The 119,826-nt window shown below is 42.2% G+C and overlaps 5 protein-coding genes and 1 long non-coding RNA gene across 18 annotated transcripts; 3 read left to right on the forward strand and 3 right to left on the reverse strand.

Moving 5' to 3' along the window:
• The first annotated feature begins 271 nt into the window (after positions 1-271).
• ANAPC5 (anaphase promoting complex subunit 5) lies at positions 272-12,408 on the forward strand. Its single transcript, XM_042829035.1, has 17 exons — positions 272-510; positions 590-669; positions 1,092-1,201; positions 1,565-1,760; positions 3,012-3,078; positions 3,889-3,990; positions 4,396-4,586; positions 5,470-5,551; positions 6,052-6,141; positions 7,026-7,207; positions 7,686-7,821; positions 8,055-8,129; positions 8,884-9,005; positions 10,170-10,277; positions 10,786-10,933; positions 11,533-11,695; positions 12,081-12,408. Exons 1-17 carry the CDS (start codon positions 307-309, stop codon positions 12,293-12,295), a joined length of 2,271 nt encoding a protein of 756 aa, XP_042684969.1. The 5' UTR covers positions 272-306; the 3' UTR covers positions 12,296-12,408.
• Positions 12,409-14,112: 1,704 nt separating this feature from the next.
• CAMKK2 (calcium/calmodulin dependent protein kinase kinase 2) lies at positions 14,113-27,535 on the forward strand. Of its 7 annotated transcripts, none has more exons than XM_042829036.1 (18): positions 14,113-14,201; positions 17,345-17,471; positions 17,821-18,263; positions 18,954-19,001; positions 19,339-19,392; positions 19,511-19,562; positions 19,663-19,796; positions 20,371-20,407; positions 20,609-20,630; positions 20,719-20,807; positions 20,916-21,115; positions 21,196-21,249; positions 21,467-21,540; positions 21,783-21,870; positions 22,113-22,208; positions 22,626-22,754; positions 23,944-24,044; positions 24,353-27,535. In XM_042829036.1, the coding sequence occupies exons 3-18, from the start codon at positions 17,877-17,879 to the stop codon at positions 24,426-24,428; spliced, it is 1,641 nt and encodes a 546-aa protein (XP_042684970.1). In that variant the 5' UTR covers positions 14,113-14,201; positions 17,345-17,471; positions 17,821-17,876; the 3' UTR covers positions 24,429-27,535. The 7 variants fall into 7 exon arrangements, 6 of the variants coding, with proteins under 6 accessions (XP_042684970.1, XP_042684971.1, XP_042684972.1 ...); XM_042829037.1 differs by having other exon boundaries at positions 24,356-27,535; XR_006170592.1 differs by lacking the exons at positions 23,944-24,044; positions 24,353-27,535 and adding an exon at positions 22,326-22,519 and having other exon boundaries at positions 22,607-22,677.
• Positions 27,334-33,750, reverse strand: P2RX4 (purinergic receptor P2X 4). 2 transcript variants are annotated; one of them, XM_042829044.1, is made up of 12 exons: positions 33,599-33,750; positions 32,391-32,538; positions 32,065-32,136; positions 31,898-31,970; positions 31,487-31,583; positions 31,216-31,296; positions 30,956-31,097; positions 30,514-30,650; positions 29,392-29,485; positions 29,239-29,304; positions 29,062-29,157; positions 27,334-28,410 (listed from the first exon to the last, which is right to left on the reverse strand). In XM_042829044.1, exons 1-12 carry the CDS (start codon positions 33,730-33,732, stop codon positions 28,378-28,380), a joined length of 1,173 nt encoding a protein of 390 aa, XP_042684978.1. In that variant the 5' UTR covers positions 33,733-33,750; the 3' UTR covers positions 27,334-28,377. The 2 variants fall into 2 exon arrangements, with proteins under 2 accessions (XP_042684978.1, XP_042684977.1); XM_042829043.1 differs by having other exon boundaries at positions 27,334-28,413; positions 33,599-33,749.
• Positions 33,751-34,276: 526 nt separating this feature from the next.
• Positions 34,277-46,519, reverse strand: P2RX7 (purinergic receptor P2X 7). The gene is made up of 13 exons (XM_042829153.1): positions 46,214-46,519; positions 44,662-44,791; positions 44,012-44,083; positions 43,236-43,308; positions 42,115-42,211; positions 40,591-40,671; positions 39,912-40,041; positions 38,848-38,978; positions 37,754-37,847; positions 37,254-37,319; positions 37,040-37,156; positions 36,211-36,306; positions 34,277-35,744 (listed from the first exon to the last, which is right to left on the reverse strand). Exons 1-13 carry the CDS (start codon positions 46,336-46,338, stop codon positions 35,274-35,276), a joined length of 1,683 nt encoding a protein of 560 aa, XP_042685087.1. The 5' UTR covers positions 46,339-46,519; the 3' UTR covers positions 34,277-35,273.
• Positions 46,520-51,697: 5,178 nt separating this feature from the next.
• Positions 51,698-108,126, forward strand: IFT81 (intraflagellar transport 81). Of its 6 annotated transcripts, none has more exons than XR_006170547.1 (22): positions 51,698-51,911; positions 52,683-52,786; positions 53,405-53,585; positions 56,512-56,601; positions 57,684-57,749; positions 58,068-58,178; positions 59,422-59,506; positions 67,222-67,385; positions 68,627-68,722; positions 70,653-70,799; positions 78,841-78,990; positions 80,048-80,176; positions 81,119-81,208; positions 82,589-82,675; positions 83,708-83,779; positions 83,866-83,951; positions 87,478-87,523; positions 88,488-93,635; positions 94,435-94,505; positions 95,576-95,732; positions 96,537-96,768; positions 101,660-108,126. XR_006170547.1 is itself a non-coding variant. In XM_042828744.1 (18 exons), exons 1-18 carry the CDS (start codon positions 51,768-51,770, stop codon positions 88,668-88,670), a joined length of 2,031 nt encoding a protein of 676 aa, XP_042684678.1. In that variant the 5' UTR covers positions 51,698-51,767; the 3' UTR covers positions 88,671-95,295. The 6 variants fall into 6 exon arrangements, 1 of the variants encoding a protein (XP_042684678.1); XR_006170550.1 differs by having other exon boundaries at positions 88,488-93,419; positions 93,515-94,505; XR_006170549.1 differs by having other exon boundaries at positions 88,488-92,305; positions 93,344-94,505.
• A 2,482-nt stretch (positions 108,127-110,608) lies between these two features.
• On the reverse strand, positions 110,609-114,187 carry LOC122165585. Its single transcript, XR_006170551.1, has 3 exons — positions 114,070-114,187; positions 111,697-111,898; positions 110,609-110,918 (listed from the first exon to the last, which is right to left on the reverse strand). It is a non-coding gene; the product is annotated as an uncharacterized LOC122165585 (long non-coding RNA).
• Positions 114,188-119,826: the final 5,639 nt, after the last annotated feature.

Consider the following 119,826-nt stretch of genomic DNA (forward strand, 5'->3'; position numbering starts at 1 on the left):
AAAAAGAAAAAAGAAAAAAGAAAAAAGAAAAAAAAATGGGAGAGAGAATTATTGCAGTAATCGGAGCGCTCTGTCTGGAGGCAGGGCACCATGATGAGACGTACGATGTGTTACAGATGGTGCGGTCCGGGCCCCACCGCCGCCCGGAACGTTTCCCCTCAGCTCAGTCCGCCAGCCGGTCCAGAGAGAGCAGAGCACAAATCCTCCTCTCATTGGTCACGGCTCCTCTCACGTGACGGAAGCCGTGGCGGTGATTGGCTGGCGGGCGTAGCCGGTTTCCCTGGCGCGAGGCGTCCGGGTGCCGCTATGGCGAGCGTGCACGAGAGCTTGTACTTCAACCCGATGATGACCAATGGCGTCGTGCACGCCAATGTGTTCGGCATCAAGGACTGGGTCACCCCTTACAAGATGGCCCTGCTGGTGCTCCTCAGCGAGCTGGGCCGCTCTGGCTCGCAGCTCGACCAGCTGGAGCGGCGGCGGCTCAACCGGCTGCTGCTGCCATTGCTGCAGGTGGGGAATGGGACCGAGGGGCCGGGGGGGGCCTGACTTGTGTTCTGTCGCGACGTGTTGCTCTCCTCATCATCTCCAGGGGCCTGACATGCCGCTGTCGCGACTGCGCAAGGCCATCGAGGAGTGCTGCCCCAACCTGGCCGGCTCCGTGCACATCAGGTGGGCGGCCTTCGTGGGGGGGGAGGACCTCGGTTGGGTCCTCAGCTCCGGTCTGCCCCCGTCAATGTGCTGTCTCTGTTCAGTGACAGGCGACACAGCCAGGACATGCAGGCTCTCTGGTGTCTGGCCCCTTATCTGTGGATAAACACCTTTTCTGTTTGTTCTCATCCAGGCAGGTTGGGACCCTGGGCAGCATTAGCTGAGGGGGCAGCCAGCTCACAGCAGAGGGAGGGGCTGGGAGGGCTTTAAGGTCCCCCTCCACCCTCAAGTTAAGTCACTCTTTGATTCTGTAAATCAAAAATTTTTTTTTTTTTTTTTTTGCTTTTATTTGAGTTCACTCATCTATACCTGAAGTAGAAGAATATTGTTTGATGCATAATATTTAAACACTAGAAGAAGTGTTTGTTTGTTTTCCTATTTAGGTTAAAACTCATAGCTGAAGGAGAACTGAAAGATATGGAACAATTTTTTGATGACCTTTCAGATTCATTCAGTGGAACAGAGCCAGAAGTTCATAAAACAAGTGTCATAGGTAACTAGCTGTCATCTCTAAGCTGCTTTTAGCAGCATTCACTCAAGATACAGCTTTGCTTTTCTTTTTATGGAGGAGTAAAGATTATAATATGATCTTTCTCTTTACTCAAATGTTTCATATTAACCAATAATATTCTGTAGTGTGTACCTCTTGCTGACATTGTTCTGTGATCTGACAATCTGTGAGTTTTGCCACAAAATTAATTTGAGATTTATACTTGGCAGAACTAAGATTTATCAGTTGGTAGACTGAGATGAGATGCTTAACATTTAAGCTTCTGGCTATTATAATGATTTCTACTCTCCTCTCTGCAATAAAACTCCTACAGACCAATGTCACAGCATATATTTTCCTTTCCAGGTCTATTTCTGCGCCATATGATCTTGGCATACAATAAACTTTCTTTTAGTCAGGTCTACAAACTTTACACTGCACTTCAGCAGTACTTTCTAAATGATGAGAAAAAATGTGGAATTGATGAGAATGATATGGAGCTGACTAATACAGAGGAACTGGATGGGAAAATGGAGAAAGAAGAACTTGATGTACCTCTAAGGTGATCTATGAATACTGAAGTCTTTTCTATTATGTCAGCAAATCGGTTATATTTCAAATTACAACTGTGTGCATCAAGGTAAACTTGGGCTTCGTCCATCTTCTACCCAAGATTTGACCCTGTTAAATGCCTTCCTGCTGTGGAGGAGGGGGAGAATGGGACAGTTATGTCACCTTTAGATTCAGAGGCTCTATTCAAAGGTTCTGTCTTTGTGTTGGTGAAATTGAAGGACTGTGAAGAGGTTGTGTCTGTTCGGATTGTTTTTCCCAGAGTCTGATGCACGCTGGCAGAGCTGGGTGGCCTCTCTGTCTCCTTGGTGCCACCGTGTGGTGGCATTTGTAAGAGGCAGCAGTTCTGCTGTTGCAGAAGATGGCGGTACTCCGTTCTCGAGCTCACCCAGGGAGCTGCAAACTGAAGGCCGATGCTGCCCACCGTTTCGTCCTGTGCAGCCCACTGCCGAATGATTTCTTCCCATGTCATGTTAGTGTGCAGTGTGCTAAAGCTGTTGGAGAAATCACTTCAGCTTCCAGTGCAGGGGAAGCAGAAAGACTCCTCTTAGGAAAAGCTAAGCTTAACATTTTTGGTTTCTGTTTTTGCCCCTCCCCAAACAGATAAATGCGTTCATTGACATCAAATGTGAGAAGCAAACACTGAGCCATTTCACTTGCTTGCAAAGTGTTTCACCGTAAGAATAGTCCTGAAAGTGTTTTGTGTACATGTGTACTTAAAGATGTGCCTTATAAACAGTATTTAAGTAAGCTTGTGTTTATCCAAGCTCTGCTATAGCTTGTGTCATTTAATGGTTTTTAGCATGTAGCTTTATGCTGTATGTCTGGTCTTTCCGTTGCAGAACATTTGTTTGCTGGAGTGATGGATGTGACCAAAATGCCAGTTCATTTCTTTCTGAACGTCTTCAGAAGGGGAAAACAGGGCAAACCATTGGAATTTGTCACCACCAATCTTATATCTGCTGCTTTTTAGTTTAGTTTTCTTGTGTATTTAGGGTAACATTCAGACTGACCACGGTCTCAGTGGGCCGAAGATTGCAACAGCACCATGTGAGATCTTTTGGATTGCTAACTTTGATGTGGCAGATTTTACTCTGAATTAAATTTTTTCTTTTTAATTTCCTTTTATGCCTCTGAGCTTACAGTGTCTCATAAAAAATCATAAGGCAGGAGTTCTGAAAAAATCTGTTTCCTTGCATTTTATTTCATTGCCCCTCCTTCTAACAGGAATGCTTTTTAACAGGGAAGAAGAGATATCTTGCAGTGGGCCTCTTTCCCAGAAACAAGCAGAGTATTTTCTTTCTCAGCAGGTATGTTAATTCTGAACAATTTGAGTAAATGATCTGTGACACGATTTTCACCTTCAGTTTTACCCAGTGTCAAGCAGGATGATTTTTTACATCTGTAAAGACTTGTTGATTATACTGCAATGTAGATGCTCAGTTGAGCTTAAATGTGTTTTCTATCTAAGCATGGGCACTGTATGATGATATTTATGTGAGAAGGTCACATCCATTCTGACTCTTGCTTCGTATTTGCTGTCTGCTGAATGTGTAGTTGTGTTGATTATTTCAGCAGATAAGAAAAGAAGCAGAAATACATGAATATATTTGTCAGTAAATGCTCTGCACACTTAGAGTAGTTTGCTAACAAAATCAAGTGTGTATCTTATGTAATGTTTCACATACATTTTACAAGTTTAAAGTGACTTCTCAGTCCCATTAGGATCTTTACTATTAAAGACTGTTGAATCTGGCATGGATTTACTTCTGTTTAGTTTTGTTCTCACAAAATAAATAAACAGATCAGGAAGCATTCATGCAATTCCAGCAAGCAATCTGTTGAACTAATTCTTGAACAAGAGAAATAGAGCTCTTTCCTTCAAACAGTCCCTCAAATATGCTTTTATTTTACCCAAACTCTCTGATCTCTGGAAAGTGAGTGCTATAATGCAGCAAAGAATAAAACTGCCACTTATGTTTCAGTGTCATAACAGAGCTGTTCTGAAATCTTCTTTAATGCTCTCTTCAGGCAGATAACAGAATAACAACCCTGTATCAAAGTATATTCATAATGCTCAAGTTGGAGTTACTTAGCATTGGTTTCAATGTTGATTCTAGGCTTCTCTGCTAAAGAATGATGAAACAAAGGCACTTACTCCTGGATCTTTACAAAAGGAATTGAACAACTTATTAAAATTTAATCCAGACTTTGCTGAAGCAGTAAGTATCTTTTTCTTCATCCAAAATGGTTGTAAAGGGATTTCTTTGTGTTTCAAGGATGGAATTGTTGGAGAGTGTTTTTTTGTTTTTTTTTTTTTAATTATTGAAACGTGCAAGAAGATGATAGAAACATGAGCAAGTTGCATGTAAATATTCAGGAATTCAGACCGAAACTCCTGGACGTACAGAAACCTTAATTAAGCAGAGTGCCTAACAACATGTCTAGCTTTATGCATAGCTATAATCCTCTTAGTTTTGGTGGCACTGTGTCAGTGGTGAACTAAATCTAGAAAATGTCAGGCCTCATAGTTCCATAGTCTGAAAACTGTTAGGCGACACACCTGCTGATTTGGATAACGTACGTTCATTTGATTCAGCTAAAGCTGATTTTTCTTCAAATTTCAGCATTATTTAAGCTACTTAAACAGCCTCAGAGTGCACGACGTCTTCAGTTCAACACACAGCCTCCTGCATTATTTTGACCGTTTGATTCTCACCGGAGCAGAAAGCAAAAGCAATGGGGATGAGGGTTATGGCCGGAGTCTGAGATACGCCGCCCTGAACCTGGCTGCCCTGCACTGTCGCTTTGGCCATTAGTAAGTCGCTGTGCTGTACTGCACTGCTCAGATTTGGCTTGTAGGCACTGACAGCTGGACTTTTTGTCCGGTGTGAAAATCTGTTTGAGTGGAGAAGGGAGTTCTGTAACGTGTATTTGCCATAGTTGGGTTGGAATTTTCTAGTAATCATAATTTGTTTGGGTTTGTTTTTATTTTGGCATTTATTTGGTTTCCATAATAACTGGGCCGCTTACAGCACTGTAAAAGCTGGCATTTGTCAGTGTCCCATTGCAGCCTTTTCCTAGGAATTTGAGTTCTCAATTGCTGTATTTCCATAATCTCAGAAAAGTCAGTGGACACAAGTGCTTGTTTCCAGCTATATTCTCGAGAAACTATTGTAGTTTTTCTGTTATACACAAATCAATATACAGTTGATATGAAAAGAATAATTAAAAAAAGCCACCTAGGGATGGGTGTAACTTTATTGATAAAGCTGGCCTACCCATCTCCATGTGTGGTTTGCTTTTTTCGACTGCTGCCTGGATGAATCCTATGGAAGGCCTGGAGATGGCAGGAGATGAGGAAAAGCTAACAGCTCTTTCTGCATAGGCTGATACTTAATGTTGCTCCTTTTCAAGCACTAACCCGGCACTTTGGCATGTACACAGCTTTGAAAGCCTGTGTGGGGATTACAGTTGCATTTTTGTAGTAGCCTGCAGATGTCATCTTGCTCATTAGCCTCGAGAATAGCACATGTTGCTTGATGCTAGATGGAAACCGGAGGCTTTCTCCTTCAGTCATTTAAATCAGTTTTGTTTTTGAGTGCCATATGCATAATTTAGATCAGTACTCTGTACTGTTGTAACACTGTATTTTGAGCACTATGGGAATGCTAATATGTTCTTTTTTTGTTTGCTGGTAGTCAACAAGCTGAACTTGCTCTTCAGGAAGCCATCCGGATTGCACAGGAGTCTAATGATCATGTTTGTTTGCAGCACTGCCTGGTAAGATAGCCGTGCTGAAATGGAGGTTAGGTCACCTTTGTCTGTGTTATCTGAGCCTTTGCTCAGTGAACTGTTGCAGAACGACTCTTTCAGTAGCATCTCATCAGACAGATCAGTAATCTAAATATGACAGTCCCACAGTGGGGTGATGGATCAAACAGAGCAACAAATGCTGGAGAATACGGAGATCATGGGATGGTTTTGTTGTGATTCAGGGTTACTTGTTTTGGTCAGAGAGTTGCTCAATGCTGAGGTCAAAGTTTAGTCTTGGGTGTTTGAAAGAGACAAAGTATTTTATAAACTTTCTCCTTTCTGTCTGCTGGATTTTCAGAGTCATTGGCCTTTTCGGCAAACAAAAAGGAGGAAGGAAAGAATTTGTTTACTCTGTATTTTCTTCTATAATTAACATTAGTATTATCAGACTCTGGAGATGCTGCTTCCTACAGCTGACTTTATAATGGTGTTTCTGGGCATTACTCTGAAACCTCTTTCCTTCCTAGAGCTGGTTACACATCTCAGAGCAGAAGATATTTGATAGCTGTGTTCTGCTGGAACACTCAGTAAACAAATCCTTACACTTTGGTTTGCCAGTAAGTCCGTTTTGTTTCTCTTTAACTGTTCTAGGACAAACGTGTGTGTGGGAGGGCTTGTGGGTTGGTTTTTTTATTTTGGCTGGTCAAAATCATTATTACAAAATAGGTATTGGATTCAAACCAACCTGTCTTACGCTCCAAAAATCTATCTGCTTCTATTTGTTTGGACTCTTTGTAGTAATAAATTGGGGTTCATGTGCTTATTGTGAGTGCATTATTGCAAGACTTGCTGTTCTGCCTTCTCACCTGTCCTTTTTCAGGCAGGAGAACCTTTGTGGCTGCTAGTTTGTTCCTGTGCACCATTTAGGACTTAGGAACATCATGCAATGTGCTCGAGGGAGGTTCTTAAGCCTCAGCCTTCCCTGAAACTCAGCACTGATGCCTCTGGCAGGGCTTTGAACGCATTTACTTATATGGCTTCATTCCAGCTGAGAAGTCTCTTATGGCAGCTTCCCCTTTAGATGGTATTGTGCCCTGTATCAGTTGGCTGCAACATCTTTGTTGTGAGAACTGTTCTAAAAGGACCTAAACCCCTGATGTTGGGAGATGAGGGCAGGTGTGGCCAACTGATGGGAAAGGAGAGGGAAGCTCTGTTTTCACAGCTGTTTAAATGCTGGAGAAATCCAGGTACAAGTCCAGTCATCCTCTCTAAGACTGTGTGGGGGTGTGGAAGTTACCTTTGGTATCTATCAAAATAGCATTCATCTGTGTGTGGGTGTGTGTATTTAAAGAAATGCCTGAGGCAGTGCTCCTTTGTCTGTGCTGAATAACATCACATCTCTTCCTTTGGTTGTTTTTTTTTTCTTCTTAATTTATGATTCTTGCTCTAGTGTTCTCTATTGTCTTTCAATGATTTTGGATTATTTTTTCCCTCTTCCCAGTACCTTGCTTCCCTGGGAATACAGTCCTTGGTTCAGCAAAGAGCTTTTGCAGGAAAGGCTGCCAACAAACTAATGGATGCCTTAAAAGATTCTGATTTGTTGCACTGGAAACACAGCTTGTCAGAGCTTATTGATATTAGTATAGCACAGAAGACTGCAATTTGGAGATTATATGGCCGCAGGTACTTTGTTTCTTTTAAACTCTTGGGTTAGAGCTCTGTACTTGTTAGCACATAATGCATTTTGAGTTATTTATATAGGTGTAACAAGTAACTGTGTGTCTACAGTGCACTAAAATAAAGCAATCAGATTGTGATTTGGTACAGGCTGGATGCAATTACTTCCATTCTCTTGTTCACTTAGAAGTCATTCTGGAGAAGAGATTGAGTCTCCGTTTAGTGGTGGCAAATAGTGCCTAAGTCATTCCTGTGTCCCTGTTTTCAGCATTACTGTACTTTGGCCGAGTGCAGCTTTCAGTATGCAGTACTTGATGTGCTTGCATAGTCTGGAGTTCCCAGGCAGCAGCTGTTTTAAAGGTTCTCATTCTCCCCCAAAACCCCGGAGTACAAAGAAAACTTTTCTGTAGACCACAGTCATAACATGAACTTTAAAAAACAGTGTTTGTTGCTTGAAAGCTAAAAGATGTCTCTCTTGCTCAAGCACCATGGCGCTCCAACAAGCCCAAACACTGCTGAGCATGAACAGCCTGGAGGCCGTGAATGTGGGCGTGCAGCAGAATAACACAGAGGCCTTTGCTGTAGTACTGTGTCACCTGGCTGAGCTTCATGCAGAGCAGGTGAGCTTTATGGCTAGATGCACAAAAAGTCATTTGGGTGAGAGGATGTGTGGGCGGTATCGACAAAGTGTGAGACTTGAATCCTTTTTTGTTCTGCCTTTAATGTCTGTACTGGAGGCAAAGCAAATACAGGGCTTGTGCCTGGCAAGTTCTTGCTGTAAAGGTTGTGTTAAAATCAAGGGGAGGGGTGCTTGCCCTCCTCTATGTTTATCAGTGCTGTTTCTGTATTGCAGGGCTACTTTGCAGCTGCTTCTGAAATACTGAAACATCTAAAGGACAGATTCCCTCCCAATAGTCAGCATGCACAGGTAGAATATATATAATTTAGCCAGTCTATTATGTAACTGTTATACAATAGGATCTAAATTCCACTGCATCTGAATTCATGTCTTTTCTCCATATGCCTGGGGCCATACGTTTGCTGATTTCATTTGGCTCGTGACCCCACCAGAAGCCACGTGGTATAAACTCTCTGCAAAAACATGAAGACGATGTGCTGGTTGTTTTAATAGCCTCCTAAGAACAAGCTGCTTACGTAGAGCTGTAATTGACAGAGGAATACATGTCTGCTTTATGAGCACATGTAGAAATTAAATAGTCTGTGCTGATTTTGAGCTTCAAAGTTCTGCTTAATTAGTGGTAGTTATTTTAATATATTACACTTCAGAAATAATGTAGAGGTCATCTGTTGTGGAACTGGAGAACACACAAGCATATCAGTCTAAAACATACTGTTTACTTTAAACAGTTCAGGATTCTATGAAATTAGTCTGATTCTCCTTCCTTTGCTGGGGAACAAGTTACTATTTTAAAGCATTAGTCATGATTTCAGTGCTTTTTTACTTAAGGTGTGATCAAATAGGTGAACTGAAGTATTGAAACGTTACTCCAGACCTAACCATTTCTGTTGAGGACTGCAATTTAGTAACGACAGTAATTGGACAGTGGAGTTAGTTGTGTCTAGACATAAATGTCTCCAGGGGAAAATAAAAGTTCCAACTTGTGGTTAGAAAATGAGCATGTACAACTTCTAAAACTTGTTCCTGGATGTTCTCTGTTTAGCTTTGGATGCTGTTTGATCAAAAAATACAGTTTGAAAGAGCCATGAATGATGGCAGATACCATATAGCAGATTCTCTTGTAGCAGGAATTACAGCACTTAATAGCATTGAAGGAATGTACAGGTAAGTAATCGTGAATCTGCACGTGCTTGCAGGTGTATGCCATGAAGATAATGAAAAATAAAGCAAAATGATTGCTGGCAGTCAGTTGTGTTAATGTTCTCCCCTCCCCAGAGTTAATTATTATCCTGTTGTCCAATCTGCAGTGCTTATTCCTTTAGTGTATGTCCCACAATCATCATTTTTAGTTGCTTATCTGGGCATTTTAAAATCAGAAGTAACATCAGTGAAATTCCTGTTGTTCTAGAGCTGTAGATTTAGCCTGAGAACACAAAACATTCCTTCAAAATCTGCCATGGTAACTGTGCTCAAGCCTTAGCACAATGCACAGTTTTATATAAGATTGATCTAAGGGATGTAAGGCCAAGTCTCAATTCTGCTACAGTATGAGCTTGAGTTATGTCTTCATCTGTGTCCTAGTTTACACATCTCCAAAGTGGGGCGATACGATTTTTTTTCCTTTCACCTTAATTTGTTCTTGTTTCTAAATGAAAATGTTAGAAATAGGTAGGGTTAAAGCTTGCTGATTGCCAAGTATAAAGAAAATTTGCTGTTGAAAGCAATTGTTTTTAACTAAAGCAAAACACCTAAAACACAGCCAATGGCAGCGAGCCGGCAGATCGGCATTCAAGCTGTGGGACCTGATGCTTGTCCTTCTGGAATTGGACTGTCTGTTATTCCCTGATCTTTAAATATACCACACAGTACATGGGTTTGGGCTGCTTTTACACATCTCCCACAGCTCTGTGTTTGTCTCTTATTTCCCTGTTCTCACTTGTTCCCTCTCACGCTTTGTCCTTGTTGGCTTATGCCAATTTTAGCTACCCTACCTCAGATCTGTTTTTCTTCCACAAATAATCACTTGTGCTTTCCAGTTTGCATGCCCTCCCACTTCTGCTCCCTGTTTGATCCTTGTTTTTGGCAGTCTCTGTTTTCCATCTAAAGCTGTTTCATCAGTTGGATCCTTTCTGCCTGTGAGTTGTCCAGCAAGCAGTTCTTGGGTCTTGCTTTGCTTGTGTGTATAGCATGCATTTGTTTTGTCAGAATGCCGTTCTGCAGTCACAAGAAACAGAGGTCACAAAGTAGAGACCTGCTTTACTGTATGCTAAGAGCAGATTATATCTCAAATACAAAGATATCAGTGATGTTTTCTTTCTACCACGGCAGAAAAGCCATTGTATTGAAAGCCCAGAATCAAATGTTAGAAGCACACAAGCTTTTGCAGAAATTGTTGATCCACTGCCAGGAAATCAAGAACACCGAGATAGTGATTAGGTAAGAATGCTTCACTTTCAGAGTATTGGAGCCACTTTGCAGTGATTGGAATCGGCCATTTCAATTTGTCTGTGTGCAGACTTCACTGGTGCTCAGGTTACTTAAAATGATTTGGGGATTACAAAATAATTTCATATGTTACAACATGGCGTAGAGGAATCCTCGAATCATTACGGGATTGGAACCTAGTAGCCCTGTATAAACTAAAAGGTAGTAAGTTTAAAGCTTCATGAAGATTTATGGAAAAGGAAAATAACGCATGCAACATAAATGGAAAGTAGAAACGTGTATGTAATTGTGCCTGTACTACAGAGCAGTTACTGTTATTCCCTTCTGGTCAGGAGATGGCATCTCCTCTTTAGAGTGCAACTTAAGTTTATTGTATATGTAGAAATGTAATTCCTAATAAAATCAATATTGCTGTGGGTACAGTAATTGTTTGGGAAACAAGTGGACATCTTTCATGAAAAGAAAACAGTTTATGGTTTTCTCCCTCTCTTTTGGATAGTGTGCTGCTGTCAGTAGCAGAGCTCTACTGGAGATCTTCATGTCATACCATTGCTTTGCCTGTCCTGCTGCAGGCTCTTGCCTTCTCTCGAGAATATAGTCTGCAATACTTGGCTTCTGAGACCGTGCTGAACTTGGCTTTCTCCCAGGTATGTTTGATTTGTATCTTCTCAGGGTCAAAGGGCATTTTTTGCTGGGGATTTGGATGCTGTTTTTACTCCTGGGAAATTTAAGAACATAACCTTGTTGGAATTAAAGTATTGATTCTGATGAAATATGTTCTATATGTAAAATCTCACGGGGAAGCTGAAAGTTGAGTTCCATGTTCATCAGTAAGATGGATATATATTTTATGTAATTAAGCAAGCATAAATTGGCCCTGCCTTCATTTCTCCAGTTGTTATTTTTATGCTGTTTGTTTGGCTTTCTAGTAGCGCAGTTTGGCATGTGCCTGAATTATAAATAATGCTTGTCATGGAGTAGGGTTACGTTGGTTTTTCTGAGCTGGCAGGGACCCAGTTGTGAGCACTGATTGGGGTGGAGAAGCCATGCCAGATCTTCTCAGATAGTAGTTCATGTCTGCTGATTGGTTCTGATTTACAAGATGATCGTGGGGTAAAAAATAACATCCTTGTCTGTAGCATTTCTGTGTTAGAAACAGATTTGGCTTACGGGTTATGGCTCTTCTGAGAAGCTGCTGCTCTCAACCATGGATTCTGGTATTAGAACAACAGCATTTCTCTTTCAGCTGATCCTTGGCATTCCTGAACAAGTCCTGAATATTTTGCACATGGCAATAGAACCTGGCTTGGCCCATGGAGCTGTGCTAGACAAAGGCTGCGCCATGTTCTTGGTGGCCAAGTGTCAGGTGGCTTCTACAGCTTCCTACACTCAACAAAAGAAGGCTGAAGGTAATGTCAGGGGTAACTCTCCCCTCTGAAACTGAGCTCCCTTGAAAAGTGCTCCCCAGTGTGTATGTTTAAGTCCAGCTGCACAGTCGCTGTTAACAAAGTTTAAACAATGTAACGGAGTGCGTTAGCTAGTAATCAATTAGGAGAATTAATTAGGAAGTAGTTGTTCAATAGATGCAGTGTTTATCATAGAACATTGTTTATCTGCATATTCAACACCTGTACTTTGCAGCAAAGATTGAATAACAGAAACTAGCTGATGTTGCTAAGACACAAATTGTTCTGAAAAGCTGAGGAATTTGTAATTGGGCTCCTTAGAATTGAGCTGTATTGCTTGGAGTTGCTGTGATATTGTTTTCTATATGGCTGTCCCCTTTTTTCCCAGCTTTGGAATCTGCTATTCTGAATCTGAACGAAGCTAAGGCTTACCTTGCCAAGGTGGACTGCAAAGAGCAGCTCAGAGATGTTCTTTACTTCCAAGCCCGGCTGTTCCACACCCTAGGCAAGACCCAGGAAAGGAACAAATGTGCCATGTTGTTCCGTCAGTTGCACCAGGAACTGCCCGCTCACGGTGTCCCCTTAATAAATGCCTTCAAGTGAAGCGTTCAGAGATGAGACGTGGTTGTTTTCCTCTTTTGTACAAATGTCTTTTGACTATATTTAACCATCCGTGTTTCAAAGTAATTGCCAATAAATCATGGTGTTCTGTGGAACAAGCCTGTATGTTGCTCGCAGTGATGTAGGGGAAAGTATAGGTTTCCATCCATTTCACTTCTAGTCTGTGCTTGAAATTAAGAATAAGAATTGAACATGAAAAAAGACTCTTGACTGCAACACAAACACGCTGAGGGGAGCAGCACAGTCACGATGAAATAATACCTGCTCTTAGTGGTGACGTATTTGGAAGCATTGCTGGCTTTGTGAGCTCAGGTACAAAAAATAGTGGAAAATGTAGGCGAGGCTTGTGTGCTTGGTTTCAGTGGTACAAAATGGAGAGTCTCAATGAAAATGGTTCCTTGCATTTAACCTGTCTACAGGCACTGTTTACTTTTCAGAAACAGATGGTGCTGGCAGAAGGGGAAAACAGGATTCGGTTGGAAAGGTGTAATGGTGCAAAGTCCCAGCGCTGCTGTGTTAGATGTGTTCTTGTGCAAAGAGTGGCTGAGAAACATTAAGTGTGCTGAACAGGAGCCCTAGCTCAGCTGAAATGGGTTTGTTTGGCTCATAGGTGCTGGGTATAATTGATCTGAGCTGGCTTTGTGTATGAACAAATGAGCACCACAGCTAACCTTGTGAGAAAGGACTGGCAGCCCTGTCCTCAGCGTGCCGAGTCCCTTCTCAGTGCTACTACATAAAAGCTGCACATCATTAGTGTAAACAATTGAAATATCCTGCCAGGAAGTTCTAGATGAGCCCGTGGTATTGTTAGCCACGAGGAAGCAAGTTCAGAACTAAACCTGACTGCTGGAGCTCAGCCACGTGTGGCTGGAAGCACTGAGGTTGAAGCACGGGTGGCCCAGCGAGTCTCGTTAATTACTGCTGTGAGAGGGCTGCTGGAAGGTAATTGGTGCTTCCCCTTATTGAAGTGAGAAGTCAGCAGAGTTGCCAGGTGGGAATGCTGATTTTAGTGGCTCATATCAGTCAGTGCTTAAGAGATGGATCCATGGAGTTGGTCCATTGTTGGGACGAGAGATAATGGCCTGAAGTTGTGGCAGGGGAGGTTCAGGATAGATGTTAGGAACGATTCCCAAAGAGTGGTCAGCACTGGCACGGGCTGCTCAGAGGGGGGGGGGGGGGGTGGCCAACCCTGGAAATGCTCAAGAACTGTGGGGATGTGGCACTGAGGGACGCAGTCAGTGGGCGTGGGGTGGTGGGTTGGGTTGGACTGGGTGCTCCTGGAGGTCTCCTCCAGCCTTACTGTGATTCCAAAGTGTTTGCAGCGCCTACAGCTCAACAGCGCGTGCCACAACCGCCGGGTTGTCGCTGCAGCAGGGACGCGGCCGCGGGTCCATCCAGCGCTGCACGAGGAGAGCGTTTGGCCCCGAAGACTACGCGGGTGAGCTCAGCAGAAGAACGGCGCTCGGTGAGAACGAGAAAACTCCCAAATATTTGCCGGAATAGAGCCAGGAGACGATTCACAGGGGCCGTGACGCCTTGCGGGTGGGAACGGCGCCGCGTCCCGCTAGGTGGGAAAGCTCGGAAATTAATAACCTGGTAACAACAAAAATCGGGATTTTCAATCCTTCAATCGAAGCTCGCGGAGGGGGCGGGAAGGATGCGGCTGCCGGAGGGGAAACCTCCCCTTCCCCGGGGCGGAGCGGGGCCTCCCTCCCTCCATCCCTCCCTCCTCCCCTCTCCCTGTCTCTCTCCCTCCCTCCTTCTCTCTCTCTCTCCGCCGCCACCGGAGCGGAACCGAAAGCGAAGGCTGCTCCGTGCGGCCCCGTGGCGGCCGAGGCCGCGCCCTTCCCCTCCGGCGGAGCGGAGCCGAGCGCTGCGCTGCCCGCAGGTCGGTGCGGCGGTGGGAGCGGGGCGGGCCCGGCCGCGCGGGGAGGCGGCTGCCGAGACAAAGCCGAGCCCGGGAGGGGCCCCGCTTCGCTCCGGGGGTGCCGCGCTGCGGAACGGCGCTGCTCCTCCTCGGGGCTGCCCCGCTGCCCACCTGCGGGATGCGGCGGAGCCCGGTGGGAGGCGGGATGTGCGGTGAGCGGCGGGAGCCGCTGCGCGACCCGTCTCGACTCCGATCGGGGTCTGGAGCCCTCCGCGGTGCTTTGGGCTTGCGTGGAGTTGGGGCATCTGCGCACCTTGGCGGAACGAACGGTCGGGTTTGGGGAAAAGCAACCGGCAGAAGAGTGGAGCCCGTCACGCTCGGATTGAGCGGCGCCGTGCCGGCCGTTATCAGATCGGGGAGGTAATTTGGAGGAGGCTTTGCTTTCAGCTCAGCCCTAATGGCCTTTAAGTGGTGTTGGCAGAGCGCGGTGCCCATCTCCTGGAGCAGCTGCGTGGGGAGGGCAGGGAGCCGGGTGAGGAGCTGCTGCTGCTCCCCGCTCGTCCCAGCCCCGGGCCGGGCCCGGTAAGCAGCGCTCACTGGTGGTATTGGGGTTAAAGATGAGTTTTGCTTCCCGTTGGAGCATGTCGCTGGGTTTCTTGCTACCACTGTGTTCCTGCCGGTGCTGGTGGCTTTTCCTGGCTCCACGCAGCGGGCCCAGAGCGACAGAAAGCGTTACTGCTTGGGCCCAGGGACCCGGTGTGGATGGACTTCTTTGCAGAGCCTCTTTATTTCGGGTGCCCTCTGACTTCTGGAGAAGCTGCTGGGAGATTTTTTCCATTAAAAGTCAGGCGGGGATACATATGGGCTTTGTATACCACAGTGACTAATATTTCTGGCAAGGGCCGATCTTGCCTGTAGGAAGGGAAACTGTGATCAGTGCCCCGTTGCTGCCATGACCCTGCACTTGGCACTGGCACTTCCACTGCTGGCAGTGACTGTGGAACGCAGGACGATGACTGGACTCTGCCCAGAGGGAGCTGGAACCACACTGGACACTGACTTTCTTTCTAAACAGCTTTTTGGGCAGCGTGTGAGCTGATCCCCACAATGGGATGCATGGAGGTGGTGATGCTGTTGGTGCCACTGAGGTTTCATTGCTTGACGTGTGAGGGAAAATGTGTCTGCGAGGGGCTGGGAACATCCCTTGTCCCTGTGGCTCAGGGTCTGTGGGGACCCTGTGGGGTCACAGGGCTGTGTTGATGGCTTTGCCATCGCCGAGGCCAATTCTGCTCTCCCATTTATTTGCACTGAGCCACGTGGCCACAGAGTGAGAGGGAAGGGATGCTGCCAGGGCTTCACGGACCTCTTCTGCTTTAATATCCCTCTCCTTGCTGAATTAGATGTGAGACTGATTGCTTCAATAATCCTGCCACAGCCGCGATGGGTTATACGTGGATCGCAGCCAAAAGCCGGGCCGATAAATCATTCCTATACACCAGGCTGCTACATTTCCTGAGGATTTGGTGGGCATATGCTTTTTGCCTTTACATAAGGATCTGTTGGATTTCACACCAGAACGTGGTACTTTTCCCCATGCAATGAGCTGGGTGGGTGAGCAGAGCCCCCAGATTGTATTTCTTCCCTTTGGATTTATTCTTCCCCACTGCGGCTATTTTTCCTCTGGCCAGTTAGATGGCTGCCTTCCTCTTCCTCTGCATCCCCATATACTTATTAAGGCAAAGTGAGTGCACTATTGTTAGAGGTTATCCCACATCCCTTCAGGAGGTGGATCTCACATTTGGGTTTTGTTTGGGAATGGCATCCCAGTACTCTCTAAAAAGCCAGGTTCTGCAGCCACCCCTTTTGCATGCACACAAAGAGAGGAAAAAACCCCTCTGATTCCACCTAGCAGTTGTGAGGATGGTGCTGGAGTGACTTATAACCTGTTTACAGAGCCTCAGCAAGCCTTCTTGAATTAATTAATCCTGATATGCTTATCCTTTCAAGCAATTAATGCCCATGGACGGGGACGCTCAGTCCCAAGCGTTATTTCATAACTCGATTTTGCCGTAGCACAGTGGGATGGGATGGGGTGGGGATGGCCATTGGGATGGATGGGTGGAGAGGCAGGGGACAGCCACCAATGGTGCTCCAGGGCAGGATGGGGCCCCCAGCACTGCCTTGTTTGGTGAATTTTCACTGGGTGACCACGGCATGTGGTGAGGGTCCAGGACACAGCGTTTGGGATCCATCATTGCTCCGACTATTTATACACACAGCCTGGCAGGCTTCCCAACATGAATGGATCTGGATCCAGCCGTGCTGGTTCGGGGCAAAGTGGGAGCAGGTACCTAATAATTGTAACGTGCTTTTGAGAGCGCATTAAAACACACTGGTGTGGTCATAGTGGTTTAATGCATCCCAGCGTTGGGATTTGCCCTAGCAACACTGGGGGAGTTTGCAGCCATGGTTTTGTTGGGTCCCAGCTTTCTTGAATAGCAAAGCCCTGGCCAGGAATGGATTTAGCAGCGTTTCTGAAATAGTTTGTCCTTGTTGCTGCTCGCTGCCTTATTTATAGCTGTCACATCACCCGTGCTTCCCTTAAGCAGTGAGCAGCACCGTGCCGGAATGGCTGCGCTCTCACTTTAGAGCTGGGTGAGAAAACTCAAGTTTATAGACTTGCATTGGAAATGGCAATTAGGCCATTGGGAAGCCTTTGGGGGGGCTGCTTGAGGTTTTTGTACTTGTCCTATAATTGCTCCCAAGCATGGGAACTTCAGTGCAGGCGAACAGAGCTAATTTTAACCCACTGCCTCGTGCGGTGCAGAACACCCAGTGATGCTGGGTCCTCAGTGCTGCCTTTGGGATGGTTTGGGTTCTTATTGGGCTGCCCCTGTGACAACTCCTCAACCTAGGAATCAAAAGTAATGCAGGAAGGAAGGGTGATGGCTTTGCTGTGGCACAGGCAGACCTGCTGGAGCCCTGCTTCTAGATCAGACTCGTGGTGTTGCTGCCATCCACCAGCATGTATGTTCAGTGTCACATATCCAGCATTGAACAGGGGTTCACTGCAATGGCTTACAACTGAACAATTTGCTTTCCTTTAAAAAAAGAGAAAATATATATATCTGCTGCTAATACTATTGTTTTCTTTTTTATTCCAGGGTGCTGAAATTCCATTTTCGCAAAGGAGGCTATAGGGAACTCGGGGCGAGCAGGAGAAACCCTTGTGGATGCTGTGCTGTGGGTGGAGGCAGTAAGCCCCAGGGCAGATCCCACAGCTCGTGCTTGGTAAGGGCTCTGTACACCTCTTCTGGGGGCTGTTTGGCAAGATCTGCCCCCCTGCATGCAGGAGAGCAGTGAACTGAACAATGTTTATACATTCATAGTGCAGACCTGAGTAAAATACATCTGCAGCCCCAGCTGTGGATTTCCTATAAGGGAGGTGGCAGGGCTCTACGTTCTGGGGTGAGCAGTATGATTGCAGTACTTGTGAGGGGGGAAGACTCTGCTCAGTGCCACCCAGTTTCCTCCGTTTTTACCTAATATTTTACTTACTATTAGCTGAAGCCATTTATTAGTTGCAAAAGCACTTTAGTGGCTTGCTTCACGTGGGATCCCCCTGACACTGTGCTTGCAGGTGTTTGTATCCCTCGGAGCACCACCAGCGGCCGGGATGAGGCCGGCAACCTCACCATGCCATCCTGCATCCCCAGCAGCTCGCCTGCTGCCCCTCAGCCCCCACACCACCACAGAGGGCCCGGGCTGCCTCTGAGTGCCAGCCGCCCCGCCATGGAGTCGCTCATCGTGGTGACCGAGTGTGAGGCGACGGCGAGCGAGGAGGAGATGAGCGTGGCTGCTGTGGAAGAAAGCCGAGAGCCCAGGGCGAAGCTGAACCTCTCTGGCCGAAAGCTGTCCCTGCAGGAGCGCTCGCATCCCGCACGCTCCCCTGGAAGTGGCGACAGCGAGCGCTTCATCTACCCGTCCCTCCCCTACTCACCAGTGACGTCCCCACACTCGTCCCCGCGCCTACCAAGGCGGCCGACAGTGGAATCCAACCGCGTCTCCATCACGGGGCTGCAGGTGAGGCCCTGCTCCTGTCTCCCTGTCTCCCTGTCTCACTGCACTGCTTCTTGCTTTGTGCTTTGGGATGGAGTCCCATGGGTAATGGGAGGGTGCCAGGTCCTGGTTCATCCCCAGCCATGGCGACAGCCCCACGTATGGGGACAGAGCGTCTCCCAGGGTTAATGCAGTGGTGGGAGTGCATTTTCTCTATTTCCCAAATGCTACCAGCTCTAGCAAATGTGTTTGGTGAGAGTGGAGCAGCCAGAATCCACAGCCCATCCATGCTTAATCTGTGTGTATGGATGCAGTCAGATTCACTTCTTAGCTCCATGCAGAAAATTGAGATTTTTTTGGTTTTCCCCTTAAAAAGGAAGAGACTTCGATAAAGCTTCAAGGGAAATAATTGCACTGCCCACCACAGCCTTCTCAGCACCAACAGAATGCAGGCACTGAACATCTGCAGGACAAAATAAAAACATTTGGTGCTGGGTGAGCATTAAGCCCCCGGGTGCCAGTTGCCATTGCTGCCCTTGGTGCTCTCATTTTGCATGAGCAGACAGTGCTGCCTGCCCGGTGCTCAACGCCAGTAATTAGTTGTCTATAAACAAGGCAGTGTGTAGCCACGTGTAGTTTATTGCTAACAACCCTGAGCTTTTCAGCTCTGGCCCAAGGCCTGGGCTGCTGGCTGACTCGCCCTCTCTCTTGCAGGACTGCGTCCAGCTCAACCAGTACAAGCTGAAGGATGAGATTGGGAAGGTGAATATTTTCCGGCTTTGGGGTTGGAGTGGGAATTTGGGGTGGGAATGTGCTGGATTTGCTCTTGCTTTTAATCTGACATCAGTTGTGAGGTCAGCCCTTCATCATAGCATCTCCATTGGCTCCTCAGTGTGATGCCCATTGATTTATTTTTTTTTAAATTGGCATTCCCCTTTGTTTTTCCCCTTTCCAACCAAATAGGGTATCTGCGCCTTTTCTTTGCCAGTCCAAGGCTCTGTGCTCCCCATTGACCCCCCTGCATTGCCTGCAGTATGCAGAGGAGCCTGGCCTGGTGCTGGAGTGTTTTTTGGTTGGTCACCCACATGTCCCTCTCTAGGGCTCCTATGGAGTGGTGAAGCTGGCCTACAACGAGGACGACAACACCTACTATGTGAGTAGTGCTGCTGCCCAGAGCATATGTTAGGAATGGGACGGGGACAGGCATGGATCTGCCTATGGCTCCCAGTATGTTTGTTTTTTCCAAACCCCACCAATTTTCCCCTCTGCAGGCAATGAAGGTTCTCTCCAAGAAGAAGCTGATGAGGCAGGCGGGCTTCCCCCGTAAGTGGCACCTGGTGGTGTGACAGCTCTGGGATAGGTGGCACCTTGGGGGCAGAAGGGACTCGGTGCCATGCCCACCCTTTTTTTGCCTTCCCTGCAGGCCGCCCTCCACCCCGTGGAGCCAAAGGTGCCTCAGAGGGCTGCCTGCAGCCCCGAGGCCCCATTGAGCAGGTTTACCAGGAGATTGCCATCCTGAAGAAGCTGGACCACCCCAACGTGGTGAAGCTCGTGGAGGTGAGCAGGGAGTGGCAGTCCTGTTGATGTTTTCCCTACTGTAGAAGGTCTTTTCTTCCCTCCTTTTACCTTCTCTTTTCTGCTTGGAAAGAGGAAAGCAGAAATATTTCACTTCCCTTGAGGATACAGATCAGTTCTGGGGAGGAAATGGTTTCCTGTGAGTTCTGCAGCCACGCTGCCCACCATCCACTCACAGCCTGAAAAGGTCCATAGGAAACAAAAATGAGGAATAAAGGATGTGCAGGCTGGAATTCATTTGCCTGATGAGTCAGATGATGCTTCCTGTGCATTTGAAATATTTATTTCCAACAATATCTTTCCTCTTATTTATCCCCCACCTTGTGGGTAGAAGCTCTGAGATTAGCAGAGCAAACCCACGCAATTTTAAATTAAAATGTCACGAGCAGGACCTGAGGGTGGCGGGTGCTCACAACCTGCCAGCACCTCCCTCCTTAACACCCTGAGCCCCCAGGGGCAAAACTGGGCAGCCTGATGAAAAATCAACAAATCACAGCATTTATTTTGTGAGGCAGCTTCTTGCATTGTTCCATTTCTTCTCCGCGTCTTTTGGCAGGTGCTGGATGACCCCAGTGAGGACCACCTGTACATGGGTAAGTGCCCACAGGTGCTGTTGGTGTGGGTTCCCAATGTATTTTGGGGCAGCTGCGTATGGGCCTGGGTCTCCACGGGTTTATTTTAATGTATTACCTTCATAAATTCATCATTAAAATAATTGCTTTTGTGCTGGGACTGTGCTTGCAGGAGCTCACGCCTGTACATAGTCAGTAATCACCATTCCTTTTCTGTTTCAGTGTTCGAACTGGTGAAACAAGGGTGAGTTTCCCCACCGTGGACGTGCTGCTGTGTTCGTGCCTGGCTCTGCTCAGCATTGTGCTGCAGCTCAGTCCTCTTACCTTTGCAGCCCCGTGATGGAAATCCCCACCCTGAAACCTCTCAGTGAGGACCAGGCTCGGTTCTACTTCCAGGATCTGATCAAGGGCATTGAATACTGTGAGTGCAAGCAGCACGGTGGGACTTGTGATTTTTCTCATTTCTAATCCCTGTGAAGTTGGCTCCTGCTTTCCTTTGCCGCATCCCTTGTTTCCCCTTGGATCACAGTGCACTACCAGAAGATAATCCACCGGGACATCAAGCCTTCCAACCTCCTTGTGGGGGAGGACGGACATGTTAAAATTGCCGACTTTGGTGTCAGCAATGAGTTCAAAGGAGCCGATGCCCTCCTGACCAACACGGTGGGCACCCCTGCCTTCATGGCCCCAGAGACGCTCTCAGAAACCAGGAAAATCTTCTCTGGAAAGGTATTTAATAGCAATTTGGTTTTGTTTTTGTAATGACCACCTTTGTACGTGCAGGACTAAGGATGCTCTTCTCTCTGCAGGCTTTAGATGTCTGGGCAATGGGAATCACGCTGTACTGCTTTGTGTTTGGGCAGGTAATGGTATTCTTCAGCATTATCTGTGCCTGTATCCTGTGCCTGGCTGCATATTGAGGGCAGGAGCTGCTCTAGTAATTTGATCGTTTTTAGTCAAATGTTTTATTAATTGCTTAAAAAAAAAGATGTTCTGATAATAAGAAACCTTCTGGTACATCCACATAAGCTTCTGCTCAGAGGTTGCTGCTTTTCTCACTGCGCTCTTTCTTTGTGACAGTGTCCTTTCATGGATGAAAGGATCCTGAGTTTACACAATAAAATCAAGACCCAAACATTGGAGTTTCCAGACCAGTAAGTACTCAAAACAAAAACAACAACCAACCCAAACCCAACCCCCAAACCTCCAGCCCTTTTTTTTTTAAAGCACATTCAAGCTGTCAGCCTGGGCAGATGCAGAGTCTCCTGACCTTGTGCACCAGGAATCATACTCCTCATTGCCCAACATAGGAATATTTTGGTTCCTGGGGTGGTTTGGAGAGGAAGACAGCAGAGTGCTGAGGTCGTGTCTCATCTCTCCACTCTCTCCTCCCAAGGCCAGAAGTTACAGATTTCTTGAAGGATCTGATCATGCGGATGCTGGATAAAAATCCTGAGTCAAGGATTTCAGTCCCTGAAATCAAGGTACTGACCCGAAGCCCTGGTGGTGGCCATGGCTTTACTTCCATGGGATTCTCTTTACTTGGCTTTTTCGGGCTCAGTTTGCTTGCACCAGGTTAGGTCCTTCTGCATGCCCAGGGCTCCCGGGCAGGTGAGTCCCAGCTCTTTCCCCTGCTCCGGGACCCACTCAGCTTTGGGACCATTGGTGCCTAGAGCAGTTGCAGGCAGCAGAAATCCCCTGAGCCCAGTATTTCCTCTGCTACCAGGCAAGTACCTTGCAGCAGCCTTTGGCAGGAGATTTCTGGCCCTTTGCCCCTGCGGGAACCTGGAAGGGGCGAGAAGCTGAGAAAATGGAGACGAAGGTAGGAGGAAAGGATGGTGGGGTTTTGCTGAAGCATTCCGTGCTCCTCCAGTGGCTGTCCAGGACGCCAGCTGTGCGGGCAAGGAGGAGAAGGGCTTTGTGCTCTGATTAATTCCAGAGACCAACGGTCTGGAGAAAATCCCCTCTGTAAAATGAGAGTGGAAATAGTTCTTCTGCTGTAAAACCCATGGGGACGTGGCGTTGCAGTCCTGTACATCACTGAGGTTATTGAATCGTGTGCTTTTTGCTCTGGACTGAGCCGTTCCCAGCTGTACCACAGTGTCTCTCCCCTGCTCCCTGTGTTTTGGAAGGGTACAGGCACCATAGCTTGGTTGAGGAGATGCATTTGCCAGGCCTGTGTGGTTGGAGTTACAAAAAAGAGGCAATCGTCCCTGACAGGCTGTGTTATTCATTGAAGTTGCATCCGTGGGTCACCAAGAACGGAGCGGAGTTGCTGCCCACTGAGGACGAGAACTGCACACTTGTCGAGGTGACAGAGGAGGAGGTGGAGAATTCAGTCAAGCACATCCCCAGCCTGGCCACCGTGGTGAGTGTGAGCAGAGGGAGCGTGTGGGCACACAGCCCTGGCTGCAGTGGATAAGCAGAAGCACAAGAGTAAAGCAGAAACCTCCCTGCTGTCAGGAATGGGGCCTGGCCTGTGGTGGCACAGGGTGATGGTCAGTCCCAGAAGCACCCATCAGTGGGTTGCTGGTCTCTGCTGCATTGCTATTGCTGTATTTGCTCAGGGTGAAATCCTGGTCCAGGGTGGGGGATCTGGTCAAGAGCGTGGACAGAATGAGGAATGGGTGCAGGGACTCCTGCTGCCCTGCTCTGCCCTGCTGGCTGCAGCGTTTCCTTGAGACAGGTTTTGTGGGCAGCCCCTGCCTGCAGCTATTTTGATGAATTCCTCTGGTCTCTTTTTGAGCTCACGGACTTTATTCCCTACAGCAGTGCGTTGTGATGAGTACCACAGTGTAACCACAGTGTGGAAAATTAAATCCTTTTGGGTTTTGAACCTAATGATTTCCTGCTCGCCCTTATGCTAAGAGAAACTGATGATTTGCAGCTCCCTGGTGTGGTGTTGTCTGGGGCTAAAGGCAGATATATGTTGGTATGCAACTGCAATTTTCTCTGCACAAGTGTGAAAAACAGCCTTTGCCCAAAGCAATTGCAGCAGATGAGGGTTGTTTTTTTTTTCCCCATTTCACCAGTTTGTGATGACTTGCTGCAGAGAAGGGCCGCTCAACTCTGCTGTTCCCCTTGGAAATCCAGGTGGATTCAGTCCATCTCAGGGCAAATCAGGGCAGTGCATTACTGGGAACCTTTTTAAATAAAGCACTGCCTCCGGCCCAATTTGAATTTTCCTATTTGCATTTGTTCCTCTAAATTCCCCTCCAGCACACGATCTCTGTGCACTCAACCACGGGCGTTCCGCTCGAGTGCCAGATGCACGTGGCTTTGGTTCTTGCATAAATGCCTTCCCCACGGGACCCTGCTGGCACACACATCTCATGAGCTCTCAGTGCTGAGCAGATAAATCAGCCGGAAAGGGAAGAGCAGCAATGAAAATGAAACTGGGGTTTCTCATGTGTCAAGAGAAAACAGCATTGCTTCCTTCCTTTCCCTGTCCCTTTCCAATGAATTTTCCTGCTGGGTAAATAGGGATTTGGATGCTGTTTTTGCTTTTGAATGAAAGCAAAGCAGTACCACCCTGATCAACCCCCCCGGTCTTGCAGATCTTGGTTAAAACGATGATCCGGAAGCGGTCCTTTGGGAACCCGTTTGAGGGCAGCCGGCGGGAGGAGCGTTCGCTGTCGGCCCCTGGAAACCTGCTGCCGTAAGTGAGGGGTACCTGCAGCCTGCCCTGTGTGCTGGAGAGCACATGGGTGGGATTTGGGGCTTCAGGCTTTGAGTTTTCTTTCACGCAGGGCTATGACCCAGATATAATGTGCTCTGTCCTTTGTGGGATCTGGGGGGAGCTGGCTTTTGTATGGCTGAGCGTCCTGTCCTTCCCACGGGCTGCAAGGTGTCTCCTTCTGGTACTTCCAGTCTAATGGGGGATCTCGGTGGGGAATGTGCTCAGGTCCTGAAGCCCGGTGGTGGGAAAGGCGCTGGGATCACCTCCTGCTTTTTCCCCTCTGAAAGCAGGAAGCAAGGCAGTGAGGATAACCTGAAATGCAACGACTTGCCCAACGTGGGAGAAGAGGAAGTCCTTTCATGACCGGCGGCTTTATGGTTCTGTTGAGCTGAACTCGGTCCGGGGCACTTCATCGAGTGTGCAGCTGAGGATGAGTGGCATAACAGAGCCCCACCACCCCCAGCATGACACGGCGCTATTTCAGTGTAACGCTGGATGTAGAGTTTGCATAGCAGCATGTTTAAGACAACCAACTACCATACCCGTCATTGACCATCTCTGATTGCTTGGACTTCTCATGGGGGGGAAAAAAAAAAGGTGCTGACTGATCCCAGAGTGGTGAGGGATGGTGTTGAGCAGGCAAACCAAACTGCGTTTGGAACTGCTTTTGCCTGGTTTTCATGCCAAAGGGATCTCCCACCATCCCAGGGGCAGTGTGTGCCTGCCTTGTGGGGGCATGCAGGACCGAGAAGCTTCTGCAGAGCGCAGCAGGGAAACCACACTCGTGCTTGGAGGGTTGTTGCATCTATTTCTTGTTGTTTGGTTTCGGTTTTAATTGACGCCTTTTTAACTGCATGGGAACAAAGCAAAAACCACCTTTCCAGCTTTTTTTTTTTTTTTATAAAAAGAATGCCTACCTTTGTGAGCCAAGATATATTAAACAGCATCTTTGGGACATTCAGAAAGTGAGGTGAAAGGCAGGGTTTGAGGATGCTGCCTCTCCTGAGGTCTCAGTGTTGGGTAAGTTCAGTATTCAGTTTATGAAGGGAAAAGGTTCTTAAGGGCTTCAGTTCAGTCTGAACTATTTTTGCTGCAGACACTAGAGTGAAAGGTGGTATTTAGCTGAATGTTTTGAACAGCAGAGGAAGAACTAACAAGAGTTTGTTTCTAAATCTTTTACTTGATCTAGATAGCTATATTATTAAATATAAAATTCAGGGTAAAATCCTTCACTTCCATGTACATTACATGGTTTACTATGATTAAAAACTAATAAAACGTATGCTATTTTTTAAGTATAGACTTAGGGCTTGCTTAGAACTTAAGATCTTAATGAAATACCTAGATTAGCTAGTGTTTTGGTTTTTTTTTTCCAAAGAAACCTCTGTTTTCCAAACTCTTCATTTGGACTCTGGGGCCAATGCTGTGTATTTTTTTAAGTTCATTACCAGTAATTGTGAATGCCTGTGGGTCGGAGGCTTGCTAGTAAATTAAGTGAATGACTAATTAACAGATTGTTTCTTATGAAGAGCTCTTTCACCTGCAGTCAGATTACTCTGATCATTTTGTGGTGCTTGTTTAAAAACAAAAAGTCTCTGTTGTGATGGGAGAGCCTCTGGCTTCTGGGCTCACATTCCCAAGGTCTCAAAGCTGGAGGACGGCGTGTAGATGAGCTGTGGCATCAGAGCTGGGCTGAGCAAGGGGCTCACTGAGTACATTCGGTTTGGTGGATCATGGAGCTGGGAGGGAGATGGGTGGGCTCCTTTTCTCAGTCTCCTCACTGATGGGGTTGTGCTGGATGAGGGAGGATTCAAGCATCCCAAGTGTGTGAGGTACAGCTGAGCTCTTTGCCCTGAGGAGGAAGGCACTATAGGAAAGGGAAGTTTTTGGTTGCTGGCCGTAGCTACTGTAGGCATTTAGGACGTGACTGTTCCCTTGTCTTCCGTGATCTTGGCACTGCCAACAGCACAGCACTGTGGCTCCTGGCCATGGTCATGGCCCAGTAATTCCTCCTTATCACGCGTCCTCGTTAAATTCAGGTGGTGTTAGCAAGTGCACAGGTGCCTACAGCACTGTCCCCATAAGTCTGATCACCTGAAACTATGCTTATCCTAGGCTGCAGTTAATTAATGAAAATGGTGCAGCTGGCCTCTCCAAAGCCAGTGCCAGCAAGTTCGTGGCATAAGAGCAGTACTGTGGAGTTTGGAGCCATAAGACACGCACTGTTTTCCTCCCTTTTTAGTCCAAGGCTGTGCCAAAGCCCCACAGCTTCAGCTATGGGAAAACCAAGCAGGTAACTGGGGTGCCAGCACTGCTAAGGCTGCCTTCTCCCATCTCTAAAGAGGACTTTCTCTTTGTGGGAATAGTGACTGGGAGTGGGTGTGGGTGGTTTGGTTCTATACTTTGTAAATGGGCTTGTTCTGCCAAAAAAAATAAAAGGGAGGGGGGTGGGGAAGGGAGGGATCTGGTTACTTGTAACTGGTGCATAGTGATGTGTGTGGTGTGTTTTTGTTAAAGGTGAGTGAGCTGTAATGATGCTCTGTGCTGAGTTGGTGATGTGGCAGGTACCTAGCAGTCAGTTTAGATTTACTAAACAGCCTTGCCAGGTGCAATGCAGCTTCTGAACAGAATTACCTGTCCCAGTTTCTCTGTGCCCAATCCCAGTTACTCAGATATTAGCATAGACTGGTGTCTTATGGCCAGTGCAGGCTTGGTTCATATGGATCTCAAAGGCTTGGCTCTTGGTGCTCTGGTAGGGCTGCAGCCGATTGCATGGTTTTAAAAGAAACTTGATGTACATTTTCTAGTTGATGCATTTTGTTGAAAGCATAAAGCTTGGATGTGTGAGGAAGCTATGTCTAAATGCATGACCTGTTAAAGAAGCTGTACTGTATATATAAATCTGCTTGGTTCCCTGTCTGCTGTTCTTTAATAGTAAAGCTAGCTTCTTTCTTACAGTGAAGTAAATATTTTGCTTGTGCCTTGGAACTGGGTTACAGCTTGATTTCCCCAATTCCCCTCCTTTCAAGCAAGCCCAGTGCCAACTGTAGAGTTAATGCTGGGTACTCAGCCTTTTTGGCTCAGAAAGCACACAGGGAAATGCTAAGGGGAAACCAGGCCTCTTGTCCTGAGTGGTTTGGTTTGGTTTTTGTTTGGTTGTTTTTTTTTTTTGGTGGTCCCCTCTTACCTGTCAGGCAACTGACCTGTTTCTTTTCTAGAGCCCTGAACTATTGCAGATTTTTATACTGTTTAATGACCAAGGCTTGTGTTTCATTCCTACCCCTTTATTATGCATTTAACTTAATCAGGTGTATCAAGTTTAAATACTGTGTATTTACCACTTTTAAATTATATTATCTAAGAAGAAAACAACTAAGTGTTTTTCCACACAGCTGTTCAAGCTTCTCTGTATGAGCTAAAATAAATGATGTGCAACCAAACCCCAGTTAGTTAATCAAGGGGAACCTTTATCATGTTTGATTGGTTTTTATCAAAGCTATGAGATTTTGCTTATTGGAAGAGGAGTCTGAAAGCATCCTATGCTACTACAGTGTGGTGTTTGCTGGGCGTGGATTTCACACTGAGCCAGTTCTGTGCACAGCCTGGAGAGATGACTTGGTCCTCGACTCAGTCCTCAAAGCAGCAGCAAACACATCAAGAGTGAAATAAAGCAACCCAAACCTAGCTTGCAGTACTCCAAGAGAGCTGGTAGAGAGTAGCATTTTATGAAGTATAAATTCTAGCATAGTGGCATTAGCCAGACAAAACAGAAAAGAAATCCAGTAGCCAGTAAGTTATTTACCATGGCACAATGGAACCAGACACTGCTTTGTCTCAGGCTGTAGCCACTAAAGCTTGGAGATGCAATTAAATAGCAGGTCGTCTCACCTAAGCATCATGATCCCTGACAGCAAGAGACTGCTCTTCCAGGGTCAGGCAATGCACGTCACGGGCCCTGTTCCCTGTAAGGAAGAGTCTGTGCCTCTCTAAGGGCTTCATCACTGCTACCTGAGCTCAGGGAAAGGACTGCTGAAATGACAAGGATGGAGCAGTGCCTGTCCCAGGCCTGCTGGTGAAGATGTCTGGCATGAAGCTATGAGGCTTGGTGCAGTTAACCTGGAAAGAATGGACAAGGAGCAGATCCAGGTCTCCTTTTTGGTTCTGGCCAACACAAGGTGATGAGTAATGAAGAAGGTTCCTTTCTTAGGTTCTGTTACCCCTTCGTTCTAAAGGAGGGGTAGGTCTCACAGCAGGATTACAGTAACATTCACAGCATCCCTTCACATCCAGTTGGTGCAGCAGCAGCAGGAGGTCAGGAGTCTGTTCCGTATGTCTCACTTGTGCCCTGCTAGGATCAGAAATGGCACTTCTCTGCCAGAGAACTTTGCTTTCTCCCCCCTTCTTTTACACAAAACCCTTGCATAGGAAGTCTCTACTATTGGGTTCAGTAAACTGCCAGTGGCACCAGAAGTGCTCCTTCTGCAACACTGCATCCCACCAAGCACAGGGCTGCAGAGCACAGCTCTGCCCACAGCACTAGCCAAGCAACCCCACCAGGGGCAAGAGCAGGGCTAAATCCTCCTACAGGCTCAATGGGTTGTTCAGATCCTGAATGCAGGTGTAGCTGTGGCTGTCAGCACACTGGATTTGGCTGCAACAGCAGGAACTTCTAAAGGCTTTGGGGGGATTTGATGGAGGCAGAGCTAACTGTACCTTGCAGGAGGCAACTGCCAAGAACAGCAACCCAAAGAGAGATGCAGTGAGAGCATAAGTTCTCAAACACACTCTTCCCTCTCCAAGAGTGGTTGCCCAGGAAACATAATATTGTTTCCAGTGCTTCTCCCAACAGCTTTGAGCTAAAAATGAGCAGCTCCAAGGAAGATAAACCTTCCTCACAGCTGCGGTACAAAGTCTACAGCTATGGACTCTGTACATCCTGTTTTAGAATCAGAGGAGGAAACAACCCTGCTTCCATTCTGCCTTCACTCGTACTTACCAGTTCGTAATCCTCCACATATTTGTACTTTTTCTCCCGATAGTAGTATCTCTTTTTCATGCAGTACAGAACAACAATGTCACACAGCACTGTTGCCTAGTGGAGATGGAAAGAGTTTAAGACAATGATTCTGAGAACTCAGCTGCTAACACAGTGCAAGTGCAGACTGTCACTTACCACTCCAAACAGCGCTAAGCCAGAGCCAATGTTAATCATGGTAGGAATGACATCAAATTTTCCTGCCTGGAAGAAAGATACAGGAATGATGACTGTTTTACAGCATCTCTGAAAGCTCTCAGCCCACAGCTTCCAGGAGTGAAGCTGCCCTACCTTTCCAAACACAATGATATCAAGGCGGATGCCATAAGCTTTGATAAGCGTTCGTGTTTCAATGCCGCTGCTATCCTTGTAGTATTTTGCAAACCTGGAACAATAGGGCAGGTTAGAGCTCAGCTGGAAATTCTGAGGTTTATTGTATGATTTTCATGCAACACCCAGGTGTGTTCCCCATCCCAACAGGATGGGCTAAATGTTTGCACATGCAAGCAAGCGCACGTAGGGGAAAAACCTAGAACAGGTGAGTTTAAGACAATTATTAGCAGTCAAGTAAGGAGACCTCTAAAGCATAGGGAGGGGAGCAAGTCAGGATAGTGGGAAGACAGGAAGAAATTCAGCTACGTGAGAATCATCCCCTCAGATGAGCAGGATGCTGCAGGAGTGCAGGCAGCCACGAGAGGGCAGGGAGTGAGAGAAGCAGCAGAGCTCAGCTTGGCACGCGGAGGCAGTTCCTGGTCTCACACCACATGATTTGCACACAAATGATACAGAAAAGGAGCAAGAACAAATAAGTGAGATCAGACTTACTGCATCACGCGGTTTGTTACACCAGGAGGAAGCAGAAAATAGGGGAGAAGAGAAGAGGAAGGGCCTGTAAAGGGAGGCCTGGAATTTGCAAGAGCACCTGGGAGCCTGTGATACCCAGCCTGCCTTGCCTGACACCCCAAAACCTACTGGCACAGTGGAGTACAGCAGAAAGATATTCTTGGTGCACATCAGATCTCTGACTGATAGAGCTGCTCTCTCAAGGTCAGCTTTTCCCTTGCTTTGCACAGCAAAGGAGGACCTTCAGGCTCCCACCCTGCTACCCCTCAAATTCTGCCACACCAACACACCCCAAAGCAATCATTCCTTGCACTGACACACCATGGGAGGCTGGCCCCAGTGGTCACCTACATGCTGAAGCAAACATGACTCAGATGCTCACAATCAGTGGAATTTCCTCTTTTGCTGTGGTTTACATAGCAGCAGAGAAAACCTCAAAGTGAGCTTTACAGCAGCAGAGAAACTCCAAGGACTGCCTGCAACAGTCAGAGGAGAGGGAGCAACCTGGAATGCTGTGCCAATGGCAGACTGAGCCATGGGGACATCAGGGTCCCTTCCTCACTACATTACCTGAAGTTGTACCCGGGTGAGACAGTGTTGGCAGAGTCCTTGTTGTCCAGGCGCCGGAAGGAATACCTGGGCACGCAGTGGGAAGCAGCTCTGTCGAGGTTGCAGTCCCAGTTGATCTGCAGCCCCATGACCCCACCCTGCAGAGCAGAGAGGAGGAGACACCGAGTGATCCAAGAGCCTGGCAGTGTAGCACGGGGCTCCCAGGCTGACCAAAACCCCGATTATTGGCCCACGTCCCAGTCCTTCTTTCCCATTGCTACAGGAGGACCTTCCACATATCCCCACCCAAGGACAATTACTTGTTCAGTAGAATTGATTCTGCTCCCTATGGCCAGAGCAGCTCTCCATTTTGCAGTTAATCCATGTCCTGTGGTTCATGCCACCAGGTGAAGAGAGGCCTATCCTACGCAGATGAACCCCAAGAAAGGATTCTGCCAAGTACCTCCACAGCCATTTCCTGGAAGTTCTGCCCTGCAGCTTCAACTATTTTTCCCAGACGAAAGATAGGGCAGAAGGGATCTGTCTGGGCATCATAGATGCAGTTCTTGAGATAAGTGGAACTGAAAGTGGGGAGGATGTTTCGCCTACAGGGGAACAGAGAGGAGATCTGCTGCATCCTCTTCCACTTCTCCAGCTTGAGCTTTACTGTCTGAGAGGCCAGGCAGTGCAAAGCGAAGTAAGTAAGCTTCACACACTGCTTACTTGCTGAAGTTGAACTTCGGATACCAAATGTTGTTCTTTACCAGAATGGTGAAGTTCTCAGCTCCTTGCAAGAATGCCGGCCTGAAAAGCAACAGAAAAAATAAATAAGTTCCATTTATATTTCAGAAACAAGGTCTTTGATGCTGATTGTAACCTCTTCAGCTTTTCCCAGTAGTACCCCAAAGGAAAAAACACTGGCTGTGGCAGGCTGGCTGTGTATTGTGGGCCTCCCCTCAGGAGAGCTAACACAGGGTAGGAAGACAGCTCTCACTTGGGTATGTGATAGTCATCCTCCACAGGGCACCATGCAAAGACTTCACAGGTCTTGATGCTGCTGTTGTATGGTATGCATGCCCCAGTCTGGATACCTGGAAAGACAAGTGGATGGAGGTACTCCCAAGCAAAATAAAGGGCAGTATTTGCCTTACAGAGAAGTGTCAGTGTCCAATTCCCCCACTGTCTTCCACTGTAGCTCAGTTTCAGAGAAATGACTATTTTCTGAGTCAAATTCTCACCCAACACAGTCTCTTCTAGAAGAAAAATCTGAGCTTCCTTTTCAGTTCTCTTAGGTATGAAAGAATGAAAACAAGGAGACTCAATGAAATACTGCTTCCTTCACAAGAGATTGGCACCACACAGTGATAGCACAGAATGCAAGGAGCTCCTGCAGCAAGCTTCCTACCATTGCTGTGGGTGCTGACGTATCCTGGAACGCAGTTGCTGTTATTGTTGCACTCTGTGTTATCATCTGGAAGCTGGACAGGAACAGTAATTAAACAAAACTCTACAAACTCTTCCTTCTACACTCCCAGCCAGGCTGGGCAAGGTTAAAGTGGATCCTTTACACACCTCTGGGCAGTGGCCTTGGCTCTGGTTCAGTGTGACTATCATGTTGGTCATGATGAACACAGCGTTCTTCTCCTGAGCATACAAAACCAAAAGGAAATTTAAGAGTGACAAACTGCAGGGCATATCCAAAGCACTGCCTCCAAATGTCTCTGCTAACAGAGCTCAGGTGGTATGAATAATAGTTAATAAAGCTCACCAATAATAAATAGTGAAGCTCACCTGCTTTATTTTCTACATTCTCTAGCATAAAGGCTATGCTGGAGCATAGACATTGGCAGAGCAGTGACTGTTTGTTAGAAAACCCATCCACTGCGTGTGATTCATACCTGGGGAGGGATGACGTAGTCAGCTACATCCCAGATCCTGGTTCCCAAGGTAGATGTGTTTGTCATTATCACTCCTTTCACCTTCGTGGTTACAGAACTGACCACAGAATCTGTTTCCTGGTAGCCCTTCTCCCACAGAAAAACCCAGCTGCAAGATAAGAGTTGTAAGAAAAGGAAAATAAAAGGCCACATACAAAACCCAGCTAAACACCACGAACAAACACAGGCAGGGGGAATCTCTTCTTTTTTTCATGTCTCTTGCAAAGGTGAGCCCAAACAATTTTGCAGTGAAAAGCCATAGGACCAGCAGCCTCCCTCCTGTTTTTTTCAAGTGGTCTGGCAGCGTTTCATTACTGTGTAATTACACACGCATCCTCCCAGTGCCACCAGGTGAAGATGGGTTCACAAAAGGGCTGTGATGCTCTCCTACAGACCCCAGGAAAACAGTCCAGCTCAGTGCAGCCCGGATGGTCCTCACTGCTGTTGAGGTGGGTCAGGCCCTTTGGTTCTGCTTTATATCTATTTCAGGTACTAAATAAGACAAGATGAAACTTCCTTTCACCAGGTGTAGGAGGAATGAGGAGTTATAAGCGAAGCCCTGCTGGTGAGAGGAGCGGGGATGTGGGAAGCAATCCAGAGCTCCCAGTCAATGACTTTCCTCAACGATGCAGCTTAAAGTTAAGTAATCATCCCAGTTTTAAGGCTATCTACTGCAAAAGCTGTGTGTGCACGTGCATGTCCACGATGGATCGATCTTTAAAAAAAAAAAAAATCAGGACAACTTGAAATCAGGTTAATTTTATGGCTTACATAGATATTTCATACATTATTTTTAGGATCAGAATTGTGAAGGCTGAAAAAGAACCTCTAAGACCACCAAGCTCAGCCCCAAATCATCCCTGCTGGCCACGTCCATCAGTGCCACAACCCCACGGCTCCCGACTGCCTCCGGGGACGCTGACCCCGTGCTCAGGGAGAAAAATCGTTCCTAATATCCAACCTTTGTGGGCTGGAGCAATCCAAACCAAGCCGGCAGCACACAGGGGCGACGTGTCAAGCACACACAGCACAACCTTTGTCCCCGTGAGCAGGAAGGGAAAGCCAATAACCCCGCTCCTAACTTCGTACACCCCTGCAGCCCTCCGTCAGTCAATAGCAGCGACTCTCCCGCTCGCACAGTCGCCCACCCGCGCTCCCCCCTCGCTCACCCGATCACGTAGGCGAGGATGGCGAGCTGCACGGCGCGGTTGATCAGCCCGACTTTGCGGCTGCGGATCAGCACGATGCGGGGGGTGTCGTACTCGAAGAGGAAGCCGCGCACAGCCCCGCAGCACGCAGCCATGGCGGCGGCCGGGGAGGGCGGGCAGAGGAGCAGCAGCACCGACCGCCGGCCCAAACACGGCGGGAGCCGGGATTCCCCAGCAGCGCTCCGCCAGTCCCGCTGCTCGTGGCGGGGCGCTCGGGCGCTGCCTCCGCTCAGTGCCCGCCCCGGCGCTGCCCTCTGCCCGACTGGGGCGGCGGAGCAGGTTCAGCTCGGGAATCGGGGAAAAACCTCTCCTAAAGAGCGGTCAGGCGCTGGAATGGGCTGTGCCGGGAGTTGGGGGGAGAGGGGGTCACCGTCCCCAGGGGTGCTAAGGAACCGTGGGAGTGTGGCGCTGAGGGATGCGGGTGGTGGGCATGGCGGGGGCTGGGCTTGGTGGGCTTATCTTGGTGATCTTTGTTGCCTTTTCCAACTTATCATTCTATAATTCTTCCCAGAGGAAGGCCAGCACGTGTGTCAGAACAGGGATGTGGTAACGCCAACTGTAATCTTTTTCCACCCCAGATATAAAAAATGATGCAACGTGAACACGGATGTAATGTTACAACTGAGGACACAGTGTGGCTTGCATCATCTACAGGCAATTTATTTTAAAATACATGTGGGAAATTGAAATGGCAAACTGCTGGTGTAGCTCGGAAAGAACAAAGCTCAGTTGAAAGGGGTGTGGAATATACAAATGACAATCCATCTCACCTTGTTTCTCCAAAAATAGAACATGTCCAAGGGCAGCAAAAAGAAAGGACTGGAAAGGTGTTGGAGCACAGATGAAACAACCCTGAATGTGGTGCTCCTGGGCTGCGGCATCACAGCACAAAGCAACCTGTGCTGTGCTGGGTTCTGTAGGAGGAGGTGTAGGAGGCAAGGCCTGCTTGAAGCTAAGAGCAAACAGGAGGCCAAAGACTTAGCATTAAAATTCAATGCATATGAATGAAATGCCTGCAAATATTACACAAAGATGGTATAAGTACTTTACATCGTAATTCCTGATTTAAGCGAGAGAACAGCTGGGCTTTTCAGAAAATGCTTTGTGTCACTGAAATCTAAAATAAGCCTGTTTAATCTGGATGGACTGTGAGGCCTTTAACAGTTACAAATATACAAGCACAGCAGCCTCTTATTAGTCCGGATCCAGGGCCACAGCATGGTGGTGAGGTGAGGGGATAGAAACACATAGGATGACATTTTCAAGTCGTATCTCTTGGGCTTCTCAGGGGTGATGCCTGGAGAAGATCCTTTACCTTATTTTCAGGCTGTTGGTCATCTCCTGATTCATCTGGAATTTTGATACGCGCCAAAGCAAAGGCAAAGGGCTGGAACTTCTCACTAAAATGTAGCACCAAGAATTCATCCCAGAGGCTACAATTCCAAACCAAAGGAACTTGGTTTGGAACCAAAGGAACTCTAAGCCAAGCAGTAGGCAATTGTCCCTCTCCAATGACAGTACACAAGAATTCAGCTGCATAGCAGATCTTGGAAAATCGTATGCTTTTTCTTCTTCTATAGGTACATAAAAGAAATAGGTTAAAAATCCACAGTATGAGCCAAGGTAAGCTGCATCCTCATTCCAAATTAAAACCAGTATAGTTGCCGTTTGCTTTGGGATAAGAATTTCTAATCAGCCTCCTGCAGCAGCTTGGGATGACAGCTCTGTCCTCCAGCTCAAAAGAGCCGAAGCGCCAGTGAATGTACTGCTTGTAAGCAATGCGACGCAGCTGGCCGTTGGAACTGTGACCTGTCAGGTCCAGAAAGGGGTCTTCATAGAGAAGGGCTTTATCCAGAGTGTCTCTGGACAACACCAGCTGTGTAAACCAATAGGTGGTTGTGATACACTGCCCCTCTTTTTTCCGGCAGCAGAGCTGCTCGTGGTACTTCTGTGTCACCTGGCATTGACCACAGCAGCACCACTCAGGGCAGTCTGCGGAGGAGATGCTTTGTTTGAGCAGCCTGAGCTCAGACTGTGCAGTGCTGTGGTTCTTGTTGGACTCATGGGTGCAGCAGGTGCGAGGATCGTAGAATTTCACCGGGTGGTTCTGGAAAACAATTTCCCAAATAAATGAGAATATAACATTTGCTGCTGCTTCGCCCATCTGCGGAGAGAATTTACAGCAGTGATCCTCAACATCGGGTGTTTCATTTGACACAGCACAATAGGCATAATGATGACAGATCAGCAGATCTGGAGGAGGATTGTCTTTCTGTGTTGCCAGCGCCCACCACAGCAAAATCAAATCGACACCTTAGAAGATGTTTCAACACCAACACACTCCCACTGGCACATGCCCACCACAGGAAAACAGCAGCTTTTAGCTGACTCTAAACATGCATCCTCTGATCACAGGACTTACTAACTTGAAGGGGAAATATGAATCTATTTTCAGTTCCTCAAGGTTTAATCTTGAAATATGAGGAGGGGGGAAATTCAAATCAGTTTGAAATTGCATTCCTCAGCTTTCTCCTTTGAGGAGGAAATCTCAAATGTTAAGTGTCTGCATTTACCTCGAAACTGCTGCCTTCAGCATTCTGCAAGCTTGTTTCCAGAGGCACCTTTATCAAAGTAATGTGTGGCTTATCGACATAGGACACAAACATCACCTGTGAAGCAGAAGAAATCAGTACTGTCAGCTCAAGTAGTTGCTTACAGAACTGGAGACAGAACGGAGATCTCACCATGGGTTTGGCTTCTGCGGTCTGTACTCCAGCAAAAATCCCTTGCAATTGCATGCAGCAAGGGTAGAGATTTCCAGTATCTGGGATAGCAAGGATGTGGACAGCACTGGGGACAGACAGAAATAACGACAAGAGACAGTGCAGAACCAACTGCAAGAGCGTGGCTGTGCAGAGTCTTTATGTGGAGAGTTTCTCTGTGCCCTTCTCTAAAATGCTAGGGAATTAGTACATACAGCCCAATGAAACAATCAGAGATGTCTTGAGAAATAGGAAGAGCCAATGCAGAATTGGCAGGGAAGAGGCTTTGAGCAATGCCCTCTGAATGGACAACCTTTTCACAGCACCTTTCTACCATTTTGAAGGCTCACGATTCCCTGCGGGTTTCCCTGGTAGGGCTGGTGGGGCTCTGCCATGCCAAGGCTCTGTGTGTAAGCACACTGCAGCCGTGCAGTGCACAGCTCTTTGGAAGTTTCCTGGAGATTATCTGGCATGAAAAAAGGAGGAAGCAGTTCTCTTTGCCCATTCCTTACTGCACTGGACCCTGCAGTCCCTCTCTCAAAACTCCCTGATCTCCTCAAACCACAGCTGCAAGCTGCTGCAGGGTGCAGAAGAACAAAGCCCAGCAGTGAAGCAAGAATGAACAATTTGCATTCCTTACCTGTTCTGGCATCAGCACAGTCTCATACTTCTTCCTGATTAAATTTTCACAGAATGGTATTTTGCAGCAGCTGGAGCAATTGTAAAAATGAAAACACATCTCTATAGCGGTCACAGCCTGCACATGAAAGAAAAGCAAGCAGTGATTCCTCTTTCTTAATGAGACCCTATCTCCAGAACTAGTTCAAGATACACAAAAAAAATAAGTCTCTCACCAAACCAAAATAGGCGATTGTGGACCCAATGAATGTAAAGAGTTCGATCAGTTTAAATTGTCCACCCTAAAGGAAGCAGAAAATAATAATTGGAAAGCAAGATCTTTGACGTTCACTCAGCGTCACGACATTTCTGGTTTTGTCTCTTTGCAGTGATTCATCCATTCAATCTCAAGATTTCATAGACCATCTCAGGCACTTTGCAGGGAAAAATAAATAATTTGAGAAGGAAATGGTGGTGACACGCAGGGTTCATGGCAGGCAAGAAACCTTGTCATGCTTTCAGTCTAAACAACAATCCTTCTTTCTTAATTCTGCTATTTCCTCTTAAACTTTGCTCATTACGCTGCTCAGCTGAGTTTAGATCTACTCATCTAACATGACTTCCATCCCAGAACGATGGACAGAAGAAAAGAAATGGGTATATGGCAGAAGCAGGACTAAAGAAATAGCAAATTTTCTTCTCTCTTCCCTTCAGAAGGAACAACAGTCGCATTTACCATGCCAAACACGAGGACATCAAACCGTATTCCATAGGCTTTGAAAAGAGTTCTCTGCTCTGTCCCATCTGCTAGCTTATAGTGCCTTGCAAACCTGCAAAAGAACAAGTGAAGATCTGTGCAGTTGATGAATGTAATGATACAAAGCTAGAGAACACAAAAGGGAATGTAGTTTCTTGTCTTCTTTCTCCTGCCTTTTCAGCCTTCCAGAATCAAGGGGCTGAAGCCAACTTGATGAGGAGTATTTCGCCCAGCATCTGACCTGACTGTCCCACAAACTTCTAGTCATCAGGAAGGCTTTGCCTCACAGTATCATCTCAATTTTTTCTTGTGCTCTTCCCCATCTCTTGTCTATAGTTGTCAGCTCAGAGCTGACACCTATTTGTTCCTTGTTTGCACAGCTCCAGCAGGACGCAGCTTTGGAATATGCTGGCAGCTCTCAGACAGTTATGGCACTGATGTTAGCATCACAAATGTATGAAAACCCACAACAATAATCATGCCATGAGTAAAAAAAGTGCTGTTACGCAAGAGTTTTGACCTAGATCTGAGGGACAACTTCAGTCTTAAACACTGATAAGCATTTGACAAATTGTGTAACTACTCAGAATTGGAGTTGCATCAAGATTTTTCATTAAAATTTTGCATGAATCTGTTGTATGTACAAAGAACCAAAAGCTTTCATTTGCTTTGGAATTAATTTTGCTTTGGGAACTGTGGGGTTACCCAGATGGAAGCAAAATACTTTTTTATTTTATTTAATCTCCTTGGGAAACACAAATTTAGGCAGTTTCAAGCCTCAATTGCCATATGGTAGAATCTGCCCAAACTATTTTCCATGTTAGCTCCTCAAATACTTGTGGGAATTTTCTAGGCCTTTCAGCACAGAAATAAAACCTCCTGCCACATGAGCATGCTATTTTTGAGAAGATCATGAGAATGTATCTATACAGCTGCAATAACTGCAGGTTAAGGACTTGACTACAAGGCCAAAGAACAGTCAAACATTTTGTTATTCCAAGCTGTCGTTCTCCACACTTTGCCTTCATTCAGAAACATCCTACTTCCTTTATGTAATGTTTTATTTTGTTTACCTGAAGCTGAATCCAGGGTATTGGGTTCTTGTTTTGTCATCCAGGCGGCGGAAGCTGTACTCTGGACTGCAGGAGTAAGACCACCTGTCTAAGTCACAGTCCCATTTAATCTCAATGGCAATGATTCCTCCCTGGAAACAAGCACAGGGATTATTCTGATTGCTGCTTTTGCTGGATATCTGTTAAAGACAGCAGAGATTTGAGGGATGCCATTGGCTGGGATACATCTCCTTATGCACACTAAGTCAGAAAAAACTTTTGCTCATCAAACAGTCTTTGATGGGAGTGTCTTAGTTGCATGATCTATAAGCAACCATTCATTCTGACTCTTCCTATTTTCTGCCTATCCTTCTTCATTTTAGTAGCACAAATGTGGATGTAGCTAAAACACTGTGATGGCAATTTTATCTTGGCTCAAACCAAAAGCCAAATTGCAGATATAAATGCAGTAGACACCCAGTCCAAATTTTTCATCCTTAGTGCCCTTGTGCCATGCTAAGACTCAATAATTCTGGCTTAAATGATGACTCTTTTTGGGACACTTTGTCTCTACTTTTCATCTACCCATCCGTTAATATAAACTTGCCAAAGGTGTGGCTGGATACTGTGCTATGCGCATTTAGCTTAACAGCCTAAAGAATAGAGCAAAAATATAATGTGAAAAATAAATGTCTATTTTTTTAATGCCAAATATAAACTACCATTTGTGCCAGTCTTACTTTTTGATGATTCTCTCCCCAAACAACATGATTTAGAATGTACTTTAGTAGAATTAAAAGATGACCACAAAGGACAGCTTTCTATAAGACCTATCTAAGTGCATGTTGTTTTGCTGAAGGACCTCTACATGCTACAGCAATATCAACCATATTCTATCGACGCTGTCAGTGTGGGTCCCATGCTGTGAAATGTTAAGCACATTAAATCCTTTCAATTTGAAGTTACACTGCTTCTCAAACAATCAGTTTCTAAACCTAGAACAACATGGCGTACAGCAAATTATGGAGGAAGGAAGACTAGAAAATGTTTTAACAGCGAGTATAAAAAAAAGTAATATTGCAGACCTTGACTGCCACCTCAGAAAAGTTCTCTTTTGCTTCCTGAAGGATGTCTCCCAAGCGGAATATTGGACAGAGTGGGTCAGTTACCTTGTTGAATTTGCACGAAGTATTCAATTTGGGTGAAATATTTTGCCTATGAAGAACACATACAGTTGTTAAAATCTAAAAGCAAAAGTTAGAACAGCTATAAATACAACTAAGAGATTTCACTGTGGCTGGAAGCTGTGTTAAATGTGCTCAGATTTTACTTGTATGAGCTTTTGTTTTCACAGCTACCGGGTCTGTTTGTTCCTATGAGATTTGCAAATCAAGATGAATTCTCTACTCTTTGGATGTGTTACAAGCAACAGTTTACCTGTGTAAACAAAAGATTTCGACTTAGACTCTGAGTCTCACATCAGTTATGGTATAATTTAATGACTTTACCCTAATGTGAATGGAATATCTGACTGAGCAATTCTACTGTCCTTTGCCTGAAGAGAAATAGAGCTATGCTGGGAGGCTGTGTTCCCAAGGTCTTCTTATTTCTCTTGTTTCTGAAGAACCAATCTTTTAAAGGCTTGTGGTTTGTTGCTCATGCAGATAAAGCCCTGAAGATATATAAGGTGCCAATTTATACAACCTTTTCTTCAGAGCACAACCACTCACTCTTCAGAAAGCATGGAGGAATACTGGCACTTACACGGTGTAATTAAATGTGGGGAAGTGAATGTTGTTCTTTATAAGCACTGTGAAATCTTCAGAACTCCTCAGAACTGCTGGCCTAAAAGAGAAACATCAAATCAACTAACTTTTAAATACATCAATTAATCTTATGCTAATTTTTTACCTGGAAAGCTGTCAGTGGGAGGAATATTTTCCTGAGAAAGAGACTGAGAAGCAGGGAGAGAATTGGCTCAGAGGATCAAGAAAGATAAAGGTCATTTTCTTAGTTTGAGGTATAAACAGTTCTTTCCCTTTTGCACTTTCTTATGTGGGCTGAGCCTAAATTGAGTCCCTACGTGCAGATGAAATATGAGCTCATGAGACTTCTCATATAAATCTTGCTACAGAATAATAATAGTGAGAGTCTGTAACATTTGGCAGCTGAGAATTTGTGCGCAGTGAACAGATAGTTTCCTTGCTGTCTTTACAGACAGGATGCTGTATGAACAGTAATGTCCTTTCTGTCGTTGGACAAAGCCTTTTTCAGAACACAGCTCTGTCTGCAGGAGAAGGGAATGGCAATTCCTTTAAAGAGGGGAAAAGAACTCAGCAGAAGTTACTGCAGGAGGCACTGTGAGATTTGGATGGGACCTGGCTGGGGAAAAATGCTCTGTCTGCAAAAATCTTTGACTTAGGGAAGAGATAGAATACAGGCACAGAATCATGCTTGTATCACTACTCAGAGTGATGATTGACCTGGTTTCTTACTCATATATTTCAAAAGCCGGTGCAGAGAAGCTAAAATTGATTAGTCATTTGCTTTCTTAGAGTGCAATTTCCATCATTTCTGTTGAAATAAAGCCTTTTCTAGAATTTCTTCATGCTTTGGCTGACTCAGAAAGGAAATTGAACATTTTCATCCTAGAATAGTACACCGTCATGTGGTTACAGAAAAAGATGCCTACAGGGCCCCTCCATTCCACTCTCTGAGTCACAGCATCTTTGTTACCTACAGTTTTCTTCAGTTTTCTATTACATATAGCCAGCACTGAAGTTTTCATCACCTGCCTAGAAAGGATGAAGAGATGTTCTTCAGTCTAGACTGGACCCCTAAAAGCTACTCTGCAGCACAGACAACAACTAGTCTAGCACTACTGGTTTGAGTGGTCACTGTGGTAAATGAACCCACACAGAGCTTCTACACCACAGCACTGAGAACCTCAAGTTAGAAAACCTGTGTTATGTTGATGCATTTTCCTTGACATTTGAATTCATCATCCAAATGCCTCGAGTGAATTCAAGATGAGCCTGTGACATCTAAAATTGTTTCTGTGGCAGCTGTGTGATGCTGAGACTGAAGGCTTCACTGCAGAATCACAGAGCAGGACAGTGTTAGAAGTAACGTATTTAGCTATAGTTATGGCTGTGATTAGATACCTGATAGATATGGCTGGTTTAGATACCTGAGATACACCTGCACCTAGGCAAAGTGATTATCCTAAAGTTGTAGGACTGTTAAACTCTCCTTTTGACAACAAATGAGAACAATTTTGTTACTTACACGGGGGGGCTTTCTTCCATTTGAACAGGGCACCACGCTTTGATCTCACAGGTGTTATAAGTTGCATTATAACGCACACATTTTCCAGTTTGAACTCCTGTAGAAGAACAAGCTCTTGCTCAGCAAACACAAACACTTTGTACCATTTAGACAGCTTCAGCATGACAGTAGATTCATCCTCAAATGACATGGAGAGATTTTTACATTTCAGATTCTCATAGCTTTCTATGGAGAAGACTTTAAGAATTACCCAAATTATGGTCATCCATGTCTTCACCAGTCCTTATTTAGCCACTAGCTTGGGTCAACAGAACTTGTTGTTGTTTGGATCATGGGTGAAGTAATTTCCTTCAGTTTTACATGTCCTGACATATCTAAGTCTTGATATAAATTGAGAAACCGTTTCAACTAGAAGTTTAATTCAACATGAGCAAATTAAACAAGGATATAAACAAGGATATAGAGGGTGGCATCTCTGCCAATGGCATTGGGGTTGGAACGAGGCAATCTTTAAGATCCCTTCCAATCCAAGCCATTTTATGATTCTGTGATTCTCTAAAGGTATGTAGAAAACCTTGATTCTTACTGCATTCCCAGAGAGTCAGAATTTTCTGTGAACACTCAGACTTTACTAGGGAAAGAAATAATTCAGCCAGCAGCCTGAATCTGGGGAATCTCAGCACTACAAGGAACTCACACAGCTGATGAAAACTGTATGATGTCCTTTGGACAACCAGTCCCCAGTGAAAGACACATTATTTCTCTTATTCTGAGAACTACTATCAGATGTTACAGACACTTCAGATAGATCCTGCAGTCACCCCCCTTGCTGAGCAGCCACAGACACCAACAGGAGTGACTATGAGAGACCTCCTTTATGCCCCAGTCTGTACTCTTCACATTTCCCCTTTCTCTGCTTCCTTCCACACTTTCTCCTTTTAGTAAGGGCATGCAGTAGCTGGTAAAAAACTGTTTTGTGGTTTTGAAAATCTGTTCTCAGGACTCTCTCTGTCCTGCTGCAGTTCTCCAAACTGGAACTTGCATGTTCTGCACTGGTCAATAACACAATAGAAGATAGTACTCACAAACAATATTTCAGTCTGAAAATACCATTTACATACCATTACTGTGGACATTTACAATCCCTTTTTCACAGGACTTATCTGAAGAGCAGATAGCTTTGGCAATGGGATACTGAAAGAAAAAGACATGGAAGAGCAATATGTGTGTCTCTCCATACAATGTCTCTCCTTACAATAACATTTTCTTTTGTTATTTATGTCATTTCCTGTTTTCTATAATGCTAAGTACAATAAATCTAATACTGGACTATTTACTTTTTTTTTTATAAACAGCCCCAAAAACTTTTGGCAGTGAAAGTCAACTTATGTTTGGGAACTGCTCTGCAAAGACCCACTTCTAGGCCAGCTGGATGAACGAGAAAGGAGAGCTGAAGCTGACTGCCAGGTTTGAGCTACGGAAAGGAGGAATGGGAAGATGTGGGAATGAGCAACAGTGAGAGCATTTCTGTAACTCCAACATCCCTTCAGGTTGTTCTCAAAAGGGCAGCAGCATAGCCAGAGAAGTTGCACTGGCCTGAGTGTCACTACTTTCTAAAAGCAATGCAGGTGGGGTTGGCAAGCTCATTGATGCAAGAGAAAATCTCAGCCAATAAACTGATTCCCCAAGAAATAGCAGGGTGAAGGAAAGAAAATGAATAATTAGGTTAGTTTGCACGTTACCTAATGAGATATAAGCATAAAGAGCAGCTGTATTTGCTTGTACAGGACTGTCCCACAGTCTGCTCTTTTACACTAACACCAATGGTTTCTGTTAACGACTGGCTATTGGTATTCAACATCATCATCTTAAGGATAAATTACAAAACAATGTTTACCTCAGGGCAAGTCTGTTGAATCTGATTGTCTGTCCGAATGACATTGGTCATCACAAAAAAAGAGTCTCTTGTCTACATGGGGAAAAGAAAATGAATGTGACTGAAATTTCACATACTTTGTTCAGACCTCAGCCTCTTCAGGACATCACCTGGTAGGACAACAAGGCTGTTGCTGCTCTATCTCCCCCCAACAGATGCTCAAATTCTCCCCAGCTCAAACAGGAAAAGCCAGAGACAGCATCAGAGCACAAATGAGCAGTCAAGGCAAAAAGACACTGATGTTTTTTTTTAAATACTGGCATTACAACCTAGAAAGACACAATAGCATTAACTAGCAATAACAATACTGTGTTTAGTACAGCTATACTGGAGTATAGCTGTATGGAGCTCCTAGGTTTGTTACTATAAAAATATTAAACTGATATAGTAAAAAAAAGTGTAACAAATAGCACCACAAACAATCTCATTGAAAAGAACAATCTTTTTCCTTTTTTTCCCTGTTGGGGAAAGGTAGGTTTGGCTTAAAACATTGCTGTCTCAAATGTTAAGTCTCCTTTAATATTACTGCTCATTCCAGCAGACGTACCAGGAAAGAAACCAGATGTATTGACAAAATTGGAATATTGTGCTGACACTAAATTAAGACTTGCCTGTGTTGGTAGGGTGTATTCTGCTGCATCCCAGATCCTGTCTGCATGAGCCACTCCTTTCAGGCTAATGCGAACTGAGCTGGTAAGTTCCTCTTTCTCTTGATAGCGCTTGTGAACAATGAGTGTATAACTGCACAAATTAAACAGAGGGGACAAGAAAACTCGTAAAAATAAAATGAATTGGCTTTTTGTATCATTCTTGGACAAAATGAACTGCATCGTAAAGTCAAATAGGCATTTTCAACCCTTTTGGTGTGAGACAGATGTCATCTCAAGAGAGATTGCTTGAGCCCAAGTTCTCCTTGAATTCACCTTTGCAACGTTCACTTTGTCAGGAATGAGTTGAAAAATGCGCAAAGAGAATTTCTGTTTTCCCATCCTAAATGCTGTGGACAACTTCAGGTCACATCCTGGCTAGAACATTTAGTCTTTAATTTTCCAGTGTTGTGACTTTTTTTTGCCTCGTGCTGATTGCTTCAAAAACATTGGCCTAATAGTTTCATTTTCTCGTGAGTGGAGTGTGTTAATAGTGGAAGGTCATCTCCATTTTTATACTGACAGGAAGTGATTTAGCTCATCTAATTATGCAGGCAGTGATATCTTTGAAGAACTACTGTATGTCCAGAAGGTAGTTTCCACACTACATAAAAGTCATATAAAAGGTTTGCTTTGAAAAACAATCTTGTTGCATAGCCACAGGTGTGGTTCAGCAGCAGACTCTTCTGGAATGAACAAATGTTGCTAAAGAACAGAAACAGAAAGCATTTGATCAGTGCTCCTTCATTTATCCTGTTTACTGTAACAGAACTTCAGCCTTCTCTTTCTGGAGATCAGTATTTTGGGATAATCATGCTTTTGGAAACTGGCAGTAGGAACCCGGCTCTGAGCAGCAGTAGGTGCTTGCATTTCCTGCAGACTTGATTCTTAGCAAGATTGGGATCAGTGTGCTCTATGTCCTGGCTTGCTGCCCTCACATAGGAAATAAATCACTTTCTGAACTTGCAGACTTTGTTCAGCAAAGACTTATCACTGAAAACAGCCCTACTTTGGCAGCAAGGAGGAAAATTTGCCCTTTAGAGGCAATCTATTATTGTTTATTCCTAAACACCTTATTGTTCTTGAAATCTGCTTCAAGAGCTTGATTGGCTATTTCATCTGTTAGGTAGACCTAGTCCTGATGGGAGACTCTGTGGAACACACTCTAATCTCAGAAAAACTGATGTAAATGTCAGATTATTCAATGGAGTGAGCCTGGGTTTATAGACAAGAAACAAAAACAGCATAGCAGAAAATGAAACCACAAGCATTTGTTAGTGAAACCTCAGCTAAACTTCAACAACCCCACCCTGTGAGATAATTTCCCCTGCCAGAATCCCACCACAAAGCTCCCACTGCCAAATCCATCTTACAAGAGTGGTCTAACACCAAATCAGTGATCAGGAGTTGCTGCCACAGAACTGACAGCTCTGAAAGCCACTCTGTAACCCAGACAACCCCCAACACAACAAACACTTGTTTGTGTTTGGTGCCATTTCCCATCACCCACACTTACCAAATATACACAGCAATAACTCCATAAATGAACCACTTCACACAGACACATCCAACACTCGGAAAACGGATCAGTTTTGGGGAGTCATAATTGAACAGATCCTTCATCCAGCCACGTGCAACCATTGTTAATGTTTCCTGTGAGCTTATAGAAACTGCAAGTGGCCGATGCTGTCTTCTTTTATTCTTGCACCCTTTTGAGGCCACACCACTTAAAGGCACAGTCAGAAATTTGTATGAGTAGAATGGTACCACAGGCCTTCAAAAGAAAGGCAGCTGGTGGATCAGAGCCTGATATTAATAAAAAATAAAGAGTATAAGGAAGTGGGAGACAGGATATCAAATGCCTTCTTTATCTGTCCAGAGAAGAAAAAGGACAATCTAACTTCTTAGTGGAATCTGCCTTATTTTAGGGAACTGTTTATTTCCGTTGACAGAAATACAAGCTCTTCACAGCCACCCACGTTTATGTGCGACAAAGGGAGTTTTCAGAGAGGGAAGATTTTTTGAATTCCCTTCAACCGAGTATCAGTAGTGCGCTTTAAATTTCTGAATTCGGACTTTTTTCAAAGAGAAAAGTCTAAATGTCAGATATATCAATGATAGTCCTCAGCTGGCCCAGCTTTTTTAAAGATAAAAAGTTTAAAGTTAGAAAGTTTAAAGTTGGAAAAAGAAAAAAAAGAGAGAATTTTCTTCTAAGTTCTCAAGTCTGACTTATGCAGTGTCTGGAGGAGAATTTCCTCTCACTGAATCTGTCCAGACCTCAAACCAGACTGAGAAAACTTTGTGAAGTAGTAAACACTTTGAAGGTGCTGCCCTGACTTGAAGGAGGATGGAATACTTTTCTATTGCTTAAAAGACAAGTCTGCAGAATGAATTCGACACATTTTTTCCAAAACACTTCAGTAGAAACAGGATTAGGTATCACATAAACATTGGGACACCTACCATTGGTCAAACCACAGGATCATTAGCTGAGGCCACTTATTTTCACACAAAAGGCCTTAAGACAGAGAAAAGAGATAAAGAAAGAAGCTCAGTAGTTTCTGCCTTGGGGTTATTGTGCAGCTCTTCTCATATCACATCCTTTCCCAATGCATCTTACTCAGTATCTCTAAAATGAGCTGATCATTTACAACCACTTCTCTAGCTGGCTGTGGGTGCATCACTAACCATGGTTCCATGACGTGCTGGGTAGCTTCAGCCACCACAGAGGAATCTTGATGGTTCCCTTGTCTACATTTGCAAGGGGGAAACCAAGAGCTACAGGAACATCAGTGCAGAAAAAGCTGTTTAGATGGTGAAAGCAGCTCAGAGCAGCACTACTACACTGGAAGAGCAGCAGTACATGAAGGTCAGGAGGCTCCTGCCCGTGTTTTTCCAGGCTCCAGTATAGCTCTTCTCAAAAACAGAATCATTGTCCATTTGCAAAAATAACCTTCCAGCTGTTCTGGTCCCACCAGAAGTTGAGTACTCCACTGCAAATTCTGCTTCTTGGCGTTCCAGGAGAAGGCACTGCTACATCAATATGTGGGCCAGTACCTCACTGGACTCTACTTGAGGTTTGCATGTCAACCTTCTTGCAACCACCTGCTCTTGCTCTCAGCACTACACAGTGAATGACATGCAAGCGGATGCTTTGCCTGAAGCTTGGGCAAATGCAGAGATCAAGCTAAAAGGACTGAAACTAGCATGATGTTGGCCTCCCTCTGAGCCTGAGTCCCCACCACCCAACAATTTGCACTAGTGCAAAGAAGCTGCCATACACATCCAAATCCATACTGCAGGGGTGGCAATGCCCACGCAAGAATGGCAATGGTAAAGCAAGCTTTTGGGACACCAGTGGCCACAGGGATCTTCACCTTTTTACCTCAGGTTACATAGGACACTGTCCTATTTGGTCTCAGGATGGTTTTCTGCCAGGTCATGGTACTAAGAGGCAGTTCAACTGGGTAACAAAATCTCAGTGCTGAGCAGGGCAAGGTATATAACCTTGTCTGTAGTTTCTCACACTCCACAGTTCCATGCACAAGCTGGTCAGTGAGCTGCAAACCAAATACTGGCAACGGGCCCATAGGGTCAAGGAGCAGGTGTGAAGCCACCATCTGATGCTATAAACAAAGGAGCTGTAAAAGTGCAGAGCAGTTGAGTTGAGATCTGTAAATCTTATTCTCGAAGTCTGAAAGAAAAGAAGCTTGGATCACAATCTATCACACTTATCTTTAAAGGACTAGGCTACTCTCTTTTGCAACAGAAGACTTGCACAGAGGCACCAAATGTTCAAAGCCTGCAACACAGAGGTAATGTCTTTCTTCCTTTACTGTTTTAAATCACCTAGGACACTGCCTATTGCTGTAGCTGTGACAAAGCATGTGGAATCAGACTGGTTTTTTAGCACACAGGAACAGATCACATTCTAAGAGGCTTAATTTTTTGAGACATCAGCAATCATTCCTTATGCCTTTGCTGACCACAATCCATATTGCTATAGTTGATATTAGAGACTGACAGACAAAATCCTGCTATGTAATAACAACAAAAAAAGATGCAATTGGTAAGAACCAGAAACAAACTTGGGATGCATTTAGGTGCTAGAACAGATACAAATATATTGATTTTTAATATATGCCAGTCAGACTTACAGTTATATACAAATATAACAATATTTATTATTAAATAAGAAAAACAAACAAATGAAAAAGAAACAAGAGGACCTGGGTTGTATAAAATAAGCTTCAGTGAGCGTTGTCTTTGCTTCCTAAACACTCTCATTTTCACATTAACATCTTCTATCTGTTTGGGATCTGACCTCAGCAGCAAGGGCAGATGCATTCATCTTCTTGTCCATGGATGTTCCCATATAAGGTGATCTCTCTTTGCCTGTGGAGCACGACTTCGATTTGCTCAGGTTTCGTTCCACTCTGATTTGCTGGCCTCTATGCTCGAGCTCTTGCAGTTTTACAAGGCAGTCATCCACACAGCTGTAGCTATAAAGGGAGGAGAAAGACAGGAGAGAGTAATGAAGATGTGCATGCAGATCTAAATTGGTCTGGATAGTTTATTTTGCTCCATTGTTTTTCTTCTGCTCATTGCCTCTGCATGGCACCTTTTCAATAAGCAATTTCTATACGCTCTTCCCAAGCAGTATAAAGCATAAACCCTATCCAGGGAATTGAATAGGATGACAGGGATGCACTGTTCTAACAACTCTCTAGTCATCAGGAAACCTAGCTTGAAACTCTGTATGACTCTTCATGCACACTAACTTGAAAATTTGGAAAATGCCCATGGAATTATGCAACAGATGTATATAAACAGTGGCCTTCAATTCAGTAAGATTTGATTCAGATAGCACATCAGAATTCTCAACTGCCTCCTCTGACATTTACCCAAGGCTGAACTAAAAGCTATGATATCTTTTATGTCTATGAAGATTCTGTCATACAGAAGTCAAGACATTATAGAATAAGCTATTATACTGGTTTTTGTTTGTTTGGTTGGTTGGTTTTGTTTGTTTTTTTTTTAAGAAATAAGTTTCAGAAAATTCATGCACTATTACTGAGGGCAAATATCAAGTAGTGTGTAGGTAACCTGGGGTAGCAGTCTGGCTACAATGGGCTGCATGGATAAATAGCACAAAACCACTGGAAGAAGGGATCATGAAAAGATACCACAGGATCCCCCATGTTTTCCCTGACATGAGAAGTCCCAAGGAACTCTGATGTATAATTTTGCTCTGGTATTGAATCATAAGTACATTCAAACAGGCCAGCATGCTGGAGCTCACCCTGACTTCTCATCAGAGAGGTCTTGTTTCCCTCTCAGACTCAGAACGATCCAAGTTCCTGGGTTTTCATCATGACAGAGTGATTCAATCTTGGCATCTTTTCTTGTCTGATCTTGGGGTTTTCTAATTTTCAAGCATCCTTTCTCTTCCTTGTCATCTCTATACCATTAAGGAGACATGAAAAGCAGGGGACAGTCCTTTGTTTCTTGGAAGGTGTGAGGAGTGAAAGAGAAGGTCAGAGCAGCACCTCCTGGCCATATCCAGCCCAGATCCACACCCTCTCATCTCAGCACTGTGAGCACAGTCCGTTCTCTCCCTGTATTGAGGACTGAGGACGTGCATCCATGTTCGCAGAAACACTCTGTTTCTCCAGAATTAAGGAAGTAGTGCCCAGGATTGATGACACCTACCACTTCCTATTACCCATCAGTGTCACCTACAGGGAGCAGAACTCATCCCCAGTGCCTCTCCAGAAAATACCATTTTCATTTGCTCCCCCTGTGCATTCTATATGCTCAAAATACTAATCAGAAGAAAAGCGTAATTGATACCAGGAAAGCATGTCAAAGGAAAGTGGATCTCTTCTGGGAACTTGTAGGTAGTACGATTCCTAAAGGTCAGTGTGCAGACAGAAAGCACAAAGGAAACACGATCTGGTTTTTAAAGTTCAAATCCAGGAGTCAGGAGACTTGGATTATGTTCCTGGCTCCATCGCAGCTTTCATGTACAATCAAGAGCAGCTCATCCATCCCCTTTGTGACTTTGTTCAGCCAGTGAAAAGCAAGGACAGACATGTGATGTCACTTCTCAGGCTTTTAGAAAAAAAATGGGTAAATTAGTATTTTATGAGATATTTCCTATTCCTGGGAAAGAAGAGGGGAACTAATCTAAGATGGAAACATTGTTTAGAATTGCAAAGTGTTACATTTACGATTGCTTCTTACCGAATAAACAACATGTGCATTTCAATTTAACAGCACCAATGTAATGACTCACTGCGTGTTTTACTCCATCACACGGGAACTCACGTGTGTTTCTAAGACAATCCACAAAGCTAACTAAGGAGCAGAGGCTCCAAAATCCAAAACCTATATATAAGCCCTATTGCCGCCGTTCCTTGCTTCGAGAGCGTTGTTCTGTGAACGCCCCGCACAGAACATTGCGTGTACACTGCGGGGGCACAGCGACCTCCCCCAGGCTCACAGTGGGAGTGGGATGCGAAACCCAGGGCAGGCTGCGATGCTTTTAGGGCCGCTTCGGGCTGCCCTCCCATGCAGCATGATGTGAAGAAGGGAGAGGGACCCGGTCCCCACAACCCGAACGGCTCTGTTCTGTCCCAGCTCCTCCGCAGAGGTCAGAACTCCATGCGCCTCTCTGCGCATGCGCGCGCCTCTCCAGCTGAAGCCCGCGTGGCACGTCCGGAAGTGACGTCATCGCCGGGCCTGGCAACCGTTACCAGGGTAACGTGGAGGCGCGAGCCGGGGGTGAAGGCCGAGGCGGCCCCGGCTCCGTTACCTCACGGCACGGGGTGGCCCCGAGAGGGCCTGGCTGTCTCCGCCTGCGCTCTCTTGAGAGTTTTCATCACCCTCTCGGGGGTGAGGGGCTGGCTGTACCGAGCCCGGTGCAGGCTGAAGGCCGCAGTGCTGCTGAGGGCCTCGCTGAGCTGCGAGCTCAGCCGCACTCCCGGCAGCCCTCAGCTCCCTGGCCCCGCTGAGGCCTCGTGGCGTCTCGTCCGGCTCTCCTGCAGAGGTTCTTCCAGGACGCGACCATGAGTGACCAAATCCAGTTCATTGTTGAGAAGCTCAATCAGGAGCCCTTCAGGAAGAACTACAATTTAATCACGTTTGACTCCTTAGAGTCGGTGCAGCTGTTGCAGCTGCTCAGTGATGTGCTGGGGGAGATTGACCCGAAGGTAAGGAGGGCAATCAGAGGTGCTCAGACCTGGGTAACTGCCAACATCTTAAGTTGGCCTGTCACAAAAATTGCACGAAATGCTTTTACTTAGGTCTGGTGGTGTGTATCTTTGTGGCATGTTTGGTTTACCAAAATAGCTTGTATGAGTCTTCCTGCAAATAAATGTGCCTGGCAAAAATCCTTTGTGGCTATATATCTACAAGTTGTTGGTGAGCAAACAAATGTTTCTTGGGCCAGGATGCTGGATCTTCATCCACCAGAGACTGATGACTTTATGTTTTAACTTGGGAATCAAGGTAGAGATCTTAAATTGGTTCAGACTGACAGCAACTCTATTCTTGAGTCAAAAGTCAGGCTAAATCTTGTTCACACATGTAGTGTAGGAGCTGACTAAGAACAGTTTCTCATATGCAACTGGTAACTGAGTTACTGACTCCCCTTACAATGACACTACCAAAGGTGTGAGATCCGAAGGGATCAATTCTGTACCAGTGGTATAGAGGTATATGTTCTGCTGTGGTAGGATCTCAGACTTGGAAGTAATTTCTTCCTCTGAATAGATGAGGTCCTATGAGTGGGGAGAACTTAAGCCTGGAATAAAGTTACCTGAATACGCACATAGGAGGAAAATATTTTAAAGATAATAATAACTTGGTCACAAAAGGAATGTTCTATATGGAACTCACTCCACTGACACGTGATAAATGAATAAAGTTGAAATGACTTGAACAAATACTGGATATTTATTTGTATGTTTCAAACTATGTAGCATGCTGTTGACGTTAGAGAGGAGCTGCCAGAGAATACAGCTAAAAGAATGTTGACTCTCCTTGGTATCCTTAAATACAAGCCTCCAGGAAGCGTAACAGACCTGTAAGTATCTTTTTATCATGATTCGTGGATTAAAGGTGTTACAGCTTCTATGTAGCAACCTTTAGTTCAGGGTTTCTTTTTGTATTTTTGACCCTGACCATGGCAGTGGACATGTGTAACGTGTTAAAGAGCTCCTGTTTTGTCCCACTGGTAGGGCAGCACAAGGCTCCCGCAGGTGTGGGGCAGCCCCGGGGCGCGGCTGCAGCAGCTGCTATTGTGGAGTCTGCCAGGAGAGGGTGCCGCCTGCATAGCAGGGTCACTTCTGCCCCCAGTCCTTTCAGGCTGCAGTGCCACCTTCCAGTGCCAGGTGGTAACCCTGAAAACCTGCCCTCATTTTCTCTTTTCCAGAAGAATGTTGCTGGGAAGGATGAATCGTTTTTGCAGGCTTTATCATTTTGTTTTGTTATGGGGTTTCTGTGTGCCTCAAGGTAGCAGAATCAGGATTGTAAATAGCAAACTGGCACTGTGACTGCCTTCTGTATTAACTACAATAAGAAAGCCATTAGGGAAGCGGAATGGGAAAGTCAAAACACTGCAAACTTTCCAGCCAGTGTTCTTTCGTTTGAGATTTACTGATAGTAGGTGATACTTTTTGCTGTTGTTGTTGTTTTTGAATAGGAGCGCGTTTCGCCAAGGGTTGGTTACGGGAAGCAAACCTGTAATTCATCCTGTCTTACATTGGCTTCTTCAGAGAACCAGTGAACTCAAGAAAAGGGCTTACCTGGCACGCTTCTTGGTAAAACTGGACGTGCCAGTGGAGTTCCTACAGGATGATACCGTGGCTGACGTCAACAAGCAGGTAGTGTTTTTCACATATGCCAACATTTTACAGGAATTAATTGAAGTGCCAATAGAAGAATGGATGCATGAATTGAGGGGTTACTGCTGAGATTAACGTTCGAGAGAGTTATGATAAGAGCATCTTGCAATCAAGGGTTGACAACCACTCATGAAAATAAACGCGTTTTAACCACCTCCAATAAGCCTTGCATTATTTAGGAAGAGGTAGCATTAAATTGAAGGACTTAGGCTCACTGATCAAATATTGTGTGCTGATTAGCCTTCATTTTTATGCTGCCTAAGAAACATACTTTTTTTCTTATTTTTTTAACGCTTTTTTTTATCTTCTGTGAACTCTAACATGGATATTTTTTAACTTTATAAATCAGTTCAGCAAACATTATGAACAAAAATGGCTGCCTTACAATTGTCAACTGAAGGTATAATACTTAGCCCCTAACATTTATATTAGTGTTACCCCACTTCTGCTTCAACCATTCTTCTTTCTTTTTCTTTCTTTTTTTTTTTTTTTGTGAGAAGTCAGAAGTTTCTTTTTCCTTGGCTGATGTTCCTATTTACTATGTTTCCTCTTCTTTTCTGAGCATTAAATGTTGATTTTTAGACAACGAGACTGAATGGGTTTAAAATGCAGAGCTACACGTGAACCAGAATTACGTTTTTACATAATTTGTGTTATCTGAGGTACATATTTACTTTTTTTGATCCAGTTTTTTCTGCCTTTTGTCCTGAGTAGTTGCTTGCAAATCACAGTGTTTGTGAGCATTCGTAACAGGTAACCTTGCTTATTAGCTGTGCACCAGCAAAGCTCTGCATCTTGACTGATTTTCTTTTTTGATGGCACTAGCAAGGTCTGATTTCTAACTTTGAACAACTGAGCAGAAGTAGGAAGGAGAGGAAGGAATGCAGGTTGTAAGTTTTCTCAGTATGTCACAGTCTCAATATGTATAAATATCCATCTCCATTATTTCCATTACGTAAGATGTATTCCTTTTTGGGATTGCAGTAATAAAACCATCTCATTAAATCAATACCCTTCTGATTTAACTCAGAACAGAAGCTGGGGTAATACAGTGTCTTTATGTAACACAGCATTACCATGAAAATATTTAGATACTAATGAATTAAAGAATTTAGCCTCAACTATTTATGTAGGCAGGCATGTGATGGTGCATTTTAATAGAAACATTTCAAATGTGAAATTCTGGAGATCTTAGAACATAAGCAAGTTTTATGGGTGTGTAGAATCAAGCTCACCTGTACTGCAGATTCCCTAAACAGGGCTCTCAGAAACCTGGCGCTTCCTTGATTTTGTGATTTGGACATCAAATTGGTTGCAGTGTATAATTCTAAAAGTAATTAAATTTAGGTGAAAATCTGATTGACCAGTCTTCAGTGAGATGCTGCCAGGAATCACTGTGCTGCTGAAACCTGGGCTTTGTTTGGTCATTTGAGTGTGTCAGTTGTTTCAGGTGCGTGGGCTGGAATGCTGCTGGGTTTTTTTGTTTGTTTGTTTGTTTTTAGTGGAAGTGGGAAACCTCCCATTTGCTCTGGTTTGCCAAACTATGCTGTGCCTGTGTTTGGGTTTTGCCAAGTGCCTTGAAATGTTGTGTCCCCATGAGGAAGAGACTCCCTAAACTCACCTTTTGAAAGAGGTAGAGAAGGGATGCAAAGGAAGGTTTTTGGAACCAGCAATGAATACAGTTGCTCCCAGTTGGCTTGCTGTCTTCTTATTTGTTGAAGTACTTCTGTAACACCTAAGTGAGCTACAAGGCAGTTGCATTTTTACTTCTGGTTTTTTTTTTTTTTAACTCATTTTTCATCACCCAGCCTGTGTGTACCTTCTGATCATACCTTTATTTGTCACTTAGTCAAGCCCTTTTTGATTATGTCATCTTTTTCCCAGTGGCCATTTTACTGCTGTTTTTTGAATTTGCTCCAGTATGTCCTAGTGTGCCTGCTCCTAAAACAACCAGCAATAAAAGGGAGTATTCCAGCTGCTGGTTCCTCAGGTTCTATGCGATGGAATTGCTGCTTCACTTGTCACAGATTTGCCATCTTTGTTTAACCTGGCCTTTGCCATTTCGTATTCAGCAGTCATATCAATTGCTCTTTCCAGGAAGTAAAAAAAAAATATATTCTCTGCTTAGATTTTTCCATCTTATTGAATGGCTGTTTCTGCAGAGGTTATTCTTTCCTATCTCTCAGCTTGCATTTCTTCAAGTTGAATCTAAATTTATTTCCCATCCAAATTTCTAAACTCTTTCTGTCCCCTGTTATTTCTCTACCCACACAGACTTTCACACTGCCTCTCAGTTGAAGAGTGCTGGTGGGCAATGTACTGGTATGGAGGTAGCACACTGTCTACTTCTTCCTAAAAACCAAGCTACATATATCAGCCTCTATAATACACCGAGGACACCATTATGCAAATGTGGCAAAACTGTTTCTCACGTGTTAAGTCAGGTGTGCTCTGGAGCTGCTTTACTGGAGAGAAAATCAGTGCTCTAACCTCCAGCTCCATTGCCTCGCTCAAGCATCTTATTAGACCCAGCTCTCCCTTTTTAGCTTGATAAGTTTACACATGTAATGTATGCGGGTTTATAGTAAGGGAGAACAGTTAATGTAGCATTGTCCCTCTCAGCTTACATCTTGTTTTGAAACTACGTTGTGTGTTACAAGGGGAGAGGTTAAAATGCTAAAGAAATCATGGAAATTCTGACTATCAACTTGAAATGGGAGATAACGTCGTGTTATATTTTTTTCTTCTGCTTCATAAGTTCCTAAGTTTTAGTGGTGAAAAATCCATTTAACTCTTGTTTTTACAATGTTTCTGTCTGTGTTTACTGTCTTAATAGTAAAGCAACGTTGGCCTGAAAACCCTCAGCCATAGAGCTCATTCTGCATAATTTTATCTCATTTTGTAGTATGAAGAACTGATGGAAGCATTTAAAAACCTACATAAGGAATGTGAGCAGCTCAAAACATCTGGTTTATCTACTGCAGAAATAAGAAGGGTAAAAATATGACAAAAATGCATTGTTTCTGTGTATGCTTTTTTAAAATATTCTAATTTTTTGGTTGTGTGAACTCACTGCAGTGTGTACATTATAGAGGTCAGAGCTGATTGGCACTCAGTTGCTGTTTTGAAACTGTTCTCTGTTGGCAAACAGAAAGTCCTTGCTCATGCTCAGAACTGGGCTTTGTGAAGCAGATGGGGAAATGAGGCTGCCAAGACTGTGTTCAGCATGATTTTCAAATATTGGAGCTCTTTTTCTGTGACCACAGACTGATATAAAACCTTGAACTTTACTGATATAGGGTAATAATTTCAGAGGTTGAATGAATTAAGAGCCTAAGTCAACAAAAATGGTGTTTCTATGTGGCTAAAGTGTTAGTAAAGATATTTGTCCTGTTTCATCAAAATGTTTGAGCATGAATCCAGCTTTCCATTAAGGCATACAAACAAGTTAAGCAAATGTTGAGATAAGGCCTAACCTGATAATTTAGTTCCCTTTCTCTCATAGTTGTTAATATGTTGTATCCTGCTGTTGTAAGGTAGGAGGAAAGAAGGATAATTGGATATGTGTTTTAGAACCATAGATTATTTCTTTTAACACAGTTTTAATGGAAAAAGTATCAGCAAGTTTAACTCCTATGCAGAGTATAACTGCAAGTTTTATGGTACAACTCCATGCAGATTGCCAGGAAGTGGGTAATGGTAAGATTTAAGAACAGATGTTTAATTGCATCATGTGTTTTATTGTGCTGATTTTTGCTCGGTTGTTTCTGTTTGTGGGATGTAGGGCTTGGTTTTCTGTTTTTTGTTGGGTGTTTTTTTTTTTTTAAATACATCTGCTTTTATTTTAAAAGCTAACATTAGTACTGAAGGATGCAGAGAGTGGAAACTGAGGAAGAAGTAGGAAAGATGAGCAGGACTGGAATCCTGGACATTCTGTTCACAGATTGATAAAGTTATAACTGCTTCAGGTGTATTCAGAGATGAATTCTGCTTTTCACAGTAACTTGTACAGAATTTAGTTCAATCTGCACCATGTAGTAAATTCACATTTCTTTATCTGTTTTTGCTGCTGTTTAGGATATAAGTGCAATGGAAGAGGAGAAAGATCAACTCATCAAAAGAGTGGAGCGTCTTAAGAAGAGGGTAATAAGAGAAGTAACGCTGTTACATTTCAGTGTCATAATCCTTGGCTTGCAACTCTGATTTTGGAATGCAAACAAGGATTAGAATAAACATACTGCGTGTCGAGGAAGGAGTCAAATAACTAATTGACCTACAGGGAATCTCCCTAGGCGTTAGTCCAGAGCTTTTAAGAATCTTGAGTCCAGTACTTTGCTGTCATTTCTGAGTAGTAACGTGTATGGAAAGGAAGTGCTAAGTGGGTTTGTTAGACATATGATCTCTTTAATGTATTTCTCAACTATCTGACAGTAACATGCACTATTTATCCACTTGCTGTAGGTGGAGACAGTACAAAATCATCAACGAATGCTTGAAATAGCAAGACAGCTTCGCTTAGAAAAAGAGAGAGAAGAATCTTTGGCTCAACAGAAACAAGAGCAAAAAAATCAGGTATTGCCATAAAAGTGTACCTCTTAAAATAAATAGTTTTTATATCTGTCTGGGGATTGTGTGTGTAAAGAAGCACATCAGGAACAAAACAGTGCAGCTTCTCCTAATAGCAGAAAATTAAATCCTATGTAAAATACAAATACCTGTGTGCATCTTAAAGGAAGAGGCTTGATGCTGCAAGTTTTGAACGTCTCATTTGAGATATTTGGCTGCCTCAACTACTCCTGACATCATCATTTAGCAATCCTAGGAAATGTTCCATGGCTTACTGTGGGAGCACCCAGAAAGAGGTCTTCGTGTTTATGGTACTGAGCAAATGTTTCCTTAGTTTGATTGTCTCTCTGTGCACTTGCACTAAGATTGTGTGGTAACACAACAAGTAGCACAGCTTTTTGCTGTGAATCAGTGCAGGGAGAATATAATTTGAATTCAGGAGCAACTTGGGGTTTTGTTCCTGAGTCTCACAAAGGTGATGTCCTAGTAAGTACTAGAAGCAGCTGGTATCTGGATGTAGGGGTGGATTTCATTCCTAAGCTGTGTTGCATGTTCCCAAGCCAGCCTGCTGTATCATCTCAGTCAATTCTGTTGATTTCAAATAGAATATGAACTTTTGCTCCTTTTAAAGCAGTGTTAAACTCAGATGCCTATTATTACAGTCAACATACTGATTTGGAATCAATGTGAATCAGAAGGTTTTCAAGCCATTGGTCCTTTCTTGAGGAAGGTCACAAGAAAATACTGTGGTGTCCAGGTGATTCTGCTTCTTATCACACATTTCTCTAAGTAGCAGAAATACTATTCACCTGGCTGCTGTTGTTTGGCAACAAGCTTTTCTGTGTGCTCTCTACTTGGCTCAGCAACAGAATAGTGGATTGCTGTGACAATTCAGCTGCCTTCCAAGAGATGCAGCACAAAGAGAATTTTCTACTGCAATCCTGACTAGCTTTTTTGCTGTTCTTTTAGTGTTCAAGCCACTTGAATGTTTGCTTGAAAACAGTTTAAGAAATTTGTGCTATAGAGAAAATACTACTTGGGAGTACAATGCTTTTCTTAATTAACAGTAAAGAATAAGTAAATCCAGGCCAACTGTTGAAAATTGTTTTGGCATGTTTCCTTGTGAACCACAAGCTGGTAGCTACCATTTTTTGTATTCAGGATTCTTTGTGATACTCTTTTTGCTTTAGTTACTTGGAAATGCATTTCAAAGGAATGAGCTTATGCATGTACAATTTTCTCTCCAAAGTTATTCCATGCAGAGCAGAGACTGCAAAGAGCACAGCTCCAGCTGAAAGAGATGCATCATGCAGTAGTGGATTCAAAACCTGAAAGTAAGTAGTAATGTGTAACACCTGGGGGGTTTACACTTCTGTGAGAAATGAAATTAAAACTGCATGATTCTCAGTAACATGGGAGTGCCAGAAAGCACATGTGAACTAGAGAGAAACTAATGGAAGATATGAATTCTAAAGGCTGGAGCTCCTAAAGGCAAATATGCCTTGCTATAAGAAGGCAGGGGGGTAGTCATAAGGAAGATGATGAGATACCTCAGTCTTGTTTTTTGAGGTCCACTTTGCTTAAAACCTTAAGCCAGTTACATACTGAAAACTAATTATAATGCTCTGCAGCAAAAGAAACCAAACAGCTGGAACTACAAGGATTGGAAAAAGCAGAAACATCTTAGAAAAGGCAGAGTTTAGATACTGTGATGTTTTGTGTCTTTTGTATTTGCAATTGAGGATCAGGGAAATACCTCTTCATCTCAGTGAATGTACAAATACATTGAATATTAATTTTTTTTTTTTTTTTTTTTTTCAGTGTAGACTTGATGTTGGTTGGTTTTTTTTTTTTAAATTACATTTAGTAAAACATTCATTTGGAGAGCTTTATGGCCTGTTTCTTATTATGGTGCAAGTTTCTGTTGTAGTTTTGCATGGTACCAAAAACAAACCCACTTCCTAATCTTTTTATAGAGAATGAATTTTTTTTGTGTATATATAATATATTTATAGATATACATAATAGACATTTATATATTAACATATAGATGTAATATATAGACCTATTTATAATGTTTATGTAAAATAGTTTGTTCTCATGATATGACTGTAGGTGTTTTAGGTATGTTGATGTAGACTGCTGCTGCTCATTTTCAGTCTTATCTCAGTCTGCAAATCACACTAACAAAGTAAGTTATACTCCTTGTAGAGTAAGTCTTTGCTCATTGATCCACTATAAAAATAGTGGGTAGGAGGGAATTACAGAGAGCAGATAAATGCATAACTCACTGTCTCCAAAGTCTAGAATTCTACAGCATCCATGTTTCTGAAGGAAATATAACTAGGATTAATCTGAGTCTGTGTAGAGTTCAGCGTTTCTGCTGCATCTGACCTCAATTGGTTATCAGTAACGTATCACAGGATTGATAGAAGCTTTGTGTGTTGTTTATGCTGTCATTGGGGATGATTTATATGGAGAACTCTACTGTACTACTAAGGTATATGACTCAAAGTCTTTTTTCCCAGAGCCCTTGCACTGGCATGCTGAGTTGCTGTGGTTTAAAAAAAACAAAAAACAAACAAAAAAAACCATTAGAATGCTTTTTATTATCTGAATAAATAATTTTCCAAATGATAGCATCTACGTATTTAGATTTAAATTTAGTGAAGCAATTAATTGTCCTACTTTGTCAGATAGTTTAGTATTTCAGTTGCATCATGGATGCTTTGCCAGTTGTTTTGAGTGAGAGGATTTTTCTTAGTCAGCAGCGCATTGTGATGCCATTACTTTGTAACTTTGCTTTATTTTTTTACTATGTTCATCAGCATTTGAGCCACAAATGAAAACTAAAAGAGTATCTGAACTATCTTCTTTAAGGGACCTGTGGTGAGTTCTGTAACAGTTCCATTTTTGCTGTGGCTGAGAGTTTATACAGCAAAGCTACGTCGACATTTCTATTTCAGTTCATAGGGTATTTTTAAGGCCTGTGGAAACTTGGTGGTTTCAGTTCACAGAAGCAAAGGTAACATAATAAAAAGTCAGTAAATGTCATTTGATCTCTGAGATGAAAATAAAGTGATCTTATTTATTACCCTCATCTTAAGCTTTACTTGCAGGAAAAAAATAAAGTGTTTAGATGTTCTGAAGAAAAACTTGGAGTCATTATTTAAGAAAACTTCTGTTGAAATTTTGCCCAAACAAAGACTTTAGGACTTAGCTTTATAATGTAATTACTTTTCCCCTCAGTAGTGACAAGGACACTGCCTGTAGTAGCAATTACAGAATGCCAACTGTTGATTTCTTTTTTTTAATAATTAAAATTATGTGGCCACAGCGTATTGAATAGGATTTCATTTCTTTTAAAAGCTTTATTGGTCTGCAGTTAACACTATTTATTTTTTAAAAATTCCCTTTGGCTCCAGTTCTGTATCTCAGCTGCCTACTCGCATCAGTACGAGCTTGTACACGGATGATTCAAAGACTGTTTGGTAGCTGTGGATTTTTACTGCAAGTTCGGTGCTTTTCCTTACAATAATTTTCTTCTGTTTTTAATACTTTACCTGTTTTTACTTCCAAAGCAAGAGATACATTGATAAAAGCTGTTGTTAATAAGTAGATTTTTATATGTGTTATGGGTACATGTTGCTTTGATTACTTCATCTGGTAATTAACTTAGGATGATGTTCTTTAAAGAAATGCAAAGTAATTCCTTCAGGAATGCAACCATCCCAAACCGATGAGTGTCGTTAACGTGCCGTTAGCATAAGTCTGCTTGAGCTATTCCAGAAAAATTTAGCTTATGGTTAATAGTTTATTTACTTTTAGAAATACAATGTGTTACTTAGAAGACCTTTTGTTGGACCATGAAGAACAGCTGATCATTGTCTTGCAGACTACAACTGATAACACTGGTTTCCATAGTATGTGCCTTCCTTGTTTATGAACTTCAGTACTGCTCTGTACTTTGCTTAACTACAGAGAGGCAGTTGCTGCTGCTGTTGATAAGAATTTCTGATTTACAAAATATCTATTTCTGTTAGCATTTTTGACACTGAGCGCTGGTTTGAACAACCTAACAGAGATTGTTATATTTTTGCCTTGAATATCTGCTGGCACAAACACAGACTGTGAATGCCAAGAAGTGATCTGAATTACTGAAATTCTTGATCTCTGTCCATTTGAATGGAACGTTATTGTTCAAATTATTGGCAGAAATAGTGAGAAATGGGTGCCTTGCTTTGATTAATATTGATTAATGAATATTGATTAAAAGAATGGGTTAAGAGGGTTTCCAATGATAAACAGAAACATGCAATTGGTACATTCTATTAAATTAATACGTAGTAGCATTTCAGACCAATGAGAACATCAGGGATGCTTATAAGGAGGAATTATTTTGTACAGATGTTTATTTTATGGCATTCTGAACACTTAGAGAAAAATAGAAACTATTATTAAAATATCCTATTTGAATGAAAACACAAACTTTTTCGGTTGTTGTTTGTTTAAAACTTTTTGTTTGGCCACAGAACTATCTGTCTCTGAAATTCAAAGTTTAAATAATTTCCTCCAATGCTGAGACCAGGTTACAGTTGTGGTAAAGGAAAATGACTAAGGAGGAACTCAATAATAAAAATGTTTAAGGATGGAAATACAAGGCTGGCTGGTAAGACTGATAGTATTGCTATGGTTGAGTCTTTCAAGACCTTTGACTTTTTTACTTGCACCCCACTTTGAAGAGCAAACAAGGCAAAGCAAAAGTTCAATGTGATCTGTATTAAATTGATTAAAAGGACTTTACTGAAGACTTTAAAAAGGCAGCTAATTGGGGAATTTTCACTGATTGGATGTCTTTCTAATGGGGGCATGCATAAATGAGCATTTGGCTCTTTTTTCAGTTTTATGTTAGTGCCATGAAAGAAAATAGCAAATGATCACTGATTAAATTGCCAGATGGAAAACAAGATTGGGGAATTGACTGGGTAATGAGGAGGACAGGCTATTGATTCAAAATTATCACTTGGCAAACCAAGACCGTGCCAACAATACATATTTGAAGGAAAAGCCAAATGTGGTGACATGTGGGAGTTGTTCCTAAGAAGTGATTCTGATAAAGGCTTGTGGGGTATGGTGTAAAAATGGTGAACTGGAGCTCCTGGTGTCAAAGACTTGGTGCTATCCTTGCATTTATTTATAGAAGGAATGGAACAGGAGCATTGTTGCTCCTCTTTTTTTTATTTTAGCTCTGATATTTCCATCATTGCAATACCCTGACCACTGCCTGGAATTTGGGAAAGATACTGAGAAGTTAGATTTCAAAGAGCTGCAGTAATAATTATAACGTAGGAAGCGTACTGTACTGTAGAACATTTGGGAAGCTGTGTAGTTTTTCAGTGAGATATTGATAGATTTAATCATCATCTATTAATGTTTGCGTGTCCTAGAACTCTGCTTAACACAGGGAAATTGAAAGTGGTACCATTGGAAGCTGCAGACTGAATCCCTTCAGTACTCATTTGTACAGCATGAATGCAAACAGGGAAGTGAGGTCTTTGATTAGCAAGCAAATGCCACGTGGAAGTCCTTTCCACACCTGCCTTTGTCATAGCCTTCCTGGGTGATACTAAACAAAGTGTTCCAAGTATTGGCAGGTAGCTTTATTTAATTAATGAATTAAATCAGTATTGCAGGTGTTTTTGATATGGAATGCCTAATGGGGAGCCCACAGAGGGAAAAGAAGTAGGAGCCTGAGCACAAAGTAGATCCAAGTTTACATCTATTAGAAGAATTATGCTGGGAAACCTGCTTCTTTCCTACATGACTGAGCAAGCACTAAGAAAGTCTTTCTCCCACCTCACTTTATGCAATAATTATAATAACAAAATTGAATGGAAAACATGAGGAATTGCTGTTAATAGCTCTTCACGTGTAAGGTTGGCAGAGCCTTGCCAAAATAGCCCTAGGGCACAGAGCCAGCCTTTCTGTGCAGCTTACGTATGTAGATTTTGTAACCATAAGTGAATGCTAAAACATTAAAAACAGGGCTTATATGTGTAATGGAAAACTTAAAGTATGCTTGCTTTTCTTTCCTCTGTCCTGGGAATTTGGAAAAAAAAAAAGTCACTGAGAAAAAAATCTTAAAAGAGCTGCTGTGTGTTTGTTTTTTAAGGTTCTGTAAAGCAGCAGAAATAGCTCTTAGGTAGCTACTTCTCTGTATGTTCAATCATACAGAAGAAAAAATATCTCCAGAAGTATTTAGGAAAGAACTGCATTAGTCATGAGGGATTTTGGCATCATCGTGTCTTTCCCCATCAAGTTGTCAGGTTTTAACTCGCTTCATTGTGTGATGCAGAACCAGTTGGTGTTTGAAAGAAGTTGGTAATAGCTCTCAGGTTATCAGAGAAAGAAATCAAGATAGCAATCAAGTTTTTACCCAGTAAAGTCAATAGGTCCCTTCTGTTTTCAAAAGCAGTCATTCAGGCATGGATATTTCATGAGTTTAAGCTTAAATCTGTAATATTTAGGCATGCTTTATAAGAAAGCTGGAGAAGGGTAAGAAATAAAGCATAAATTATACATGTGGTTGTTTTATTTTATTTTTTCCATCTCAGAGGCAGGCTAGCAAAAAAAAATAGTTGATTAGAATATTAATATTAAATATCAGGATAACTTAATCGATATCGCTTTGATTTCCACACTGAAGTTCTTGGTTATAAATATCCACTGGGGAGTTATGTTCCTAGTTCTGAGGTGATAATTCAGCTCATGGTGTATGTGGGAAGCTTTGCTGCATTTGCAGAGGTGGTAGATTTCTAGTGAGACATTAAAATGTAGTCCTTCCTGCACAGCTCGTCAGTGGGCTGAGGAAGACTGAAAGTCAGTTCTCCTGGAAGAAAGAGGTGGGTATTCCTGGGGGTTGATTGGTGTTCTCTCCCAGTAAGTTCCAGTGCATTTCTGAGTCTAGCTGTAGTGCCCAGCACGTAATGGCTATTGCACACATATAGCAAGTGCATTGCCTGTTCTGAAACCAGTACTGAAGCTGTTTTGCACATGATGAATAACCTTCCCACAAAGGGAAAAAGACTTTATGGTAGTGCTGTTTTTCATGAAATGAGATCAATGAAGTGGACAGCTGGAAAAGAGGAATTCCTTCTTGTTTTTAGTTTGGTTTGACTTTATTTTGTTAGGAGCACTGCTTTCCCTAGGGTCTATTCATTCTCATTCTTGAGGCTTTCTCAAGAGCTAAGTATGGCTCCTTTCTTCTCTGGCAGACAAACCAAGTACATTTCATTTCGACCCAAGCTGAGAGCAGAGAGTGAGGAGGATCTGTCAGTACTGTGTCTAGTCCTCTTGGTAAATAGATACAGAATAATGGAGACTTTTCTGAGACTTTTCTGAGACTTGTATTTAACTTTGTTCTGTCCTTCTCCTTACATCAGTCAGTGATGTGGTCAGCAGGCTCTTTAGCCTCGAAGCCTAAAGCTCTGTTTTCAACTTGCATCCTTTCCTCTCTGTTTCAGTAAGATCAGCTCTGTTCCTGTACTCAAGCTTTCCTTTCTTTCTGCAGAGAAAGACAGATTTGGAATTTCTTGTTTTGCTTTGCACTTCATGGCAAAACAACAAACCCAACAACCAAGAAAAACAAACAAACGAACCGGAACACCAACAAACCAACAGTACACCCCCAGTGAGTCGTCTTAAAAAGTACCCAGGGTCCTTACCTTTTAGTCATTTTGGCCATGAAAAAATTCAGAAATACCTCTTCCCACTCCAGTCTGATGTGCAACTTCCAAATTTTACCATAGCCCTTGGTACAGGTGTCTTGGAGGAGTAATTGCACTGAAGTATCTGTTGTCAGCAGACTGCTGTGTAATGTAATTTAAATAGCAATTTGGTTTTATTCTGTCACATTTTTCTAGCTCTGTATTGTTCTTATCTGTGTTTATAAATAAATTATTTGTAATGGAGGCTAAATTACCTAGCAAAAGCAAAGTCATTATAAGCATGTATCATGCAGTGTGAATCAGGCTCAGTCATCAGGTAGGTGATTGCTTTTCTCAATAGAATTTTTGACATTACACAGCAATTTCTTTTTTTAAAAAATCTGTTTGTTTTCAATATTCACAGTGTACTGAATTGAATGCCCAAGATTATTTGCTCTTAAAAGAAAAAATCATTTGTTACTTAGAGAGAGGCATTTTATAATGTAGAAGACTCTTACAGTATGCATACATTTATTTCAGCTCATTGTAAGGCCTTTTTTAGATACAAAATTAGAACAAAGAAGTTTTATTTTAAGGGAGAGTTTCCAAGGACGTAACAGACCTTACAGGAGGCTGGCCAAATTAAGATCTTTGTTCTATTTGGAGACACAGATAAAGGATTCACACTGAGATAATTTGTCTGTAGATGATGTAATTCACATGAAACTATGACCTGTGAAATCTATGGGGTAGAATCTCTCCATTGCTCCAGCCAGGGATGTTCTAAGGGATCCAAGCTTCAGAGGAGCCCTGGGCAAGGCAGCACAGCTCTGACGTGCTGTGCTGTCCCTCACTGATCATGCATAAGACACCAAATTCTAGCCATCAACTTTTCAGTTTCAGAAGAGCATAACTCACTACAGAAAATAGTAACACGATGCAATGACGCAGTGTCTTGATGTGCCTAAGACATGCATGGTGCTAATGGTTCTCTTTGTCAATGTTGTGTGTTGAGTTTTTGTATCTGATTCATCTGGACTTTGATCTATGGAAAGATTTTACTTGTTTTATTGACTAGAAGAATACAGTGAGGAGTTAACAGATACGTGTTGGAGGTACAGGTGGGTAGCAAGTGTAATGCAACTTGTTTTGTTTAACATCCAGATTAAAAAGCTAGACCAAGTAACTACTTGTTAATTTGAGTTTTGAGAGGAAGATCCAAGCATTGTGCTGTTTTTATTGTAATCCGTCGCTGAACACTTCATTGTGTTGAGAAAATTGAACTTAATTATCCTCTACATTACTTTCTTCATGGACATGCATTGATTTAATTTGTTCTTAAGGCTTAATGAAGAAACTGGAAGAGGAGATAAACTTCAATTCATACCTCGCTACTGAAAAAATACCTAAGGAGCTTGAAAGTAAGAAGAAATCAGTGTATTTCTTACAAAAGGCAATTGCAGAGCCAGCTATGGGTCAATCAGATCTCAATGTACTTGAAAGCAAGGTAAGTTGACCAAAGTGACACTTAATTCGTGTTTCATAGCATGCTCTAGAGTTTGTGCATATTGCACTTCTCCTGTGCCTACTTTGCATCCTCGAGACAAGGTTTAATTCCCAAAGGAACACCTCTTCAGTTGTAAAAGAAGTGTTACTCACTAAATGCAAGCTCTTAGATAAGTAAAAAAAGAAAAAAACAAAACCACAAAACCCACTGTATCCTTAAATGCTATTAAGAAAATTAAGTTAGCAATTTGCTGTTGTGTGAGCAAAGATATTAGTTCAGCATTAAAGGTTTGATTTTTCTTCTCTTCAGTTTTAGCTTGTTTTAAACTTTCACTGGCATCAAGGGAGTTTATACCAATATAAGAAGAGTGCTTATGACATGGTGAACAAAGCTTTGTTTGAAATACTTAGCTTTTTAAGTATGCAGCTGTTACTCAGAGTAACGTTGGGGTAATGTCCTGCTCTGTACCTGCACTTTGTTTTGACTTCATTAGATTTTAGCATATATTTACACTGCTTGCTTATCAGCAGTCATCTAGTTAGCAGAGAATTAAAGGAAGGTTGCTAGGGCTGTGGTTTCCATGGCTGATGAGAGTCCCAGTGTAGCATTAAGTCAGAAAAGAGGTAGCTGGAATCAGTGTGCTGGTGTAGGTGTTTGTTTCCAGATGCAGTGGGCTTTAAAGTTTCAGCTAGAGTGAAGATTGACAATCTGAACCTGTGGACAACCAGGTGCATTTTGTGGCAGCAGAAGGAGGGTACCACAGAGCTGCAGTGTGATGGCTGTGACTCTTAAAAGCATTGGTAAAACTTGGTATCACCTACTTTTTATCTGCTGCTCTTTAGAAGTCTAAGTGAAAATAAATGTTTGTTACTATGTGACAGTGTGCCTTTATCAATATATATGACAACATCAACCTTTTTCTGTCTGTATGTACCAAGTCACTGATTCTTTTATTCTTTTTTCTGTCCATGTATACCATTTTACCTCATTTTCAGGGCAAATGTCACGCTCCTGCCTTATCATTAAGGCACAGAACTGGAAATCAAAAACCCAGCCTCTTCCTGGCCAGTACTGAGTAACTCATTGAGTTTTTTGTTCTTTTCTTTCCTCTAGTTCGAAAACAGAGTTAGCAATATTTCCTCGTTAACTGGGCTGTTAGTTTGGTTTGTAAAGCATTTAATTCTTGGAGAAGACAAAGAAATAAAGTTCTGTTTCCTCTGTTTTTCGGTTCTGTTTTGCAGATAAATGAAGTAAATGTACAAATAAATCAGCTTATTGAGAAAAGAATGATGAAGTATGAGCCTGTTGATAGTAAACTTTCCATGTATCGCCAACAGGTAGGAAAAAACAAAACAGTTTAAGAAGAATCAGTGGAGCAATTTCAGTCACTGTTGCATGTAGACTTTTTTCTTTAACTTATTAAAGCAAGAATCTGTAGAAATAGATGATAATGTGAGACAGAACCTAAACAAGTGGCGTGCTTAAGGCTTAGTCAAACAATTGCTTCCAGTCATGCCAGTGAGTTCCTCAGTTGCTGTCTGAGGTGTTGCCTGTCAGCTGCATCACAGGAACGCTGGAAGAATCACTTGGGAAGAGCTATTTTAGTAAATCTCCAGCTGTGGACAGAATCTTACAAGGCAGCACGTGTGCTGGATGCAGAGCTTGCTTTCAGTCATAGCACTTGCTTGTGTTTGACCACATGCTACTTTTCCTTTTACATCTGTTAAGAACGCATTCTCTGATTTTTCTCTCTGTATTTTTTTCATCCTGAAGCTATTAAAAAGTTTCTCTGTAAAATAAGCTGTGTGGTCTAGCCTTAATAAATTCAAAAGTTATAAAATGGGTTTCTGAAATCAGAGACTTTTACAGCTTACGCAGAAACATATGTGGTTTCTTTTCCAGCTGACCTGTATAGCTGCTGATTTTATTCAAGATTTCCATAATGATATTTATGGTGATGGCTTAAAAAATAAAAAGGCGTAGGTAAAATATATCAGTGGTAGGAAAAAATGGTGATAAAATGTATGCTGCAGTTCAATCACATATAAAATATGTGAAATATGCATGGTACATAATGGGCTGGTACCCAAGACCAGTTGGCTGGTGATATAACTGTGCTCAGTGGAGGAGCTTGGGGAGTTCAGACTGCTGCTGTGAGTTGAAGGCATACAGTGGTCTTTGCTTTGTTTTGCTTCTTAGTATATGGCACTACAGTTTATCACTGCAGGTATCTCATGGGGCAAAGAGCTGAGCTGACCCCAGCTGAATTCTGTTGGATGATTTTAAAAATAATGCTGCTCCTCTGAACATAGTGAGAGAAACCCATTCTGTTTTGCTTTATTTTTACTGAAGTTTTTCCTTTCATATTAAGTAACCAACAACGCATCTAAATTCAGGTGCATACTTATACGTTCCTGTGTTATGTAAAAATATACTTTGGCAAGATAAAAATGCTTTCTTTTTCTGAACTAATGTATGTTTATGTTTCTTAGTCTCTTAACTTTAATAAATGTAGGTACTAGTAAATATTCTGCCTGGTAAAACATTTTTTTAAAATGCTTTTTCTTCTAGACTAAAAAAACCAGTAGTGGAATAGTCTATAATTACAATATTTCTGTACTTTTCTGCTTTGTTCATTGTCTTTTAGCTATTTGCCAAGATTTAGAGGCTGGGTTCTGCTTAGTATAACATATTTCTGTAGGCTGGAGTAGGTTGGAGTTATAAAAATCTGTATTATGACATTTGTGAAATCTTGGATGTCTTTCCAGTTAAACCATGTTGATGTGTCTTACATAGGCACAAAAAGGGACTAAGTAGATTAAATGGAGCCCCCCAAGTGCATGCCTGTTCTTCAGTGACAATGAAAAAGGAGGTGAAGAAACATATATGTAAAATGCATCAGCAAGGATCTGAGGAGCAAAGGGACATGACTGAAATGTCAGCCATACTGAAGGAAGCTTGGAATTGGCAATCAGCTTTAAAGAAGCTGTGTTTAATCAACTGTGTAGTTGTGTAATCTGTCTTTTTCTTTGCAAAGATACGTGCTCACAATTCCCAGTGAAAATGAGTTTCCTACAGTTGAGATGCGATTTCAGTGGTGCCACACCTGAAGTTTTCATGTTTTTATTTTATTAATGATTAAACATTAATAAGATGTTTAAGCAATAAAATATAAATATATTATAAAAATATAGATATAATATAGAATATATTATATTAATAAATTTTTACTTTGCATGTCCATGTATATTTCTGATGTTCATTCAGGCATCTATAATTTCCCGGAAGAAGGAAGCCAAGGCAGAAGAACTTCAGGCTGCTAAAGAAGAGATGTCTAGCACAGAAAAGCAGATGATACAGAAGACGAATCAGGCCCATGAGTTAGATGGCTCTGAAGTTCTGAAGGGGGATGAGGTACGTCATGTAACAGTGTGTATAAGAAAGACTGATTTTTATTTTTATTTTTTTGTTGTTAACTTGGAGTTTCCTTTTACCTTCTCGTTGTAATAGCTGCTTCTGCAGTATCTTATCCATTATTATAACGTGGTGTCAAAGTACGTGGCCTCAGCATTGCAACAGGCCGAGTTCTGCTTTTCCTACCCATGCTAAATTAAAATCAAATGACCAACAATGTATTTGAAGATGTTTTTGAAGTGCAGATAGTACAATGTTGTCCAGTGCTTTCAAATGCTTTCCAGTATTTAACAGCACTTTTTAAAATACTTGGTTTGCATCTACATTCAAATTATTAATTTATTCACATCATTAAATCATTCACATTCAACCTAGTAGGTTGCAAAGCACATGAGGACTTACTGTTGGGCTGTTCTAACGTTCCAGAGCTTTGAGTCAAAATAATGTCAATATAATCTCAGTGGTATGATGATAAATAACTTCAACCAACTATAAAAGTCAACAAGACTAATGGGGGGGGCTTAGGACTTCAAGTGATAAGTCATGTCAGTGAATTTATTTTTAATCAGTGTATAAGTCTATCTGATCATAAAGCATAGGAGCAGCAGTTATCAGGAACACGCTTAATACTTCAATATTTATTACCACAAAAGGTTTTACTTCAAAAAATACTTCTTGTGGACCACCTGCAGTTCATCTGTAACACAGACTTTGATTCACAGTCATCTTATCCCAGGCAAAATTTCATTTGAAGCTGCTACTTACCAAAGAAGCTTTTTCTTCTTCAGAAGTTTACAAAGAATAAAGCTGTGGCAGCTGGACAATGGTTCATCAGCAAAATGAATGGGCTGTTATTAAGAGAATAATAGAAGAAGTTTAGAAGAAGTCTGCTTAGTGTGCTTATAGGCAAATTTCCTAAGGAAGACATTAGCTGTATCGTACTCTGAATTAGTATGTATCCTAGTTTCAGCTGGGATTGAGTGAATTTTCTTCCTAGAAACTGGCAAGGTGCTGTGTTTTAGATTTTGGATGAGAATCATGTGAATAACACACTGATGTTTTAGTTGTTGCTGTCTGAATTTGCACTGCCATAAGTTTATCAAGATTAACACTCTTTGCTTTTTCTTTGTCTGTGTGCTTTTTTTTTTTTTACATACTGCTCAATACAGTCAACGCCCTTTGTAGAAGGAACTCCCTTCCTGATCCCATAGGATGTGCCTGCTCCACAAAAATCAGCTTTCTTTTAAAGGAGTCTTACAGAGTAAATGAAGTATGGGAACGTGTGGATGCGTACACTCATGCATAAGTTCTTCCTATACAATATGGAATGCATGCAGGTTTCTCTTGCCTTCTTGTCTGTTTCCCATTCTGTAAATCTAGATAAAAACCAAAGCAGTAACAGACTTATATCTAGAGTTATGTTTAGAACAAGGAGCATCTCTTGATTCCAGTGAAATTAACTCGTGCTGCAAGTCTTGAGTAACGATTTGAAGAATTAAGCTGCAGCTTTCTCTTACCATGGTGTACCATGGGCACTCATGGTGTTCCGTTGGTAGCAGTAATAACAAGACCACTAGATGAGACTTCTTTCTGCCTCAGATTTTTATCCTCAGTGAGCGCTTGGCTGGAATCTTTGACAGCTTTCAAAATAAAAATAGCAAGCAGACAATCTGTGTTTCTGTGATGGGAGAGAAATGTTTAATTAATCAACAAGAATGCATTACAGAGACAGCAACATATGCTTTACATTATCTGTAAATACACTGTAAGGTAAGAAATAATAGATGTTCTGAGTGGGGACAGCATGCTCTGATCGATAGTAACTTCAGCAGAGCTGGGTAGGAGGGTAGCAGTTACTTAAGAGGCCTGATAATGAAAAATTCAAGTTAATTGTCTGCCATAAGGAAGAGGCCGAAGACAGAACAAAGACATTACCTGTTTTGAACGTAACCTTCATTCCTTTTGTTCGATTCTGTTCTATGTTTGATTTTTAAAATATCTTCAAGTCTTCATGTTGATGAGTGCAGAATAAACAATGGAGCACTTTGGGCAAAATATCAGCTTCCAGTTAGGAGTGTTTGCATTTTTGTAAGAACTGTTTCCTGTTTTGTGAAATGCTTTCTGTATGTTGGCCCAAGGAAGGAAGCCAGCATTATACAATCAGTGTTCTGTTCCTGTTTATTAGTTCATTAGGTGTGTTGTGTATGTGTGTGCTTATACGTATACAATAGAAATAGGTTGTTGGGGAAGAGGTGATGAAGCAAAAGTGAAGTTAGCAGGTTGTCTTTCATCAGTAGGTCTCAGTTCATCGCTCACCTAGACTGTAGATTTGTTTCTGGTATGGTATGCCTTTATATTTATGTTCTGTGCTCTATTACTCCAGCTTTGAGCCAATACTAAAGGAAGTCTTGATTAATGTAACGGTGAGTCACTACTGCAATACATATGTTCAGTGAGGACAGGAAGAGGCTGTAGGTTCAACCTTCACATTCCGCTCTTTGACAACTGAGAGCTTCTTTTATGCCTTCTTGTTGCAGTCCTACACATCTTGCATTTCTTTCCTCCATTTTCAAAAGAAGAAGAGATGTGTTCTTTTTTAACAGATAGTTTCCCTGTCTTGAGTTTGAAACAGGTTTTTAATGGTGCTGCATCTAACTTATCTAAATGCTGCAGTTAAATAATTATTTTCCCATATTCTCAGTATTTCTCATCTTTGTCTCTCCCTTGGCTGTATCCTCTTACATCATAACACAAATAGTCAAAGAATTAGTGCCTTCCTGGCTTGTACTCCCACACCAGTATTCAAATCTTCAGCTGAGGTCATCTCAGCACTTCGTTCACTAAAAGGTTGATCCTGGCTTCTGTTTTTAGGTGCTAGTGTTTTACTTTTCTATTTGTAATAATAGAAAAAAAAAGAACATTAGAGTATTCCAGTTGGTTTGAGAGGTTGTGCAGCTACACTGAAAGTGGAAGAACCAGCAGGGAACAACCAACTCATTTGCATCAAACGCAGAAAAGGTAGGAATAAATTGCCTGCTTCAGTGATTATGAAATCTTTTTAAGCACTTCAAACAAAGCACAATGGACGTGGGGCAAAGCTGGCAGGCTCCTCACTGCAGCTGTCAGATCCTGAAAATTAGGGAATCAAATGTTGACACTTAGAAGGCTCGATGGTTCAATTACAAGTGATCCTAGGTAAAGCCATGATATTTTTAGCTCTTTACACAATGCACTGTGCTGTTCAGTACAGGGCCCTAAGAGCCTAGACTTCTCCAAGGTTTCGGAATAGAATGGTATCATAGCTGTGCTCAGCAACAGTTGTTAATGTTTTTGAGAATGTGGTATAGATGGTCTCGTCCATTTCTTAGCAAGTGTGTGTGTGTTAATTTACATAAGGAGTTCAGCTCTCATACTGATGCCTACCATACCTAATTGCACCCTGGTAGAATGATAAAAAAGGAGGTTGATGTACTTTGGAAACAGCAAAGTCTTGGACTGTGGATCTTGTCACCTTTTCTCTATAAAGGTTGGTTCGATCTGCATCTACAAGAAACAGTTACCTGAGCCCTGAGCTACAGAGGCAGATTTTAAAGAAGTGATTAAGGAACTCACTGCTTGGCCGTGACGTGCTTTAAGTCGGGACCAGGAATAAAATATCCTGTAGGTTTACGATCCCTTCATTAAGGTTCTGTGTGCGGTTAAATTGCTGTCTGTCAAAGGCTCCTTAAATGTGGAACTGTGAGAGTAGATGGCAGTGAAGTTGTGAGAACAAAAGTAGCAACTCTGTAGGATTCTTACAGAAGCCAGGAGCTTTCTGTTGTAAGAAGCTCACCATCATTTAAGCCAAATCTATGCAGTGATTCAGACATAAAATATAGCTCCACAGAACTGAACGCTCTTTCAGCACCCACTGGCATGAATAAATCATCAGTTTTATTGATCTGTGCATTTTCAGTGATAACTGAAAATGATTTTTCATTAAAAATATTCTGATTGGTCCAGCTTCTTAGTAATGGATAGTAATAACCAGAAGCAAGCACTCCTGGGAGAGGAATCCTACTCAGTGCTAATGAAGAATTTTCCTGACTGGGCTGTCTAACGAGCAGGTTGTAGGATGCCTTCATTTCATTTGGTTGGGATGATAACAGTTGGGTCTGCGAGAAGCTTTCCCCTCTTCTATGTGAGTTATTAACCACATCCAACAGTGGTGGTACCAGCTCAGTTTTAAAGCCTCTTAAAAAGAGTTTTATTGAAAACATGTCACGATCAGGAACTTTTCTGAACTGAACGTTAATGCTTTGGACAGTCTGTATCCCATTAATTGGTCTAGTAAAAAAACCTAAAACATCTGCTCCTAAACTAAATTCTTAATAGAAACAAAAACAGCAAAGATTTTCTGCAGTTACTGTGGTTATGCAAATAATTTCATCAACGAAACTTTGAAACCTTTAGATTCTGTATTTCAGAAAGAAAAGTTTTTTTTTTTTTTTTTTCCAATTAATGCTTTATTTTCTGTAGTAATTTCTTGTGGAAAAGTATTTTGATTAATATAATGGAATTGATACAGTAATCCACAAAACAGCATTTTATAATGTTGACACAGAAATAAGCGATTAAGCTGGGATTTGTTCTTGGTAGAAAAGCTTATCCATTTTCTCCTTCAATGATAATCTTACACTAAGAACCTTGTCAAAATTTCACAGGGGGAGAAATTTGGTTTTCAGGAGACTAAAGGGAGGACTTAGGAGTAAGCATGAGAGGAGCTGGGCTTTGATCCCAGTCCAGCAACGCACTGAAGCACGGGGTCGGTGTGCTCGTGTTCCTTCCCGGGGAAGGGGGTGAGCAGTCAGCCTTGGGATGGCTCTGAAGAAGAGCGATGTGCCAACACTGGTGGGTTTTTCAGTATAAATGGAGCATAGTACAAGAAACCTGCCCAGGGATGCGAGCTACCTGCATGCTTTGGGACCTTATAAGAGATATTGAAGTCCTGCTTTCATTCACTCTGCTTCATGGTCTAGATTCCGTGCTTTTTATGTTACAGTCTCCCATAAAAATAGCTCAGTGGAAAAGCATAAACTTTCTTTGCTTTCATTTGGATCACTTTTATATCTCAGGGGGCTCTGGCTCGGCAAGCAAATGAGCCTACAGGCTTGTTTACTTTAACTGCTAAGTCAGTGCCAGCATTTGGTTCTTGTCCAGTCATTTAATCTTCGAAGCTTAAATAACTATTTGTGTTAGAGTGCTTGAGAAAGGAAAGCTTGCTGGTGGACATAGCCTTGAATGGTGCAGTGCTGTGAGCGCTGACGGATCCATGGGAACTCTGTAGGTTGAGCCTGCTGTTTGTGTGTAGGGAGCAGTTGGCCTTGGCTATGGGAAAATGCTGTTGGTAAAAAATGGATTCCTTTTGGGTAGTTAACTTGAAACTGATGTGGCTAGACAGTTTTTCTTCCTTCAGTTCTTTGTAGTGTTTAAAATACCTTTTGCAGAAGTAAAATCCAAACTTACATAGCATTTTAAAGAGATTGATTTTTGTTCATCTACATATAGATGGGAGCATGAGATGCACCAAGCTTCAGAAGCCGTGCTTACAGAAATGAAGGCACTGGGATTTTTGCAAGAGGTTTATTTATAGTTTTCGGAAATCTACAGCATGATTCTCAACTTCTAGAGTGGAGAAACCGAGTTGTGCCAGAAGATCCCAACCAGCTGCTGATTTAACTGGAGTTAAGCCTAACAGCTCCAGCTCTGAATTTGGCTCTGCATCTAAGGAAGGCTTCAGTTAGTGAGATTTTCAGGGGCTAATCTGTGCTGCGTTTGGAGAAGGTGAATTCTTTTGAAACTAGTGCCAAACTGTTGATTGATTTCTACAGATACGGTCATTTTGCTGCTGCTCTTTATACCATTCCACCTCATTTGTGGCAAAAAAAAAATCATGAAAACTTGTTAGCTTTTAGAAAGTCAGAGATTGTGATGAAAGATAGGCATGTATCTCCTGAAGGGAATAGATCTCACTGGACACTGAGCAGCTTGTTTGCTTCGGATGAGATTTTTATTATACAGTCTTCCCTAATAACGGGGCATCGGTGGAATGAGGTTTTAATCAACCAAATCCTTTGACTTCCATTGTAAAATACATTATGCTTTGAATATTGAATATGCAAATACTCTACCTCCCACTCAAGCTATTTTCAAGACCTTAAAAGTAGTTTTAGAAGTGAAGAGAATCGTAGTTTGCTTTTCATCCTGGGGTAAACTGACAGAAGCTAGTTCAGATTTGATTGGTGTGTGTGGTCACACACAATGCATTTCACCCTTTACAAATGCACTTCACTGTATTCCACTGATCAGATGAAACCTCTCTGGATCAACTCCATCCAGACAGAGCACTGCGTCTCTTAAATAATTGGAGAGATGCTATTTATACTCCATGATGTCTTGAAAATCACAGAATACTTGGTGTTATCTAAGCAATACCAAAAGGAAATGAGTCTTTTCTGTTAGCTAGGTGGGTATATGTGAATTTGCTATGACAAACAATTCGTTCTGGTAATATTACACTAAGTGTGCCAATAATATAACAATGACAGTCCGACTGTAAGAGGGCTGCCTCTGCTGCACTGTGCTGTGGATTAGGTGACCTTGTCTGTCCTTGTCCTAGGTAGCACACACAATGTAAGATGGTATTCTAAACCACACATAGTCCGATCTGCATAGAGCACATTGAGTAATTTGTGGGTTTGTTCTTTCACCAAAAACGTTTATAGCTTTTGGCTTTAAAAATAGTTGTGGAGCATAGCAAGAGAGAAGCAGCTTTGGCCTAGATATTGCACAGGATGGCAGATGAACAGGGTTGATTTCATTTTGGGCACTTTGCCCAGGAGACTTTTTATAGAACATACAGTTACTCTGGGGGTTCTTAGGCTGTGGTCGCACTGGTTTTTTGGATCCCTTCTTTAGAAGGGAAAGTGGCATCATTTTGCAAAAAGAAAAAAAAAATTATCTTAAAATCAAAGTTCTGTTATGTTTGAGCTTTAAAGGTGAGGTGGTGGGGCTCCCATTTCTTCCTGATCCTGTCATCTGTTCGCTCTGCACATGCTGGACGCTCCTGTGAGGAACACTCTGAAGCCTGTTCATGCTGCATCCACTCTAATAAATTTTGTTTTCCATCGTTGGATCTGAGTGCATTTCAGAGCTGTGACTGGCAGCTCCAGGAGCTCTGCCTGTTCGACAGATGGAAAACATTCAGACAAAGAAAAACATGACATGTTTGTTTCAGCACCTGGTTTTTCATCTTGCAAATGGAGCACACATGCATTCCGGTGTAATTTAGCTGTAAGGATGTGAATTATTTTGCTTAGTCTTTATTTATGAAGCTAAACATTAGTTATTAGTTATAAAATAGTCTTTATTTATAAACTATAAATTCCCCAATTCGTCCAGATTTGGGTGCAACATATCACATTTCTCTGCTTCTATGCAAGGGCTCTTATTTTCCTGCTTTTGAAACTTTAACCAGCGATATCATTTAGTCCTGAAGGAGTCAAGGAAAGAGAACATCAAATTTCAGCTATTGAGGACTAGCAGTTAAAAAGCAGGATCATCTTTTTCCATGTCGTGTTCCCTTCTGCTTTCTTACCATGTTTTTGGTGTGCTGTGCTGTTTGGGGTTAGGCACTGCTGCTCTGCTGCTCTGCTAACATGCAAATTCTTATCACATTAACTTTATTATCCGTGATTCTCAGAACATTAGTTCAGTAATTAGTTTTCCAGCTGTCAAACAGTGGTGAGTAGAACTGAAGGGTCTTTCTATGGCAAATGGTTGAGCTGGGATAAAGCAATGGAGATGGATTCCTTATCTCACACAGCAAACAAACGCTGCTGGAAGTAAATAGACTCTAGGAATCCTTGATTCCAGTCCTCTGTTCTTAACCTTCAGCATGCAATCCAAATAGGATAATTCTATTTTATAGAGGATCAGTCTGTGATGGGACCCTGCCCTTTTTCACTTGAACAGTAGATAGTTCTGTTCTCTCTCATTGCAGCTTAAGCACTATGTCAATAAGCTCCGGAGCAAGAACACAGTATATAAAAGGAAGCGACTGGAAGTAGCAGAAATTACAGCTGAGTGTGGCATCCTCCAGCGGACAGAAGAGCTCCTGAAGCAGCGGCACGAGGCCATCCAGCAGCAGCTGGTAATGCAGGCGCTTACTACTCCTACAGTCCACCACTCTTCCTTCCTTTCCAACTTGCTCTGTAATAAGGTGGATGCTGTTTGGTTATTTTCTAATGCATACCATCCTACTGTCATTAGTAAAAGAGTCGTTAGGGAACCAAATCTGTATGATACGCTAAGCTGCTTCATGTTCAGCAACTGTTTTTTACAGGGAGTCATGAATGTTCTGCAATTTCTTTTCAGAATGAGGGACTCAACCCTGCTTTCCAAAGTCAGTGTTGGATCTTCACTAACTCCAGTTAGAGCAGGGCTGCATTCTTATGTTAGGTTTTCCACCTGATATCAAAAGCACCCTTTTTAGCCCTGGGCATTACAGCCTGTCAGACTGTATGCTGCTGCAAACATCTGCAAAATGCTCTCATCATAGTAGCAGCAGCTCCTTGCAGACACAAATGTTTTCCTAAACATATGCTTGTAGAAGATTTTTGAGGATAACTGACTTTGGTGTTCATGGACAGATGATACTTTAAAGAATGAGTGTTCTGCAAATTGCAGATCAGCACCTAGCTTCCAGCTTACTGAAAAAATACCCTCCTTCCATACTTAATGAGCAAGCATTGCTAAGGACTATCACATCAGCACTTAATGTAAATTTTATGTAATTTAATGCAAGAATGTTGTAATCTGGCACTAACATTGCTATAATTAATACAGTATTTCTTTAGTTTAGCTTGACAGTTGTTTATAAAAAATCAGCTACTTTGCATCTTTTGATTAAGCATTTGGATTTCGCATATTGAGCTCCTTCACAGCCTGACCTAAACCCATTTCACATCGTGGAAACCTCCTGTTAATTTCATTGGGCGTGAGATGACAGAGCAGTGATGTATGACAGGAAGTTGTTGCTAGCTTGCTGTGCAGGCACAAGAGGAAAAGTTTGTTGTGGCAGCTACGTTACTAATCGCTTTTAAAATAAATGGATTACAGTACTTTCCACTTTTTTACAGTATTTCATCTTTATGAAGTAATTTGTGCAATTAATGGACTCACATTCAGCATTTATTTTGTGTCTGCAGCAAGCTATTGAAGACAAGAAAGGTATTTCTGGATATAGTTACACTCAGGAGGAGCTGGAAAGAGTATCTGCAGTGAAGAGCGAAGTGGATGGAATGAAAGGCCAAACCTTAGACAACATGTCTGAAATGGTGATGTTTGTCTCTAGCTGTTGTATTGCCTCAGATTCAATATCTGCTTCCTCAGATAGGAATTTGAATATTGAATATTTTGGTTGGGTGTTTCACTTTTAATATATGTTTATATAGAAAAATAGGTACTTTCAAACAGTATAGATAACAAGTTTTGTCTATTGTCTATTTTGACTAATTTTGTCTGTTATTTGATTAGATATTTGACTCTTTTACAGCATCATTTTCTAAAGTGCATGTACATCACTGGAGTTAAGTATTCATTTAAAAATATTTCATTTGTCTGAAGAACTAAACGTTATTTCTTCTCTTTAGCCTCATTTTCAGTTGTCCTCAGATCTGTAGTATTTTAATTTACTGCGTAGCCATAGAAGCAAAATATTATAAAGGAGCCAAAAGCCAAATAGCATTCTTTAAAATCATTAGGGCACTTTAAAAATAAAGTGGTAGAATCAAAACAGAACGAATCTCAAATGGAAAGCTGGGCAGAATGTGAGTTTTCAGTATAAATATTTTGAAGCGATTCTGTTTTAGCAAGTTCAAACTCTATTTCACCTATGCAGGGATTTTTTTGGTTGGTTCATTTATTCAAAGATCTTTTCTGTCAGTCCAGCTCTGTGCAGCTCCTTTGTTTTCCCCTCTCCTGAAGCCATTCAGGCATCTGGCACGTGGGTCTGCTGCTCTTGTCTGTGGTGTTCTGTTAAACAATAGGAACAGAAGTGGTCTGGTTTGTGGTCATGATTTCAGTGCAACAAGGGCTCTTTCCCTTTGTTAATTAGTTCTGCACTAATGTTATATATACTTCAGTCTTCTTTTGTCACACAGTTGTTTTTTTTCCTCTCCGTATTTTTGTCTTCATCCCTTTTCACCTCTTTTCATGATCCTAATAATATAAACTATTAATGCATATCATCAGTGTGTAACATTTTGTCCCTCTTTCAGGTAAAGAAACTGAACGCTATGGTGGCAGAGAAGAAGTCGAGCCTCGCTCCTGTCATCAAGGAGCTGAGACAGCTGCGTCAGAAGTGCCAGGTTGGTAGAAACACTTCAGAAGGCTTTGAGCAGTGCTTGTGGATGAAACAGGGTAGGCAGCAGGCAGACGTTGGGGGGCAGTCCTATGTTTTGCTCTGCACATTTCTCCATGCAGTCAAGTGCTACAGTTAGAGCAGGAGCTTACTGTCCCTATAGATCTGTATATCCATACACATTGCCACTGAGTTATTTGTACCTTTGTGGCTGAGGTGTACAAGGCAGGAACTCAGACAATGCAGAAATGCACGTTAAAATATGGTTAGTTTAAGTTTGTTTTCATTTACCAGACACCTGAATGCTTCAAATACCACAAATCTCCACGGTCTCATCAACTCTAATTGCATTCTATGTTTTGTGTTGTATTTTTTTTTGGTCTTGAAGTAGGTTTATTTTAATGCATTAAACTTTCCTCTCGTTCTTCAAAATTAAGGTCAAATTCACAAATGAGCATAATTCACAGAGCTCTGCAGTGCTGTGTAGGGATGTAATCAACTCTGGAGGAAAGCTGGAAATAGCAGACTAAGTCAGGAATGATGTTCAACAAGCAACAAGTAAAAGACTGGAATTTCTAAAAGCTGTATCACACTGAAATTTTGTCCTTTATAGTAATTAAAAATCAAAACAAAGAAGACCTATAATAAATAATAAAGATCATGGTTCAAAATCACAGCAAAGTTAACTTTCAAATTAGTTTCGAAGCTTTTTGTGCTTCTCAGCTCTAGTGATCTCAAATAACTCTTTTTTAAAATAGATCAGAAATAAATTTCATCCCTGTGGATGTGCACATTGATCTGAGTCCTATATTAGTCTGTTGGAATGACAGATTTATCCATCTGTTTTCAAAATTTTACAGACAGCTGAAGAAGTCATTCAGGTCCACAGCTGCTGTAAGTTGGCTCACTGACACAGAAGTAAATTGAGCTACCCCTTTATCTATCAACTAAATTTCCAGAAAACTTATTTTTAATGGTTCTATTTAAAGTGTCAGCGAGTGAAATCCAGCTAAGCCATTTGTTGCATACAACTAAAAAGCAAAGCTGTTTTTTCGTAGGTAGCAAGCGTATTAATCCCTTCTTAATCTCCATCTTTGTAATTATTTTTCATTTTTCTTGCAAGCGCTGCCCCAATGATCCACCATGTTAAGGCTGTGGCTGTAAAGAGGAAATCTGCACGCTATGTTGTGATGTACGCAGCCTGGTCACCACTATGCAGCCTTACTGTGTGTGTGTAACAGTACCCACGTGCCTGCTGGGTTTACATAAGTCTCAGGGAGCGTGCCAGTAGCTGAGGTTGATGTGTGAGACCAAGAGCCTGCTTGAATGTCACATGTCAGTCAACTGAAGATTTCATTTATGTACCCTTCTGCCCTTCTCCTATAAGGAATTAACACAAGAATGTGATGAAAAAAAGATCCAGTACGACAGTTGTGCAGCAGGGTTAGAGAGCAATCGCTCCGCACTGGAACAGGTAAGATGGTGGCTTGGTCACAAGGTTAATAAGTGCCGTGCGACGTGTTACTCACTACGGTTCAGTACTTCCCCTGCCTTCCCTCTGGATATGGCAGCTCTAGGTTCACTTCAGGTGGCAGTGAGTCAGTGGTGATCCGCAGCTATGCAAACCATGCCAGAAGCTGCTGTGCACTGACTGCGGTCCCACGCGCTTCCTGTTCTGAACAGCAGCAATGAACTCAGTGCTCCATCAGACCGTCCGCTCAAGTCCAGCACTGAGTAGCAGGAGTAAAAGAGGAGGCATCTGCCAGAAACCCTGCTGACCCGAGTATTTGTTAGGAAAGAATTTCACAATAAGATGTTAAGGATTAATTTATCAAGACAAATCTCCATGTCCATTTAGCATACTCTTTAATTTAGCAAAACCAATCCAATGGCTAATTAGTGCACTAAACTGATGGCAAGGATTTTTCATTAGATGTGACTCATCATACATTCCTGAAAATTATGGACAAAAATAAAACCTTTTTTTAAAGAAGTAATTACAGCAATGTAGATATATCTAGGAGCTTGCCTGTATGTAGCTGACATATTGCTTGAACTGCAGCACTTTTGGGAAGGGAGGTACTTAAACCAGTTCAATATTCTGATGTGGGAACAGCATTAACACATATAAAATATGAATCTGTGGATTGTCTTCTATGAACTTTGTCTGGATTTGGTTTTTCAAGGGCTTGCCAGCATAAGGAATTTATTTCAAACTAAAAACAGAGTACACTCAAAGTGTAGGTGGATGTATAGGTACTCTTTCTCTGCACTGAATGTACCTCTGTATGGCTTAATCCAAGTGAAATAAAGAACTCCACAGACAAACCTATTTGAAGTAGACCTTCCAGAAGGACTGTTCTTCAATAGCCAAAATTCTAAAAACACATAAGCAATGAACAACTCAGAGTTATGCTTTTTTGTGTTACGGACTCTTATGGTTTGTATGGCAGCATGAATGGATTTCAGTAAGAACATCCACTGAAATCTGATTCTTGTACTACAGGAAGTGAAGGGACTTCTCGAGGAGAGCACTCAGGAAGAAAGCAACTACCACTATGTGAACTGCATGAAGAAAGTAAGGTCACAGGAGGGACTAAATCATTCTGCAAAATGAAATAGGAATTATGTATTTCTTAAAACATTTGTTATCTTTCGTTACAGAATCTAGAAATACAGCTGCAACGTGTGAAAGAAGAAATGAAGATATATGTCTCCTCAGATCCACAGGAGAGACGAAAGGCAATTCGGTAACCACGTTAGTGTGTTCCTTTTGTGTTAAGCTGAAGGATATTCAGAATCTGAGATTGAAGTTAGGAATTTTCTCACTGGCATTTGAACTGGAGGAGTTCACCTGATATATTTAGAAACACTATAATAATCTAAAAATAAGCATCTTGAATTCCAGTATATGCTGCTGTAAACCTATGAGTTCTCTCAGACATACCAGAAGATTTTCCCCTCCTGCTGGAGATTATAGGCCCCAGATAGTGGCTTTAACTTGCAGCTCCTGTTGGCACAAGGTCAGAGAAGCCATGCTTCAGCTAGGTCCCACGGGAAGCATGGCTCTACCATAATGCCTCTGCCAAGTTTGCCCTGAGATTCCAGCTTGTGGAAGATATTCCACCTCTCGAAGAGAGCAACCACACACTGCCATCAGATTCTGGCAACTCCTTGCCGATCTGCTGTTCCTTCAGGTGCAGTAGCTGGACCATCACTAGTCCAGAAATGGAGGACTGCATATACACACCCTAACTGGTTTTGCTTTGCTCCTTTTTGTGGTTTCTGTGCCATAACAGTAATTTTCATCTTTATTCTTCATTTAATTGACAGGACAGTTGCATCAAAGTGAGAGATTTTTCAAGACCCTTTGTCTTTGTCTGGTACTACTGTATGAAGGAGTCTCTAGAGAATCCCATTTTTAGTTCATTGCAGAGGGGGAATCAGCTCTGCCCTGTACCTCTCTGTTTCACCCCCTGCATCAGTGAGCATTCCTGTGGTTGACTCTATTGCAAGGACTTCAAAATCCATAGCAGTATTGATCTTTGTGAGGCCTTTTCTTAGGTTTCTGCCTTTGTATTTCAGAGACATGACAGGTTGCTACTTGAGATCTGTATAAGCTGTCACGTTAGAACTGTGGTTCATGTATATTGTTTGTTACAACGTGCCAAAATGTCTCACAAAACTGTTCCATTCAGAAAACAGTTCAAAAACATGACTGAACAGCACAGCAAAGACAAAACTTAGACTAATAATTCTGCATTTTGTTATAATGCTTCAGACCATTTGTTAAGTAGATGTCACAAGAAGAAAGCCTAAAGTTCTCTATCATTTCTCAAAGAAGATTGTAGAAGTTAATTTCCCAAGTTGTCCTGTTAAGCCTCTGCGTTTCAGAATAATTTCTGGTCAGTTCTGTTGCAGTGGTGGCAACTAGGGAAGCAATCCTCAGTGGGTAATCAGCATAGCATCCCAAGATTGTTTGGGTTGTTTTGTTCCAACCCCTCTACTGGGGATATACCTCCCACCAGGTCAGGCTGCCCAGAGCCCCATCCAAATAGGCAGATATCATCCAGCATCACCTGAGGCAATTTCTTCACTGGGAAGTGGACTGAAAAAGATTTCTCTAACAAAAACGGGCAACAAGGGAACAAGTAGAAGTGTCAAAAGAGAAGTAGTTGTGAGGAGAAAGCTCAGTGATGATGCGAATATTCATTAGTATGAAAGGCAGCGGGGCAAGCAGCTGAGAGGAAACAGGGGTCAGACAGCAGGCACTGTCCTTTTATGGCTCTGCGGGGAAGGGGAGGATCTCGGTTTATTCACAAATGTTCAGCAAAAAACGCTCCAGCTCAAACACTTGTGACAAGAACATCCACACTGCCCGTGTTCACACAGACAGCCTCTGAATGCAAGTGCTGGAATTTAGGGTGAGTCCAGCTATGTCATTCCAGGTATGGTGAGGAGAATGTGAGCGAGCATTACCACTCTCTCTGCTGTCCCTGCTTTGCTTGCTAATGGTGGGCACAGAAGCTAGAGAAATTCTCCCTCTCGCAGTGACTATACACATTTCTGACCTTGTGTGAGAGGTTGCAGACCAGCTGCATTTAAATGAATTGCGACAAAGCTCAGTATAGGGATCTTCACCAAAAAAAAAAAAGATTAAAAAAACCCAAACATGTTTTTAGACATCATTTTAGAACGTGAATGTATTTTTCAGCAGGCGCTGGAATGTAAACGGAGTGAAAATGAACCATAAATAGAGCAGCACTTTCCTAACAACGTATTGAACAAAAAATGTCTTAATTCCAACCCTCTTTTTTTGAACATAAACTCCCTGTTCCGTGGAGTCAGATCTTAGGAATGTGAAAAGTTAATTTTCTTCTCTAAAAATAGAATATTTTTTTTTAAATGAAGTTATCAAGTTGCATTCTTTCCAGTCATCATTATAAATAGTAAAGAAAGGCTTACTACAAAAGACATCTAATTTTATTACTTTGAAAATTCTATTATACAAAAAAATATTTTTAAGGCCAAATGTGTGTGAACATATGCTGTGTGCCAGTGGAAATAAGAGTCGGTGTTGTTCTGTCTCTCCAGTTTGAGGATTGCTAGGGATCAGCTGTGTCTGCGCAGCGCTTGGAGCACTCAAGACTGCTCTGATTTGTTCTGGCTGGAATTGTCCAAGAGTGACAGATCATAAAATGATCCAGCTGCATTCCTTGCACATCCATTCTGTGGGGAGCATGGCAGGCAGGACCAGGTGGCCTGGAGCCCAAGTGCTCTGGTCAAAATTGTGGAGGGCCTCATGGAAATGGAAGGAATATAAGAAGCGTTGGTTCTGTGCTGCCCCTCACTGCGCTCCAGCAAACTTCACGCTCTGATTTTAGGAAGGCTGATATTTCTTTTTGGGAGTTAAAATTTCTCTATGCAAAGTTCTTCTGTTCTGAGCGATTTGAAAAGTTCCTGATATGATCCGAGTTATTTTATATTCCGTAATCAAACTCTGAACTTCTAACTGTACCATTACACTCAAAATATGAGCATTTACTTTTTTTCAAGTAAATTGGTGAAGAAAGAGATTTTTGTCCATTTTAGAAATAAGTTTTAATGCGTCCGAACTGTGCTTTGTAATTTTATATTGTCAGGTTTCAAGTTTGAGTCTGCCTGTGTCAGAAAGCGATCCGGCCACTGTTGCAGACAAAGGTGTACAGCCAAGATTTTTTATAATGAATGTCAACAGTTAACGCTCCTGCACCTATATTTAGGCACCCAAATGTGACGGCTGCTTTCTGAAAGCGAGGGACGCACGGCGGTTCCTTTGCAGACTGGATTTGAAATACTATTCTTTCTCATTCCTGTGTTTTCCCACTCATTCTAACGCTACATTTGCAGCGTTTAAGGGCTGTGTGTTTGTAAACTTTGATGCTTGTAGAAAGTAGGCTCCTGGCGAAGTTCAGAATACGAGCATCTAAAACTTCTTGCTGTTGCCTTCAACTTTGATGCAGCAATAATTACGCCTGCTTCAGAAATGCAAGAGATCTTATCCAGTATTGCCTCTGCCAACTGCACGCCTGAGAGAATCAGAGTGATCTGATCCCTGCTGTCGTGGGATGTGTTGTCTAACGACAGAAATGTTTCTTTGGGTTTCCTCTTCTGACTTACCTCATTTATGAGCCTCCTGATACGTTCAGAGTTTTTTTTTTTGCTTTAATCATTATTCTGACGTACTATAAAGAAACCGACAGAATTCATAATAAAATTGTTATATATTTCCTTTAGAGAACAGTATACACGGATGATCCTTGAACAAGAAAGCCTTGGGAAGGTAAGAATGAGGTTTTTACCTTTAAAAAAGATTTAAAAATGAAAAAATTGCAGCATTCATATTTTTGTGGAGCTTACTATTGAAGGCTGTGGTCAGTCCTTTATAAAAAGCCTATTGCAGCCTACAAAGAAAATTCCATTACTGCTGGCAATGGTAATTAATACCCTGAGAAGAGATCATGCTAGCTCTTCGGGGCTTGATTTCCTGCAGAGTATAGCATGAGCCGCTTGTAAAAGATAGTCAACCAGCTCAACGTGACAGCACATTCCCAGTAAACCATTTGGATAAGAAACTGAAACATGGACACGACAAACTGTGCCAGCTCAAATTTGATGTTGTATATAAAGCAACCTGTTGATGACAATAAATTTTGGGCCTGTCAGCCTTATCGCTGTTATTAAAGGCCAAGGGATCATCATTGTACCAGCGCTAAACAAAAGCAGTTGTCCACTTCTGAATCTTGCACAAAGCTCAGACCAGCACAGAAGGGGTCGGATGTACCATTCACACTTAACATCTTTCTTTTATTGGTTTCCTTTTTATGAGTCAGTGTGAGTGATTTTTACAGGCCTGAGCTGTTGCTATTATGATCAATAGCGAGTTTCATTGTAAAACATTAATGTGGTGTTTATAAGATGATCATATGAACGCATTGCAGGCTGCTGCTTGAGACTGGAAGAGCTCAGTATGGAAGTAAACTCAGATTTTAGCATAACTTCTCAAATATACGAGACGGTTTTAAAACTTTGGAGCAGTTGTTTGTCCATGCAAAGCAGACGCCTAAATTCCCACTGCTGATTCATTTATCACTTGCAAGGAGTGTTACTAACCTGAACAAAATGTAATAATAATATTTCAGTAGCTTGTAACATTCCTTACCATTCTTTTGTCATTCCGTTGCCTGTGTAAGCAATTTTTGGACATAACCTGTTTCAGCAATGGAATATTTTTTGTTTTTTAACAGAAATTACGAGAGAAGCAGAAGGTTGTACGGGAAAGTCATGGGCCCAATATGAAGCAAATTAAAATGTGGCAGGATTTTGAGCAGTTAATGGAATGTAAGAGAGAATGTTTTGTGAAACAACAAAATCAAACAGCTATTGGTCAAGTCATCCAGGAAGCAGGTAAAGATAGGCTTGTACTATGAACTCTTCCTTCTTTATACTGACATCAAGTAAGAAGACTGTGGGTTGGCTTCTCAAAGGTAATCTCTTTGTTGCTTTCATCATTTCTATTTAAATTTGATGTACATTATCTGTTTCTGATGGATAAAGTGCACCTAAACTTGAAGTTGTTCGTCCATTGTTTAAGTGACAACAAAACATAGTCAGGAAGATCTGTTATGAGATCTGTGCTGGGGTGAACCTCATCATAAATCTTTGTTTTAGAAGTCTGGGAATGGCATGCATCTGCAGAGAGATCAAAGGAAAACAAATCCTTTTCCAGGGTCACAGAAAACTTATGTAATTGCTCTGCTCCTTATTCCGTATCACTATGGTTATATTTTTGCAAGGTCTGGTACTTGATATTGTATAATTGTAGACCTCTTGGCTCGGCCATCTCCTTCCCCATTGTCTTTATTCATGTAGTGTGACTGGCAAGAATGGAGCCATTTTCACTCTGAGCTGCACAGAGCTTGCTTGCACACTCCTACTCATACTTTCTTTGCATGGTTCAATTGAAGTGATTGTGCTTCCAGGAGACAGTTCATTGCACTAGCGTCACGACTTGGTTCTGAGAACAATTACTTGGATTCTGAGATCGTTCCATTATCTCTTGTTGTTTTAACAACTGTATGTTTCTTGCATATAGAAACATATACTTCTTTCTAATTTTTCTTAGCTGTCTATGGGAAAGTGTTAACTGTGGTCCACTAAAACCTTTCTCTACTGAAGATACATTGCTGTTCTGCCTGTGCAGTATGGTTCCAAAGTGGTTGTGCCAGCCAAAGAGCGGCGTAGAGCAGGGATGGAGGGCTACTGGTGAATGTAAATAAGGCACGGTGTTTCCTCCGTATGGTGGGGTATGCAGAGCAGATATGCACGGCTCCTTTATATTCAGGCTTTGACCTGTGGGCCACAAGCAACTGTAAAAATTGCATCACGAGACCCGCAGCTAACCCAGGGTAAGAGGAATGCAGATGAGGCTTGAAACTCTCCGTCACGCTTCATCATTTCTGATGAGCGCCTCTTTGTCACAATCAAAAGACCAGAAGCAGAGAGATAAGTCTGGGTGACGAGAGCTCCTGCTGTTCTTCTGGAGCCTCTTGGCTTATTGAATTTTTTTATTTTTCCTGCCTAAATAAAAATGAATTTTTTTCAGTAGTAGTTTTTTTTTTTTTTTTTTTTTAATCAGGTGTAATTTGGACACAAGAAATGATTTAGCCTTCTCTGACACCTAATTAAGAGATCTGCTATTTTCTCTGTCAAAGGAGGGTTTGGTAACTGTATAATTCCTAGTTTGTCTTTACATTAAGTATATTTGCTAACAAAGCTTGAATAAAATCCAATGACTACATTTTGACTGAATGTTATTTTCTATATTTCATAGGTTTAAGAAGTAATAAAAGTAAATTCTTACTGACAAGTTTCTGGCTGGGCCACAGGAGAATGGTTTGAAAAGCTTAGGGTCATTGAATTACATTTATTCCAGATGCCCCCAAAAGGTTCTGAACCCACTGTACGCCTAAGGAGCGTGTCCAGAGATACTCAGGACATCCTCATACAAGCCCTCCCACACTGCTGAATAGCTGAAGATAGTTTTTCTCAACAGCTGCACGTTGATCTTTCCCAGGACGAGGAGAAGCAGCACATTCTCCACTACGCACACTGTCAGTGAGCATGGAGGGAAGGATGTTGTGTGGGACACTGGCAGTGAAGTGTGGAGAAGGGGCTGCATTGCCACCAGCAGCCTTTTCCCTGGGCGTTTAGGTTACGCAGTGATCAGAGCTGGAGGACTGCCTCCGGTTCAAAGGCAGCAGCACAGGGAGAAGGGGCATCTCATATACTTCAACATTTTGTAACAAATCCCTAAAAACCCTATTTGACCAGGCCATTTATACAAAGATTTATTGCAGCCGTTAGTCTGCTGCCCAGGGAAAAGCAATGCTTTTGAAATTCATAGCAATGATGTCGAGTAAGACTGAGTGTAACCATTTTCCGTTCTTGTGTTCAGTTACCCTAAAAATAGTTCATCTTTCTTCCTTGTAAAAACAGTTTATTGCTGGTTACTCAATGATGACGTGATTGTTGCTCTGATCTGATTAGCTCTCTGTCATTTGTACAGCACCGAGAAAGGGCACAGAGATTATACACTACAGCAGCAGCAAAATTACTTTCTGAGATGAAGCAGAAAATCATAATGGCTGTTATGAAAAGAAAATTGGAAAAACTCAAATGCTATTTTTAACTTTTATATAAGTGGACATTTAATAAATGCCCCTTAATGGTTTCTGCTCACCGGCTTTTCCACGTGGTTTGTGAGTTGAAGGGAGCATTCAAAAATCTTCGACTGAGTTTTGCAGTTTTACTTCCTAAATTGTAAGGAAAAGCTTATTCCTAATATATATATTTATGTAATATAACTTTATTACTGTAAGCTAGCTAGTCAATAAGATTAAACATACTATATGGAAAAATAGCTGCCCTCTCTTGGCAAAGGCCCAAATAAAAAAAATGGGCATAGCTAAATGTGGGCTCTCTGCACTTACCAAATTTCCTCCCGTTGGAACGCTGATCGGAGCAGTCCCTCACCAGCGACTGATGACTTTGCTTCACAAGGGTTCTCCTCATCTTTATCCAGAACTGGATGAGAAGGTTTTCCAGTGGCATTGTGCAGCTTTGCGTTATTTACTCCTATTAACACCAACTGTCCCTGGAGCCACAGGAAAGCTCCACATGGGCCTAGGAGATGAAATAGTTATAGACATCAGAAATGGGCTCGAGAGAGCAGTATGTCTACTGTGTTACATACAGAGCCATTTTATCATCTGAATATGGGATTATTTATACCACCATGTAGCTTCCATATGAACTACAGAAAGTAAGTGTTCCTATACTTTAAGTGACCCGGATCTGGGAATACTTATTTGTACACCTTTACTCACACACAGGTATTATGACTTTTGTAGTATAGTTGCCAACAAACATAGAAGTCCTGCTACTGTATTTTACTGTGTTTAAATATACAGATTTCCAGAGCTTTCTTGATAAGGCTATTTTACAGGCATGATATTGATCTCTGTTACAAAATACAATACAGCAAGAGTGTTTAACAACAGTTCAGAGCTTAGACAACGTGCTTACGATGGGCATTTTCTGATCAATAAGAATGAATGAAGTAGCCAACAAGCAACACAAGCACTGTTCTCCAAAATGACTTGCTGGTTCAGGAGCTGGAAGCGGAGAGCTTTTTCTCTTTACATCACTATTTCATGTCTGGCCCGGATCAACAGTGACTCCAAGCTCACCGTGAGCTACCTGGCCGCTGTCCTCAGCAAGAGATGGAAGCAGAGCCATTTGGCAGGAGCGCTCTGAATTCCTAAATCACCACTCTGGCAGCGTCTGGTGAGCCTGGAGTCAGCTTCCACAAGAAGGCAGGCAAACATGACTGGAAGACAGCAGAGACTGAGTGCTGTTATCCAAAGGTGTCACCTTGGGAGAAAGGCCGTAACACGCTGACAGCGCAGTGTGGGAAACTCGCTCCATCACCTTGCTCAGGGATGAGGACCACATGGATGCACGCAGGTCTGCTTTCTCTCGTTGGTGCTGCATTTGCTCAGATGTAAGTGAAAAAGACAAAGAGCTCATTCTCAACATTTGCTCTACGTTACCTTTTGTAGCAGTAGGTTTTTGCTGATGGGATGCTGTTAACTCTTCGGCTGCCTTTCTCTATCGTAACCTGCAATGGAAACAATTCAAATTTGCAGGGACACAACAGTGTTGCAGCGAGGAAACTCCACGTGAATCACAAGGTTATCATAAGGTATCAACTTTATGGGCATCACCCAATTGATGAGTTGTTTTCTAACCGTCGTCATTTGACCCATTTTCAGATTGCTTAAAGAGTTCTTTAAATTTTCAGCATGAATTTAAAATAGGTTCTTTAAATTCTCAAGTGCTTCTGTACTGTTGATTCTTCAGAGGCAGTCTCAACTCCCAAGGCAGTCTGTTTCTTTGAAGGTCACTGGGTGAAAAGGGTATTTTTCACAATTGCATTACACTGCTTTTCATGCTCCCAATTTACAGTGGGGAAGTGCTGTCAGCCGTGTGCTGTGGGAATGTCAGACTCAGTGAGGAGCTGTGGTACTTGAGGCGGGGAGCAATCACACTCCAAGTAATCAGCAGGAACTGTGAGACAAATCCTGCAGTCCATACACTCACAAAACCCTCACTGACTTCAGTGGGAGTTTTGCCAAAATAAGGTCTGCTGGATTTAGCTCTTCCTCCTGATGGAACAAGTGGAAATTAAAGGGCCAGGATCAGATTTGTGTGACAGAGAGAAAAAGAAGAACCATAATTATCTTAAAATTAACAACTTTTGCCCGAAGCAAATCAATGTTCCATTAGAAGCATTTAATTTACAACAAGAATCAAGTGTTTGTGTGAGTGCTTCTCAGCACTACCAAAATCCACTACGCTTTGGTTTTTATTAGACATCAGTGAGAGGCTGCCTTGCTCAATCTCGTGTTGGAGTATTTATAACATTTAATATATCACATCACACATTACCTTGTATTTAACAACATTATTTACATTTGTTAGAAGGATAAGAAGTGTATTTTAACCTTTTTATCATATCTCCATTCCACATCATTTTCAGACAAGTGCATTTCTGCAAATCAGGACACGCCGCCGGCATTTGCTAACTGCCAGGAGCTGGAGTTCTTTTCCTGCAGGTGCTTCTACAAAAGCCGACGTTATTGCTCTGCTTCAGCCCTCTCTATCATTACAGAATGACATTTCATTTTTAAGCTTCTCAATTTTATTCCAGTAGGTGCTTCATTAGGTTAACTTTTGAAACAGGAGAAAGCCAAATGCCGCACATTTTGCTAATACCAGAAAAAATGAAGTTGGTAGGAGCATGGAAAATGGGACCTGACTCCTTTTCAGAGGTAAATTCTTTGTCCTGCTTCTTCCTCATTCTCCTTATTCCTGCTTCTTTCCCCTGGAATGGAATAGAAAATATGCCTGGCAACTTAGGAAACAACAAAAAAAGAATAAAGGTATGCATCTTATACAAACAGTGACCACTTCAGGGAAATAATAGAGGACTTAATCTCATCATATCTTCCTGATCAATTTTACAGCTGTTTCATACTGAAAAAAAATCTCGGTTCAGGTTTTCTGCAATTAAAATTTTGAATGCAATTTTATAAAAGGATTCCTGTTTTTTGGAATACCAGTCAAAACTTTAAGGGCTGTACGACGTGAAGGATGCAGTTTAGTTGGTTGACACTGTTATGGTACCTTCTGGCAAATAAGCTAAAGCTTGGGCATTTCTCTGGAGTCAGCACATCAATCTCAGAGCCATTAATGACAAATTACCAAAAGCACAAAGTGATTTTTTTAATTTGGAACCCTATCAGTTGAATATCTAAAAATTATGCATCGTGTGGAAATGTTGCATTTGCATCTCAACCATCTCGATGATGTGTTTCTCCAAGGCAGCATCCTGTGGACTGCAACATTCAGAAACCTGGAATTCTTTTAGAGTATTTATAAAATGCTGTACCCATCTCCCTTATTCTATGTTTTGAAGCTTGCCGTGTTTTCAGAGCATATTTTAAAGAAAACAGAACTGTATCAGAACACTGAAAGTCACCCACAGACAGCCTGTTTCACTGATGCTTTACATTTGCACCGCATCTTCTGTCCTAAAGGATTTCTCTGCTTCATTTCCATTCTATGTAGGCTGATGAGACTGCTCAGGTATCTGCAGGAGTGAGTCAGGGAACACTGGGAGATGTGCTTCACGTTCAGAGGTTAGTAAGGAACACGGAGCGTTTGTTATTTCGTGGGTGCTGACATCGCCATCTCAAATCTCCTTAAGGAAAATAACTTTGCAGCTGAAAACAAGAGTACAACCTGCATGCTTTCAGTGAAGAGCTGGAGCATGCTGTGCTTCACCATGGGTCGTTATTGCTTGCTATTCCTTTCGTGTTTTGCATTTACCACACTGTACTTCAAACATTTGCATGTGAAATGCATCACTTTAAAATCTGTGGATACTGAAGGTTCTTCCTGATTGTTGATGTAATTGAGTGAAATGAAGGTTGATCATAAAATGTAATGAGAGGGGAAGAGAGAACTCTTACGCTGGAAAAAGCACTATAAATATTTTCCTGAGATCATTAACACAGCCTTGTAACACTTTGCCTCGTGCAGCGGAAAGAATTATACCATCGTTTTATGAAGTTTCTAAAAAGTGTTTACAATTCCATCCTAAATATATATGGCTTTTTTTAAAGCGTGACAAACAAACAAAAAAACCCCGACAACCCGTAATTCTGAATGCTGTATTCAAAGTTATTTCCAACCTTTGAAGGGATTCACTTCCCAGGGGCTCGGCAGCGTCAAACAAATGTTCGACTTTTATTCTGACACTTCTTGAAGAATTTGATTGAAACTATATATGTCGAGATAACACCCAACAAAGTGCCCCTCTTGCGTTTGTTTCAAGATATTTTTGGAAGCAACAGAGACGACCTTGGATGGAGCTGCTTTTCCAATTTAGGACTTCATTTGGTCTAAGAGAGTAAAATTATACTCTTCAATCCCTTTGTGTGCCCACAAACAGAACAGTGTTGTTACTTTCTGCTATTGTAAAACTGTTTTTCTGTACCTTGTTAGCAGTGTCAATCCGTTGAGGATAAGAACTGTTTTAGGTAATCCACAGTTACGTTCAAACATACATATAAATAGTGCTCCAGTGTATCACATGTCCCTGGGAAACATTGTGCAATCTAAACGAACTGTGCTCCTTTATGTAATGCCTTTCTTTCTTTATAGCGAGTGTTAACAAATAAGCTTTGGCCTCTGTCTTTGCTTATAGACATCAAGAATCTGATTTCAAGCCAGAGCTCACACAGACTTGATGTAAAGTCTAAATGAGGAGAGTGGTAATGCTGGTGAATGCGCTGCGGTGGGGCTGCCACCTGTCTGGATGGCAGGAGAAATATTGTTTGTCAAGCTTCAAGTTTAAATCCAAGGTTAGGAGCCAGGTCCTCTGCACTTCTAGAGAGGGGGGATGGTTTTCTTTGGATTTAGGTTTGCCAGCTCTGCAATTGTGTCTGCAGAGTTTCATTACATCCAATCAATTGCGTTTTAAATAGTTTGCATTTAATTTTCTTTACAATCGATATATTTTAATTCATTTGTACTGCTGTCTGTCACAGGCATACTGCAGTCTGTAACAAAATGAAATAGTTTGTTGTGATTGTAATGCTGTGAATAGAAACAATTGACAGAGTTCAGTATTCTTGTCCTTTATCCTGTATAGTCCTATTTTCTGTTTAATGTTTACTGTCTAATATCTTTGTCCTGTGGTATCTAATGGGCAAATGCAAAGGATGAACAGAAACTAAATCTAGACATGCCGCTGTGGTCTGTTTGATAATAGTGGTATATGCAAATGCAGATGTAAGTGTGCCACTTAAGAGCATATTGTTTAAATACGTTTGATTGTGCTCCAAAATCAATACTTCTAGTTGTGTTTTACACTCGGTATCCTGATGGCTCACGTGTTAAATCTAGAACATGCAGTGCCTGATTTTATGGCATTGTCATGTACAGTAGCTGTGGGCAGCTGAAGGGAAGCAACTGTGAATAGATCCTGGGAATCAGCATGTATGTATGACTGTATATATTAGCATATCGTGTGCAGAAATCAAATTAAAATAAGCTATTTGGTGCAGCAATTTTCATGAGAATCTCAATTTATAAACAATGCTTAGTAAAATGTGTTGACCACACAGACAGATAAACAAGCTGCTGCTATTATTTTTACTTTCTAGATGAACAAACCACGGCGCAGAATGAAATGGAATGCTTGGGCCATCCCTGGGCTTTGGCCTAAGGGTACAGCCAGGGTCCCCCACCTGATGCTGTCTGAGAGAGATGCCGGGTTTTGCCCTGACTGTTGCTGTTCAGACAGCCCAGACTTCATCCTGGATTGATGTTTACCAGCACAGCAGACAGTGTCCCAGCTTTGGGTATCCTCATCTGATCTCTGCCATTCCCTAAAAGGTAATTCAGAAGAAAAAGAACAGTACATTTGCAATGTGTGAAGGAAAGGTCAGAAGAGTCACAGATAAACAAATATGATACAAATGTGAAGTCATTTTTCTGAAGGAGTTTTTAATTAAATTTTAACATGGAATTTGAAAACGTAAGAAGTATCACGCCTCCCTTTGCTGTACTTAATGGAGTCAGTCAGACTGAATAGGAGATGTTTTGTTACCCAGAGATCTTTTTACAATCACAGAGAGAAATATCACAGGAGAAACACGATGTGTGTGCATACAACAAAGATTGCATCTCTTCATTATAAAGGATAGACAGCAGTTTAGGGCAACTTATCTGTGTGGGTCCAGTTAACATTCAGCCTCTTACATGTCTCTACTTTGTACCGCAGCTGAAACATTAATCATACAAACAGCAGAAAAAAACAGGAAACTTTCCTCAAACATCTGAAGGAAATGAAGAGATTTTTAATATTCAGTGTTGCAATCAAAAACGCAAAGAGATGTGACTGTGAAAGCACATGAGAAAAGCTGTCTGGCTTAAAACATGGCAAGGAACAAGAGAGTTTGGGCACCTGGTTCAGTGCTTCGGCCAGCCATGGTCAAAGCTGCTGCTCCTGCTTGTTTGGGGTACTCCTCAGTGTACCTCCGTGCTGGAACCAGTTGGAAGTAGATCTCAATACACAGGCAGTGGATTTAGCACTGGAGCACTACATTTTGCTTTCATAGGTGAGATCAAATCCAGGGTCACCTCAGTTAATGAATAACCCAGTCAATTGTGATAGATCCCATTTATTCTGATAAATTTGGCTTTAAAAATTGAACTTTTGTTGATACAAGTGTAAACTAGAGGGGAATAGAAACATGTTTTCCCCGTGAAAAATATTCAGTTGTGTCAACAACACAAAAGAAACGTTCCTATCATTCTTGAAGAGACCTGAAAATTCATAGTTTTCACAGAAGAAAAAGCTGAACGTTTACACATTCCAAATACAACTTACACTTTCTGGAAAAAGAATGCTTCAATCAAACAAAACGGAACAGCCCACATAGCTTTGATGGAAATGTTCTCCTTACTTCCTAGATACTCACCTTGTTACTGTGTGATTCCCTTCGAATCAGATGAACTCTTCACAGCAGGTTCAGTGCAGCATTATATTGTCCAAGGAAAGGCGTGGATGCTGGAGTCATTAATAATAAGGGCATATTGCTTTGATACAGCAGCTCCATCAGAGCCAAACTTTACCTGCAAATACACAGAGCTGATGCAGTTTATCTTTGGAACAAGCCATATGGGTACAGAGGGTTTTTATGAAAGGCTTTCAACAAATAGAGTGGGTTGCAATGTGATTGTCTCAGCGATGCATAAATATTGAATAGCCAAACACAACATTAGCTAATTAAGTTGAGGGTGACTACTGGACAGAGATAAAGCACCCAGTAAGTAAGCATGGGTTAAGCCTGCCCTCTCACTGCACACACTGCGGTTGCTCCCTGAATACTCTGAGAACGTGGGTTTCCAGGAAATTGAATCCAGCAATAATTGGCACCTGGAAACTAAAAGAAGGTCAGCAAAAATCAGAGAGAGCTTCTTCAACTGCAGTGCGTTGTAAAGACAGTGCAGAGCTTAGGACAGAACTTCAACAACAGGACTCCTCCAATAAAACAGTAGTGAGAAATTGGCTGTTTAAGGAAAGTCTTACTTGGAAAATACTATTACATGCATTACAGTTAGCTTCTACAAGGCACATAGTAAACCAAGCTTCACACAATGAGATTTCAAAAGAAGAACTGGACACACATGCACCGTGCAGACACACACCCCACCATTACACAGAGCCAGCAGTGGTATCTCCCAGCCTGTATGTCAGAAGCAGAGATATCAGAAAGCACATTCCATTTACAAGATGTTATTTTCCAGCATGAAAAATAAGTGTTTTGGAGAACCAAACCAATCTGTAACCCTTTTTTTGAAGATTGTTTGCAGCCTCTCATCGTGGAAACAGAAGTTCATAAAGATACCTGCAAGGTACTGTATGCAGGCTCATGCTGTTTGTATTTTTTTAAAGATTAATTATTACTTCAGGTGTTGTCAATGAATGAGAAAGGTCTCCATTAAGATGAGTGGGATTAGTTAAAGAACATGAGAGAAGCTGCGTTACGGGCAGAACACACTCACTGCCATCCATTGTGCCCATGGAACAAAACAACAGTAAAGAAACCCCATCCTGCCCAAACAGAAAGCTTTGTAGTCGGGAGAATTCTGTTCCAGATGACTTTAATAGTTATGTTTGTATATTCTTTGGTAGATTTGACCAGAACACAGCAATGCACATTACTGAATAGTTAGGAAAAAAACGACTGGTAGCCTGAAAGAGGTGGGACTGCTCTTCTGTGCAGTACTTCTGTCTAATTCAGTTTGAAATTACTGTGAAAACATTCTCTAGCACTGTTTGTGGGAATGCACGGTCAGGCTGTACCAGTCTCATGGTAAAAGATGATTATTAACTCAGTTATTCAGCTTATAGCCACAAACAGCTGTAAGAGCAAAACTGAAAGGGTCCACACCCGCCGGCCACCCGATCTGCCGCCCTGTGGGGGGGGGGCTGGAGCTTCCCAAACTGCCTTCACTGCCAAAGAGATCGTAGGACTGCACTGTGATGGCAGTTTCTGTTGTCCTCGATGTAATTCAGTGATTACCTCAAGATAGTCTAAAGACAGATATGCAAGAAATGTGGAAAATTCCAAAGCGTGTGAATGCAGTTATGAGACATTCTGTAATTCAATTAGCCAGTATTTTTCAATCTCTTTAGGGACATAATTTTTCAACACGTAGCAAACCCTGCCTCCTCGTGTATCAGTGACGTGGTCAGCTTAATGTATGACCAAGTGAATGACAGGCATTATGACAGCCTGTTTTTCATACACACCTTCACAAAGTCAACAGATGCACAGTGCAAAGGAAGCATTTGTTAACAGCAGTTTTCTGAGTCGACGCTTTCCTTCTGAGCTTCCTTCAAAATGGATGTAACTAATACCAATGTAATAACAACGTAATTGCTGACAATTCACGTGATGTCTTTAAGATATGTTTAGTCATTTGCAAAAGATGTTATAAAATCAGAACATCTGCTTATAGGAAATATTGGACTTCTATAATGAGTAACAGGATAACAGTTATAATTCATTTATGCTATAACCCCTACAAAATGAATGAATTAACCTTTTTTAAGTCACCCAAGTCACACCTAGGAGAACAGAGTCTGACCCAAATAATCTGTAATTAGATCATCAGCTGTGACACTACTGATCTCCTGAGATTTGGAGTGGCCTCAGCTGCCCTCATTCTCCAGCTGCAACTCAGAGACCTGGCTTCATTCTTGAAAGAGAAATTTTAAGAAGACGTGCAATACTAAAATTATGATGTTGAATATCTGTCCTCTTGGAATTGTCCTAACCTGTGAATATGGAATCACAAATCATATTATGACCTTGTCAAGCAGAACAATTACATTATTGCTTACATACCAGGGGTCTATTTGGTGCCCCCACAGCTTGCAGGTGCTGTTCAAATAGATTGAAGTCTGTAATATCAGTCTTCAATTGCCAAAATCAGTACATAAAAGTTAAGCTGCAAGAATATTATTTACATAATTCAATATTTAGAAAGACTAACAACTGGATCAATATTGGAGTTGTAAAATAATAAATGTCTGTATTATTCTCATGTATTAAGTATTTGATGTCTAATAGCTTTTAAGAAAGGCACTCTAATAATACTATGTCTAATAATACATCTAGTACCTTTTATTTGATCCTTGGGGTCTGTTCTCCAAGGGCCATTCTAAGAACATGATACTCTTGGAGTAATTCAAATCAGTACTCTGTGTTTCTAGCATTTCTTTTCCAGTGGTCAGCACATAAATGTGGTGAGTTACATATGGCTTTAAATTTTCTTAACAACATATATGAGAACAAAAATAGGTATTTCAAATCCACTTGCTGATGATGTAATTAAATTTAAAATGTTAAGTGCAACAATTTGACTTTGATTTGGATTATCTGATTAACAGCACAGCTCTGATGACCATTAAATCCCCTTGAAAAATAAAGCCTTATCGATTCCAGGTACAAATAAAACTCACACCTTTCAAAACCTATCTGTGTTCAATCTGAGATGCACAGGATCCTTCAGAACTATCAGAAGGCCCTCACGCTAACAGCAGGGGTTTTTTTCCTCATTTCTGTGGCATATGTTATATCCAAAATCACAGTATAAAGAAATTTCATGCTCAGAATTGAAATCCTTTCTCACATTTAACTCAGCCAAAATTCCTGTGATGGCAGAATTAAATTCGGGTTTGTTCTCTATCGGCAAGGAAGCCACAATATGGAACAATTAACATTTTTTTACTCCAAACTACAAAAACTGTTACTTTCTCTGAACATTTATAATCATTTTAAAGTCATCTGTAGCTGTTCTATGTCCATTGCCTCCGCCCAGAATTCCTCAGGCATTTGTTAGGGTAACCCACATACGTTCTGATCTAGAAGAAATGAGTAATCATTTTTCTTGTGTAACGCAACAAGTTTTGCAGATGGGAAGTGACCTTCCCTTATAAACACTGACATGTTTGTAACATCTGAACTCACGCTGAGACTCCTCTTCCCATGAAAGACAAAAAAAAGGGACAGGAACCTCAGGGCCCAAGCAGGCTGCACTTCTGAAAATTAAATTCTAGGTGGCTCACACTGCCACTGGGGAGAAGACAGTTTCAGTGATTTGTGTGTCTTTGCCTTCACCAATATTTTTGTTTTCTTACAGTCTAAATATCCCACAAGGAAAAGATCTCACTGCAGATAACTCTTCTTTTTTTTTTCTTTTTTTTTTCCAGTTGAGTCATTTGGCTGGTTTATGTCTCCTGTGTAGAGGTGTAGTTTCACCAAATGCCTACTGCCTGCAGGAAGAACTCCCTCCGAACAGATTCTCTACCTGAGAATCAGGGAAGGAAATAAATCTGGAACTGGTGACATTTCGAGGACAAGGAAAACAACCGCTCGGAGAATTATCTGATTCAGTTGGTGTTTATTTTTACTTATATCCAGCAATCTGCTCCCCAACAGAAGATGCTTGTTTGCAGAAAAGAAGGCTGTCTCCTGTCTGGGCTGGCGCCTGGTCTGGAGAAAAGGTGGCACTAAGGACAAGAGGTATGCTTTAAGCATGTATTAGCTAACGCAGTAGGCTGCTGGGTGGGAATTGGATGTGCCATGTATAATAGCTAATTAAGGATAAATCCTACATTCCTTCCCGTCATGCTTCTCATCTACCACCATAAGCTAAATCTGCCTGGCACTCAGACGTGCACATTCCAAACTAAAGCATTCCACATGAGGAATTTTAGAATTGATTATTCATAAATAATGTGTGTAGAGAAGCCGTAAGGTATAGCTCAGCTAATTTACTTCACACACTCTTGCTGTCAAATTAGAATTTCACAATAAGTCTCTTGGAGAAACTTCTGCAGTCTGAGGATACTGTCATGAGGGTCTGAATAACTGCAGATTGCAAACTAGAGTGAAACAGATTGCATCAGAATGGTGAACAGGTTAAGAAGCAGAAAAGAGCTGTTACTTTTTGCTGCAACTGAATTGCTAAGAAACAAGTGAAAATGTAAAATCCATGCTTCCATCTGCCCAAGGCTCAACCCTTATTTCCAGGTTATTTCTACTACGGTGATTTTGTCTTGCAAAACTTTCACGTAAGGCATTAAATAATGTTGAGTCACTGATGTGCCAGCTGTGGTATCCAGTAGTTACTGAATATAAACCTGAGTCTTTGCTTTCTCCAAGTCTTTGCCTCGGTGATATCTTAAAACATAACAGCCTCTGCCTGTTGGCAATTTTTCTCATGGGGAGAGTGACAGAACATTTTGTGTTCTCTTATCTTCAATAGCAATGAAACAGGAGGAGCTCCACAATGCGAAACCAAATCTACTGCTATTAATACAACATCCCAGCCACAGAGAAGAGATTTGTTTATTTATCAAAGCTAGAGATGCCTCTCTCTGACCTTTCCAGAGCTTGTGTGCTTTAGCTGGGAATAGATTCCTAAGAACGGGATGCTCTTTTTAAAAATACACACTAAAAACTTAGCCCCCACTCCTGAAACAGAGCCAAGGCTGGAAACCCAATTATGTGAAATGCCCCATAATGTTGAGTATTCAGAATAAGTCTAACTAGGGCAATGGTCCATTGCACAGAGATCAGTCAGCCCACTCACCCTTCCTCCTGCCAATCAGTGACACATTAAGTGACTATAACCATACATGGGCCCACTTTCTGAGGCCTAACATCTGCCTGCAGCCCAAGAAACCCGTCAGTAGGGCTCTTATTTTTTTTTTCTTCCAGAATTTAAAAGTGTTTCAGACTGTACTGAACTGTATTTGTTTGTATTCTTCTGGAATTCGTTTTGAAGTGAAAAAAAAATCATTACATGCACAAATCAAAATGTAAGTTTTTTTTTTTTACCAGTTTGTTGTATTTACTGACCTGTCTGGACAGCCTAAGAGAATCTCTGCAATAGTTGAATCTTGCATATTGAAACTGGCTTATTTACCTGATAGATGCATAATCCACTTATCAAGCTGGTGCACCTCTAACTCTCAGGGTGATTCCAGTTTGGTCATCCGTGTTGGGCAATTTTAAATTAAAGTTCCCTAGCTGTCTGCTTGCCAGAAGCAGCAAGCAGCTGTCCTGCAACACAGTTGGCAAAAATGAATGCAACTGGCTTCTCAGCCATCTAGTTCTCACTGAAACCACCACTGATTTTGGTACCTGCTCCTTAACAGGCTGTTAAGGAAATATCAAAGAGGCCTGAGCACAAGAACTGGGAGCAGGGAAAGAATTGGCCTTATGTGTACTGATTCCAAAGCAATAGTCATGTTACATAAAGGGAAAACAATACTTATGCCACCTCCTTCTCCTCCAACAGTTACAACAGAAGGCAGCATACCTTCCTTCATAGGAGGATCCAGTCTTATCTGACAGCTGTGCTCTAAGCGTGCCTGCTTAAGTGGGCCCTTCCAAGACATGCCTGTAGCTGGCTATCTGAGATCTCACAGACTGGGCTCATGGCACTGCAGTTGGTTCCCCTCTCCTGCCTGCCCTTGGTTGCATGAGCACCAGCTCTCCATGCAGCAGAATTGCAAGGCACGTCACAGAGCTGTTCACCTTAGAGTAATACCAAAAAAAGAAATCAGACTGCCTCGTTAAGCATTCAGTTCACTGTGACTAACATGTCTGTCAGATGCACTGGTAAAATTGCTTGTGGGCCTCAGCACAGAACACTGCCTTTTTTTTGAAGCTGTTGTTTTTGCTAAGTAACTTCCAACTGCCTGTACCCATAAAATGGTGGAAAATAAAGGGACTGAAAGCAGCATGAAGGTGTGTAAGTAGGAGCACAGCTGCACCTTTTGGCAGAAGTACCAGATGTTGGGGATGAGAAAGTGCCCTGTTGAACTGTGTCTTATGTCCAAGTCTTGTTTTAATTATCATGCTACTTGCTGTTGTCTAGGTATTGCATATAGGGTCCTGTGATTTGACTAAGCCGATCACCTGTAGAATTAGAAATAAACTCCAAGAGTCCAAAATTACTATTTACTCTCTGTAAGCAACCACTGGGCAATATTATCTATAAATAAAATCTCCCAAATATTACTCTGAACCACGTAGCAGCTTGGAAGGCCAAAAAACTGTCTTTCATTACTTCTTCACACTTTTGAAGGAATTGGTTTAGCAGTGATGCATCCCCTCATGCTCTGACCAACTTCACACTTCATTTTTTATCCAAATCTAAGTAACAGGCTTTGGGGACCTTGTCTGTATTCCTTCCTACTCAAGTCTGTTCCCATCTGCCTGATCCCCTCAGTGACTTCACAATACTTCTTTTGTGTCACCAGAACTACTGTTGCCTCCCAGTCAAACTTCCCACACTGGTCTCTAAAACTGCACTCCCTGCTTTTGCATGTTCAGTTTCTGTATCTGCAAGCGCATGAATAAGGGCTTGTTTGAGGACACAGAATTTAGTATGGCCATTTTACAATTTGGGTTCAGGCTGAGCTCAGTGTCTACGGAAAATTGCCAAAAAGCTTCTGATCCCGGTAATTAGGGGACAGGCATGTGAGGAACCTGTGGAAAGAGGTCCCTCACCCTGCCTGACTCACAGCTGGAGTTTCTCGCTGGCAGTTGAGACGGGTGATGTGAGAGGTTAGTCAAGAGTGGGGGCAGATTCCAGTGGGGTTTCACCAGCCAAATTCCTATCTAGCAAAAGGTTGCTACAGCAACTCTGAGCCACCCGAGATACAGAAATTATTGTAATGGCTGCTGAAATGCCTCGCTACTGCTCTGAGACAGGATAAGGAAAACCCCTCCTTTTGATATGGGATGGTTACCCACTGCCACGCTTTTATGTCAGCTCTGTACAAGCGCCAGGTTTCCTGAACTTGCTTGGGAGCCAGGGTTACCTTTCAGTCCAAAGCAAGCCACCATTACTGGTGTATGTAATGCAAACATTGAAATAATAAACCTAAACACTGAACAACAAGCCAATACTTTTTTTTTTTCCCATGGAGAGAATAAAATAGTAAACAAATCATATGATAACATCCTATGGAATGGGCTGACCAGAATATAGAAACCTGCACATAGCCAAATTGTGTATTTTCCTGACTAGAGTTTCTGGTTTTCAAAATTCACATAGATACAAAAAGAAACAAACAAAACAAAAATGGGACAAAAGCCCTCACAGCTTCCCAGCGACTCTCCAGCCATTTTTTGGCCGCCTCCAGCCTGAGCATGTTTTCCTCTGGCATTTGGCCCACTCACAGGTCATTCAGTCCACTGGACTATGTCATAAATACCAGACAGAGACGATGCTTTGGACAGAATGGGAAAGCTTGTGACCTAAACAGGACCTGAATTTAGAATGGGGTGGACTGAGGATAACAGAGACGTAGCACCAGCATTATCAGCATACTCTCTATGTGAAAAAAACTTTCTCATAGTTTCTCCCATTTACCTCCCTGTTGCTTCAGAGCAACTCAGTTTACTCTAGAAGCCAACAATGAAAACAGCAGAAACTCTGTTATCTGAAATAGTAGCTGTTTTTAGCTGAAATAACTGGCTTTTAAAATTATGGTGATAATTTCACTAAGACATCAGTTCATACCTCAGTGTTGCATTTTGGTCACAAAAAAAAAAGACCAAGTCATTGTGGGCGCAGATACACTAAAATTGATATGGTTGCGTCCTGGCTGAATTTGGCCCAGCATGCCTAGAACATGCTCTGGGATTATTCAGTTCAAAATACCACACTAATCCAATCTCCTAAAGCTGCCAAATGTTGTAATGTTTGGTATCAGCATGTGGCATTTTATGGTTTTTGATACAAGCTCGGTCTCTTGTTAACAGAGAATTTCTTAGGTTTCTTACCTTTTGCCAGGTCTGCGAGCTCTTGGGCTGACCCTGAAAAGCCTGGGAACGAACTGTGCTTCCCTGTGTCCAAACACCCTGAGCGAGTCATTGTCTACTGAGAAACTGGTTCTCAGAGCTCAAGAAAAGCATATCATTTTTAAAACAAAACATTTGTTAACTAAGGATTTCCTGGATTTTTCTGCTTTCTTATTTATACTATGATCTAGACACTGTGAAACCACTGTTTAACTTCCAGTATTATTTATGGAAGCCAGCCCATTGATGTTTCCAGATCTTAGAGAGAACTTCCAATTTGCAGTTTCAGTACCAGGTGCATAATCCTGACTTTAATTAATAAACTAAAAAATAATATAGTGCAAGTACTTAACTCTCTCATGCTTTGTCTCACTATCCATGGGCAGGGCATCTTCTATAGGCTCCTGAATCCTGAAAGCTCTGCTTCGGTGACAATTCAGGACCTGTGGTTTCCAACCTTTTCAGTGCAGGAGGGGTAAATATTAGTTTGGGAGCACTCCTGTTGCACACAGAAAGACAAAATGCTTGAACACATGAACAGATTTTAGGAAACAAACGTAGCACATTAACACTTCTGACTAAAATTCTTCACTTCGCAACTGAAAGAAGGAGGTAAGGAATGATGATTTAGCAGACTGGGTCCAACTTCTGTGCTGTCAATGTGGCTACTCTGGTTTATAACTGTGGTGAAAAAAATCACTTTAAAGTATAACCCTCTCTGGATGCACCTGGGTTTGCATGCTGTTTGCATGCATTCTGTGCTACACATCACAGCTGCATAAACAAAGTGGTTTGTAAATATTAGCAAATTTGAAATGAGCATCTTAAATTTAGTTTGCTTGAGTAGAAATGACCATGCATATAGCACAAGGCAGCACAGAATCAGGTCAGTGAAGTTCATGTGACCCCCATCTAAGCAAGATATATTGGTTGCCCAATAGGGCCATTAACAAACAGCAGGGGAGAGAGTGCAGTAGTAGTAAATAGCTTATTTAAAGCTCTGCTCAGGTGCTCCTTTACCTTACAGTCCTCCTGTCTGCCACTCATCAGAGGACTGTTTGTGCATTGTTGCACAGACTTCATCACGCCATCAGTTACAGCTGCCCCAAGGACTTCTACGATGACAGATAAAGGTTGCAATGTGCTGATGACCCGTGAGGATGTTAGTGGGATGGAATATTGTGACTTTCAAATGCCTTTTTGAAAACCTGGGGAAATATATCCCTGAAGTCTTTATTTAAGAGAGAAAATATTAAGTCTACAAAATGCTTGAAACACTTGCTGAAATTAGAAAAACTTGGATTAGAAAAAGCAGCCCGGAATCACGTAATTAAGGATTGCATTGGGGCATAAACATGGAAAGGCAGCCTTTACTCTGGCATTTTCCAACTTCGGTGTGCTTGCAAGTTATTCATATTTTGGCAAAGATGCTGGATACATAAAATGTATATATTATATATAGAACTGCATTTATCTCTGCTGTATTTTCTGCCTTACAAATACACTTTTCCTGGTTCCATGTCAGAACCTACAACATTAACATATTCAGATGCCAGTTGCTGGATTTAATTGTTTCTTGATAATCCAGAGGCTGAGCCTGGACTTGCTCAGCCTCTCCATACTTCAGTCTTATCTAGCACTTTTTCTAAGCCACCCAGATAAATTATCTCAGTGTCCTGAGGTAAAGTGATTCTCTTGTCCACGGGGTCTGGATTGCTCCAATTTCTTTCTTTATTTATTCTGCTTCATCTGCCAGACAGTTCTGAGCTCAAGCATTAGGAGTGATGAACAGGAAAAGCTTTCTCTTTCTCTGATTTAATTTAAAAAAATGTATCATGCTGTACCAAGAATTTCCAAATAAAAGAAGCGGTTTTAAAACATTTCTTTAGTAAGAGTGTGGACAACAATCCAAATAAAGAAAGACCAACGCGTGAATCTGAAAAGAATCCTCAGGTAGAATTAGAAAAACGGAATAAAATGTGGAGAAGGAGACCCACTAATTCACCTTCTTGCAAAACACATACATAAGAATGTGGCGTATTCATTTGCACTTGAACAGATTATTTAGTTCTCCAGAAGGAATCAAAAAGTTTCCCATGTTTTTTTCCTGGATAATTTTTGAAGAATCCTTTGAGTTATTAAGTTATTATAGAAGCAAAAGCACCATATTTAACTTTTATTGCATTCAAATTCTGAGTTATGCTACTGATGAAAAGATTCATTTTCACTCATGTCCTCTTTCTGTAATATATCCTCCAACAGCAGCAGAACACTGCTCTTTGTTGCTCCGTTGCTGTTCATGATGTCAAAGCACTGTAAGTGGAAGTAAGTTTCACAATGTATTGTGCAGAAACTTCAGTTCCATTAAATTCGGTGAAAACTGAGGCACAGAGATTCAGGAACTGTGAAATCTGAGAGAAGAGCACAGAACCTTCAGTTTTCATATACACATCCACTCCTTCTACTTCTTCCTTCTTTCCAGCAAATGCACTCTTTCAAAAAATAAAGGCAGGCAATGTAGTAAGCAACCTCTGACATGGTTAGAGAACTAATGTGCACTCAGACCACAGCAGATTTAAATTAAAGATGCCAAGAACACCGAACACGTTAGTATCAGGAAATCCTGATTGCCTCCATTGAGAGGTCAATGAAAGACAATTGTGTACATTTGCTGTTTGTTACTCAAATGTCACTTCCTTATGACAGTGTGCATTACCTAATCTGCAAAGGTCAACGAATTACTCCTTAGTTCCTTGCAAATGACTGTGCAATGAACTTTGCCATTTTTAATGCATATTTCTGAGGAAAAAAGCTAGTGCTACAGGTTTGAGGCTCACAAAGCCTCTAAATCTGAAGCACATTTCATGACAATATATTTGTAGCACTACCCATAGAGCTTCGTAACTACCAGACCTAAGCAGAGACTCCCTTAGAACTGACTCACAGTTTGCACAGGAGCTAGCACACACTAAGCATGTAAGGAGTCCAGTTGTTGATTATTGAATCCTTATGCAGTATAAATACAATTAGTCAGTACATTGATCATCAAAGAGATTTGGGAAAACTGAGATATTACCATCTAAGAGTTAATAGCAGCTTTGGTGAACAACTCACTGCATTGTCAGTTTGCTCACTTAAAAAAAAGAGGACCTAATGGGGGACTATTGCAGATCAACAGCTTATCAAAACTGCATAAATGCACACAGACTGGTAGGGATGAACACAGTGCTGATCGTGTACGTAGCTGCTGACTTCTCTTTTCACCCATGCGGGGCTCCTCTGCAATCAGTTTGTATGGATACTTAGCACAGTTTACAGGTCCGAACCACTGTGGATAGTTTCCATAGTACTAGAAATCTCCATGCTGAACTGGGACAGCAGGGTTTAACTTAGCAGGTAGTGGAATGCACAAGCACAGCACAGAGACAAGACTGGGGAATTAGGCTGCTGGCAAGTAGCAGCTGAAAGCTGATTGAACACAACAGATTGGGCTTTCATACTGGACAGATAGGCAGCAGCTATTTAAATGGAGCATTAACAGTTTTGCTCTTAATTATTTCCAAACCTTCCAGCTAATACAGACTCAGTATGACATGTATCTCAGCCTCGTTTATTTTCTGTTTCTGTGTGAGTCGAGTTAAAGCTGAATGGTTTGTTGAAAAATTCTGTCTGTTGAAAACCATTTTCTTTTAAGTGCTGGTCTTCTTTCTTCAAGCAGTTCTCATGTAAGTAACTGAATACATACCTCACAAAAATGTTTGCTTTCTCCATTCCAAGTGGAATTTCTTCTGAAATGATACTGCCTTGCAAGCCAACAAATGCTCATCATTCTGACCCAGCGGCAGGTGGAAGGCCAGTAAAGTCCAGAGTTAAAGGGGAAACATCATACCTTCAGAAAAGGGAAATTCGTATCCACGCAGTCATACACCATTCACTTTTTGGTCTGAGATGACCTAAGACTTTGGCATTTCTATGTACAGTACAGTTTTTCCAGAAGTTCTTAAAAGCACATCAGTTACAAATTTTCTCTCAGATATGCGTACAGTTAAACTAGTGAAAGCCACAATGGCTAGTTTATACCTCAAAGAATAAACTGAAATAACTTAATAAAACTTTACTAACAAAGATGTCAAACCTATCTTAAATATCTCTGAAATAAGAGAATGACCTTCCAAAATTATGTAGCTGCTTCCAAAACTGAGCATTTGAGCCCTGTTTTCGCACTTGTAATTTCTATACATCCTCCATTATATTGTATTTCAATAAAGACTGGAAATCCTCATCAATACTGATTTGATATGGATCCAGGGTACACATACAATAGCTCTTGTGACAAGTGGGACAGAATGTACCATTTGACATTTATTCAGCCTGAGAGAGGACAACACATGAAGGTTACAGTAGTCTAAAGTTTAAAAGGTTCATGTAGACAACATGAAATAGAGTGGAACAGAACGGAATGGAATGGTTTGGTTGGGAAGGAACTTCAGTGATCATGGAGTCCAACTGCCTCACCTCTTCAGAGCTAACCATGATTCCATGTTTTCTTAGGGATGATGAGTAGCCACAGGTTTTGACAGGGCAGGATTTCCACGAGTTCTTGTACAGCAAATATGAGTTAGCAGCTCTGCTGATCCCTTCCTACAGCTGTCATAAACAGATCCTCCATAAATACAAGCCAGAAACTATTCACATCTGTACCATTCTCAGTTCGATTTTCATTTGTCTTTCTTCTTGGTCTTTTTTGGCATGTTTCAAATGTGAAAACTCTTAGATGTGAAAGATAATCAAATTAACGCTAGGAAACGGTACGTGAACTCAGCATATTGCCCCAAGGCTTAGGCCTGAAGGAATTTCAGCTGTGCAGAGATCCAGTGCGATAAGAGAATACAGAAATATAAAGAACATATTGATGTAGCTAACTATGAAAACAGACAGGCATTATTGAATTGATAAGTAGGAGGGGGTAGCGGTGCTTGTAAAACAACATGATTTGTAACGATAGTGATTCACACTCCTTTTGCACAGATATAAAGAGCTACAGAAGCATTGTTCTAATTTAGTGCTGCCATAAACTCCCCAGCTGAAAGCAGCACCAACCAGTACAGGTGAGCCAATGTGGGACAGCAGCAAGGCTTGCTCTGCTCTTTCAGTGACTGCTACAGAAGTTCTGCCACACCTGCATTATTCCTGGAGTACCTTATCCTCCCCCTCCACTTTCTGCATGGATGACTGAAGCTACAGCCTGGCCCTAATTTTGCAGCTAGTCTCAACAAGTACAGTTAACAGTCCAAAGCATTCCTGGCACAGGGGAGCAGACACGAGCAAGCCTTTTAGCAATTGATATCCAAGAACATCAGACAGAATATATTTTCCAATTATGGATTCCTTATGTAGTTATAAATTCTGATAGTTTGTACTGTACCTTCCGTTCCAGCTGTGGATGTGATGATTCTTGAATCTGCAGTCAGAACAAGGTAGGACAATGTCTGTAACGGTTTTGCTTTCTGTCTGCAGAGTCTGGAAAAGGAAATATATTTTTTCCACAGTGGAGCAAGTTTTAATCCAAGCTTCATTTTACTACTCCATTGAAGACAACATACTGTATGTTTTTCACATTTTCTGTCCTGTAAATAAGGAAATTAGATTATTTAATTTTTAATTTCATTTAATCATCCTCTCATACCTCACATTTACCTGTTTGCATATCACTGTAGTATCTGTGGATGCAGCAGCTAAATGTCATTGTTTTTATTGTACAAATAGGGCACTCAGAAACAAAATGCTTATCCAAGAGGCCAGTGGCAGAGGTAGAAATATAACTGTGGGTTAATGTTCAGTAACAAAAAAAAAGAATGTTCATCTACAATGCTCTTGGCTTTAAAATATTATTTTGCCTGGTTCAAAGACACTGTATTATGTCTCCACATGGCTTTTTCTTAGAGCTGTACAGCTGCAGTACTAGTGTTCTGAAATGTCCCAACTGAATTTCAAATGAATATCAGAAATAGGCAAGGATATACATGATACATGCAGAATATGTATCTAGGGAAATCACAGAAGATCTAGTTTCCACTAGTTGGTTATACATAAATTATTTAGGCAATCTTCGTAAGCCTGTTGATTAGCTGGAGGCAGATATCTATTTTAGGTGTTCTTAGGGTCAGGATTAACTCAAAACTTGGATGGCATTGTCCGTAAAACAGCTAGAGACATTTCAGCAATCTCATTCAGAAATGAGGCGTGCTCCTTTATCACTTTTAAATATGTATTTTCTAGCTTTCCCTAATGAAGAGGATGACATTTTTTGAAATGATGTGTTAAATGTCTTACAAAGCTATATTAGAAACTATTTAGGTGACTGGAGAAAGAACAGGACTGAGAGCCAGGAGACTATTTCTATTTCTAGTTCTGCCATAAATTTTGTGACTTTGAACCTCAGCTCCCGCTTCTGTGAAATGGGGATGATAATATTTACTGTTCTCTCAGGAGGTTGTGTAACGCGGTTTTCATGATGGTCTCTGAAACGTCTGAGATCTTTGATTACAATGTTCAAAGGAAAGCAATTAATAAGATAATAACAATCAGAGTATCAGCATGATTATTGATGATAAAAATAATGTTTGATAATGTTATGGGTATTAAATTATAAGCTTGATAGCATGGCTCTCAAAAAAAAAAAGCCCAACCTGTTCATATCAGGAAGATCGTTGTAACACACTTCTAGGAACAAGAATGCTGCCAGCATAGTTGCAACATGAGTGGAAAAGAATCTGTGAAGCTCTCTGTCTGAGCAATTGTAGGAGGCAGAAATGAATATCTTTTCAATAATGCTTTGTGACACAGGAGCAGAAGCAGCTTTAGAGCTTAACAGTATTTTTAAAATATGACTCAGGAGAGGTTTTCTTTTTCTAACTGAGCTGGGGGAAAAAAATAACACCATAAAAACTACCCAAGAGTCAAACAATCTTTTAGAAACCTGGAACCTTTAAATAAAACAAGTATTGTAGGTCAGGATAATTTGAATTTGCATATAACACCATTGACAAAGACAGAAGAGATCTATGCATAATGAACAGAGAAAAACAGATCTGATATGTTGGAAAACTTGAGTTCTGAGAGATTAATGAATTGCCCGTTCCACAACATACCATCCTTTTGAAATACCTATATAGATTGTATTGAATGGCAGAAATAAGAAACACGAAAGATCAACACAGCAGAAATTCCACTAAAGAAAACGTATTCAGATTTGGTTAGTCACAGTAACAGAAAATGAAAGCAGTTCTACAGCTTCTCTTTTCTTCCCACGTTAGGAAGCTGATGTAGAGACCTTAACAAAGGTAGAGGAAGGTGACAGATGCAATGCAATTGCATCCATTACTCCTACCACAGAAGCAGTGCCTTTTTAAAAACAAAGCCTACCTCCTTTCTGATGGTTTCACTGCTAATCCAAACAGGATCATCTGGTTTCAATCTCTGATTTTGCCTTAGGTTATAGGGGACAAAAAAGATCAACGTAAAATTTGAAGTTATCATGTAACTAATAAAAGGGCTTCTTTGACAGTATAGGAGAATGAAAATTAAAGTGTGTTACTTTGGTATTTTAGTAGTAACTTTTAATGAGTTTGGATTAAATCTTCAACACGGAACACAGAAAGGTGCTTCAGCTCGTGTCATATCAGAAAAAGTCACAAGTCTAAATAAGTCATGTGCCATTTGTCTGAAACAATGGCTGAAAATCAGGCAATCTCCATGACTATGGAAAGCTTTCCAATCTCACATTATTGCTACTCACCTGCATGGAAAGCATAAGGATGTCATCCTTTCAATTTTGAAAAGCCATACGAATAATTGCTGTTCAGAAAATATATGAAATGATGGCTATGCATTGCATGGGGGAACTCTTCATGGTACAGTACTAAAAAACAAAACCAAAAACAACAACAACATATATTGTTTATACCACTGTGATTATAGTTGCTGATATGGTCAATAAATACAAAAAAAAAAAAAGTTTTAAAAATAAGTAATTCAGATCACTTCAGCATAAGACTCTTATTAGACAAGGTTGGGGTAAACAAAGTGAAAAGACAAACCACTGGCATCAGTGAGCAATGTTCTGGTTGTCGTTGCTGCTCACAGACTAATACAAGCATCATTATGAACTGATAGGAACATATGAGAAGTGTTAAACTGTGTACTTTTCAGGCATCCTTGCATCCTTCTTTCCTTCATGCTTCCTATCGCAGGCAGGAGCATACAAAAAAACTGTGGATGAGTAATTTCCATTCTCTTTTCCTTTCAGTGTTCAAGACTGGTTCTGTCACCATAAATATCTATGAAGCAGGAAAGGAATTTGAATTTATAGTGCCCCTAGAGTCAGATACAATGGCACTATTAATCTACAGTAATTACTGCCCTACCTTGTAGCTGGTAGTTTCTAGGACTTGTCATTTGCCTGCTGAGCACCAGACTAACTCTCTTATAGTGTTTAGTATAGAGACAGTGCGCACTACGTGTTCAGCAGAGTGCAAGGTAAGCTCTGAATGCCACAGTCATGTTTCTAATGTATTCAAGAATCACCAAAAGAAAACCATCCAAAGTAACTGTCTCAAGTATTAACACTCTGAGAACTGGGGCTGTGTGGTGCGTTTGTGTGTCCAACTTGGGGTGCTGTTCACCTGAATGCCAGAGACTGCTGACTGCTGGCTTCAAAACCAAAGCAACCTCTTTGCTCTGGAAGCGTGGCCCGAGCCCTGTAGCAAAATAATGCAGCTTTTATTGCCTACAGATAATATGCAGCATGACCACAACAGTTAGCCATCAACTCGTTACAGACATAAAATACAGGTCAATTTTGTAACACCTTCCTAACAACAAACTCTACCTTTTCATCAGTATTGTGGCTGACCCTGTGCATCCTTACAAGCTTGGCAGTATCCTGAGCCACTTCTACAGATAGTAAAACCGAGATCCAGAAGCTCACAAGGGATATTTATAAAGGAAAAAAAAAAAAAAAAAGAAGAAAAAAAAGGCAGCTAGCTGCCAAATTAATTAGAATTAGACTTTAATTAGATGGAAAATTCAGGTCAGGATGAGAACATAATTCAAATCTCGTGGGCACCAACCAGTGCTTTGTTTCTAAAGTTGTTGTGCATTTTCAAGATAGCAGTGAAGCTGATTTCCCTTTAAGAGAAATGACTTGGCCATCAAATAAGGATAAAATTATTTTTTCAGATATGCATGATGGATCTTGGTTCTGATAAAAATGTTGCTCTCTCCCATACTTCTAGATCCCCTGTTGAGGTCAGTATTGGGATAGGGAGATTTTTCCAAACAGGGAAATGGAGATGATTGTGGCAAACAATCTAACAGAGTCTTCAGTGATAAACGAAATAACTATCAATAGGACAAAGAAATAAGAGAAGAAATCTACCAAGCCAAACTGCCATCTCTTATTGTCACTGAGACCAGAATCTGGCTCACCATCTCTTTTGCACTACCAAGGCAGCGCGCAGCTGTTCTGTGCAGGAACAGGAATCCATTTGTAGCAATCTCCCAGCAGCAACACTATCCTTTGTGTGCACGGTCTCTTGGCCTCTGTGGTGGACAAATTCTACCTGCTGCTGGTACAGGAACATGTATTTCCTAAGAAGAAAAGTTGATAAAGGATGAATTCAGATTATCTTAATTACCAACGTTTGAACTCACATTTAACCACTGATTTTTCTACTGGGTTTCTGTAACTGTTTCATCCCAGTATTTTTTGCATTTTGCTGTTTAAGCTATAAGCTTCTTAAAGAGAGACATAATACCATGAAATCAAAGAGCAAGCTGACTGGGGGGAAAAAAAAAAAGACAGTTACTATATTTAAACTGCATTATCCTATCACAGAACTGCAGTTTTTAAATCTTTCCATTTTAATGCAGCATTTTTGCAGCATTTTAATGTGTTTTAGTAATTTAAAGTGGCTAAAATATTTTAACAGCCACAATTTAAGAGGAATAAAATAGTAGAGCAGGAGGAATAACGAATGCCCCCATTTTTCACTGTGTGTTTGAAATCAGCTGAGGTAATGAGCACAGTGAGTTTGGTGGTCCCAACCAAAGTCTCATCAGGCGCTTTGCCAGTCTGCAAAAACCATCACCTAATTTGGCACAGTTAAGCAGTATAACCTTGTCTGTGCTCACTGAAGGAGATCCAGGCCTGAAACAGGAGGGGTACTGCTGCCCATGGTCAGCACCCAGTGTATTGCCACAACCGAGCACCACTTTGTGTGGCCTTCCATGCTGCATTTAACTCCAAAAAAAAAAATTCATCTTTGAAACTTGAGCTGCAAAACAGATCTTTTGTGTACAGCGAGAGTCAATCCATGTGACGACCAGTAACTCTACAGGGCATCTGCTTTGCAGCAGTGTGGATGAGTTAATGTTACTGCAGTTTGAAGGAAGGCATCCTGCAGTCCTCTCTCAGGCCAAATTCCCATTTACTTCAATTAGTAAGCATTACAGGAACAGTTTTAATGCTGCTGCCTGATGTGTTGGCTTCTTCTTCTAATATATCACAGTGAAAAAGATAGCAGGCCAAATGCATGAATGGTATACTTCCATTATGTGAATGGAATTTCATCAAGGCTAAAGCTAGTCCATTTTGTTGTGCCTCTTTCCAAGGTAACGCTCTGCAAACAAACTGCAACTTTACTTCATAGCAGCAAAATAAATCAGTTTCCTTTCTCCTTAGAGATGGAGAATGTAGAGCTATGTGCACCTCCTGGAATACCAGCCTGGAAGCTTTCACGGGCTTGCACAGCTCAGACAGAGCTGAGTTGCCTTCATTTTGATTTGGGTCAGGATAACCATCTTTTTCAAGATACAAGACAAATTGCTTAGGAAACTTTCTGAATTCCTGGATAATGGTGGGAAATTACACTTTTCAATTCACAAACCTAAGTTCCTATTATGTGAAATGATGCCAGAATGATCAGGTACTGATTCCAATGCATCAGTTTTGCACAGGAAAGTGACTGTAAAGGAAATTCTGCTCTGGAGGAGAAACACCTGTAGAGCAGTCTTCAGTTCAGCCATTCTCCCAAAGTTCACTGAGCTGTAACAGCATTCAGTGGCAGAACTGTACTACTATGTTTTTTTCAATTTATTTGAGTCTATGTTCAAAAGATACAAAAAAATGGGAAGAATTAAATCCTCCGTTCTCAGTGGATGAGAGAGAAACAAGGAAAGAGGAGTTGTCAAGCTGTAGCAGAAACAGTGAATCCTAGAGAATGCCGAGAGTTCACCAAGATTAGGTAGAATGCAAACTCTACTTTCCTAGCAACATTTCTGCCTGTTAACCAATTGGACTACTTTTTTTTTTATATACTGCCAACCTCTAATTGCACATGCCATGGTTCTGGTATGCCTAAATACTTTCCCGTAAGCCTTTTTGGAAACAAGCTCAAAAAGGAAACCAATAATGACATACAGAGTACATAACAGAAAGAAATAACTATGAAACATGACAATTTTTTTTGTTGTTGTTGTTTTTTGTTACAGTTAGAACATATCTATGTATGTGCAGTGTGATGCAGTGGTCCAAGAAGCAACGTGACTGTATTCAAGCAACATTTGGGCATGCAGACTAATCCTGCTGATAAAAAAGGAAGAAATTAATACGGGCATGGAGTAACTAATTCTCGTACCTAAACTAGGTCATCAGATCTAACTCATGAATTTTTATTCAGAATTCAGAACTATCCTGTGAAGTGCAGACATGCTGTCAACAAATCCTTATCTGGACATTGGCTAAATTACACAGGAATCTCTTCTGGGGCAGTTGCACTTTTGCTAGAAAGGATGCAGGACAACACAGTGCCTAGGATGCCATAATTTTATATTGCTGTCCCCTCTCCTCACTTCCTGTGCCAATACAGAGGTAAGATTCAGATCTTTTCCTTCCAGATCAGTTTCTCACAGTGTGATATTGTGGGTGGTTTTTAGCAGCGATGGATGTGCAGCTTGTATGTAGGATCTGCATTTATGTAAGCCAGCACACATGAACAGACCAGCCCTTGTATTTGCACATGCATAAGAAATGGTTGAAGCCAAGTGCTTTTAAGGGAATTTATACTGTGCTCTGTACAGTTTGCTACGTGTATCGCTGGTGTCAGTGATGTCAGACGGTGCTGACCTAACAGCTCGTACTGCATTCATTGAACTTTCTGTGAATCAAGGGGTAGGATGGCTAAATCAGTCAGTTTTCAGCATTCTGCATCTGTTTTCGAGTCTCCGTCACTTACAGAGATACCGCGCTGAGAGAAGCTGCTATCTCACACCACGCACGCTGCCGAAATCACACTGTGCAGTTTATACCTCCTCGCGTTATCTCCGTGCAAGGCAGGGCTGAGTGTGCGTGTCACTGTTATGCTGGCAGGACGGCGTGCGGCGCAGCGGGAAGCGAGGAAGTCGTGCAGAAGACACGGCTCTGCCAGCACAGGGCCCGCGCAGCCCAGCGGGACCGCCGGGGAACGAACCCGTCCGGTGTCGCCAGGGAGGCGCGCAGCCACGCTTCCTTCCTTCACCCCTGGCGGGTCCGTGGCTGGGTGAGGCTCCCGTACCCACAGAAGTGGCTGCAGCCCCTCACTCACCCTTTGGCTGCGTCCACCTCACCACTGAGGTGGCGGTAGCCCAACCCTCACTGGTCGTTTATGTGAGGTTCCTGTCGCGACAGAGCCGCGCAGCCCCACACGCACCCCGTGGCCGTTTATGTGAGGTTCCTGTCACGACAGAGCCGGGCAGCCCCACACGCGCGCTCCAGGCTCTCATTCCTGTCACCGAGCGCGCTCCCCTCAGCCGGGGCGGCCCCGCTTCCCTCAGCCGCTGCGCGGGTTGAGACCGGGACAGAGGGCGGCCACAGCGGTTCACTCCAGGCCAGGGGGGCGGGAAAGCGGCCACCCCACCTGCGGGCCTCTCCCACAGCGGAGCGGAAGCGCTCAGCCCGCCACACGAGGCCTGCATCACCACCCTCCTCCTCCTCCTCCTCTCCTCAGCCGAGGGCGGGCATCCGCGCTGCGCAGGACCGCGCCTCAGCGCCGCGGGGCGTGGCCCCGATTTGCCCCGCCCCCTTCTCTCGGCCGGCCAATCAGCGGCGTCCACATGCCGCGGCGGCGAGTGGGGCCCCCGGCGGCCCAGCTCCCGTAAGTTACATTAGAGCAGCCGCCGCCGGTGCGCGACCGGAGCGAGCGGGAGACAGCGGAGGGGCTGGGTGAAAGGGGGAGGGCGGCCGGAGCCGCGACGAGCGGTCTGAGTGAGAGCGGGAGGGACGGATCGCGCGCCTTCCCCAACAGCGCCTTTTCCATTTTTCTCTAGAGGCGAACGGGGCGAGGTGTGCCGTTATTGTCCTCCGAGGGGCGACCCCTGAGGATAAGCGGCACCGGGTGCCCGCCTCTCCACTCTCTTCAGCTGCCCGCCGCGCTCGGGGTTGCGTGACTTTCCCCTCCGGAGAGGCGGCTCGGCTCCCTCAGAGGGCGTGTGGGGTGGGAGGGGGGCGGGGGCTTTT

This window comes from Centrocercus urophasianus, unplaced genomic scaffold (genome assembly GCF_019232065.1).
Source record: "Centrocercus urophasianus isolate 14NV4802_14NV808 unplaced genomic scaffold, USGS_Curo_1.0 seq_30, whole genome shotgun sequence".
NCBI classification, from domain to species: domain Eukaryota; kingdom Metazoa; phylum Chordata; class Aves; order Galliformes; family Phasianidae; genus Centrocercus; species Centrocercus urophasianus.

What these genes read in the sequence shown, in the direction of transcription:
- ANAPC5 (XM_042829035.1), top strand. Translation starts at nt 307, where the DNA reads ATGGCGAGCGTGCACGAGAGCTTGTACTTCAACCCGATGATGACCAAT. An exon ending in TGCTGCTGCCATTGCTGCAG is followed by an intron (nt 511 to 589) that starts GTGGGGAATGGG and finishes CATCATCTCCAG; the next exon opens with GGGCCTGACATGCCGCTGTC. An exon ending in TCAACAAAAGAAGGCTGAAG is followed by an intron (nt 11,696 to 12,080) that starts GTAATGTCAGGG and finishes CTTTTTTCCCAG; the next exon opens with CTTTGGAATCTGCTATTCTG.
- CAMKK2 (XM_042829036.1), top strand. Translation starts at nt 17,877, where the DNA reads ATGCCATCCTGCATCCCCAGCAGCTCGCCTGCTGCCCCTCAGCCCCCA. An exon ending in TGAAGGATGAGATTGGGAAG is followed by an intron (nt 19,002 to 19,338) that starts GTGAATATTTTC and finishes GTCCCTCTCTAG; the next exon opens with GGCTCCTATGGAGTGGTGAA. An exon ending in TTCGAACTGGTGAAACAAGG is followed by an intron (nt 20,631 to 20,718) that starts GTGAGTTTCCCC and finishes TTACCTTTGCAG; the next exon opens with CCCCGTGATGGAAATCCCCA.
- P2RX4 (XM_042829043.1), bottom strand. Translation starts at nt 33,732, where the DNA reads ATGGCTGCGTGCTGCGGGGCTGTGCGCGGCTTCCTCTTCGAGTACGAC. An exon ending in ACTACGTCATCCCTCCCCAG is followed by an intron (nt 32,137 to 32,390) that starts GTATGAATCACA and finishes TTGTATGCTCAG; the next exon opens with GAGAAGAACGCTGTGTTCAT. An exon ending in GCTTAGCGCTGTTTGGAGTG is followed by an intron (nt 29,158 to 29,238) that starts GTAAGTGACAGT and finishes CATCTCCACTAG; the next exon opens with GCAACAGTGCTGTGTGACAT.
- P2RX7 (XM_042829153.1), bottom strand. Translation starts at nt 46,338, where the DNA reads ATGGTTGCACGTGGCTGGATGAAGGATCTGTTCAATTATGACTCCCCA. An exon ending in TACCCTGGATTCAGCTTCAG is followed by an intron (nt 37,848 to 38,847) that starts GTAAACAAAATA and finishes GTTCTTTTGCAG; the next exon opens with GTTTGCAAGGCACTATAAGC. An exon ending in ATGTCCTCGTGTTTGGCATG is followed by an intron (nt 37,320 to 37,753) that starts GTAAATGCGACT and finishes TGCTTCCTTTAG; the next exon opens with GGTGGACAATTTAAACTGAT.
- IFT81 (XM_042828744.1), top strand. Translation starts at nt 51,768, where the DNA reads ATGAGTGACCAAATCCAGTTCATTGTTGAGAAGCTCAATCAGGAGCCC. An exon ending in TTTCCATGTATCGCCAACAG is followed by an intron (nt 68,723 to 70,652) that starts GTAGGAAAAAAC and finishes ATGTTCATTCAG; the next exon opens with GCATCTATAATTTCCCGGAA. An exon ending in AGCTGCGTCAGAAGTGCCAG is followed by an intron (nt 81,209 to 82,588) that starts GTTGGTAGAAAC and finishes TTCTCCTATAAG; the next exon opens with GAATTAACACAAGAATGTGA.